Source organism: Petromyzon marinus, chromosome 64, assembly GCF_048934315.1.
Source record: "Petromyzon marinus isolate PM22_M1 ecotype Great Lakes invasive population chromosome 64, UKy_Petmar_22M1.pri1.0, whole genome shotgun sequence".
In the NCBI taxonomy this organism is placed as follows: Eukaryota; Metazoa; Chordata; class Hyperoartia; order Petromyzontiformes; family Petromyzontidae; genus Petromyzon; species Petromyzon marinus.
The window spans coordinates 7,744,187-7,867,634 of NC_133730.1; the positions used below are offsets into that span (position 1 = coordinate 7,744,187).

General features: G+C 52.8%; 2 protein-coding genes and 1 non-coding gene across 11 annotated transcripts; 2 read left to right on the forward strand and 1 right to left on the reverse strand.

The window, feature by feature from the left end:
- Positions 1-7,482: 7,482 nt before the first annotated feature.
- Positions 7,483-7,589, reverse strand: LOC116956358 (U6 spliceosomal RNA). The gene has a single exon (XR_004404995.2). It is a non-coding gene; the product is annotated as a U6 spliceosomal RNA (small nuclear RNA).
- Positions 7,590-19,635: 12,046 nt separating this feature from the next.
- LOC116956244 (long-chain-fatty-acid--CoA ligase 4-like) lies at positions 19,636-118,622 on the forward strand. Of its 9 annotated transcripts, none has more exons than XM_076054125.1 (17): positions 19,639-19,768; positions 75,679-75,774; positions 88,268-88,573; positions 89,057-90,028; positions 92,711-92,888; positions 93,436-93,545; positions 98,025-98,211; positions 100,187-100,337; positions 102,950-103,073; positions 106,125-106,196; positions 106,910-107,049; positions 108,866-109,038; positions 111,102-111,176; positions 112,265-112,459; positions 115,089-115,203; positions 116,511-116,668; positions 117,870-118,622. In XM_076054125.1, the coding sequence occupies exons 4-17, from the start codon at positions 89,678-89,680 to the stop codon at positions 118,025-118,027; spliced, it is 2,187 nt and encodes a 728-aa protein (XP_075910240.1). In that variant the 5' UTR covers positions 19,639-19,768; positions 75,679-75,774; positions 88,268-88,573; positions 89,057-89,677; the 3' UTR covers positions 118,028-118,622. The 9 variants fall into 9 exon arrangements, with proteins under 9 accessions (XP_075910245.1, XP_075910240.1, XP_075910239.1 ...); XM_076054124.1 differs by having other exon boundaries at positions 88,271-88,573; XM_076054123.1 differs by having other exon boundaries at positions 88,274-88,573.
- On the forward strand, positions 29,843-58,317 carry LOC142906368 (uncharacterized). Its single transcript, XM_076054025.1, has 5 exons — positions 29,843-29,892; positions 30,037-30,252; positions 39,860-40,654; positions 54,823-56,291; positions 56,372-58,317. Exons 1-5 carry the CDS (start codon positions 29,843-29,845, stop codon positions 56,404-56,406), a joined length of 2,565 nt encoding a protein of 854 aa, XP_075910140.1. The 3' UTR covers positions 56,407-58,317.
- Positions 118,623-123,448: the final 4,826 nt, after the last annotated feature.

Here is a 123,448-nt window from a genome sequence, read left to right on the forward strand (position 1 = left end):
GTGTGTGTAATGTGTGTGTGTGTAATGTGTGTGTAATGTGTGTGTGTAATGTGTGTGTGTGTAATGTGTGTGTGTGTAATGTGTGTGTGTGTAATGTGTGTGTGTGTAATGTGTGTGTGTAATGTGTGTGTGTGTGTGTAATGTGTGTGTGTGTGTAATGTGTGTGTGTAATGTGTGTGTAATGTGTGTGTGTGTGTAATGTGTGTGTGTGTAATGTGTGTGTGTGTGTAATGTGTGTGTGTAATGTGTGTTTGTAATTTATGTGTAATGTGTGTGTGTGTGTAATGTGTGTATGTGTAATGTGTGTGTGTGTAATGTGTGTGTGTGTAATGTATGTGTGTGTAATGTGTGTGTGTAATGTGTGTGTGTGTAATGTGTGTGTAATGTGTGTGTGTGTAATGTGTGTGTGTAATGTGTGTGTGTGTAATGTGTGTGTGTGTAATGTGTGTGTAATGTGTGTGTGTAATGTGTGTGTGTAATGTGTGTGTGTGTGTAATGTGTGTGTGTAATGTGTGTGTGTGTAATGTGTGTGTGTGTATAATGTGTGTGTGTGTAATGTGTGTGTGTAATGTGTGTGTGTAATGTGTGTGTGTAATGTGTGTGTAGTGTGTGTGTGTAATGCGTGTGTGTAATGTGTGTGTGTAATGTGTGTGCGTGTAATGTGTGTGTGTAATGTGTGTGCGGTGTGTGTGTAATGTGTGTGTAATGTGTGTGTGTGTAATGTGTGTGTGTAATGTGTGTGTGTAATGTGTGCGTGTGTAATGTGTGTGCGTGTAATGTGTGCGTGTGTAATGTGTGTGTGTAATGTGTGTGTGTAATGTGTGTGTAGTGTGTGTGTGTAATGCGTGTGTGTAATGTGTGTGTGTAATGTGTGTGCGTGTAATGTGTGTGTGTAATGTGTGTGCGGTGTGTGTGTAATGTGTGTGTAATGTGTGTGTGTGTAATGTGTGTGTGTAATGTGTGTGTGTAATGTGTGCGTGTGTAATGTGTGTGCGTGTAATGTGTGCGTGTGTAATGTGTGTGTGTAATGTGTGTGTGTGTAATGTGTGTGTAATGTGTGTGTGTAATTGTGTGTAATCTGTGTGTGTAATGTGTGTGTGTGCAACGTGTGTGCGTGTGTAATGTGTATGTAATGTGTGTGCGTGTGTAATGTGTGTGTGTAATGTGTGTGTGTAATGTGTGTGTAATGTGTGTGCGTGTGTGTAATGTGTGTGTGTGTAATGTGTATGCGTGTGTAATGTGTGTGTAATGTGTGTGTTGTGTGTGTGCGTGCGTGCCTGTGTGTATAATGTGTGTGTGTAATGTGTATGTTGTGTGTGTGCGTGCCTGTGTGTGTAGTGTGTGTGTGTAATATGTGTGTGTTGTGTGTGCGTGCGTGCCTGTGTGTGTAATGTGTGTGCGTGCCTGTGTGTGTAATGTGTGTGTGTGCCTGTGTGTGTAATGTGTGTGAGTGCCTGTGTGTAATGTGTGTGTGAGTGCCTGTGTGTAATGTGAGTGTTGTGTGTGTGCGTGCCTGTGTGTGTAATGTGTGCGTGTAATGTGTGTGTTGTGTGTGCGCGTGCGTGCCTGTGTGTGTAATGTGTGTGTGTAATGTGTGTGTTGTGTGTGTGTAATGTGTGTGTGTAATGTTTGTGTAATGTGTGTGCGTGTGTGCAATGTGTGTGTAATGTGTGTGCGTAATGTGTGTGTAATATGCGCGCGTAATGTGTGTGTAATGTATGTGTAATGTGTGTGTAGTGTGTGTAATGTGTGTGTTGTGTGTGTGTAATGTGTGTGTGTGTAATGTGTGTGTAATGTGTGTGTTGTGTGTGTGTAATGTGTGTGTGTAATGTGTGTGTAATGTGTGTGTGTGTAATGTGTGTGTGTAATGTGTGTGTGTGTAATGTGTGTGTGTAATGTGTGTGCGTGTGTAATGTGTGTAATGTGTGTGTGCGTGCCTTTGTGTGTAATGTGTGTGTTGTGTGTGTGTGTGTGCGTGCCTGTGTGTGTAATGTGTGTGTAATGTGTGTGTTGTGTGTCCGTGCGTGCCTGTGTGTGTAATGTGTGTGCGTGCCTGTGTGTGTAATGTTTGTGTGAGTGCCTGTGTGTAATGTGTGTGTTGTGTGTGTGCGTGCCTGTGTGTGTAATGTGTGTGTGTAATTTGTGTGTTGTGTGCGTGCGTGCCTGTGTGTGTAATGTGTGTGTGTGTAATGTGTGTGTTGTGTGTGTAATGTGTGTGTGTAATGTGTGTGTAATGTTTGTGTGATGTGTGCGTGTGTGTAATGTGTGTGTAATGTGTGTGTAATGTGTGTGTAATGTGTGTGCGTGTGGTAATGTGTGTGTGTAATGTGTGTAGTGTGTGTGTAATGTGTGTGTAATGTGTGTGTAATGTGTGTGTGTAATGTGTGTGTAATATGCGTGTGTAATGTGTGTGTAATGTATGTGTAATGTGTGTGTAGTATGTGTGTGTAATGTGCGTGTGTAACGTGTGTGTAATGTGTGTGTGTAATGTGTGTGTGTAATGTGTGTGTAGTGTGTGTGTGTAATGTGTGTGTGTGTAATGTGTGTGTAATGTGTGTGTGTATAATGTGTGTGTGTAACGTGTGTGCGTGTGTAATGTGTATGTAATGTGTGTGTATAATGTGTGTGTAGTGTGTGTGTGTAATGTGTGTGTGTAATGTGCATGCGTGTGTAATGTGTGTGCGTGTGTAACGTGTGTGTAATGTGTGTGTAGTGTGTGTAATGTGTGTGTAATGTGTGTGTGTAATGTGTGTGTAATGTGTGTGCGTGTGTGTAATGTGTGTGCGTGAGTAATGTGTGTGTAATGTGTGTGTGTAATGTGTGTGTGCGTGCCTGTGTGTAATGTGTGTGTTGTGTGTGTGCGTGCGTGCCTGTGTGTATAATCTGTGTGTGTAATGTGTATGTTGCGTGTGTGCGTGCCTGTGTGTGTAATGTGTGTGTGTAATGTGTGTGTTGTGTGTGTGCGTGCCTGTGTGTGTAATGTGTGTGCGTGCCTGTGTGTGTAATGTGTGTGTGCCTGTGTGTGTAATTTGTGTGAGTGCCTGTGTGTGTAATGTGTGTGAGTGCCTGTGTGTGTAGTGTGTGTGCGTGCCTGTGTGTGTAATGTGTGTGAGTGCCTGTGTGTATAATTTCAGTTTAACTTGTGGTTTAGTGGTTATTAATTGAAGGTGGAGGGGTTACCAGCCCCTCGCACCCGTCCAGAGCCCCCATTTAGCCACTGTGGTGGTCACAGACGCCATGAGGGGAGGAGCCAATCGGAATTGGTCCCTCCCCCCACAGCACTGTCCACGACAGAGTTGCCCGTCGGGTACCGCGAGGAGGTAGGGGGCTGTTTTGCCAGACTGTGGCTTTCAGGAGGTCCGGTGGACCGGTTCTGGCTCCTGCCACCATGAGGGGTGGACAGTCCTCTACCGGGGGCAGCAGACTGCCAAACAACAGGGTGTGGCTCTTCTTTTGAAAAAAAGAATGAAGGGGCCTGGGAGCGTGGCGGTGAGGTGTGGGAAGCTGTAAGCCCCAGGCTACTTTGGGCTCGCCTTCCCATCAACCGGAGGCGAGGAGTGGTGGTCGTGGTTACTTATGCCCCCACCGAAGACGAACATCCGTGGAGGGATGCAGGCAAAGCCGATGAGTTAGATGCCTTCTATGACCTCCTGTCACAGGTGCTGGCTAAAGTGTCACCTCGGGATAGAGTCATCATGTTGGGTGACTTTAATGCCCGAGTTGGTCATGATGCTGGCACCTGGTCTGGAGTGATTGGAGGGCATGGGTCAGATCAGCTCAATAACAACGGTAGGAGGCTGCTAGATTTTTGTGCAGCCCATGGGCTTGTAATGAACAACACGCTGTTCCAGCATCGGCGCATCCACACAACATCATGGATGCATGCCGGGTCCAAGCAAGAACATCTGCTGGACTACATAGTGATGGACCAGCGGATGCGAGCCCATGTCCTTGACACCAGGACCTACCGTGGAGCTGATCTGCCTTCTGACCATCGACTAGTCATCTGTAAGATGCAACTGCCATTCTTCCACTCCGGTGGTGGGTGTACACCCAGGACCCCATTCCAACCTAAAGTGGCCTGGTCTTAGTTATCTGATGAAAGTTGCAAGCGAGAATTTCATCATCGCTTGCGGCTGGGATTGGCATCGTCCCCGACTCCTCCTGATGTCGAGGGTAAATGGGCGAGGTTTAGGACTGTGACTCATGCAGCTGCAATGGCTGCTTTGGGTGCGTGGTCCAGACCTCTCCAGAGACCCTGGTTGACATAGGAGGTGTTCCGGATGGTTGAGAAAAAGCGACAGGCCCACTGTCATCGGCTACAGAATCCCACGTCAGAGAATGAGGAGGCTTACCACAGCCTGCGCTCGGAGGTTCGGAGAGCCGTGAGGCGATGCAAGGATGGGTGGTGGTCGCAGGATGCTGAGGAGATGGAGTCTGCCTCAGTGGCCCGCGATCACAAATCTCTATTTAACTCCATCAAAAAAGTAACCTGCAGCGCCACACCTATTACCATTATTAGGGGAAAAAACGGTGATCCAATCTCCGACCCCCAGGAACAGGTTTGCAGATTTGCTGAGCATTTCTGTGAGGTCCTGGGGGAGGGAAAATCCCTCAGCCAGGAAAACATTGTGGCACAAAGTGAGGATGACCCTGCTGAGGCTGCGGTGCCTCAAATATTGGAAGAAGTCACCCCCTGTGAGTGGCTGGCTGAGATGCCATCTGTTGAGGAAGTACTGAAGGTGATCCGGAGTCTGAGACCAGGAAAGGCACCGGGTAGAGACGATCTCCCAAGTGAAATGCTGAGAGAGGGTGGCGTTTGTGGACAGATTGTCCTATATGACATCATAACAACAGTCTGGACCACTGGACGGGTTCCGCAGGATTGGAAGGATGCCCAGGTGGTCCCCCTCTTTAAGAAGGGGGACCGCACAGACTGTAACAACTACAGGGTCATCTCACTCCTCAGTGTGCCGGGAAAGGTCCTGGCAAGGATTATTCAACATCGCCTTGCTACGCACGCTGAGGAGAGGCTTATGGAGCCCCAATGCGGTTTCAGGAAAGGGTGGTCCTGCACAGATGCCATATTTTCAGTCCATCTGCTACAGCAGAGTTGTAGGGAATTACAACAAAACCTGCATCTCTGCTTTATTGGCCTGGTCAAGGCCTATTATACCATCATTACGCCTGGCCTCTGGATTGTTCTTCGTGCTTTCGGAGTCCCTGACCCTCTGCTCACAATCATTAAGGACCTTCATGATGGTGAGCGGGCCCGGGTAAAACTACGTGGCTGGGAATCGGAGCCATTCCCTGTACACCTTAGTGTGACAGGGATGTCCTCTGGCTCCCACATTATATAACATCTATTTTGACCACGTAGTTCGTGAAGCCTTCAATAGCTGTACCGGGGGAATCTCCATTTGGTACAGATATAATGGGAGGCTGATCGATGCCCGGGTGTGGTCATGGGATGGCTCCCTATTGCTGAACCATGTTATGTATGCCGATGATCTGGTGCTCAGTCAGAGGAAGAGTTGGAGGCGCTGCTGCTGAACCTGGAGCATGCCACTAAGAGATGGGGCCTTACCATCAGCCCCACCAAAACTAAGCACCTGCCTGGGTATTTTGTACCATCGGACACTCCACCCTCACAACTCCCAATCTGTGATGGGGCAGTTGTGGAGAGAGTGGAGAGTTTTCCATACCTGGGCAGTGTGCTTATGACCGGCTCCAGTTTAACAGCAGAGGTCTCACTCCGAATCAGTCGAGTGGCAATATCTTTTCATCGGTTGCGTAACGCTGTATGGAAGCTACCTGGTCTGTCGCTCCGCACTAAGCTTCAGGTCTTCTCGTCCACGGTCATTCCTTCCCTTCTCTATGCTTGCGAAACGTGGACCTCCTTTATTGGAGCATCTTCGCCGGTTGGAAACATTTAGGCTGGCCTGCCTACGATCCATCCTGGGTGTAACCAGGCTGGATTGTGTGAGGAGCTCAAAAATTCTTGAAAGATCTGGGCAAGGTCCCATCGTTGAGCTCCTCCGGCAGGCAAAGCTGCGTTGGCTGGGTCATGTAGCCCGCATGCCCAGCCACCGCATGCCGAAGCAGCTTTTGTTCGGCCAGATTGAGGAGGCTAAACGGGCGCGGCACGGGCTAGAGAGGAGATGGAGTGATGTGGTACAGGAGGACGTGGAGCTGAGTGGACTTGCCAATGACTGGTACTAGCGGTGTCAAGATCGGCCTCTGTGTAGGAGGCTCGTGAAGGACGCTACTGGGCAGTTGGAGGCAGTCGCCCTCCAACAACAACGGAGGTCGGAGGAGCGACGCTCACAAGAACGAGCGGAGCGCCGGGTGGGTAAAGCACAGTAGGTTGGCACAGTAGGGAGCACAGGTGGTGCATCAGCCAGTCATCTCAGTCAGTCGACCCGTGGCTCCTGGGTCTGCCCCGTGACCTCCTGCCAGCGGGCGTTCGACACTTCACGTGGCCTCAAGGTGCACATAGCCTGGCACAAGCGTCGTGGTGACGTCACCGCCACTTAGTGTGTGCCTGTATGTGTAATGTGTGTGTGCCTGTATGTGTAATGTGTGTGCGTGTGTGTGCCTGTGTGTGTAATGTGTGTGTGCCTGTATGTGTAATGTGTGTGCGTGTGTGTGCTTGTGTGTGTGCCTGTGTGTGTAATGTGTGTGTGTATGTGTGTGTGTAATGTGTGTGTGCCTGTCTTTGTGTCATCTTAGGGGAGCGGTGGTGTAGTGGTTTGCGCTGCGCTGCGAACATGACGACCCGAGTTCGATTCCCGCTCACAGCCAACACCACGATTATTATCTGAGCCGTTCCTGGGCCTCCCCTAAGTCGACTCAGCCTCAAATGAGTACCTGGCGCGGTGTGTAGTAAACATCGCCACTGGGGACACAAAGGCGGCCGGGCGTGGTGCTGGCCACCCACCCCCTCGCGTGCCGTGCCGGCCTTCATAGGTGCTCGCTACTCGCTACTAACAGCACCTGCCCAGACGGGTGAATTGTATTTGTGTGTGTGTGGTATGAGTGGCTGCCCCCTGTACTGTCAATATTATCATTACCTCCCCCCCTTCCATTTTATTTTCGTAACGATGTCGTCGAGGACAAAGGGAACGCTGTAACGAATCGACGTTGTACGGAGAATCTCGCTAAGCGAGGCGCTGCCTGCATTTTAAGAGTAGCACCGACAACAACAACAACAACCACACCACCGAAAGATATCTCGCAGAGTCAAGAATTTGCGCTTTTACGATCAGAGGAAACAGGAAGATGCTGGGTGTAGTCGGCACTTTGCTTCGTTCATCATTTCGGTTTTTGTTAATGCTTTGCTTTATGTAAACCCCCCCTCCCTCCCCCCTTTTTAAATGAAAGATTTAACAAAATATTTCTCGTACTGCTCTCCTTACCCCTTCCTTCTCTTTCTACCCCCCTCTCTGCCCCCCCTCCCCTCCCCTCTCTCTCTCTACCCCCTAAAATATGGAACGCTTCACGAATTTGCGTGTCATCCTTGCTCAGGGGCCATGCTAATCTTCTCTGTATCGTTCCAATTTTAGTATATGTACTGCCCGAGCAAGTACCCTCTCTTCTTCTTCTTCCACCGTTCGAAATTACTCTCAAGCCATTCGGCGGAATTGTAAAGGCTGTGGGGATTTAACACTTAGTAGGAGCAGGCCTTCGCGACCGATATCATCCATAAGAGTTTTTTTGGGTTAGATCGCGTAAATATATAAATGTTGTGTCGTTAAACCCGCCACCACCCGACACAGCCAGCTAGTAAGGGTTGTCACGTCAACAGAAGGTGGCAATTCGTCACTAGTACAGCACTAGTGTGTAGTGTAGTGTATAGTGTAGTGTGTAGTGTAGTGTATACTAGTGTAGTGGTACAGTAGTGTATAGTGTAGTGGATAGTGTAGTGTATAGTGTAGTGTATAGTGGAGTGTATAGTGGAGTGTACTAGTACAGCACACCGGTGTGTTGGAGAGCCAAACCACAAATTTGGAAACGTTGTAAATGTTGTGGCTTGGCTCTCCAACACAACCGGTAAGCTTTACTAGTACACTACACTATACATTACACTATACACTACACTATATACTATACACTACACTATACACTACACTATACACTACTATACACTACACTATACACTACTGTACACTACACTATACACTACACTATACACTACACTACTATACACTACACTATACACTACACTATACACTACACTATACACTACACTACTACACACTAGTGCTGTACTAGTAACGAATTGGCCACGTTCTCTTTACGTGACAAACCCTTACTAGTTGGCTGTGTCGGGTGGTGGCGGGTTTAACGACGCAACATTTATACATTTACGCGATCTATCCCAAAAAAAACACCCTGGAGGGATTGGTCGTTATCTCGTTACAACTCTCCGAAGCACACAGACGGTGTTCTGAAGTAGCAACGCACCGCCACCTCTTGCCTCGGTGTGACACAAACCCTAAAATAATTGTCCAGTTATATATTAACGCGATCTAACCCGCATAACAACAAAAAAAACCGAACATTTTGATTCGGGGGTGGGGCGCTGATGTTGGTCGCGCGCGCGTTCAAGTCCGGTGTCTCGTCTCCTTAACCTCTGTAGGGGTAGCGAGACACGGGCAGATGTTTTGTTCAGAAGTTGAATCATCGGAAACACTCGTGAAGCACAGCGCAACGTAAGCTACAACTTAAAACCATCACCATCATTGTTTAGATCAGTGGCTCTTCTTCAGATTCTTAACCTGGGGGTGCATCACGCCACACCCTGGCGATGCGAGATGCCCTTTCTGGAGGGGTAGCGAGACACGGCCAGTTGTTTTGTTTAGAAGGTAAAGTAATCGAAAACACAAATTAACCCACAACTTGCTCTGTTTCATGAAACCCCTCTGTAGCTATTAACATTATTTACATTTTTGATAACGATCGAGAATGTGAAGAACGGCGGTGTAACAGAAACTCCTAAGTCTCTGCTGCCACCTGGCGCCCGCCATAGTTATGGCGAAAAATAAAACACGCTTCAAATCGCTTTAAACTATTGTCATTGTAGTGCGTACTTAACGCGGCGCTGCACTCTGATGTTGTAGGAGAAAACATTTGTTTTAAAAAAGTATATTTAATTAAGTAGAACGTGTTGTCTCTATTTATTTAAAGTTGCGCATTTTGATGTGACGTCACATTTCTCAACCCCTCCCCCCCCTCGTCACACATCGTCACAAATCTCTGACCCCCCCCCCCAGGTGCGTGACGTCATTTATGGACAGCTCCTAGGGCATCTGCTGCGATTGGCTCTTTCATAACCGAGGGTGCTGCTGCTGCTGCTCTTTATCCGCGACTCATGAAGACACATTAAAGACACTCCACATTGTGATCCGCACAGTAAAACCATAGAGACTCATAGAGATACACAGAGACCCACAGAGATACATAGAGACTCATAAAGACACATTAAAGACACTCCACACTGTGGACCGCACAGTAAAACCATAGAGACTCATAGAGATACACAGAGATCCACAGAGATGCATAGAGACTCATGAAGACACATTAAAGACACTCCACACTGTGGACCGCACAGTAAAACCATAGAGATTAATAGAGATACACAGAGACCCACAGAGATACATAGAGACTCATAAAGACACATTAAAGACACTCCGCACTGTGGACCGGACAGTAACCACATAGAGACCCACAGAGACCCACAGAGACACATAGAGACTCATAGAGATACACAGAGACCCACAGAGATACATAGAGACTCATGAAGACATTCCATACTGGACCGCACAGTAAACCCATAGAGACTCATAGAGATACACAGAGACCCACAGAGACCCACAGAGACACATAGAGACACATTAAAGACACTCCATACTGGACCGCACAGTAAAACCAGAGACTCATAGAGATACACAGAGACCCACAGAGATACGCAAAGTAAAACCATAGAGACTCATAGAGTTACACAGAGACCCACAGAGATACATAGAGACTCAGAAAAACACATTAAAGACACTCCACACTGTGGACCGGACAGTAACCCCATAGAGATACACAGAGACCCACAGAGACTCAAAAATACACATTAAAGACACTCCATACTGGACCGCACAGTAAACCCATAGAGACTCATAGAGATACACAGAGACCCACAGATATACATAGAGACTCATAGAGATACACAGAGACCCACAGAGATACATAGAGACTCATAGAGATACACAGAGACCCACAGAGATACATAGAGACTCATAGAGATACACAGAGACCCACAGAGATACATAGAGACTCATAGAGATACACAGAGACCCACAGAGATACATAGAGACTCATTGAGATACACAGAGACCCACAGAGATACATAGAGACTCGGAGAGACACATTAAAGACACTCCACACTGTGGACCGCACAGTAAACCCATAGAGACTCATAGAGATACACAGAGACCCACAGAGATACATAGAGACTCATAGAGATACACAGAGACCCACAGAGATACATAGAGACTCGTTAGAGACACATTAAAGACACTCCATACTGGACCGTACAGTAAAACCATAGAGACTCATAGAGATACACAGAGACCCACAGAGATGCGCACAGTAAAACCATAGAGACTCATAGAGATTCATAGAGACCCACAGAGATACATAGAGACTCATAAAGACACATTAAAGACACTCCACACTGTGATCTGCACAGTAAAACCATAGAGACTCATAGAGATACACAGAGACCCAGAGAGATACATAGAGACTCGGAGAGACACATTAAAGACACTCCACACTGTGGACCGCACAGTAACCCCATAGAGACCCACGGAGACCCACAGAGATGCATAAAGACTCATAAAGACACATTAAAGATACTCCACGTTGTTATCCGCACAGTAAAACCATAGAGACTCATAGAGATACACAGAGACCCACAGAGATACATAGAGACTCATAAAGACACATTCAAGACACCCCACACTGTGGACCGCACAGTAAACCCATAGAGACTCACAGAAATACATAGAGACCCACAGAGATACATAGAGACTCATAGAGATACACAGAGACCCACAGAGATACATAGAGACTCGTTAGAGACACATTAAAGACACTCCATACTGGGCCGTACAGTAAAACCATAGAGACTCATAGAGATACACAGAGACCCACAGAGATGCGCACAGTAAAACCATAGAGACTCATAGAGATACACAGAGACCCACAGAGATACATAGAGACTCATGAAGACACATTAAAGACACTCCACATTGTGATCCGCACAGTAAACCCATAGAGACTCATAGAGATACACAGAGACCCACAGAGACACATAGAGACACATTAAAGACACTCCATACTGGACCGCACAGTAAAACCAGAGACTCATAGAGATACACAGAGACCCACAGAGATACATAGAGACTCATAAAAACACATTAAAGACACCCCACACTGTGGACCGGACAGTAAAACCATAGAGATCCATAGAGATACACAGAGACCCACAGAGACACATAGAGACTCATAGAGATACACAGAGACCCACAGAGATACATAGAGACTCGGAGAGACACATTAAAGACACTCCACACTGTGGACCGCACAGTAACCCCATAGAGACCCACAGAGACCCATAGAGACACATAGAGACTCGTTAGAGACACATTAAAGACCCCCCACACTCGAGCAGGCTATGAAACGCAGCGCCTGCGTGATAGCAAACGGCACGAACGCAAATTACAGAATAATTATGACGGTATGACATCATCATTTTAAGTATATCGCGCGTATTAATGACCCCCCTGTAAACCTGTGCAGAGCGCTAATTTAATGGGCAATATAGCCACTGTCTTAATAGAAGAACAAGAATTATTATAATTATCGTTGAAGCCACACTGAGTTTTATGATAATCTTTCTGGGGGAAACACTGCCGAGATTTTCCCAGCAGGTGGCGATGATAGCTGTTGCTGCTGTTGCTGCTGTACGTGAAGGACGCTGCTGCTGTTGCTGCTGTTCGTGAAGGACGCTGCTGTTGCTGTAGCTGCTGTTCGTGAAGGACGCTGCTGCTGGTGCTGCTGTTCGTGAAGGACGCTGCAGCTGCTGTTGCTGCTGTTCGTGAAGGACGCTGCTGCTGCTGTTGCTGTTGTTTGTGAAGGACCCTGCTGCTGCTGTTGCTGCTAATGCTGTTCGTGAAGGACGCTGCTGTTTCTGTTGCTGCTGTTCGTGAAGGACGCTGCTGCTGCTGTTGCTGCTGCGACTGGGAAGTTGGAGGCAGTCGCCCTCCAGCAACAACAGCGGAGGACAGAGGAGCGACGCCTCACAACAACGAGCGGAGCGCCGGGGCGCTTAAAACGCAGCGAGTTGCCGGCGGAGTGGGCACCATACAGTTGGGGCATCTGCCAGGCAGCTAAGAGTCAGGCGACCCATGGCAGCTGGGTCTGTGCCGTGACCTCCTGCACCTAGCCTGGCACAGCAGTCAACCCATGGCATCACCTGCGGTCTGTCCCGTGACCTCCTCCTGCACCTAGCCTGGCACAGCAGCCAACCCATGGCACCACCTGGGGTCTGCCCCGTGACCTCCTCCTGCACCTAGCCTGGCACAGCAGTCAACCCATGGCACCACCTGGTCTGTCCCGTGACCTCCTCCTGCACCTAGCCTGGCACAGCAGCCAACCCATGGAACCACCTGGGTCTGTCCCGTGACCTCATGCACCTAGCCTGGCACAGCAGCCAACCCATGCCATCACCTGGGGTCTGTCCCGTGACCTCATGCACCTAGCCTGGCACAGCAGCCAACCCATGGCATCACCTGGGGTCTGTCCCGTGACCTCATGCACCTAGCCTGGCACAACAGCCAACCCATGGCACCACCTGGGGTCTATCCCGTGACCTCATGCACCTAGCCTGGTACAGCAGTCAACCCATGGCATCACCTGGGTCTGTGCCGTGACCTGCACCTAGCCTGGCACAGCAGTCAACCCATGGCACCACCACCTGGGTCTGTCCCGTGACCTCATGCACCTAGCCTGGCACAGCAGTCAACCCATGGCATCACCTGGGTCTGTGCCGTGACCTGCACCTAGCCTGGCAAAGCAGTCAACCCATGGCACTACCTGGGGTCTGTCCTGTGACCTCCTGCACCTAGCCTGGCACAGCAGTCAACCCATGGCACTACCTGGGGTCTGTCCTGTGACCTCCTGCACCTAGCCTGGCACAGCAGTCAACCCATGGCACTACCTGGGGTCTGTCCCGTGACCTCCTGCCAGCAGTGAGAGCCTTCGACACTGCACGTGACAGCCTTGGAGTTGCACATAGCCTGGCACAAGCACCGTGGTTTACGTCACCACCACTTAGTTTGCGAATGACGATTACCACCGTTGGCTACGTGTAGTGCAGAATAAGTTTACCATAATGCAGGGACTCCTCTACTTACGAACGAGTTCAGTTCCAGAGGTCTATATATTTCTTGGTTCTTTCGGTAAAGTCACGTTGAAGGGAAGCAATAAAATAATTATATATATAAACCAATACAATTCTCACGACGTTTCGACTGCAACACAAGCAGTCATCATCAGGTGTGAAAACCAACGGCCATAACATTTGATGACTGCTTGTGTTGCAGTCGAGACGTCGTGATAATTGTATTGTTTTATATACTTTACCGAAAGAACCAAGAATATGAATCACTGCAGTCACGAAAGCTTTAAATCAAAATTCCAGAGGTCTGTTCGTAAGTCGATTTGTTCGTAAGTTCAACTTTACTCCCTGTGGATTCCAAACGTCTTGTACGGCGTGTACACCAAACACGGGGTATGGCTTTAAATAGTGCATAATCTCCTGTAGATGTAGACGCCACTGGTTCTTCACGTTCTGTAGATGTAGATGCCACTGGTTCTTCACGTTTCGCAGATGCAGATGCCACTGGTTCTTTGTGTTCTACAGATGTAGATGCCACTGGTTCTTCACGTTCTGTAGATGTAGATGCCACTGGTTCTTCACGTTCTGTAGATGTAGATGCCACTGGTTCTTCACGTTTCGCGGATGCAGATGCCACTGGTTCTTTGTGTTCTACAGATGTAGATGCCACTGGTTCTTCACGTTCTGTAGATGTAGATGCCACTGATTCTTCACGTTCTGCAGATGCAGATGCCAATGGTTCTTCGTGTTCTGTAGATGTTGATGCCACTGATTCTTCACGTTCTGTAGATGTAGATGCCACTGATTCTTCACGTTCTGCAGATGCAGATGCTACTGGTTTGTCACGTTCTGTAGATGCCACTGGTTTTTCACGTTCTGTAGATGTAGATACCACTTGTTCTTCACATTCTGCATATGTAATGCCACTGGTTCATCATGTTCTGTAGATGTAGATGCCACTGGTTCTTCACGCTCTGCAGATGTAGATGTCACTGGTTCTTCACGTTCTGCAGATGTAGATGCCACTGGTTCTTCATGTTCTGCAGATGTAGATGCCACTGGTTCTTCGTGTTCTGTAGATGTAGATGCCACTGGTTCTTCACGTTCCGCAGATGTAGATGCCACTGGTTCTTCACGTTCCGCAGATATAGATGCCACTGGTTCTTCATGTTCTGTAGATGTAGATGCCACTGGTTCTTCACGTTCTGTAGATGTAGATGCCACTGGTTCTTCACGTTCTGTAGATGTAGATACCACTTGTTCTTCACATTCTGCATATGTAATGCCACTGGTTCTTCATGTTCTCTAGATGTAGATGCCACTGGTTCTTCACGCTCTGCAGATGTAGATGTCACTGGTTCTTCACGTTCTGCAGATGCAGATGCCAATGGTTCTTCGTGTTCTGTAGATGTTGATGCCACTGATTCTTCACGTTCTGTAGATGTAGATGCCACTGATTCTTCACGTTCTGCAGATGCAGATGCCACTGGTTTGTCACGTTCTGTAGATGCCACTGGTTTTTCACGTTCTGTAGATGTAGATACCACTTGTTCTTCACATTCTGCATATGTAATGCCACTGGTTCATCATGTTCTGTAGATGTAGATGCCACTGGTTCTTCACGCTCTGCAGATGTAGATGTCACTGGTTCTTCACGTTCTGCAGATGTAGATGCCACTGGTTCTTCATGTTCTGCAGATGTAGATGCCACTGGTTCTTCGTGTTCTGTAGATGTAGATGCCACTGGTTCTTCACGTTCCGCAGATGTAGATGCCACTGGTTCTTCACGTTCCGCAGATATAGATGCCACTGGTTCTTCATGTTCTGTAGATGTAGATGCCACTGGTTCTTCACGTTCTGTAGATGTAGATGCCACTGGTTCTTCACGTTCTGTAGATGTAGATACCACTTGTTCTTCACATTCTGCATATGTAATGCCACTGGTTCTTCATGTTCTCTAGATGTAGATGCCACTGGTTCTTCACGCTCTGCAGATGTAGATGTCACTGGTTCTTCACGTTCTGCAGATGCAGATGTCACTGGTTCTTCGTGTTCTGTAGATGTAGATGCCACTGGTTCTTCATGTTCTGTAGATGTAGATGCCACTGGTTCTTAATGTGCTGTAGATGTAGATGCCACTGGTTCTTCATGTTCTGTAGATGTAGATGCCACTGGTTCTTTACGCTCTGTAGATGTAGATGCCACTGGTTCTTCACGTTCTGCAGATGTAGATGCCACTGGTTCTTCACGTTCTGTAGATGTAGATGCCAATGGTTCTTCATGTTCTCAAGACCTAGATGCCACCACCTCCATCTTTTTGCGCAGCGGTTGAACTTACGACTCTTTGATTCTATTGGGTAAAGTCACGTAGGTGACTTTACCCAATAGAACCAAAGAGTATGGATCCTAGCAGTCACGAAAGCTTTAAATCTAGAACTCACGACTCTCGGTCCGAACAGGCGACTGGACATACGGATCAGGTTTGTTCGTATCTCGCAAAGTTCGTAGGTCGAATGTCGGTGTTGTTGTTGAATCTCAACGCGTAAACATTTTTTTTCCGCGGTGCAATTAAAACCGAAATCTTAATCCTTTAATCCACTTCACGGCAGCGGCGAACCAAGCTTTACGAATGGTCGTCAAGAGCAACTTGATGGGAGTAGACGACCCCTCATTATTTTTCTTACCGCAGCAGCATGTTAAACATTTCGATTTAAAGCTTTCGTGACTGCAAGGATTCATCTTCTTTGGTTCTTTCGGTAAAGTCACCACGTAGAATGAGAATAAAATAATAAATTATTGTGTTATTTTATTTTATCAATTTATTATTTTATTCTCATTCTAACGTGACTTTTACCGAAAGAACCAAAGAAGATGTTAAACATTCCCATGTATCACTTCGTACATATTTCATGCCGGGAAATAAACAAACGTGCTATGTATTGCAGTACATCGATAACAAAAAAATAAACGTTTTATTAATTTACAGGGCGGTTCAAACTCGCAACGATCATCATCACAACACGGCCGGCAATGTATTTATTTTTACGTGGACAATAGGATTATCGCAGTTTTTTTATTATCGTACTATATCGTAGAACATCATGTTATCGCGTAGTATATCGTGATGTTTTGTATTATATCGTACTATATCGTAGAACATCATGTTATAGCGTAGTATATCGTGATATATTGTATTATATCGTACTATATCGTAGAATATCATGTTATAGCGTAGTATATCGTGATATATTGTATTATATCGTACTATATCGTAGAATATCATGTTATAGCGTAGTATATCGTGATATATTGTATTATATCGTACTATATCGTAGAACATCATGTTATAGCGTAGTATATCGTGATATATTGTATTATATCGTACTATATCGTAGAACATCATGTTATAGCGTAGTATATCGTGATATATTGTATTATATCGTACTATATCGTAGAATATCATGCTATAGCGTAGTATATCGTGATATATTGTATTATATCGTACTATATCGTAGAACATCATGTTATAGCGTAGTATATCGTGATATATTGTATTATATCGTACTATATCGTATTATATCGTGATATATTGTATTATATCGTACTATATCGCAGTATATCGTGATATATTGTATTATATCGTACTATATCGCAGTATATCGTGATATATTGTATTATATCGTACTATATCGTAGTATATCGTGATATATTGTACTATATCGTACTATATCGTAGTATATCGTGATATATCGTACTATATCGTAGTATATCGTGATATATTGTATTATATCGTACTATATCGTAGAATATCATGTTATAGCGTAGTATATCGTGCGATATCGTAGTGTCGTAGTACATCGTGGTCTCATCGTAGTATATCGTAATATATTGCATTATATCGTAGTATATCGTAGTATATCGTGCGATATTCTAGTATATGGTACTAATTCGTAGTATATCGTGATATATTGTATTATATCGTACTATATCGTAGTATATCGTGATATATTTTATTATATCGTACTATATCGTAGTATATCGTGATATATCGTAGTATATCGTACTATATCGTGATATATCGTAGTATATCGTACTATATCGTAGTATATCGTGCTATATCGTAGTATATCGTGCTATATCGTAGTATATGGTACTATATCGTAGTATATGGTACTATATCGTAGTATATGGTGCTATATCGTAGTATATCGTGATATATCGTAGTATATGGTGCTATATCGTAGTATATCGTGCTATATCGTAGTATATGGTACTATATCGTAGTATATCGTGATATATCGTAGTATATGGTGCTATATCGTAGTATATCGTGATATATCGTAGTATATGGTGCTATATCGTAGTATATCGTGCTATATCGTAGTATATGGTACTATATCGTAGTATATCGTGCTATATCGTAGTATATGGTACTATATCGTAGTATATCGTGCTATATCGTAGTATATGGTACTATATCGTAGTATATCGTGCTATATCGTAGTATATGGTACTATATCGTAGTATATGGTGCTATATCGTAGTATATGGTACTATATCGTAGTATATCGTGCTATATTGTAGTATATGGTACTATATCGTAGTATATATGATATATTTTATTATATCGTACTATATCGTAGTATATCGTGATATATCGTAGTATATGGTGCTATATCGTAGTATATCGTGCTATATCGTAGTATATCGTGCTATATCGTAGTATATCGTGCTATATCGTAGTATATCGTGCTATATCGTAGTATATGGTACTATATCGTAGTATATGGTAGTATATCGTAGTATATGGTGCTATATCGTAGTATATGGTACTATATCGTAGTATATGGTACTATATCGCGATATCACGGCGTGACTGCAACGAGCTCCTCCCACCACAGCGTTAAGCCCCGCCCCTCCGTGACGTTACCACCCCCCCCCCCCGCTCGATTATCGCGCCCGTGCGGTGAGGTCAATGGCTGGGAAGGCACTGGCTAGTGTCAGAGCCAGATTCACACACTGGGGGGGGGGGCGTGGCCTCACGGAAGGGGCGTGGCCTCACGGAGGGGGGCGTGTTAGACACGTCCCCCTTCAGTGAGGCAGATGTGATAGCTGCCTCCCCCGGTGCTTTTTCATTGCAGTTTCACGACGAGACCAGCGAGCCTAAATATCGTTATACACATACGTGAAATAAGTTACCTGGAGTATGGAAGACGAGGAGGGGTCTACAAACATCACATTGGTGACATACTGAGATAGTAACAGGCACGCGCTTATTGCCCGCGCTCCATCCAGTTACTGAGGGGTTGCGCAATCAGAGGGGAGGCCGAGCTCGTCGCTGCCTCACTTACGAAAATTTGGCGATTGACTATAAAAATGATTGGAATCGTACAGAAATAACATTTAAAACACAGATCAGTGGAAAAAAATGTTTATTTTTTATTCTTTTTTTTCATGACAACTATTTTCATTGGACTGTGACAGGTGAGGCTATGCCTCCCCTGACCGCACGTCCCTGGTATAAATATCCAATCGGGGAGGGAGAAGAAAAAATTCAATCCGATGATTTTTGAAGCTCTTTTTCGCAGATGTCCAGTAGGGGGCACCCGGTTCATAACGTTATAACCAAAAACAAACAATACAAAACCGATTAGTAGTGCAGAGGCTAGGAAAAAACATAAATAAAGTGTCAAAATTGCACAAGTGCTGTGAATCAATTTTTACCCAAAAATAGTATGTAAGATATGTTGTTCTCATTGTTTAGAGTTGTCTTATTGTATGGTGAACGCACCGGAAGTTGCGTGTCGAGGACACGTGAACTCTCCGGACGTGACGCAGAAAGGACCGATAGTAACCCCCGCCCTCAACGGGTGAACTTACCGGACGTGACGCAGCAACGACCGATAGTAACTGAACCAACGAGTGACTCTACCGGACGTGACGCAGAAACGACCGATAGTAACCCCCCCAACGGGTGAACTCACCGGACGTGACGCACAAACGACCGACAGTAACCCCCCCTGCGGGTGAACTTACCGGACGTGACGCAGAAACGCCCGATAGTAACCCTCCCCCCACACTCCCCCACCCCCCCGCAATTTTCCTGCGAGCTCACGATCCGGACGTGACGTCGGCGTGCCCGACGGTAACCCGAGGCCGCATTCGCGCTGTGACCACGTGAAACTCGACCGGACGTGACGTCACCGCGGCAAGGTTCTCCCCCCCACCACCACCACCCCTCCCCCTCGTGTAACGGGGGCCGCAAGGGGACAAAGAGGAGAGAAACGCGTTTCGCCCTGCGGGTCGCTGTCCAAGGTAAGGCGTGAAGCCGGCTTGATGACACCAAACAAAAAGACAATGCAGCAGCGGAACGGCCTTTACGCCTTCGAGTCATTCGCTTCGTAACATCAACAACAACAACAAACAAACAACAATTTTTTTTATTTAAAAAAACCCAACACCTTTCCATTCATCGCCGGCAGTTGTTTTTAAAACAATTAAATAACGTCGTGCGTGTAGTGCGCGCTGTTGAAATGCCGTGAAGTCGCCTCTCTCTCTGCCTCTCTCTCTCTCTGCCTCTCTCTCTCTGCCCCTCTCTCTCTCTGCCTCTCTGCTTCATCATCGCGTCGTTGTAGTCGCACGCTTCGCATGTGGCGTTGATGAATCGTTCCGTTCGGTTGAACACGCGACGGGACGCACGCACGCACGCACGCGTTTGCTTGCTTCCAAGCTTCGGTGAAACACGGCCGGGGTTTTAGATTTTGTCCACCTCCCCCCCTTCTCCACCACCACCACCACCACGGATGCGAGCGAGGGCGCCAGCGACGTCGTTTGGGACGAATTTGCGTCGCCCAAGGCTGCAAATCGATGAAGTCCACCGTGGTGGTGGTGGTAGTGGGAAGGCGTGCCGCGAGTGTCGAACGGCAGGTTAGCCGCCCCAAGTCCATTCAGACGCACCGTGTAAATGTAACGATATATATGTGTGTGATAAACGCTTTAGAGCCATCGGAATATTTAATCGACTTTTCCACAAACCAAATATTCTGGCACCGCGCAAATGCTTAATTGGGGCGAGCAGACTGGTTTAGATCTGGGGAGAGAGGGGGGGGGGGGAATCTGTTCTGGTCTTCCCCTAGGTCTACTCGGCCTCAAATGTGTACACGATGCTATTGTGTGTGTGTGTGCGCGCGCGCGTGTGAAAAGATCAGCAGGGAGACAAAGACGGCCGTGCGTCGTTGATGCGCACAGCAAAGTCAGGCTTGCGTTGAAATAGGTGACCGATTCCTCCGCACAATCAACTAGGTTACTTATTAACGGCCTCTGGATTTAGTGGCGTTTTAGATAATCAGATTACGCTCACTGATTGAGTTTCGTCCTTGTTTGTGAGCCCCGCGATATTAATTACACGTCTTTTATTTCACCATTGGACGATGGAGGGGCCATCCCCTCAAGGGCCATTTGGACGTTTTATAAAACATCATTCGCGGGCCATACAAAATGATCAAGTTAAAAAAAATTAGCCCCGTTTATATTTGGTCAAACGTTTAATGAACTCACCCCTAATGCGGTGGGCTGGGGCTGATTCTCTTTGGCGAGGCGTGGTGATGATGTTAGCTGGCTATTGATGATGTTAGCTGGCTATTGATGATGTTAGCTGGTATTGATGATGTTAGCTGGTATTGATGATGTTAGCTGGTAATGATGATGTTAGCTGGTAATGATGATGTTAGCTGGTATTGATGATGTTAGCTGGTATTGATGATGTTAGCTGGTATTGATGATGTTAGCTGGTATTGATGATGTTAGCTGGCTATTGATGATGTTAGCTGGTATTGATGTTAGCTGGTAGTGATGATGTTAGCTGGTATTGATGATGTTAGCTGGTATTGATGATGTTAGCTGGCTATTGATGATGTTAGCTGGTAGTGATGATGTTAGCTGGCTATTGATGATGTTAGCTGGTATTGATGATGTTAGCTGGCTATTGATGATGTTAGCTGGTATTGATGTTAGCTGGTAGTGATGATGTTAGCTGGTATTGATGATGTTAGCTGGTAATGATGATGTTAGCTGGCTATTGATGATGTTAGCTGGCTATTGATGATGTTAGCTGGTATTGATGATGTTAGCTGGTAGTGATGATGTTAGCTGGCTATTGATGATGTTAGCTGGTATTGATGATGTTAGCTGGTAGTGATGATGTTAGCTGGCTATTGATGATGTTAGCTGGTATTGATAATGTTAGCTGGTATTGATGATGTTAGCTGGCTATTGATGATGTTAGCTGGTATTGATGATGTTAGCTGGTATTGACGATGTTAGCTGGTATTGATGATGTTAGCTGGTATTGATGATGTTAGCTGGCTATTGATGATGTTAGCTGGTATTGATGTTAGCTGGTAGTGATGATGTTAGCTGGTATTGATGATGTTAGCTGGTATTGATGATGTTAGCTGGTAGTGATGATGTTAGCTGGCTATTGATGGTGTTAGCTGGTATTGATGATGTTAGCTGGTATTGATTATGTTAGCTGATATTGATGATGTTAGCTGGTATTGATGATGTTAGCTGGTATTGATGATGTTAGCTGGTAGTGATGATGTTAGCTGGTATTGATGATGTTAGCTGGTATTGATGATGTTAGCTGGTAGTGATGATGTTAGCTGGTATTGATGATGTTAGCTGGTTTTGATGATGTTAGCTGGTAGTGATGATGTTAGCTGGTATTGATGATGTTAGCTGGTATTGACGATGTTAGCTGGTAGTGATGATGTTAGCTGGTATTGATGATGTTAGCTGGTATTGATGATGTTAGCTGGTATTGATGATGTTAGCTGGTATTGATGATGTTAGCTGGTATTGATGATGTTATCTGGCTATTGATGTTAGCTGGTAGTGATGATGTTAGCTGGTAGTGATGATGTTAGCTGGCATTGATGATGTTAGCTGGCTATTGACGATGTTAGCTGGTATTGATGATGTTAGCTGGTAGTGATGATGTTAGCTGGCTATTGATGATGTTAGCTGGTATTGATGATGTTAGCTGATATTGATTATGTTAGCTGCTAGTGATGATGTTAGCTGATATTGATGATGTTAGCTGGTATTGATGTTAGCTGGTATTGATGTTAGCTGGTAGTGATGATGTTAGCTGGTATTGATGATGTTAGCTGGTATTGACGATGTTAGCTGGCTATTGACGGTGTTAGCTGATATTGATGATGTTAGCTGATATGATGTTAGCTGGTAGTGATGATGTTAGCTGGTATTGATGATGTTAGCTGGCTATTGATGATGTTAGCTGGCTATTGATGATGTTAACTGGTATTGATGTTAGCTGGTATTGATGATGTAAGCTGGTAGTGATGATACTCCTTGGTTCTATTGGGTAAAGTCACGTAGGTGAAAATAAAATAACAAAAAATCACGACGTTTCGGCCACAACACAAGCGGCCTTCATCAGGTGAAGGGACGAGACTGTCTGGAGGACAGCGCTGGAGTGAAAGAAGCCACGCTTAGATCACGACCTTTAAGCTGTGTGAGAAGAAAAAGATCACGCGCCTTGACAAAGGAATTAGCATATAATTTAGCATTGAAATGGCTCATTGAAATATCTAAGTTAAAGTATACACATCCGCAGAGGTACCCCTTGACAAAGGAATTAGCATCGAATTTAGCATTGAAATAGCTGAGTGATTAGCTCATTTTCACCTACGTGACTTTACCCAATAGAACCAAGGAGTATGGATCCTAGCAGTCACGAAAGCTTTAAATCTGGCAGTGATGATGTTAGCTGGTAGTGATGATGTTAGCTGGTAGTGATGATGTTAGCTGGTATTGATGATGTTAGCTGGCTATTGATGATGTTACCTGGTATTGATGATGTTAGCTGGTATTGATGATGTTAGCTGGTATTGATGATGTTAGCTGATATTTATGATGTTAGCTGGTATTGATGATGTTAGCTGGTATTGATGATGTTAGCTCGTATTGATGATGTTAGCTGATTTTGATGATGTTAGCTGGTATTGATGATGTTAGCTGGCTATTGACGATGTTGCTGCTGCTACTCGCAACTGCTTTCCCAGGTTTGCTCCCCTAGATTTATTGAATTTCGAGTCCCCCGCCAGCGGTTTGCCTTGGCAGGGCCAGCAGACCAAATGATTTCGCGGGTCTCATACGGGCCCACCCCTACTTAGCTTAACCCAGACGCGGGCAAACGAAGCAACGCGTACATCGTGCACGCAAGTGCCGGATGAAGCGAGAGCGGGGCATGTAGCATATGATGTTATAAAGGGGCCCTAATTATTATTATTTGTTTTACGCATAAATATTAAAATACAAATTGTTAACTCGCGTAAGTCAAGTAATTGTATTTTTTTCATTTGCTCAACAGCCAGATAATACGACAAATCGCTAACCTCAAACACCCGGTCGTTCATAAAAGTTAAAGGCGGTATAGTACTGCAGTAATAGAGCTAGTGCAGAATCACTGAACCGGAATTGATAGCTTGAAAGCGTTTAGCGCGGGGCTCTTGAAAGTGCGGGGCCCGTAGCTACTACTACATATGTAGCTACTACTACATATGTAGCTACTACTAAATATGTAGCTACTACTACACGTGTAGCTACTACTACATATGCAGCTACTTTTGCTACTAGGTTAATCCGGCACTGCGTGCACGTGATGATCATTCAAAATAACGCGGTCAGGGTGTTGATGATCCAGCACCTACTGATTGGTCAGTCGCCTCCTTATCACTCTACTGGCGCTACTACCGTGGTTTACTGTTCCCGTGAACGTCACTGATTAACGCCAATTGCTCGCTCACGGGATGTCGGCCGCCTCCGTATCGCTCTTCTATCGCTGCTGCTTCTACTACCACCATGGTTACGCCTGTTTTCGCATGGACTCCGCTCATTGATTGCTCCGCACGTGTTGAGGACTCGTTCAACCACCACACTCCTCGCTCACCCACTCACTCACTCGCCTACCCACACACCCATCTACTCACTCACCCATCTACTCACTCACCCAGCCACTCACTCGCCTACTCACACACCCATCTACTCACTCACCCAGCCACTCACTCACCCAGCCACTCACTCACTCGCCTACCCACACACTCACCCATCTACTCACTCACCCATCTACTCACTCACCCAGCTACTCACTCGCCTACTCACACACCCATCTACTCACTCACCCAGCCACTCACTCACTCGCCTACCCACACACTCACCCATCTACTACTCACCCAGCCACTCACTCGCCTACTCACACACTCACCCATCTACTCACGCACTCACCCATCTACTCACTCACCCAGCCACTCACTCGCCTACTCACACACCCATCTACTCACTCACTCACTCGCCTACTCACACACTCACCCATCTACTCACTCACCCAGCCACTCACTCACTCGCCTACTCACATACTCACCCATCTACTCACTCACCCAGCCACTCACTCGCCTACCCACTCACTCGCCTACCCACACACTCACTCATCTATTCACTCACCCAGCCACTCACTCACTCGCCTACTCACACACTCACCCATCTGCTCACTCACCCAGCCACTCACTCGCCTACCCACACACTCACCCATCTACTCACTCACCCAGCCACTCACTCGCTTACCCATACACTCACTCATCTACTCACTCACCCAGCCACTCACTCACTCGCCTACTCACACACTCACCCATCTACTCACTCACCCAGCCATTCACTCACTCGCTTACCCACACACTCTACTCACTCACCCAGCCACACACTCACTCACCCAACCACTCGCCCATATACTCACCCACTCACTCGCCCATATACTCACCCACTCACTCGCCTACCCACACACCCAACCACTCAGCAATCTACTCACCCACTCACTCGCCTACCCACTCACCCAAACACTCGCCCATATACTCACCCACTCACTCGCCGACCCACTCACCCAACCACTCGCCCATATATTCACTCACCCACTCGCCTACCCACTCACCCAACCACTCGTCCATATATTCACTCACCCACTCGCCTACCCACTCACCCAAACACTCACCAATCTACTCACCCACTCACTCGCCTACCCACTCACCCAAACACTCGCCCAAATACTCACCCACTCACTCGCCTACCCACATACACAACCACTCACCCATATACTCACTCACCCACTCACTCGCCTACCCACTCACCCAAACACTCGCCCATATACTCACCCACTCACTCGCCGACCCACTCACTCAACCACTCGCCCAAATACTCATCCACTCACTTGCCTACCCACACACCCAACCACTCAGCAATCTACTCACCCACTCACTCGCCTACCCACACACCCAACCACTCGCCAATATACTCACTCACCCACTCACTCGCCGACCCACTCACCCAACCACTCGCCCATATACTCACCCACTCACTCGCCTACCCACACACCCAACCACTCAGCAATCTACTCACCCACTCACTCGCCTACCCACACACCCAACCACTCGCCCATATCCTCACCCACTCACTCGCCTACCCACTCACCCAAACACTCACCAATCTACTCACCCACTCACTCACCTACCCACTCACCCAACCACTCACCCATCTACTCACTCACCCAGCCATTCACTCACTCGCTTACCCACACACTCACTCTACTCACTCACCCAGCCACACACTCACTCACCCAACCACTCGCCCATATACTCACCCACTCACTCGCCCATATACTCACCCACTCACTCGCCTACCCACACACCCAACCACTCAGCAATCTACTCACCCACTCACTCGCCTACCCACTCACCCAAACACTCGCCCATATACTCACCCACTCACTCGCCGACCCACTCACCCAACCACTCGCCCATATATTCACTCACCCACTCGCCTACCCACTCACCCAACCACTGGCCCATATACTCACTCACCCACTCACTCGCTTACCCACACACCCAACCACTCGCCCATATACTCACTCACCCACTCACTCGCCTACCCACTCACCCAACCACTCGCCCATCTACTCACCCATCTACTCACCCACTCACTCGCCTACCCACTCACCCAAACACTCACCAATCTACTCACCCACTCACTCGCCTACCCACTCACTCACCCGCTCACTCGCTCACCCACACTGCATGTCCACTGTGGAATTCCCTACCCCCCTAAGCCTTGTCTCTTATCACCAATGTTTTTAACAATAAATAACTATAACCTCGCCCAAATCAAGAAACACGGTACCCTCGCCTCTACTTACAAATTCAAGAAGCGCTGTTTGTTGCTGGCCCTTTGGCGTTTTTGGGGCCTCTATCCAGCAAGTCGACATTCATGAATTAACGAGTCCGTGCTACCAAGCAGCCTTTGTTGAAGTCACGTAGGTAGGCGAAAATAATACTGGCAGGAAACGTAGTGGACTGGAAGCCCAACCGGGATTAATTCTTCACAGGAGGCAGGGGATTAATTGTGGATGTCTGTGGATGTCTGTCCACGTGTATCCGGACACCCGGATAAAATGGGAGGGGCTGGGTGGAGAGGGGAGGGGCTGGGGAGGGTAGGGAGGGGAGGGTGGGGAGGGGCTGGGTGGGGGGATTGGAGGGTGGGGAGGGGCTGGGTGGGGAGGGGAGGGTGGGGCTGGGTGCGAGGTGAGGAGGGTGGGGCTGGGTGGGGGGTGGGTGGGGCTGGGGCTGGGAGGGGCTGGTCACCCCGTGGTGCCCTTATAAAACTCAACGTTTCACCTACTCACGCCGGCTTGTGCCCGCCCTCACAGTCGGGCATATTGTGCTGAACACACCACGTGGTGGTGGTGCCATTGTAGACCCTGGCCATTGACCGAGCAACCCAACGTTCCTACCAGCTCCCTCCGCAGGAGAATGTGTTTGATCGTCGACGTTTCGATCGCCACGCAAGCGGACCGTCTTCAGGTGAGAGAGGGAAAGCCGGCTGCCGAGACACGTCGTGATCTATGAATGTTCCACCCACGTGGACTTCACCGAAAATAACCAAAGAGTATGGATTCCTGCAGCCACGGAAGCTTCCAATCGAGAGTGAAGAGTTTTATGTTTACGTGCGCGCAGTACACACGTCTGTATACGGCGGTGTTTGCTGTGTATGCAACGTGGGGAGTGGTGGCGCAGTGGTTAGCGCGCTGCACTTCGAACCCGGCGTCGCCGAATTTTTATTCGCGCTCAAGATCAATGACAGTGACGGCGAATATCTGAACCCGTCCCGAGGCTCCGTTTAGGTCGACTCGGCCTTAAATGAGTATCTGGTGAGGTGTGTGTGTGTAAAACATCGGAACTGGGGAGACAAAGGCGGCCCGGCGTGGTTGCTGGCCACCCACCCCCTCCTGTGCGGTGCCGGCCTTCGTAGGCGCTGCTACCCGCTAACAGCACTTGCCCCAACAGTCTGTTACAGGCTACATGTACTCCTGCACGTGTATATCAAGCATGTGCGTTTACGTGGGAAAACGTTCATTTGGCAGTGGACATGGTGATGATGACACAGAGAGAGAGAGGGAGAGGAACACGTGGATTAGAGAACACACGCAGGGTCGAGGAGACCTCATCATCATCACCCTGATCTTCATCCAGCAGTGGATAGCCCCTGATGCTGAGGGTGTTGATGACTCTGCCCCGACGCCCGACAACACGTGCACGGCGTGACGGACGCCGGTCCACATTCCCCAGTCGACTTTTAGCGACCCCGGCAAAATCGGGGCGCGCCCGCTGATTGGTTTCAGATCCGGAGGTGTGTTGTGGCCTTGGCCAATCGCGCGAGACCGGCGTGCCTGTCCGCTCTGCGCGGCCTGAAGCGAAACCCTTCGGCGGTTCAAGGAGTCACACACGTGGCCCAAGATGGCGGGGACACTGCGAGTCCAGGCTCGGCCCTGGCTGGGCCCTGGCTGGGCCCAGGCTCAGCCCTGGCTGGGCCCTGGCTCGGCCCTGGCTGGGCCCTGGCTGGGCCCAGGCTCGGCCCTGGCTGGGCCCTGGCTGGGCCCTGGCTCGGCCCTGGCTGGGCCCTGGCTCGGCCCTGGCTGGGCCCTGGCTCGGCCCTGGCTCGGCCCTGGCTGGGCCCTGGCTGGGCCCAGGCTCGGCCCTGGCGTATTTGACTGCGGTAGATTTTCACGCGAGAAACCACTTCGTTAAGCTATCATTTGTGATGGCCAGGTCGCTTCTGCAGAAAAAAAAGAAAGCCACATAGCTCCGTGGGCCTTACCTGGTAAAAAAATATATTTTAAAAAAATCGTTTTGTTTTACTCATCCAAACGGGTTCTTTGGTGGGGCGAGCCAATGACCTCAAGACCAGGTCACCACCAGCTGCGACCACTTCGTGTTTGTGACACGGTCAGTGGCCTTAAGCCACCCCGGGTCTGGGTGTCTCTCTCTCTCCCATGGGGCTTCACATGTCAGTGACTCTGGGTCGACACTGCTGGCAGCCTAGGTGTACACGTTAACACGTGTGTGTATGTGTTGATATACACATGTTATTAGCGGTGTCAAGATCGGCCTCTGTGGAGGAGGCTCGTGAAGGACGCTGCTGCTGGGCAGCTGGAGGCAGTCGCCCTCCCAACAGCAACCGAGGGCAGAGGAGCGACGCTCACAACACGGCTGGTGGTGCATCTGCCGGTCATCTGAGTCGGTCAACCCCTGGCACCACCTGCTGGGTCTGTCCCGTGACCTCCTGCCAGCAGCGAGGGCCTCCGACACTTCAAGTGGCCTCACAGTGCACCTGGCCTGGCACATGCACCGTGGCGATGTTGCCATCACTTAGCGGGCATTGTTATACACACACACACGTGTTAGCAGAGCTTCGTAGCTCATCGGATTCCTCCAGTCCAAATTAAGATTCTGAATGAGTAGCTGGTGTGATGTGTAGTAAAACATCAGCACTGGGGAGACAAAGGCGGCCGGGCGTGGTGCTGGTCAAACCCACCCCTGTCTCGTGCCGTTCCGGCCTTCACAGGTGCCGCTCGCGAACAGCACTTGCCCCGACAATCTGTTAAGGCTCCACGGGGGATCTTTGTCTTTGGGTGGAGAGCGTTAGTGCCGTGGTCAGCGCTACGCCGTGCTGCAAACCCCGGCGACCCGGGTTCGATTCCCGCTCACCGCCACCCAACACCGGTGACGATTATCTGAACCGGCCATGGGCCTCCCCTAGGTCGACTCAGCCTCAAACGAGCCCCTGGTAGCTCATGCGTCTAAACCTCACCGGTTGTTGTAGTTGTTGATGTGTAAGTAAACATCGCCACCGGGGAGACAAAGGCGGCCGGGCGTGGTGCTGGCCACACCGGCCTTCACAGGCGCTGCCGCTCGCTGACAGCACATGGGCCGCGCCGATGGGATCCCATGTCCGTTGGCAACCTGCAAGTTGCTGTGACCCCCCATGCCCTGCAGTGCCGAATTTTCTGTCGGTCCTGGCTCGGTCCTGGCTCGGTCCTGGCTCAGCTCTGGCTCGGCCCTGACTCGGCTCTGGCTCGGCCCTGACTCGGCTCTGGCTCGGCCCTGACTCGGCCCTGACTCGGCTCTGGCTCGGCCCTGACTCGGCCCTGACTCGGCTCTGGCTCGGCTCTGGCTCAGCTCTGGCTCGGCCCTGACTCGGCTCTGGCTCGGCTCTGGCTCGGCCCTGACTCGGCCCTGGCTCGGCTCTGGCTCGGCTCTGGCTCAGCTCTGGCTCGGCCCTGACTCGGCTCTGGCTCGGCTCTGGCTCGGCCCTGACTCGGCCCTGACTCGGCTCTGGCTCTGCCCTGGCTCGGCCCTGGCTCGGCTCTGCCCTGACTCGGCCCTGGCTCTGCGGTGGGTCGGTCTTCTGGGCGCCGAAAGTTCCCTCCCGTCCCCTGCCGTGCCACCCCGCCCGCCCGCCCGCCATGGCCGTGTTGTAATGGCCTCGGCTAACAGTACGAGTGTACGAGTGCCCGCATTTTTGGGGCTCTTTTTTCTTTTTTTTTAAAAACATTTTTGTTTCGCCACACTCGACGCGGCGGTTCGAGTTGTCAACAGGAGCGGGTCGTACGAGGTTGTGGTCACGACCCGAACTGTTGTTCCCCCGTGTCCGGTGTGGTTTCATTTTTTTTTATTATTGTCGGCGTCTGCCCTTTCCACGCGTCGATTCGGCGTGCGGCGATGTCTTTGGCCGCGGCACGCATGGCCACTTTGTTGGGCTGTCGTTTTTTGATGGCCAGGTCGCTGCGAACAAAATGAATCTGTCGCTCGGTGACGCGTTACCTCGTGGGTTTGATCCCGACCCTGACGCCTGCTGCTGCTGTATATTTGGAGTTTGCGTGTCTCTCTCTCTCTCATCATCATCATCACGGTGGATAGGAGATGTTGACTACCTCGCCTGGTGTGCAGGAGGTCGTGGGTTTGATCTCGACCCTGACGTCTGCTGCTGTATATTTGGAGTTTGCGTGTCTCTCTCTCTCATAATCATCATCACGGTGGCTAGGAGATGTTAACTACCTCGCCTGGTGTGCAGGAGGTCGTGGTTTTGATCTCGACCCTGACGCCTGCTGTTTATTTGGAGTTTGTGTGTCTCATCATCATGACGGCTGGGAGATGTTAACTACCTCGCCTGGTATACAGGAGGTCGTGGGTTTGATCTCGACCCTGACGTCTGCTGCTGCTGTATATTTGGAGTTTGCATGTCTCTCTCTCTCATCATCATCATCACGGTGGCTAGGAGATGTTAACTACCTCGCCTGGTGTGCAGGAGGTCGTGGTTTTGATCTCGACCCTGACGCCTGCTGTTTATTTGGAGTTTGTGTGTCTCATCATCATGACGGCTGGGAGATGTTAACTACCTCGCCTGGTATACAGGAGGTCGTGGGTTTGATCTCGACCCTGACGTCTGCTGCTGCTGTATATTTGGAGTTTGCGTGTCTTTCTCTCTCATCATCATCACGGTGGCTAGGAGATGTTAACTACCTCGCCTGGTATACAGGAGGTCGTGGGTTTGATCCCGACCCTGACGTCTGCTGCTGCTGTATATTTGGAGTTTCCGTGTCTCTCTCATCATCATCATCACGGTGGCTATGAGATGTTAACTACATTCGTTGGTATACAGGACGTCGTGGGTTTGATCTCGACCCTGACGTCTGCTGCTGCTGTATATTTGGAGTTTCCGTGTCTCTCTCTCTCTCCCCTATCCGCGTAGATTCTTCTCCGGGTCCTCTGGTTTTTCCCCTCCACGTTTAGAATGAACGTCACCACGGCGTTTTGAGTGTTTGGCTGCTGCTCGACATTTCTACGCGATAAGCCACTCCGTCGAGAAGCTACCATCTGTTATGGCCAGGGTCGCTTCTGAAGAAGAGAGAGCTCCACAGCTTGAGTGTTCGCCGTACCTGGCGAACAACAAAAAAACTATATATACTTAGCTCTTTCGGTAAAGTCACGTTGAAGGGAAACAATAAAATAATAATATATATTAAACAATAAAAATTCTCACGACGTTTCGACCATAACACAAACCAACACACCTGATGACGACCGTTTGTGTTATGGTCGAAACGTCGTGAGAATTGTTTTTATTGTTTTATATATATTTCATTATTTTATTGTTTCCCTTCAACGTGACTTTACCGAAAGAGCTAAGAATATTAATTACTGCAGTCACGAAATCTTTAAATAAAACAAAAACTAGTTTGGTTTATTAAAATTTGTTGTCCATCGATCCCCCACAAACGCCAACCAATGCGTGCATCGTGAGCCACAGAACCGATAGTAATTTAATGAACCGATATTAATTTAATGAATCGATATTAATTTAATGAATCGATATTAAATTCACGAATCGATAGTAATTTAATGAACCGATATTCATTTAATGAATCGATATTCATTTAATGAATCGATATTAAATTCACGAATCGATAGTAATTTAATGAACCGATATTCATTTAATGAATCCATGCATCTGTCCCCGTGAACTCCTTCCTCTTGCTGGCCACCCACCCCCTCGTGTGCAGTGCCGGCATTCATAGGCGCTGCTACTCGCTAACAACAGCACTTGCCCCTACAGTCTACTCAAGGCTACACGGGGCTATCTTTGTCTTTGTGAGTTGAGTATGAGTGCGTTTGTCAGTATGTACGTGTGTGTGTGTGTTGGTCAACCACGTTATGTATGCCGATGATTTGGTAATAGCCGCTCATTCAGAGGAGGAGTTGGAGACGCTGCTGCTGAGACTGGAGCGTGCCACTAAGAGGGTGGGGCCTTACCATCAGCCCCACCAAAACTAAGCACCTGCCTGGGTATTTTGTACCATCGGACACTCCACCCCCACAACTCCCAATCGGTGATGGGGCAGTTGTGGAGAGAGTGGAGAGTTTCCCATACCTGGGCAGTGTGCTTATGACCGACTCCAGTTTAACAGCAGAGGTCTCACTCCGAATCATTCGAGCGGCAATATCTTTTCATCGGTTGCATAACGCTGTGTGGAAGCTACCTGGTCTGTCGCTCCGCACTAAGCTTCAGGTCTTCTCGGCCATGGTCATTCCCTCCCTTCTCTACACTTGCGAAACGTGGACCCCCCTAATGGAACATCTTCGCCGGTTAGAAACATTTAGGCTGGCCTGCCTACGATCCATCCTGGGTTTAACCAGGCTGGATTGTGTGAGCTCACAAATCCTTGAAAAATCTGGGCACGGTCCCATCGGTGAGCTCCTCCGGCAGGCAAGGCTGCGTTGGCTGGGTCATGTAGCCCGCATGCCCAGCCACCGCATGCCGAAACAGCTTTTGTTCGGCCGGATCGAGGGGGCTAAACGGGCGCGGCACGGGCTAGAGAAGAGATGGAGTGATGTGGTACAGGAGGACGTGGAGCTGAGTGGACTTGCCGATGACTGGTACCAGCGGTGTCAAGATCGGCCTCTGTGGAGGAGGCTCGTGAAGGACGCTACTGGGCAGTTGGAGGCAGTCGCCCTCCAACAACAACGGAGGGCGGAGGAGCGACGCTCACAACAACGAGCGGAGCGCCAGGTAACTAGGGCACAGCAGGTTGACACAGTAGGGGGCACAGGTGGTGCATTAGCCAGTCGTCTCAGTCAGTCGACCCGTGGCACCTGGGTCTGCCCCGTGACCTCCTGCCAGCGGGCGTTCGATACTTCACGTGGCCTCAAGGTGCACATGGCCTGGCACAAGCGTCGTGGTGACGTCACCGCCACTTAGTGGCGAATGGCGGTTGTTGTTGTGTGTCTGTTAGAGCGTGTGTCCTTTTGTGTGGCTGTGTGTGTATGTGTGTACGCATACTTGTCCCAATAGTCTGCTGGAGGCTACACAGGGCATATTTGTCTTTGTATCCCCTGTGTGTGTGTGTGCGTGCGTGAGGCCTATCTGTGTATATTTATGTCGGTATGGTATACATATCCCCTGTGTGTGTGTGCGTGCGTGAGGCCTATCTGTGTATATTTATGTCGGTATGGTATACATATCCCCTGCGTGTCTGTGTGTGCCTCCCGCATGCACAAGAAGCAACGTGAAACGCAGACTTTGCTCCCCAGCACTACGGCAGCCTTAATAGGAGCTCGCAAACCGGGCCACAGATGGCACGCGTGTGTGTCCCCACGTTCTATCCGTGCCAGCTAACCCCCCCCCCCCCATCCGTGCCAGTGATTCCCCCCCCCCATATCCGTGCCAGCTAACCCCCCCTCCCCCTATCCGTGCCAGCTATTTCCCCCCCCCCCATATCCGTGCCAGCGAATCCCACCGCCCTATCCGTGCCAGCTAATCCCCTCCCCTATCCGTGCCAGCTATTTCCCCCCCCCCATATCCATGCCAGCGAATCCCCTCCCCTATCCGTGCCAGCTAACCCCCCCCCCCCCATATCCGTGCCAGCGAATCCCCTCCCCTATCCGTGCCAGCTATTTCCCCCCCCCCCCCCCATATCCGTGCCAGCTAACCACCCCCGCCCCTATCCGTGCCAGCTAAACCGTGTTTAGCTGGCACGGATAGGGGGGCTGGGGTTACTCTTTCGCTGTCGGTGATTGATGTGCGGCAGGCAACTGATGCTAACTTTACACAATCGCTGACTCCAGCGACTATATATACACATCAATATAGATAATTGGCCCTCTCAGCTCTCTGTCCCCCACTCTCTCCCCCCTCTCTCTCTGCCCACTCCCACTTGCTATCTTCACCCACCTCTCTCTCTCTCTCCACTTGATCTCTCGTCTTCCCAACCGTGTCTTGCCTTGTGTGTTTCTCCACGTGTCTCCTCCACACGTGTCTTCACGTGTCTCCTCCACACGTGTCTCCACGTATCTCCTCCCCCTCCCCCCGTGTCTCCACGTGTCTCCCTCTCTCTCCCCGTGTCTCCACGTGTCTCCCTCTCTCTCCCCGTGTCTCCGCGTGTCTCCTTCCCCCCTTGTCTCTCTCTCTCCCCCCGTGTATCCCTCCCTCCCCCCGTGTCTCCCTCCCCCCGTGTCTCCCTCTCTACCCCCGTGTCTCCCTCTCTCCCCGTGTCTCCCTCTCTCCCCGTGTCTCCCTCTCTCTCCCCGTGTCTCCCTCCCTCCCCCCGTGTCTCCCTCTCTCCCCGTGTCTCCCTCCCTCCCCCCGTGTCTCCCTCTCTCCCCGTGTCTCCCTCCCTCCCTCCGTGTCTCCCTCCCTCCCCCCGTGTCTCCCTCTCTCTCCCCGTGTCTCCCTCTCTACCCCCGTGTCTCCCTCTCTCTCCCCGTGTCTCCCTCTCTCCCTCCGTGTCTCCCTCCCTCCCCCCGTGTCTCCCTCTCTCTCCCCGTGTCTCCCTCTCTCTCCCCGTGTCTCCCTCCGTGTCTCCCTCCCTCCCCCCGTGTCTCCCTCTCTCTCCCCGTGTCTCCCTCTCTACCCCCGTATCTCCCTCCCTCCCCCCGTGTCTCCCTCTCTCTCCCCGTGTCTCCCTCTCTACCCCCGTATCTCCCTCCCTCCCCCCGTGTCTCCCTCTCTCTCCCCGTGTCTCCCTCTCTACCCCCGTGTATCTGCGCGTCTCATTAATCCGGAATGCTGTTGGGAACCGGTCAGCAGTGACCTTGTGAAGCCACCAGCAAGTGACTTCACAGGTCACGGCGGTGAGTCCACGCCACGTGAGTGAGTCCAGTCCAGTGAGTGAGTCTAGTCCAGTGAGTGAGTCCAGTCCAGTGAGTGAGTCCAGTCCATTGAGTGAGTCCAGTCCAGTGAGTGAGTCTAGTCCACGTGAGTGAGTCTAGTCCACGTGAGTGAGTCCAGTCCAGTGAGTGAGTCGAGTCCAGTGAGTGAGTCCAGTCCAGTGAGTGAGTCCACGTGAGTGAGTCCATTGAGTGAGTCCAGTCCAGTGAGTGAGTCCAGTCCAGTGAGTGAGTCCACGTGAGTGAGTCCAGTCCAGTGAGTGAGTCCAGTCCAGTGAGTGAGTCCACGTGAGTGAGTCCAGGCCAGCAGTGAGTCCAGTCCAGTGAGGGAGTCCAGTCCAGTTACTGAGTTCAGTCCAGTGAGTGAGTCCAGTCCAGTGAGTGAGTCCAGTCCAGTGAGTGAGTCCACGTGAGTGAGTCGAGCCCAGTGAGGGAGTCCAGTCCAGTGAGTGAGTCAAGTCCAGTGAGTGAGTCCAGTCCAGTGAGTGAGTCCAGTCCAGTGGGTGAGTCCAGTCCAGTGAGTCCAGTCCAGTTAGTCCAGTCCAGTGAGTGAATTCAGTCCAGTGAGTCCAGTCCAGTGAGTGAGTCCAGTCCAGTCCAGTGACTCCAGTCCAGTGAGTCCAGTCCAGTGAGTCCAGTCCAGTGAGTTAGTCCAGTCAAGTGAGTGAGTCCAGTCCAGTGAGTGAGTGGAGTCCAGTGAGTGAGTCCAGTGAGTGAGTCCAGTCCAGTGAGTGAGTCCAGTGAGTGAGTCCACGTGAGTGAGTCCAGTCCAGTTAGTCCAGTCCAGTCCAGTGAGTGAGTCCAGTCCACGTGAGTGAGTCCAGTCCAGTTAGTCCAGTGAGTGAGTCCAGTCCACGTGAGTGAGTCCAGTCCAGTGAGTCCAGTCCAGTGAGTCCAGTCCAGTCCACGTGAGTCTGCGTGCGAGTCTTGTTTTTGTGCCTGCGGTGCGGCGCTTTTGCGGGGAGCGGTGGCGCAGCGGTTAGCGCTACGAAGCCGAGTTCGATTCCCGCTCACGGCCAACACCACTGACGATTATTTTAATATATATTTTTTTTATATTTCCCTGCACCTCCTCTGGGTTGACTCAGCCTTAAATCCGCACCCGCTGTGGTGTGTGAACATCGCCACGCCGGGCGTGGTGCTGGCCACCCACCAACCCCCTCTCGTGTCCCACCGTGTCGGTCTTCATCGGTGCTGCTCCTCGCTAACAGCCCTTGGCCCATAATAGGGGGGCGGGGGTTGGGGGGGCGGGGGGGGGTTGGGGGGGCGGGGGGGGGGAGTTAGATCGCGTTAATAAATAAATGTTGTGTCGTTAAACCCGCCACCACCCGACACAGCCAACTAGTGAGGGTTGTCACGTAAACAGAACGTGGCCAATTCGTCACTAGTACAGCACTAGTGTAGTGTATAGTGTAGTGTATAGTGTAGTGTATGGTAGTATAGTGTATAGTGTAGTGTATAGTAGTGTATAGTGTAGTGTATAGTAGTATAGTGTATAGTAGTATAGTGTATAGTAGTGTATAGTGTAGTGTATAGTAGTATAGTGTATAGTAGTGTATAGTGTAGTGTATAGTAGTATAGTGTATAGTAGTGTATAGTAGTGTATAGTGTAGTGGTATAGTAGTGTATAGTGTAGTGTATAGTGAAGTGTATTGTGTATAGTAGTGTAGTGTTAGTGGTATAGTAGTGTATCGTGTAGTGTATAGTGTAGTGGTATAGTAGTGTATAGTGTAGTGTATGGTAGTGTAGTGGTATATTAGTGTATAGTGTAGTGTATAGTAGTGCAGTGGTATAGTAGTGTATTGTATAGTGTAGTATAGTGTAGTGTATAGTAGTGTAGTGGCATAGTAATGTATAGTGTAGTGTATGGTGTAGTGTATATATAGTAGTGTACTGTATAGTGTAGTGTATAGTAGAGTATAGTGTAGTGTGTATATATAGTAGTGGTGTATAGTAGTGTAGTGTATAGTGTAGTGTACTCGTACAGCACACCGGTTGTGTTGGAGAGCCAAGCCACAACATTTACAAGCCACAACATCTACAATCTGAGTACGACGTTTCGCCAGTAATGACAACTAGCTTCATAAGGCAACAGCCAGATTTGATTTATCCCCCTCTCCTCCTCTATTATGGATGATATTGGTCACGAAATCCCAGCCCTTGACCCAACAGTCTTATTGGGGCTATACGGGGTATCTTTGTCTGGTGTATTGCAGCTGTGTATGAATGCCAGGCGCATTTGCATGCAAGTGCAGTACGTACATAACAGGCGTGTGTGTATGTACTCACACGTGTCCTGTCGCGATTAGATGAACCGGCCCAGGACCTTCCCTAGGTCGACTCAGCCTCGAATTAGTACCTGGCGCGGTGTGTAGTAAACATCGCCACTGGGGGAGACAAAGGCGGCCGGGCGTGGTGCTGGCCACCCACCCCCTCGTGTGCCGTGCCGGCCTTCATTTGGTGCTGCTACTCGCTAACAGCACTTGCCCCCAAAGGCTGTGCAAGGCTAGACGGGGGATCTTTGTCTTTGTGTGAGTGTATCCGTTTGCACGGTCATGTCGGCCACCCTCCCCTCGTGCGCCGTGCCACCCTTCATAGCTGCTAGCTAACAGCACTTGCCCTAACAGCCTGTCAGAGGCTATAGGGGAGGTCTTTGCCTTTGTAAGCTCATAGCTGCTAGCTAACAGCACTTGCCCTAACAGCCTGTCAGAGGCTATACGGGAGGTCTTTGTACGCTCATAGCTGCTAGCTAACAGCACTTGCCCTAACAGCCTGTCAGAGGCTATAGGGGAGGTCTTTGTCTTTGTAAGCTCATAGCTGCTAGCTAACAGCACTTGCCCTAACAGCCTGTCAGAGGATATAGGGGAGGTCTTTGTCTTTGTAAGCTCATAGCTGCTAGCTAACAGCACTTGCCCTAACAGCCTGTCGGAGGCTATACGGGAGGTCTTTGTCTTTGTAAGCTCATAGCTGCTAGCTAACAGCACTTGCCCCTAACAGCCTGTCAGAGGCTATACGGGAGGTCTTTGTAAGCTCATAGCTGCTAGCTAACAGCACTTGCCCTAACAGCCTGTCAGAGGCTATAGGGGAGGTCTTTGTCTTTGTAAGCTCATAGCTGCTAGCTAACAGCACTTGCCCTAACAGCCTGTCGGAGGCTATAGGGGAGGTCTTTGTATGCTCATAGCTGTTAGCTAACAGCACTTGCCCTAACAGCCTGTCAGAGGCTATACGGGAGGTCTTTGTCTTTGTAAGCTCATAGCTGCTAGCTGACAGCACTTGCCCTAACAGCCTGTCGGAGGCTATACGGGAGGTCTTTGTATGCTCATAGCTGTTAGCTAACAGCACTTGCCCTAACAGCCTGTCAGAGGCTATACGGGAGGTCTTTGTCTTTGTAAGCTCATAGCTGCTAGCTAACAGCACTTGCCCTAACAGCCTGTCAGAGGCTATAGGGGAGGTCTTTGTCTTTGTAAGCTCATAGCTGCTAGCTAACAGCACTTGCCCTAACAGCCTGTCGGAGGCTATACGGGAGGTCTTTGTATGCTCATAGCTGTTAGCTAACAGCACTTGCCCTAACAGCCTGTCAGAGGCTATACGGGAGGTCTTTGTCTTTGTAAGCTCATAGCTGCTAGCTAACAGCACTTGCCCTAACAGCCTGTCGGAGGCTATAGGGGAGGTCTTTGTATGCTCATAGCTGCTAGCTAACAGCACTTGCCCTAACAGCCTGTCAGAGGCTATACGGGAGGTCTTTGTCTTTGTAAGCTCATAGCTGCTAGCTAACAGCACTTGCCCTAACAGCCTGTCAGAGGCTCTAGGGGAGGTCTTTGTCTTTGTAAGCTCATAGCTGCTAGCTAACAGCACTTGCCCTAACAGCCTGTCAGAGGCTATAGGGGAGGTCTTTGTCTTTGTAAGCTCATAGCTGCTAGCTAACAGCACTTGCCCTAACAGCCTGTCGGAGGCTATAGGGGAGGTCTTTGTATGCTCATAGCTGCTAGCTAACAGCACTTGCCCTAACAGCCTGTCACAGGCTATACGGGAGGTCTTTGTCTTTGTAAGCTCATAGCTGCTAGCTAACAGCACTTGCCCCTAACAGCCTGTCAGAGGCTCTAGGGGAGGTCTTTGTCTTTGTAAGCTCATAGCTGCTAGCTAACAGCACTTGCCCTAACAGCCTGTCAGAGGCTCTAGGGGAGGTCTTTGTCTTTGTAAGCTCATAGCTGCTAGCTAACAGCACTTGCCCCTACAGCCTGTCAGAGGCTATACGGGAGGACTTTGTCTTTGTGCGAGTGAGTTTGAGTGGCGATTGTAAAACGAGCGGAGCTGCCAATTGCCATTCATAATTCAGCAGCAGCACCGCTCAGCACCGCTACACAGACCACCTGCACCCTCCACCTGCACTGTCCACCTGCACCATCCACCTGCACCCTCCACCTGCACCCTCCACCTGCACCCTCCACCTGCACTGTCCACCTGCACCGTCCACCTGCACCCTCCACCTGCACCCTCCACCTGCACCCTCCACCTGCACCGTCCACCTGCACCCTCCACCTGCACTGTCCACCTGCACCCTCCACCTGCACCCTCCACCTGCACCCTCCACCTGCACCGTCCACCTGCACCCTCCACCTGCACCGTCCACCTGCACCCTCCACCTGCACCCTCCACCTGCACCGTCCACCTGCACCGTCCACCTGCACCCTCCACCTGCACCGTCCACCTGCACCCTCCACCTGCACCCTCCACCTGCACTGTCCACCTGCACCATCCACCTGCACCCTCCACCTGCACCGTCCACCTGCACCCTCCACCTGCACCCTCCACCTGCACTGTCCACCTGCACCCTCCACCTGCACTGTCCACCTGCACCCTCCACCTGCACTGTCCACCTGCACCCTCCACCTGCACCGTCCACCTGCACCGTCCACCTGCACCCTCCACCTGCACCGTCCACCTGCACTGTCCACCTGCACCATCCACCTGCACCGTCCACCTGCACCCTCCACCTGCACCGTCCACCTGCACCCTCCACCTGCACCGTCCACCTGCACCCTCCACCTGCACTGTCCACCTGCACCGTCCACCTGCACCCTCCACCTGCACCCTCCACCTGCACCCTCCACCTGCACCGTCCCCCTGCACCGTGCCACGGCTCTGTATCGTGGCCAAGAGAGCTTCAAGGCAAAGGCGCAGCCCCTGCAATCACTTTGCGGCGCGTGCCACGCGTTGGCGGTGGCTGTGAGATGTTAACTCCCTCGCCTGGTGTACAGGAGGTCGTGGGTTCGAACCCCACCCTGACGACGCCTGCTGCTGCTGTATATTTGGAGTCTGCGTGTCTCTCTCTCTCTCTATCCGTGCGCGCGTGGATTTTTCACGGGGTCCTCCGGTTTTTCCCCTCCACCTTCAGAATCGACACCGGTGTATTTGGCTGCTGCTTTGAATTTCCACGCTTCGACGACAACGAGGATGATGAGCCCACTCCGTTGCGCTATTGTTCGTGATAGCCAACGGAGCTGAGTGGACCTTGCCTGGTATAGTAAAAAACTGACGTGACGCAGGTGTCTCTCACTTCCTATTGCAGAGCCATGGATTCTGTTGTTTTGGCATCATGACAATTATCATGTCTACCTATAGTTAAAGCTTCAGCGAGTCTCAAGACTCCTTTTCAGGAGGGCGCCTGCCAAGTTATCGCAGGAGGGCAAGCGATGTTGTAATTTGCAGGCACGGTACATTATCATCATTGGGGATGTGTTGGCCAATATCAGTTCCACTGTGTGTGTGGGTTTAGCTATGTGGGGAGAACCTGGAGGAAAGCCATGCAGAGCAGGGGGAGATCATACAAACTCCACTCAGTCACTCTGTAGAACAGGGGGAGATCATACAAACTCCATTCAGTCACTCTGTAGAACAGGGGGAGATCACACAAACTCCACTCACTCTGTAGAACAGGGGGAGATCACACAAACTCCACTCAGTCACTCTGTAGAACAGGGGGAGATCATACAAAATCCACTCAGTCACTCTGTAGAACAGGGGGAGATCACACAAACTCCACTCAGTCACTCTGGAGAACAGGGGGAGATCATACAAACTTCACTCAGTCACTCTGTAGAACAGGGGGAGGTCATACAAACTCCACTCAGTCACTCTGTAGAACAGGGGGAGATCATACAAACTTCACTCAGTCACTCTGTAGAAAAGGGGGAGGTCATACAAACTCCACTCAGTCACTCTGTAGAGCAGGGGGAGATCATACAAACTTCACTCAGTCACTCTGTAGAACAGGGGGAGATCACACAAACTCCACTCAGTCACTCTGTAGAACAGGGGGAGATCATACAAACTCCACTCAGTCACTCTGTAGAACAGGGGGAGATCACACAAACTCCACTCACTCACTCTGTAGAACAGGGGGAGATCACACAAACTCCACTCAGTCACTCTGTAGAACAGGGGGAGATCATACAAACTCCACTCAGTCACTCTGTAGAACAGGGGGAGATCATACAAACTCCACTCAGTCATCTTCTTTGGTTCTTTCGGTAAAGTCACGTAGACTTTACTTTACCGAAAGAACCAAAGAAGATGAATCATTGCAGTCACGAAAGCTTTAAATCGAAATTTAAATTCCACTCAGTCACTCTGTAGAACAGGGGGAGATCATACAAACTCCACTCAGTCACTCTGTAGAACAGGGGGAGATCATACAAACTCCACTCAGTCACTCTGTATAACAGGGGGAGATCATACAAACTCCCACTCAGTCACTCTGTATAACAGGGGGAGATCATACAAACTCCACTCAGTCACTCTGTATAACAGGGGTAGATCATACAAACTCCACTCACTCACTCTGTAGAACAGGGGGAGATCATACAAACTCCACTCAGTCACTCTCCAGAGCAGGGGGAGATCATACAAACTCCACTCACTCTCTCTATAGAACAGGGGGAGATCATACAAACTCCACTCAGTCACTCTGCAGAGCAGGGGGAGATCATACAAACTCCACTCACTCTGTATAACAGGGAGAGATCATACAAACTCCACTCACTCACTCTGTAGAACAGGGGGAGATCATACAAACTCCACTCACTCTGTATAACAGGGAGAGATCATACAAACTCCACTCAGTCACTCTGTAGAACAGGGTGAGATCATACAAACTCCACTCAGTCACTCTGCAGAGCAGGGGGAGATCATACAAACTTCACTCACTCTGTAGAACAGGGGGAGATCATACAAACACCATTCACTCACTCTGTAGAACAGGGGGAGATCACACAAACTCCACTCAGTCACTCTGCAGAGCAGGGGGAGATCATACAAACACCACTCACTCACTCTGTAGACCAGGGGGAGATCACACAAACTTCACTCACTCTGTAGAACAGGGGGAGATCATACAAACTCCACTCAGTGACTCTGCAGAGCAGGGGGAGATCATACAAACTTCACTCAGTCACTCTGTAGAACAGGGGGAGATCATACAAACTCCACTCACTCACTCTGTAGAACAGCGGGAGATCATACAAACTCCACTCACTCTGTATAACAGGGAGAGATCATACAAACTCCACTCAGTCACTCTGTAGAACAGGGTGAGATCATACAAACTCCACTCAGTCACTCTGCAGAGCAGGGGGAGATCATACAAACTTCACTCACTCACTCTGTAGAACAGGGGGAGATCATACAAACACCACTCACTCACTCTGTAGAACAGGGGGAGATCACACAAACTTCACTCACTCTGTAGAACAGGGGGAGATCATACAAACTCCACTCAGTCACTCTGTAGAACAGGGGGAGATCATACAAACTCCACACACTCACTCTATAGAACAGGGGGAGATCATACAAACTCCACTCTGTAGAACAGGGGGAGATCATACAAACTCCACTCACTCACTCTGTATAACAGGGGGAGATCATACAAACTCCACTCACTGTGTAGAACAGGGGGAGATCATACAAACTCCACTCACTCACTCTGTATAACAGGGGGAGATCATACAACTCCACTCACTCTGTAGAACAGGGGGAGATCATACAAACTCCACTCACTCACTCTGTAGAACATTGGGAGATCATACAAACTCCACTCAGTCACTCTGTAGAACAGGGGGAGATCATACAAACTCCACTCACTCACTCTGTAGAACAGGGGGAGATCATACAAACTCCACTCACTCACTCTGTAGAACAGGGGGAGATCATACAAACTCCACTCACTCTGTATAACAGGGGGAGATCATACAAACTCCACTCACTCACTCTGTAGAACAGGGGGAGATCATACAAACTCCACTCACTCACTCTATAGAATAGGGGGAGATCATACAAACTCCACTCACTCACTCTGTAGAACAGGGGGAGATCATACAAACTCCACTCACTCTCACTCTGTAGAACAGGGGGAGATCATACAAACTCCACTCACTCACTCTGTAGAACAGGGGGAGATCATACAAACTCCACTCACTCTGTAGAACAGGGGGAGATCATACATACTCCACTCACTCACTCTGTAGAACAGTGGGATATCATACAAACTCCACTTACTCACTCTGTAGAACAGGGAGAGATCATACAAACTCCACTCACCCTCACTCTGTAGAACAGCGGGAGATCATACAAACTCCACTCACTCTGTAGAACAGTGGGAGGTCACACAAACTCCACTCACTCACTCTGTAGAACAGGGGGAGATCATACAAACTCCACTCACTCACTCTGTAGAACAGTGGGATATCATACAAACTCCACTCATTCACTCTGTAGAACAGGGGGAGATCACACAAACTCCACTCACTCACTAGGTAGAACAGGGGGAGATCATACAAACTCCACTCACTCTGTAGAACAGGGGGAGATCATACAAACTCCACTCACTCACTCTGTAAAACAGGGGGAGATCATATAAACTACACTCACTCACTCACTCTGTAGAACAGGGGGAGATCATACAAACTCCACTCACTCTGTAGAACAGGGGGAGATCATACAAACTCCACTCACTCTGTAGAACAGGGGGAGATTATACAAACTCCCCTCACTCACTCTGTAGAACAGGGGGAGATCATACAAACTCCACTCACTCTGTAGAACAGGGGGAGATTATACAAACTCCCCTCACTCACTCTGTAGAACAGGGGGAGATCATACAAACTCCACTCACTCTGTAGAACAGGGGGAGATCATACAAACTCCACTCACTCACTCTGTAGAACAGGGGGACATCATACAAACTCCACTCGCGGAACGGTGCCCGAGTTGGGAATCTAACCCAGGTTCGTTTTGACTGTGGGGCGACATCGTGGCCACTGCCTTTCCACCTGTATGTCTGAATACAAATACAAAGATCCCCCGTGTAGCCTTTAACCGACTGTCGGGGCAAGTGCTGCTAGCGAGTAGCAGCACCTACGAAAGCCGGCACGGCGCACGAGCGGGTGGGTGGCCAGCACCACGCCCGGCCGCCTTTGTCTCCCCAGTGGCGATGTTTACTGCACACCGCACCCAGGTACTCATTTGAGGCCGAGTCGACCTAGGGGAAGCCCATGACCCGGTTCAAATAAGCGTCACTGGGTGTTGGCCGTTTAGCGGGAATCGAACCCAGGTGGCCGGGTTCGTGGCGTATGTATTAGTCAAATAATGAAGGCACCTTTATTAAAAATAATAATAATATAAGACGTTCGAATTTGATCCCCGTGCAATGTAACTCTTGAAGTACTTAGTAATTTTTTTTATTGTGGCCAGATCGCGCGCGCGCGCGTGTGTGATATCGTCAGCATAAAGTTGCTTTCCTGTTATTTTCTGTTGGCATGACGTGTGTGTGGGGAGCGGTGGCGCAGTGGTTAGCGCACTCTGTGTGTGTGTGTGGGGAGCGGTGGTGCAGTGGTTAGCGCACTGTGTGTGTGTGAGGAGCGGTGGTGCAGTGGTTAGCGCACTGTGTGAGTGTGTGTGGGGAGCGGTGCTGCAGTGGTTAGCGCACTGTGTGTGTGTGGGGAGCGGTGGTGCAGTGGTTAGCGTACTGTGTGTGAGGAGCGGTGGTGCAGTGGTTAGCGCACTGTGTGTGTGTGTGGGGAGCGGTGGTGCAGTGGTTAGCGTGCTGTGTGTTTGTGGAGCGGTGGCGCAGTGGTTAGCACACTGTGTGTGTGAGTGGGGAGCGGTGGTGCAGTGGTTAGCGCACTCTGTGTGTGTGTGTGTGGGGAGCGGTGGCGCAGTGGTTAGCTTGGTGCCCTACGACCCCAGCCACCCGAGTTCGACTCCTGCTCACGGCCACCACCAACAATGAGCCTGAAATGCGTAAACCTGGCGCAGTGTGCGTGCGTGCGTAGTAAACATCACCACTGGGGAGACAAAGGCGGCCGGGCGCGGTGCTGGCCACCCAACCCCATCATGTGCCACAGCGGCCGGCCTCCACAGGTGCTGCTCGCTAACAGCACTTGCCCCAGCAGTCTGTCACAGGCCACACGGGGGATCTTTGTCCTTTGTGTGTGCGTCCGTACCCGTGGACATTGCAAATCGATTCCGTTGCTTCATTTACAAGAAGCGCTGACGGCGGAGCGGATTTTCGCGGAGTCCTCGGGATGGCCATGGACTCGCGGTCCGGAAAGCGTGAGTTCAATTCCCGGATGTGGGGCAAGCTCGCGTCGAGGTGCCATCGTTTCCATCGTGGTCGCGGTGGTAACAGCCCAGTGGCCTTCACGGCAAGAAAGGGGGCCCTGGGTTCCATTCCCACACCCGGGCGTCTGTCTGCACGTGGCGATGCGAGCGTGTGACAGGGGGCTTGGATAAAAAAAAATAAGTGTGAACACTTCTCTCTGGGGACTGTCGTTTTTAATGGGTGGAGAACGGACAATGATAATGGACTGTAACATGATGACAAGTCTGGCTGTCGGTTGATGAAGCTGGTTGTCATTACCGGCGAAACGTCGTACTCAGGTTGTAAATGTTGTGGCTTGGCTCTCCAACACACCGGTGTGGTGTACTAGTACACTACACTATACACTACGCTACTATACACTACCATACACTACACCGCTATACACTACCATACCACTACACACTACTATACACTACACTATAGACTACTATACCACTATACTACTATACACTACACTACTATACACTATACACTACACTACTATACACTATACACTACACTATATACTACACTATACACTGCTATACCACTACACTATACACTACTATACACTACACTATACACTACACTATACACTACTATACCACTACACTATACACTACACTATACACTACTATACCACTACACTACTATACCACTACACTACCACTACACTATTATACACTACAATACACTTGACTATACACTACACTATACACTACTATACCACTACGCACTACACTACTATACACTACACTATACACTACTATACACTACACTACTATACACTACACTATACACTACTATACCACTACACACTACACTACTATACACTACACTATACACTACTATACACTACACTACAATTCACTACACTATACACTAGTGCTGTACTAGTGACGAATTGGCACGTTCTGCTTACATGACAACCCTTGCTAGTTGGCTGTGTCGGGTGGTAGCGAGTCTTTAACGACACAACATTTATATATTGCGCAACACAAAAAACCCTTTTTATGGATGATGACAAATGTATATTATTCATAACCCATGGCACCTGGGTCTGTCCTGCGACCTCCTGCACCTAGCCTGGCACAGCAGTCAACCCATGGCACCTGGGTCTGGCACAGCAGTCAACCCATGGCACCTGGGTCTGTCCCGTGACCTCCTGCACCTAGCCTGGCACAGCACTCAACCCATGGCACCTGGGTCTGTCCCGTGACCTCCTGCACCTAGCCTGGCACAGCTGTCAACCCATGGCACCTGGGCCTGTCCCGTGACCTCCTGCACCTAGCCTGGCACAGCAGTCAACCTGGAACTGTCCCGTGACCTCCTGCACCTAGCCTGGCACAGCAGTCAACCCATGGCACCTGGGTCTGTCCCGTGACCTCCTGCACCTAGCCTGGCACAGCAGTCAACCCATGGCACCTGGGTCTGTCCCGTGACCTCCTGCACTTAGCCTGGCACAGCAGTCAACCCATGGCACCTGGGCCTGTCCCGTGACCTCCTGCACCTAGCCTGGCACAGCAGTCAACCCACGGCACCTGGGTCTGTGGTGGCCACTTCACGTGGTGGCCTCAAAAGTGCACCTAGCCTGGCACGAGCTCCGTGGTGACGTGCGCTCACCAAAAGAGAAACAACGTACATTCTCTGTATTCCATAATAGGTATAATATATATATTTGTGGGGGTTATATCACGTCAATATGAATGTGTCGTAACCCTCCACCACCCGACACAGCCAGCAAGGTTTGTCACGTAGACAACGCGCCAATAAGTTACCACACCAGGGTGTGTTGGAGAGTAAAAATGCACCTAGCCTGGCACGGCGCGTTGTTCACGTGACAAACCTTAGCGGCCGTGTCGGGTGGTGGAGGGTTACGACAACACGTGTACGATGACAAATGCTTGTTGTTCATGTATACTTATGCGATCTATCCCAAATAACCTTTATTATAAACTAGCTGTACTACCCGGCTACGCCCGGGGCTTGGATTAACCACGCCCGGCCGCCTTTGTCTCCCCAGTGGCGATGTTCACACACCACAGCAGTTACTCGTTTGAGGCTGAGTCGACCTAGGGGAGGCCCAGAAGCGGTTGAAATAATCGTCACCGGTGGTGGCCGTGAGCGGGAATTGAACTCGGGTCGCGGGCTCGTAGCGCGGCGTAGTGCTAACCACTACACTACAATGCGTTAAGCTTCCACACACACACAGACACACACACAGATTACACACACACAGATTACACACAGATTACACACACACACAGATTACACACACACACAGCACGCTAACCACTACACTACAATGCGTTACTCTTCCACACACACACACAGACAAAGATAAAGACAAAGATCCCCCGTATAGCCTTAACAGACTGTAGGGGCAAGTGCTGTTAGCGAGCACCTATGAAGGCCGGAACGGTACACGAGGGGGTGGGTGGCCAGCACCACGCCCGACCGCCTTTGTCTCCCTAGTGACGATGTTTACACACCGCACCAGGTACTCATTTGAGGCTGAGTCGACCTAGGGGAGGCCCGGGACCGGTTCAGATAATCGTCACTGGTGTTGGCCGTGAGCAGGAATCGAACCCGGGTCGCCAGGTTCATAGCGCAGCGCGCTAACCGCTACACTACCGCTCCCCACACACACAGACACACACACATACACACACACAGATTACACACACATACAGCACGCTAACCACTACACTACAATGCGTTACGCTTCCACATGCGCGGGTCATGTGACAGATTTGACGTCACAGCTCACTTGCCGTGCAAAAAATAAATGCATTATTGAGCTCCCCCCCCCCCCCAAAAGAAAAGTATATTTTTTTAAAATCATTTTTGCATGTTGTATAGTCTGGAAAGTACCCACATGGCAAATTTAAAGTTTGTTGCATGTCAGGAAGTACGCTAAACATTTTGAACAGACACACATATTCACAACTTTGCCTTTTTATATATACGTAGATCATAGTGGTCGCGAAAGCTTGGCACGTGTTAAACCAAATGTAATGTTAATAGCTTCAAAGAGTCTCTCAACTTGTTCGCCCTTATTGTCCAACGCTGTGCCTCGAACCTTCACCAGGAGGTCTCCAGAGGCCGGAGGCAGAGCGGATTTCTTGTGGATATTGTGCAGGCTCGGTCGGACTTAGGACTCTTGGTCCGAACAGGCGACTTGACATGCGGGCCGGGGTTTGTTCGTATCTCTGAAAGTTCGTAAGTCGAACGTTCGTAAGTCGAGGAGTCCCTGTAATAATGATGATCGTATATAGCCAGGGGCGGAGCCAGGATTTTGACTTTGGGGGGCGGGGGGGGCTGACTTCAATATTCTGAGATATCTCAGTGTGTTTATGTTTCCCAATGGGCGCCACAAATGTATCAAACAAATTCCATTGGCTTTGAACGCGGAGTTTATTAATAGGTTCGGAGCCGCTGAAGTGGCTAAGTTCGAAAGGCTGCCGCTCAAGCAGCCTGCAGGGCAGCACACAAGGTGGCAGCACAAGGTGACAGCACACAAGGTGGCAGCCTGCAGGGCAGCACACAAGGTGGCAGCAGCCTGCAGGGCAGTACACAAAGTGGCAGTCTGCAGGGCAGTACACAAGGTGGCAGCCTGCAGGGCAGCACACAAAGTGGCAGTCTGCAGGGCAGTACACAAGGTGGCAGCCTGCAGGGCAGTACACAAAGTGGCAGTCTGCAGGGCAGTACACAAGGTGGCAGCCTGCAGGGCAGTACACAAAGTGGCAGTCTGCAGGGCAGCACGAGGTGGCAGCCTGCAGGGCAGTACACGAGGTGGCAGCCTGCAGGGCAGCACACAAGATGGCAGCCTGCAGGGCAGTACACGAGGTGGCAGCCTGCAGGGCAGCACACAAGATGGCAGCCTGCAGGGCAGTACACAAGGTGGCAGCCTGCAGGGCAGCACACAAGATGGCAGCCTGCAGGGCAGCACACAAGGTGGCAGCCTGCAGGGCAGTACACGAGGTGGCAGCCTGCAGGGCAGCACACAAGATGGCAGCCTGCAGGGCAGTACACAAGGTGGCAGCCTGCAGGGCAGCACACAAGGTGGCAGCCTGCAGGGCAGCACACAAGATGGCAGCCTGCAGGGCAGCACACAAGGTGGCAGCCTGCAGGGCAGCACGAGGTGGCAGCCTGCAGCATTTTGCAGCAGCCGGATATCCGGTTATCCCGATTACCGACTTTCCCAAAACTTCAGGGGGGGCTAAGCCCCCCCAGCCCCCCCTGTGGCTCCGCCATCATCATGCTGCAACTCCACCACTCATGATCATCCACTGCTGGATGATGATAATACATCATGATCATCAGCAGACATGGCCAATCCACTGCTGGATGATTATAATACATCATGATCATCAGCAGACATGGTCAGTCCACTGCTGGATGATTGTCTTTCACACATCCATCTCGGACGAATTCCATTCCTTGGCTTCCACTCCGTTTTTATGTTTTAGGGGCCGTTCATAAATGACGTCACGCACCTAGGGGTGGGGGGTGTGGTCAGACATTTGTGACGATGTGTGACGAGGGGGGGGCGGGGTTTGAGAAATGTGACGTCACATCAAAATGCGCAACTTTAAATAAATATAGACAACACGTTCTACGTAATTAAATAGACTTTTTTAAATAAATGTTTTCTCCTACAACATCAGAGTGCAGCGCCACATTAAATACGCACTACAATGACAATAGTTTAAAGCGATTTGAAGCATGTTTTAGTTTTTTTGGGGGGGGCAGAGCTTTGTGACGTCTTCTTTGAGGGGGGCGGAGCTTTGTGACGTCATATTTGAAGGGGGGGGGGTCTGACTGTTGGTGACGTCGTGTGGCGAGGGAGGGGGGGGGTCAAAAATCGTCCAAAATCGCGTGACGTCATTTATGGACGGCCCCTTACCGTCATCCTGTTTTGGTAATGTAAGCCGTATTATTACTACAATGTACATTTAAATTCTCAGTCTAAAAGTCTAAGTAAATTTTAATGAAGATTCAAGTAAATTTTCTCTAAACCAAAAAATTCTTTGCCAATATCATTTTGTGAATTTCCTCTAGCGGTCATAGTTTCCCTTTACTCTATATTTAAAGCTGTAATAGTCTGTGACTAATTTGTGAAGCTTCCCAAATCTCTAAACTCCTCTGGGAACTTCCACGGATTTCTATTGTAGTGGGGGGCGGGGTTGGGGGGATAACGGTCGCAAAGTGGGGGGGGGGGGGTTCGGAGGGAGAAGAAGCCTCATGATTGGCCGGTGGGGACGTCGGGTGTTTCGATTCCTCGTCCTCCCATTGGGCAATGCGAGAGCGGGGAGGGCGGGGGGTCTTCCTTAATGCAGCGTTGCGATTGGCTGCCGGGCTGGGGTGATTCTGGGTGGGGGAGGGGGCTATTTGGTAGGGAGGGAGAGGGGGGAGGGACGATTAGCCCTATGGTAGTTAGTTATATACGTGCACTATACGTTAAAATTGTATACTTTTAGTGTAATTGTTATACAATGTGCATTATATAGTGTTGCAGCTCTGTCATTGCGTCTCTTTTCTAATATTAGGGGCCGTCCATAAATGACGTCACGCACCTAGGGGGTGCGGGGGGGGGGTCAGACATTTGTGACGAGGGGGAGGGTGGGTTTGAGAAGTGTGACGTCACATCAAAATGCGCAACTTTAAATAAATATAGACAACACGTTCTACTTAATTAAATAGACTTTTAATAAATGTTTTCTCCTACAACATCAGAATGCAGCGCCACATTAAATACGCACTACAATGTGACAATAGTTTAAAGCGATTTGAAGCATGTTTTATTTGGGGGGGCAGAGCTTCGTGACGTCATATTTGAGGGGGGGTCTGACTTTTTGTGACGCCGTGTGACGAGGGAGGGGGGATCAAAAATCGTCCAAAATCGCGTGACGTCATTTATGGACGGCCCCTTAGTGTTGCTCTGTGAGTCTATGGGTTTCCATGTGAGTGAGTTTATGTGTGAGTCTATGGGTTTCTATGTGAGTCTATGGGTTTCTATGTGAGTCTATGGGTTTCTATGTGAGTCTATGGGTTTCTATGTGAGTCTATGGGTTTCTATGTGAGTGAGTTTATGTGTGAGTCTATGGGTTTCTATGTGAGTCTATGGGTTTCTATGTGAGTCTATGGGTTTCTATGTGAGTGAGTTTATGTGTGAGTCTATGGGTTTCTATGTGAGTGAGTTTGTGTGAGTCTATGGGTTTCTGTGTGAGTCTATGGGTTTCTATGTGAGTCTATGGGTTTCTATGTGAGTGAGTTTATGTGTGAGTCTATGGGTTTCTGTGTGAGTCTATGGGTTTCTATGTGAGTCTATGGGTTTCTATGTGAGTGAGTTTATGTGTGAGTCTATGGGTTTCTATGTGAGTGAGTTTGTGTGAGTCTATGGGTTTCTGTGTGAGTCTATGGGTTTCTATGTGAGTCTATGGGTTTCTATGTGAGTGAGTTTATGTGTGAGTCTATGGGTTTCTATGTGAGTGAGTTTGTGTGAGTCTATGGGTTTCTATGTGAGTGAGTTTGTGTGAGTCTATGGGTTTCTATGTGAGTCTATGGGTTTCTATGTGAGTCTATGGGTTTCTATGTGAGTGAGTTTATGTGTGAGTCTATGGGTTTCTATGCGAGTGAGTGTATGTGTGAGTCTATGGGTTTCTATGTGAGTCTATGGGTTTCTATGTGAGTCTATGGGTTTCTATGTGAGTCTATGGGTTTCTATGTGAGTGAGTTTATGTGTGAGTCTATGGGTTTCTATGTGAGTGAGTTTGTGTGAGTCTATGGGTTTCTATGTGAGTCTATGGGTTTCTATGTGAGTCTATGGGTTTCTATGTGAGTGAGTTTGTGTGAGTCTATGGGTTTCTATGTGAGTCTATGGGTTTCTATGTGAGTGAGTTTGTGTGAGTCTATGGGTTTCTATGTGAGTCTATGGGTTTCTATGTGAGTCTATGGGTTTCTATGTGAGTGAGTTTATGTGAGTCTATGGGTTTCTGTGTGAGTCTATGGGTTTCTATGTGAGTCTATGGGTTTCTATGTGAGTCTATGGGTTTCTATGTGAGTGAGTTTGTGTGAGTCTATGGGTTTCTATGTGAGTCTATGGGTTTCTATGTGAGTCTATGGGTTTCTATGTGAGTCTATGGGTTTATGTGTGAGTCTATGGGTTTCCATGTGAGTGAGTGTATGTGTGAGTCTATGGGTTTCTGTGTGAGTCTATGGGTTTCTATGTGAGTCTATGGGTTTCTATGTGAGTCTATGGGTTTCTATGTGAGTCTATGGGTTTCCATGTGAGTGAGTTTATGTGTGAGTCTATGGGTTTCTATGTGAGTCTATGGGTTTCTATGTGAGTCTATGGGTTTCTATGTGAGTGAGTTTATGTGTGAGTCTATGGGTTTCTATGTGAGTCTATGGGTTTCTATGCGAGTCTATGGGTTTCTATGTGAGTGAGTTTATGTGTGAGTCTATTGGTTTCTATGTGAGTCTATTGGTATTTATGTGAGTCTATGAGTTTCTATGTGAGTCTATGGGTTTCTATGTGAGTCTATGGGTTTCTATGTGAGTCTATGGGTTTGTATGTGAGTCTATGGGTTTCTACGTGAGTCTATGGGTTTCTATGTGAGTCTATGGGTTTCTACGTGAGTCTATGGGTTTCTATGCGAGTCTATGGGTTTCTGTGAGAGTCTGTGGGTCTCCATGTGAGTGAGTCACTAGGTCTGTATTTAAATCCGTGGGTCTCTATGTGAGTCTGCGGGTCTCCATGCGAACGAGTCTCTGGGTCTCTGTGTATGGAGTCGGTGAGTCTCCGTGTGAGTCTATGAGAGAGGAAGGGGAGAAAGGACGTCCTCCAGCCTGGGCTTGGACAGGGGGCAGAGAGACAGATACCACAAACCAATAACCACCCCTACCGCAGTGATCCGTCACCACCACCGCCACAGTCACCGCTACCACCACCGGCTGTCAGTGCGAAAGGTTTGCACAGACACAAAACACGTAAGCACGGACCCACAATGCCGTCCACTTGCCAATATCAACACACGCGTACGTACGTACTGGCAAACGCACACGTACTCCACTCACGAGCGAAGATTAAAGATCCCCCGTATAGCCTTAAACAGTCTGTTGGGGAAAGTGCTGTGAGCGAGCGGCACCTGTGAAGGCCGGCACTGTGGCACACGAGGCGGTGGGTGGCCAGCAACCACGCCCGGCCGCCTTTGTCTCCCCAGTGGCGATGTTTACTACACACCGCACAAGGTACTGATTTGAGGCTGAGTCGACTTAGGGGAGGCCCAGGACCGATTCAGATAATCGTCACCGGTGTTGGCCGGGTGCGGGAATCGAACTCGGGTCGTAGCGCAGCGTAGCGCTAACACCTACACTACCGCTCCCCACTACGTACACACACACACATAATGATACACAATGATACACACGCATACAGATACACACACATAATAACACACAATGATACGCATAATGATACACAGACATAATGATACAGACATCAAGATACACACAAAGATACACGCATAAAGATACACACAATGACACACACAGGTAAAGATACACACAGATAAAGATACACAGATAAAGATACACACAGACAAAGATACACACCCAGGTAAAGATACACACAGATAAAGATACACATACAGATAAAGATACACAGATAAAGACACGCAGATAAAGATAAACACACAGATAAAGACAGACACACACACACACAAACACACACATACACACAAACACACATACACACAAACACACACACACAAACACACACACACATACACACAAAAACAAACACACACACAAACACGCAGTGTTCAAGGCATCACTGGAACACACACACACACGCAGGGTTCAAGGCATCACTGGAACACACACACACACACGCAGTGGTCAAGGTATCACTGGAACACACACACACACACAAACAGTGTTCAAGGCATCACTGGAACACACACACACGCAGTGTTCAAGGTATCACTGGAACACACACACACACAGTGTTCAAGGCATCACTGGAACACACACACACACACAGTGTTCAAGGCATCACTGGAACACACACACACACACGCAGTGTTCAAGGCATCACCGGAACACACACACACGCAGTGTTCAAGGCATCACTGGAACACACACACACACACAAACAGTGTTCAAGGCATCACTGGAACACACACACAAACAGTGTTCAAGGCATCACTGGAACACACACACACACAAACAGTGTTCAAGGCATCACTGGAACACACACACACACGCAGTGTTCAAGGCATCACTGGAACACACACACACACAGTGTTCAAGGCATCACTGGAACACACACACACACACACGCAGTGTTCAAGGCATCACTGGAACACACACACACACAGTGTTCAAGGCATCACTGGAACACACACACACGCAGTGTTCAAGGCATCACTGGAACACACACACACACAGTGTTCAAGGCATCACTGGAACACACACACACACACACGCAGTGTTCAAGGCATCACTGGAACACACACACACAAACAGTGTTCAAGGTATCACTGGAACACACACACACACAGTGTTCAAGGCATCACTGGAACACACACACACACACAAACAGTGTTCAAGGCATCACTGGAACACACACACAAACAGTGTTCAAGGCATCACTGGAACACACACACACACAAACAGTGTTCAAGGCATCACTGGAACACACACACACACGCAGTGTTCAAGGCATCACTGGAACACACACACACAGTGTTCAAGGCATCACTGGAACACACACACACACGCAGTGTTCAAGGCATCACTGGAACACACACACACACAGTGTTCAAGGCATCACTGGAACACACACACACACGCAGTGTTCAAGGCATCACTGGAACACACACACACACAGTGTTCAAGGCATCACTGGAACACACACACACACACGCAGTGTTCAAGGCATCACTGGAACACACACACACAAACAGTGTTCAAGGTATCACTGGAACACACACACACACAGTGTTCAAGGCATCACTGGAACACACACACACACAAACAGTGTTCAAGGTATCACTGGAACACACACACACACACAAACAGTGGTCAAGGTATCACTGGAACACACACACAAACAGTGTTCAAGGTATCACTGGAACACACACACACACAAACAGTGTTCAAGGCATCACTGGAACACACACACACACACAAACAGTGGTCAAGGTATCACTGGAACACACACACACACGCGTTGTTGACTTGGGTATGAATTTGAGACCCTACATTTTGGGGGTCAGGCTGAGGTCACAGCTGACCCAGGCTGTGTGGTGCTGAAGTGGACAGCTCCAGCCTCCAAACGTGGCTGGCTGGACGTGGTCGAATGTCGCTCTGGGTTACGGGTGGGAGAGGAGTTCATAATGTTCGTGTCGGTGACACTTAGCCGGCAACCCTGGGAGTCTGGGTTCGACACCTGGGACTGGGTGTGTCTCTGTCAGGAGGGGGGTAGGGGGGTTAATAATGGCCATGTCAAGGGCTACTAAGCCGGCACCACTGCGACGATGGGTTCAAGTCCTGGGTCACTCTCTTCGAGGATTCATGATGGTCATGTCGGAGACACTGAGCCAGCATCGCCGATATTATAGGATCGAGCCCTGCCACTGGTTGTCTCTCTAAGGAGGTCGCTGTGGTTAGGAAATGTTAACTACCTCGCCTGGTGTACAGGAGGCCGTGGGTTCGATCCCGACCCTGACGCCTGCTGCTGTATATTTGGAGTTTGCGTGTCTCTCATCATCATCATGGTGGTTAGGAAATGTTAACTACCTCACCTAGTGTACAGGAGGTTCGTGAGTTCGATCCCGAGTTTGCGGTGTCTCTGCCCGCGGTCGAGTGAGTCTTTCTCCGGGTCTTCCGGTTCTCCCCTCCACATTTATAATGAACGTCACCACGGCGTTTTGAGTGTTTGGAAGGGAGTGTGGGACAGATGGAGATTAGTCCACACTCTGCTGTGCCGCCTTCTCCTGGCTGATCCTGGGGTATGATCCACCAACCCTCGCTGCCTCCTCGCTGCTGGATTACAGGCAGTCACGTGCGTAGCCAATCTCAGAAGTGATGGTGGTGGTGGTGCACGTACTGTCTGTATGTTGAACTTCTTTCGCGCCGTACACAGCCAACCGTGCTAATAGGATGTGTTGGTGGGGGGGGGGGGAGGACAATAAACTAAAACACACAAAGCAGTTCTAAAGAAATACGTTTTCAATCCAGATGACGATCTAAAAGGGCGTAGCTTTCCAGTAGCTTCCTAATGTCGGAAGGGAGAGCGTTCCAGACGGCATTTGGTAGCCAATGGTGAGGTTGATTCTGATAGTTGGGGTGGTCGTGCGAACTGTGGTGGTTGTGGTGATGACGGTGGTGGTGGTGGTGGTTGACTCGGATTCTGGTAGTGGGTGGTGGGATGGTGACCGTGGCGGTCGTGATGGTTTGTGATGGTATTTTTTTTATTGGTGATGATTATGGTGGTGGTAAAAGTGGCAGCAGTGGTGGCGATAATTGCGGTGGTGGTGGTGGCAACGGTGGTAGCAGTGGCGATGATTGTGGTGTGAGAGTGGTAGCGGTGATAATTGTGGTGGTAGTTGCGGTGGTGGTGAACGTGGTAGCAGTGCCGGCGATAATCATTGTGGTGGTAAGTTGCGGTCGTGGTGGTGGCGGTGGTGATGATTGTGGTGGTCGTGGTGGTGATGATTGTGGTGGTGGTGGTGATGATTGTGGTGGTGGTGGTGATGATTGTGGTGGTGGTGGTGATGATTGTGGTGGTGGTGGTGGTGGTGGCGGTGGTTGTTGTGGTCGTAACAGCGGTTTATGGTCACGGCGACAGCTCCGTGAGCGGCGGGAGTAACGCTCGCCACGATCATCACCACGGAGGGGGGGGGAGACAAAGGCGGCCAGGCGTGCTGACCCCACCTCCCCCACCCGTGAGCACGTGCCTTCCGCTTTTTAATAGGCGCTCACTAACCGCTCTTGTCTCCTTGCTCTATGCAGCTAAATGATGCCTTTGTCCTGTGTGTGTGTGTGTGTGTCTTTTGTGTACGTACGTGGGCGCGTGCGCGTCTGTGTGTCTCCCCTTCAATCATCCTCTGTCCGCCTTGCTGCACACTGACACCATTGTGGTGCAGGCCCACAATAAGGTGGGGGAGACGGGGGGGGGGGGGGGGAGGACGCAACCGCTTTGGAAATCTGCGGAAGCCGCGAAATTCCTGCCTTGGGACAATTCTCTTTCCCGGGGGGGGGGGGGTGGGGCGGGGGGGTTATTCGAGGGTAGAGTTAGGGGGTCACGGAGTGGCAGAACTGAGGCTTACGTACGGTTAGGAGTCGTGGTTGATGATAGCAGGGGCTGGAGTTAAGAGTTGGTCTCGCTGGTGGTGGCAGTAGTCGTGGTAGTCAAGAGGAATGTAGCCCACCGCATGCCCCAAGCAGCTTCTGTGCGGCCGGATAGAGGGGTGCGGCTCTAAACGGGCGCGGCACGGGCTAGAGAAGAGATGGAGTGACGTGGTACAGGAGGACGTGGAGCTGAGTGGACTTGCCGACGACCGGTACCAGCGGTGTCAAGATCGGCCTCTGCGGAGGAGGAGGCTCGTGAAGGACGCTGCTGGGCAGGTGGAGGCAGTCGCCCTCCAACAACAACGGAGGGCGGAGGAGCGACGCTCACAACAACGAGCGGAGCACCGGGCGGATAAAACGCAGCGAGTTGGCACATTGTGGGGCACGGCTGGTGGTGCATCTGCCGGTCATCTCAGTCAGTCAACCCGTGGCACCACCTGGGTCTGTCCCGTGACCTTCTGCACCTAGCCTGGCACAGCAGTCAACCCATGACACCACCACCTGGGTCTCTCCCGTGACCTCATGCACCTTGCCTGGCACAGCAGTCAACCCATGGCACCACCACGTGGGTCTGTCCCGTGACCTCCTGCCAGCTGCGAGGGCCTTCAACACTTCACGTGGCCTCAAAGTGCACCTAGCCTGGCACAAGTGCCGAGGCGACGTCACCGCCACTTAGTGGCGAACGGGCGGCTGGTGGTGTTGTTGTTGTTGGTGGTTGTGGTGATATAATTTAGGCCTCGGATTGTAAATGTTGTGGATTTGCTCTCCAACACACAACCGGCGAGCTGTGCCCGTAACGAAGTGGCACGTTCTGTTCACGTGACAGACCTTACGAATTGGCCGTGCCGGGTGGTGGCGGCCGATTTAACGTCGCACAACATTTATATTTTGCGCGATCTTACCCCACGAAAACCTCTCATCATGGATAATTCAGGAGGTTTGGTGTTTGCGACATTCTGATTGCGAGTATACCGATGTATAATTATTGTTATTCCTCGACCCTTCGCACGGCCCGAGTTTCCGCGCTTGGTTGGGTGTCCTTGCCCCCCGCACCTCCGATTAGCAACGGTTGGCCGCGTATGGTGCGAAAGAAGTTCAGCGCGCGTTACACGTGCGCGTTGCATATGCGGCGTTGCGTGAAGCCGCCCTGGGGGATTGGAAAATTCGATTCGCTTGTTCCGCCTCACGGCCGTCTCAAGGCTGTCCGTCTAGAGGGTCCTGCCAAGTTTACAGCGGCGACGGGATTTTTTTGCCGTGAGTCGCGATTTAACCCAAATCCCTGAACCCCTCGGCTCGCAACGTCACCTGACCGTGGCGCTTTAACCCAAATCCCACCGCCAGCCATCCATTCTCGACCCCTGACCTGCGCCCACGACCCCTTGACCCTGACGCCCGACCGCAGTGGCTATGAGATGTTGACTACCTCGCCTGGTGTGCAGGAGGTCGTGGGTTCGATCCCGACCGTGATGCCTGCTGCTGTATATTTGGAGTTTGCGTGTCTTTCTCTCTCTCATCACCACGGCGGCTAGGAGATGTTGACTACCTCGCCTGGTGTGCAGGAGGTCGTGGGTTCGATCCCGACCCTGACGCCTGCTGCTGTATGTTCAGAGTTTTCTGGTCTCTCTTCCCGTGGCCGCGTGGATTTTTCTCCGGGTTTTCCCCTCCACATTTAGAATCAAACGTCACGGCGTTTTAGAGTATTTGGCTGCTACGTAAAATAAATAAAAAAAATCCACATGATAAGCTATCATTTGTGATAGCTTATCACAAACGATGTCGCGTCTGACATAGAGCTTAACAGGCTTGGTGGACATTACCCGGTAAATCAAGACAAGTTTTGTTGATTAGTACTCATTGCTTCTTTCGGTAAAGTCACGTAGTTAGAAATAAAATAAAAACAAATCACGACGTTTCGATCGGAACACAAGCGACCTTCATCAGGTGTCACCGATACAGCAGGATAACCGCTGACATATTTGTTGATTCGTGTTTTTAGTTTAGCCTGCCAGCCTGGGGGTGGGTGATGTTGCTGCTGGGTGGTTTTACCCAAGGTTCGAAAGTTAGGGCTTGATAGTTAGGGTTAGGGCTAGAGGGTGAGGGTTAGGGTTAGAGGTTAGAGTTAGAGGGTTAGGTTTACCGGGTTAGGGTTAGAGGGTTAGGGCTAGAGGGTTAGGGTTAGAGGGTTGGGGCTAGAGGGTTAGGGTTAGAGGGTTAGGGCTAAAGGGTCAGAGGGTTAGGGCTAGAGGGTTAGGGCTAGAGGGTTAGGGCTAAAGGGTCAGAGGGTTAGGGTTAGAGGGTTAGGGCTAGAGGGTTAGGGCTAGAGGGTTAGAGCTAGAGGGTTAGGGCTAGAGGGTTAGGGCTAGAGGGTTAGGGCTAGAGGGTTAGGGCTAGAGGGTTAGGGCTAGAGGGTTAGGGTTAGAGGGTTAGGGCTATAGGGTGAGGGTTAGGGTTAGGGCTAGAGGGTTAGTGTTAGAGGGTTAGGGCTAGAGGGTTAGAGCTAGAGGGTTAGGGCTAGAGGGTTAGGGTTAGAGGGTTAGGGCTAGAGGGTTAGGGCTAGAGGGTTAGAGCTAGAGGGTTAGGGCTAGAGGGTTAGGGCTAGAGGGTTAGGGTTAGAGGGTTAGGGCTAGAGGGTTAGAGCTAGAGGGTTAGGGCTAGAGGGTTAGGGCTAGAGGGTTAGAGGGTTAGGGTTAGAGGGTTAGGGTTAGAGGGTTAGGGTTAGAGGGTTAGGGCTAGAGGGTTAGGGCTAGAGGGTTAGGGCTATAGGGTCAGGGTTAGAGGGTTAGTGTTAGAGGGTTAGGGCTAGAGGGTTAGAGGGTTAGGGTTAGAGGGTTAGTGTTAGAGGGTTAGGGCTATAGGGTTCGGGCTAGAGGGTTAAGGTCAGAGGGTTAGAGTTAAAATATTAGGGTTAGGGTTGGTGTAAGAGTACATCAGTGTCGTGTCTAAACTAAACTAAAACTCAACTCTTTTTTTATTTTACCAGGTAAGGCCCACTGAGCTCTCCAGCTGTATTTTAAGGACGCGACCGGCCACAACAAGTGAAAGCCCAACCAAAGTGGGCTGAGCGCGTGGACATTTTACGGCGGCCAAATAATCTTTAAACGCGCTGCGATTCTAAACGTGGCGTGAAAAACCGGAGGACCCGGAGAAAAAATCCACGCGACCACGGGGAGAGAGAGATAGAGACACCGCAGACTCCAAATACAGAGGCACGACTTCAGTTTGGTGACTGAACTCACCGCATTAGTGAAGTGAATCTCGTTCAACTCCCGTGCCATCGGTAGCTCCACGGACACTCGCAGAGCTTCCGCAGATTTCTATTCTCATGGCGCACCGAGATGGCTCCGATCCAGACCCAAATCTCCTTACTACCTCCTCGCTCTGATCCCTTTTTACCCGGCTCACGCAGACAAAGGTACCCCGTGTAGCCTACGCAGACCGTTGGGGCAAGGGCTGATCGAACCCACGACCGCCTGGACACCAGGCGAGGTTGTCAGCATCTCGCCACCGCGGCGCCCTTAACACGTGTCAGTGATGACGACGATGATGACGACGATGATGATGACGATGATTCTGTGGTCCCCGCCTCATTAGTGGTAGTGAATCCCGTTCAACCTCCGTGTCATCGATACTCCACGGATACTCGCAGAACTTTCGCCGTGATGGTGGTGATGGTGGTGATGGTGGTGATGGTGGTGATGGTGGTGGTGATGGTGGTGATGGTGGTGGTGATGGTGGTGATGGTGATGGTGGTGATGGTGATGGTGGTGATGGTGATGGTGGTGATGGTGGTGATGGTGGTGATGGTGGTGGTGGTGATGGTGGTGATGGTGGTGATGGTGGTGTTGGTGGTGGTGATGCTGCGGATGGTGGTGATGGTGGTGATGGTGGTGGTGATGGTGGTGGTGATGGTGTTGTTGGTGGTAGCGGTGATAGTGGGGATGGTGGTCATGGTGGTGGTAATGGCGGTTGCAGGAAAGGGTGGTCCTGCACAGATGCCATATTGTATGTCGATTTGCTACAGCAGAGGTGTAGGGAATTCCAACAAGACCTACATCTCTGCTTTATTGACCTGGTCAAGGCCTATGATACCATCAGTAGGTCTGGGCTCTGGGTTGTTCTTCGTGCTTTTGGAGTCCCTGACCCCCTGCTCACGATCATTAAGGACCTTCATGATGGTGAGCGGGCCCGGGTAAAACTACGTGGCCGGAAGTCAGAGCCATTCCCTGTACACCTTGGGGTGCGGCAGGGATGTCCTCTGGCTCCCACATTATTTAACATCTATTTTGACCACGTAGTTCGTGAAGCCTTCAGTAGCTGTACCGGAGGAATTTCCATCTGGTACAGATACAATGGGAGGCTGATCGATGCCCGGGTGCGGTCAAGGGATGGCTCCCTATTGCTCAACCACGTTATGTATGCTGATGATTTGGTAATTGCTGCTCACTCAGAGGAGGAGTTGGAGACGCTGCTGCTGAGACTGGAGCGTGCCACTAAGAGGTGGGGCCTTACCATCAGCCCCACCAACACTAAGCACCTGCCTGGGTATTTTGTACCATCGGACACTCCACCCCCACAACTCCCAATCGGTGATGGGGCAGTTGTGGAGAGAGTGGAGAGTTTCCCATACCTGGGCAGTGTGCTTATGACTGGCTCCAGTTTAACGGCAGAGGTCTCACTCCGAATCAGTCGAGCGGCAATATCTTTTCATCGGTTGCGTAACGCTGTGTGGAAGCTACCTGGTCTGTCGCTTCGCACGAAGCTTCAGGTCTTCTCGGCCATGGTCATTCCCTCCCTTCTCTACGCTTGCGAAACGTGGACCCCCCTAATGGAACATCTCCGCCAGTTAAAAACATTTAGGCTAGCCTGCGTACGATCAATCCTGGGTTTAACCAGGCTGGATTGTGTGAGGAGTTCACAAATCCTCGAAAGATCTGGATAAAGTCCCATCGGTGAGCTCCTCCGGCAGGCAAGGCTGCGTTGGCTGGGTCATGTAGCCCGCATGCCCAATCACTGCATGCCCAAACAGCTTTTGTTCGGCCGGATCGAGGGGGCTAAAGGGCGCGGCACGGGCTAGAGAAGAGATGGAGTGATGTGGTACAGGAGGACGTGGAGCTGAGCGGACTTGCCGATGACCGGTATGAGCGGTGTCAAAATCAGCCTCTGTGGAGGAGGCTCGTGAAGGACGCTACTGGGCAGTTGGAGGCAGTCGCCCTCCAACAACAACGGAGGGCGGAGGAGCGACGCTCACAACAACGAGCGGAGCGCCGGGTGGCTAAAGCACAGCAGGTTGGCACAGTAGGGGGCACAGGTGGTGCATCAGCCAGTCATCTCGGTCATCTCAGTCAGTCGACCCGTGGCACCTGGGTCTGCCCCGTGACCTCCTGCTCGCGGGCGTTCGACACTTCACGTGGCCTCAAGGTGCACCATAGCCTGGCACAAGCGTCGTGGTGACGTCACCCCGTGTGTGGACTCATCTCCGTCTGTCCCTTCCGCGTGATGGGGTTGAGCGCGTTGGGGGGTGGGGGGTACACTGCAGAGCTTTGGTTGTTGCAAATGACACGTCCAAGTTTGAAGAAGTCTGTGAGCCAATGTGGTAGCTCCAGGAGCAGCGCGACTCTCCTTACCGCGCTGCTGTCCGCAACGTGGCGGTGCTGGCGCGCTCCGAACTGCCTGGCTCAGGGCCCCCGCTTGTGTGTGGCTCCTCGGTGATGGGGAGAGGTGCGAATGGCACGAACGTCAGTGCTTAAATAATTAACTGTGTTAGGTTTTACTTATTTAGTTTCTTGCACCAGGGTAAGCCCGCGCCCCCCCCCGCCCCCCCCCCCCCAAACTGAACTGCTGTGTTGTAGCTCACTTCGTGGAAGTTTATCGAGGCCAAATTCCTCTGAACATTATACAAATTGTCATCACGTTAAACATTACCTTATCTGACGCAACTATCTGTCTAGATGTCCGTCTGCTTGCCTCTGTGTATGCCTGCCTCTGTCTGTCTCTCTGTCCGTCTCTCTGTCTGCAAACCTACCTGGCTATCTCTCCATATGTCTGCCTGCCGGGTCTATCTGTCTGTCTGGCCCTCTCCTTGGCTGTTTCCCTGTCTCTCTGTCTGTCTGTCTGTCTCTGTCTGTCTCTATGTCGGTCTCTCTCTCTGTCTGTCTGTCTCTGTCTGTCTCTATGTCGGGTCTCTCTGTCTCTCTCTCTCTCTCTGTCTGTCTGTCTGTCTCTCTGTCTGTCTCTCTGTCTCTATGTCTCTCTCTCTGTCTCTCTCTCTGTCTGTCTCTTCCTCTCTCTGTATGTCTGTTTCTCTGTCTCTCTCTCTGTCTGTCTCTCTGTCTGTCTCTGTCTGTCTCTATGTCGGTCTCTCTCTCTCTGTCTCTCTCTGTCTCTCTGTCTGTCTCTCTGTCTGTCTATCTGTCTATGTCTGTCTCTATGTCTCTCTGTCTATCTCTCTGTCTCTCTCTCTGTCTCTCTCTCTGTCTGTCTGTCTCTCTGTCTGTCTCTCTGTCTCTCTCTGTCTCTCTGTCTGTCTCTCTGTCTGTCTCTCTGTCTGTCTTTCTCTCTGTGTCTCTGCCCTCCCGCCTGCCCATCTGTCCTATCCTCCCCCCGGCTGTCTCCGTCTCGCCCGTTCAGCCCCCCACACACACCACCACCCCCCCCCACACACACCACCACCACACACACACACACCACCACACACACCACCACCACACACACACCACACACACACCACCCACACACACACCACCACCACCCCCACACACACCACCCCCCACACACACACCACCACCACACACACACCACCCACACACACATAACCCACACACACACTACCCACACACACACCACCACAACACACACACCACCACACACCACCACACACCACCACACACACCACACACACACACCACCCCCACACACACCACCACACACACCACACACACCACACACACACACCACACACACACATACCACCACCCACACACACACCACCACCACCCCACACACACACCACCACCACCCCCACACGCACACACCACCACCATACACACACACCACCCCCCACACACACCACCCCCCCCCCCACACACACCACCCACACACACACCACCACCACCACACACACACCACCCACACACACACCACACACACACCACCCCCACACACACACCACCACCACACACACACCACACACACACCACCCACACACACACCACCACCACCCCCACACACACCACCCCCCACACACACACCACCACCACACACACACACCCACACACACACCACCCACACACACATAACCCACACACACACTACCCACACACACACCACCACAACACACACACCACCACACACCACCACACACACCACACACACACACCACCCCACACACACACCACCACACACACCACACACACCACCCCCACACACACACCACACACACACACACCACCCCCACACACATACCACCACCCACACACACACCACCACCACCACACACACACCACCACCACCACACACACCACCACCACCCCCACACACACCACCACCTCCCCCACACCCACCACACCCCCCCCAAAACACGAAATCTGTCACGCGTCGAGTCACTGACTCACAGCGGACCCGGCTGGTGATGTGGGCTCAGCCCTTCCCCGCTCTAATCGCTCCTCTTACCAAAGAGCGAGGTCAAATCTCACGCCAGCCCCTCGCGTCCTGTCGCGTGGAGGGTGGGTGCTGTGTGTGTGTGTGTGGGGTCACAGTGCCACAGGTTACTAGGATTCACCGGTCACACACACAAAAAACCCTAAACAGACGAAATGACTTTTTATTTATTTTTGGTGATGGGCTGGGGTGGTCGTGGTGGTGGTGGTGGTGGTTACGTGGCGTCAATATAAACGCTGTGTCGTTCAGCTCGCCACCACCCGCCACTGTGAGCGCAGCCAAACGCCCGCTCAACAACAACAACAAAGGCAACAACAACAACAACTGAGCATCGGGACACGGGAGCCCAGAGAGATGGGGAGAAATCCTCTTGCGCCCCCCCCCCCCCAGAGCCCCCTCTGCCTCCCCCCCTCTGCCCCCCCCTGCCCCCCCCCCTGCCCCCCGTGAAGACGCGCAGAGCGCCGTGGGTTTGACTTCTCGGGCGCCTCGCGGTTTTGCCCTGAGCGCGTGGTGGGTGGCGAAATACCTCCATCCACTGTTGTGTCACCTGCAGCAATGCACTGACGCGCTCGCGCGCGTGTGTGTGTATATACGTGTGTGTGTGTACGTGTGTGTGTGTACGTGTGTGTGTGTATGTGTGTCTGTGTGTGTATATACGTGTGTGTCTGTGTGTGTATACGTGTGTGTGTATGTACGTGTGTGTGTATGTACGTGTGTGTGTATGTACGTGTGTGTATGTACGTGTGTGTGTGTACGTGTGTGTGTACGTGTGTGTGTGTATGCACGTGTGTGTGTATGTATGTGTGTGTATATGCGTGTGTGTGTGTGTATGTACGTGTGTGTGTATGTGTGTGTATATACGTGTGTGTGTATATACGTGTCTGTGTGTATATACGTGTGTGTGTGTATATACGTGTGTGTATGTACGTGTGTGTGTGTGTATACGTGTGTGTCTGTGTGTATATACGTGTGTGTGTGTGTATACGTGTGTGTGTATACGTGTGTGTGTCTGTGTGTGTATGTACGTGTGTGTGTGTCTGTGTGTGTATGTACGCGTGTGTGTGTCTGTGTGTGTCTGTCTGTGTGTATATACGTGTGTGTGTCTGTGTGTGTATATACGTGTGTGTGTGTCTGTGTGTGTATATATACGTGTGTGTGTGTGTGTGTATATATACGTGTGTGTGTATATACGTGTGTGTGTGTGTATATATACGTGTGTGTGTATATACGTGTGTGTGTCTGTGTGTATATACGTGTGTGTGTCTGTGTGTGTATATACGTGTGTGTGTGTATGTACGTGTGTGTGTGTCTGTGTGTATATACGTGTGTGTGTGTCTGTGTGTATATACGTGTGTGTGTGTGTGTCTGTGTGTATATACGTGTGTGTGTGTATATACGTGTGTGTGTGTGTCTGTGTGTGTATATACGTGTGTGTGTGTCTGTGTGTATATACGTGTGTGTGTGTCTGTGTGTATATACGTGTGTGTGTGTCTGTGTGTATATACGTGTGTGTGTGTGTCTGTGTGTATATACGTGTGTGTGTGTGTCTGTGTGTATATACGTGTGTGTGTGTCTCGGTGTATATACGTGTGTGTGTGTCTCGGTGTATATACGTGTGTGAGTGTGTGTGTGATTGTGGTGGTGTGTGTGGGGAGCGATATTGTAGCGGTTAGTGCTACGCTGCGCTATGAACCCGGCGACCCGGGTTCGATTCCCGCTCACGGCCAACACCGGTGACGATTATCTTAACCGGTCCCGGGCCTCCCTCTAGGTAGACTCAGCCTCAAATGAGTACCTGGTGCGGTGTGTAAACACCGCCACTGGGGGAGACAAAGGCGGCCGGGCGTGGTGCTGGCCACCCACCCCCTCGTGTGCCGTGCCGGCCTTCATAGGTGCTCGCTGCTCGCTAACGGCACTTGCCCCAACAGCCTGTCGAGGCTACACGGTTGATCTTTGCCTTTTGCTCGTGTGAGAGTCACAATTGGCGACGTTTACCGGGAAGCTCTCTTTGGCGTGCAAACTGTCGGGAGAGGTGAAGTCCCCTCCGGCAGTGGGGGCGGAGGAGGAGCGACACTCACGACAACGAGGAGCGGGTGGAACGGAGCGGGGATGGACAGGACGGGAGAGACACGGGCAGTGCATCGGGCAGTTATTGCAGGCGGTCAACCCCACGGCATCTGGGTGTGTCCCGTGACCCCCTGCACCTAGCCTGGCACGGCAGTCAACCCCTGGCACCTGTGTCTGTCCCGTGACCTCCTGCACCTAGCCTGGCACGGCAGTCAACCCATGGCACCAGCTGGGTCTGTCCCGTGACCTCCTGCACATAGCCTGGCACAACATTCAACCCATGGCACCTGGGTCTGTCCCGTGACCTGAACCTGGGTCTGTCCCGTGATCCCCTGCACCTAGCCTGGCACGGCAGTCAACCCCTGGCACCTGGGGCTGTCCCGTGACCTCCTGCACCTAGCCTGGCACAGCAGTCAATCCACGGGACCTGGATCTGTGGTGGCCACTTCACATGGTGGCCTCAAAAGTGCACCTAGCCTGGCACGAGCTCCGTGGTGACGTCCGCTTGCCTAAAAATAAACAACGTACGTCCTGTGGATTCCATGATAGAGTTTTTTTTGGGTTAGATCGCGTAAATCTATAAATGTGTCGTTAAACCCGCCACCACCCGACACAGCCAATTATCAAGGTTTTTCACGTAAACAGAACGTGCCAATTCGTTACTAGTACAGTACTAGTGTATAGTGCAGTGTATAGTGTAGTGTGTATTGTAGTGGTATGGTAGTGTATAGTGTAGTGTATCGTGTAGTGGTATAGTAGTGTATGGTGTAGTGTATAGTAGTGTAGTGGTATAGTAGTGTATAGTGTAGTGTATAGTAGTGTAGTGGTCTAGTAGTGTATGGTGTAGTGTATATTGTAGTGGTATAGTAGTGTACAGTGTAGTGCATAGTAGTGTAGTGGTATTGTAGTGTATAGTGTAGTGTATAGTAGTGTAGTGGTATCGTAGTGTATATTGTAGTGGTATAGTAGCGTATAGTGTAGTGTATATTGTAGTGGAATAGTAGTGTAGAGTGTAGTGGTATAGTAGTGTTGAGTGTAGTGTATATTGGTGTTTCGTGTAGTGTATAGTGTAGTGTACTAGTACAGCACGCCGGTGTGTGGGAGAGCAAATCCTCAACATTTACAATCCTGTGCACGACGTTTCGCCGGTAGTTACCACCAGCATCATCAGACAGGCGGCCAGATTTGCGTCGCGAATGCCCACGTGTTAAACATTCTCCGGATTATTCCGGATGGGCGTTAATTTAAAAGTCGCAGCAGGGGGGGGAGGGATTGTTCGTAATATCGAAATGCCTTCGTGGCAGGAGGGAGAATGGATCATCGCGTGAGCCACGGTTTATGGTGCCAGTTTGTCTACAAAACCCCGAAGGTGAACGGCTAACACACAGACAAACACACAGACAGACAAACACACAAACAGACAGATAGACAAACACACAGACAAACACACAAACAGACAGATAGACAAACACACAGACAAACACAAACATACAGACAAACACACAAACAGACAGATAGACAAACACACAGACAAACACACAAACAAACACACAAACACACAAACAGACAGATAGACAAACACACAGACAAACAAACAAACATACAGACAAACACACAAACAAACATACAGACAAACACACAAACAGACAGACAAACACACAGACAAACACAAACATACAGACAAATACACAGACAGATAGACAAACACACAGACAAACACACAAACAGACAAACACACAAACAGACAGATATACAAACATACAGACAAACACACAAACATACAAACAGCCAGACAGACAAACACACAAACAGACAAACACACAAACATACAGACAAACACACAAACAGACAAACACACAAACAGACAAACAGCCAGACAGACAAACACACAAACAGACAGACACTCAGACAGACAGACACACAAACAAACAAACACAAACAGACAGACAAACACACAAACAGACAAACAGCCAGACAGACAAACACACAAACAGACAGACACTCAGACAGACAGACACACAAACAAACAAACACAAAGAGACAGACAAACACACAAACAGCCAGACAGACAAACACACAAACAGACAGACAGACACACAGACAAACACACAAACAAACACACAAACAAACAGACAAACACACACAGACAGACAGACAGACACACAGACAGACAGTGACCGTTGTCTCAGTGGGAATGGAGACTCGCTGTCCCCCCGCTGTCCCCCCCGACTGTCCCCCGCACGAGTGGACTTGTAGAACGCCCCGCGGATTCCGCGATGTTCACCTCCCTCGCCTGGCGTGCGGGCGGGCGTGGGTTGCTGATGATCGATGATGATCGATAATGATCGACGATGATCGACGATGATCGACGATGATCGATGTCCACGTGATGTGAATCCACTTTGCTGCGCTATCATTGCGTGGCCAGTTGGCTTCTCGAGAAGCGATCTCTGAATCGCCCGGTGGGCCGGGCTGCGTGCAAACTCCCAGAGGGGCAGGCGGCGTCAGGGTCGGGGTCAAACCTCACGACGCCCTGCATACCCGGCGAGGGAGTTAACATCTGGGGGTCTCTAGTGAGAAAGAGAGTTGGGATTGTGAATGTACACAGGGAGGAGAGAGAGAGAGAGGGGGGGCGAGAGAGATTTGTGATTGTGAATGGACACAAGGAGGAGAGAGAGAGGGGGGGGGGGGGCGAGATTTGTGATTGTGAATGGACACAGAGAGGAGAGAGAGAGAGGGTGGGGCGAGAGAGATTTGTGATTGTGAATGGACACAGGGAGGAGAGAGAGAGAGTGGGGGGCGAGAGAGATTTGTGATTGTAAATGGACACAGGGAGGAGAGAGAGGAGAGTGGGTGAGAAGAATTTGTGATTGTGAATGGACACAAGGAGGAGAGAGAGAGGGGGGGCGAGAGAGATTTGTGATTGTGAATGGACACAGAGAGGAGACAGAGAGGGGGGGGGCGAGAGAGATTTGTGATTGTGAATGGACACAGGGAGGAGAGAGAGGAGAGTGGGCGAGAGAGATTTGTGATTGTGAATGAACACAGGGAGTAGAGAGAGGAGGGGGGGGGGGGCGAGAGAGATTTGTGATTGTGAATGGACACAGGGAGGAGAGAGAGAGGGGGGGGGGGCAAGAGAGATTTGTGATTGTAAATGGACACAGGGAGGAGAGAGAGAGGGGGGGCGAGAGAGATTCGTGATTGTGAATGGACACAGGGAGGAGAGAGAAAGGGGGGGGGGGGGCGAGAGAGATTCGTGATTGTGAATGGACACAAGGAGGAGAGAGAGGAGAGTGGGCGAGAGAGATTTGTGATTGTGAATGGACACAGGGAGGAGAGAGAAAGGGGGGGGGGGCGAGAGAGATTCGTGATTGTGAATGGACACAAGGAGGAGAGAGAGGAGAGTGGGCGAGAGAGATTTGTGATTGTGAATGGACACAAGGAGGAGAGAGAGAGGGGGGGCGAGAGAGATTTGTGATTGTGAATGGACACAAGGAGGAGAGAGAGAGGGGGGGCGAGAGAGATTTGTGATTGTAAATGGAGAGTGCGTATTATTAATATTTATTTTCTCAAGCGTGCATGAACCAACAACCATCGCGCGAACTCCGGCCATCCTCGCAGCGGCTATTGGCTAAACCGTCGGACAAAGACGGCGGCGGTCACCGCATCGCCGCGCGGCTCCCTCGGGTGCGCCTCTGCGGCCGTCTGGAACGCGCTCTTACACCTCGCCGACGTTACAAAGCCGCCGAGATCCGCGGTGCACTTTTAAATCATCATCTGGATTGACAAACTCATTTATTCAGAAACTTGCTTTTTGTGAGTTTACTGTGTCCTCACCCCCCCTCCCCGTTCCTCCGATTAGCCACGGTTGGCTAGGTACGGTGTGAAAGAAGTTCACCCTGCATACATTGGTCGCCCCTTCCCATACGAGGAAGCCACCGGGAGTTGTGATGCACTGGTTAAATCATCTCGATTGAAAATAATGTATCGACAACTGCCTGTTGTGTTTGTTGTGCTTACCCCCACCCCCTCCGCACCTCTGATTAGCCGCCTGTTGGCTACGTATGGTGTGAAAGAAGTTGACCGTACATGCACAGTACAGAGATGGAGCGATGGTATCAGCTCGTGGGCAGGGACTCGTTCTGAATACCACTTCCAAATGTTAATTGTTTGGTCACAAAAGCCAAAGATCCCCCATGTAGCCCCAACAGTGTGTTGGGGCAAGTGCTGTTAGCGAGTCGCACCAATTGCTACACGAGGGGGTAGGTGGGTGGGTGGTCAGCGTCACGCCCGGCCGCCTTTGTCTCCCCAGCGGCGATGTTTTTACTACACGCCGTACTAGGTACACACACGTACAAACTGCACTGCCCACGAAGCAGTGGCAATGCATCACGAGATGTGTTTCCCTCTCTCTCCCCCAACCTCCAGCCGATAAACCGCGCACTCAGATCGCCCATGAGCCCTCACTCACACACTCACTCACACACCCACTCATACACTCACTCACACACTCACTCATACACTCATTCACACACTCACACACTCACTCACACACTCACACACACACTCACACACACACTCACTCACACACCCACTCACACACCCACTGACACACACACTCACTCACACACTCATACACTCACACACTCACTCATACACTCACTCACACATTCACTCATACACTCACCCACTCACACACACACTCACACACACAATCACTCACTCACACACTCACTCATACACTCACTCACACACTCACTCACACACTCACACACTCACTTACACACTCACCCACTCACTCACTCACACACACACTCACTCACCCACTCACACACACAATCACTCACTCACACACTCACTCATACACTCACTCACACACTCACTCACACACTCACCCACTCACACACACACTCACACACACAATCACTCACTCACACACTCACTCACACACTCACTCACACACACAATCACTCACTCACACACTCACACACCCACTCACACACACACTCACACACACAATCACTCACTCACACACTCACTCACACACTCAATCATACACTCACTCACACACTCACACACTCACTCACTCATACACTCACTCACTCACACACTCACTCACACAATCACTCACTCACACAATCACTCACTCACACTCACTCACTCACACACTCACACACACAATCACTCACACACTCACTCACACACCCACTCACACACACACTGACACACACACTCACTCATACACTCACACACTCACTCACACACTCATACACTCACTCACTCACACACTCACTCATACACTCACTCACTCATACACTCACTCACACAATCACTCACACACTCACTCACACACACTCACTCACTCACCCACTCACACACACAATCACTCACTCACACACTCACTCATACACTCACTCACACACTCACTCACACACTCACTCACTCACACACTCACACACCCACTGACACACACACCCACTCATACACTCACTCACTCACACACTCATACACTCACTCACACACTCATACACTCACTCACTCACACACTCACTCACACAATCACTCACTCACTCACACTCACTCACACACACACTCACACACACAATCACTCACTCACTCACACACCCACTCACTCATACACTCACTCACACTCACTCACACACTCACTCACTCACACACTCACTCACACACTCACTCATACACTCACTCACTCACACACTCACCCACACAATCACTCACACCCTCACTCACACACTCATACACTCACTCACACACTCACTCATACACTCACTCACACACACTCACTCATACACTCACTCACTCACACACTCACTCACACACTCACTCACACACTCACACACTCACTCACACACTCACACACTCACTCACACCACACTCACTTACACACTACACACACACTCACACACACTCACTCACACACTCACTCATACACTCACTCACACACACTCACACACACTCACTCACACACACACTCACACACTCACACACACTCACACACTCACTCACACACTCACTCATTCACTCACTCACACACTCACTCACACACTCACTCACTCACACACTCACACACCCACTGACACACACACCCACTCATACACTCACTCACTCACACACTCATACACTCACTCACACACTCATACACTCACTCACTCACACACTCACTCACACAATCACTCACTCACTCACACTCACTCACACACACACTCACACACACAATCACTCACTCACTCACACACCCACTCACTCATACACTCACTCACACTCACTCACACACTCACTCACTCACACACTCACTCACACACTCACTCATACACTCACTCACTCACACACTCACCCACACAATCACTCACACCCTCACTCACACACTCATACACTCACTCACACACTCACTCATACACTCACTCACACACACTCACTCATACACTCACTCACTCACACACTCACTCACACACTCACTCACACACTCACACACTCACTCACACACTCACACACTCACTCACACCACACTCACTTACACACTACACACACACTCACACACACTCACTCACACACTCACTCATACACTCACTCACACACACTCACACACACTCACTCACACACACACTCACACACTCACACACACTCACACACTCACTCACACACTCACTCATTCACTCACTCACACACTCACACACTCACTCACTCACACACTCACACACTCACTCACACACTCACACACACACACACTCACTCACACACTCACTCATTCACTCACACACTCACTCATACACTCACACACTCACTCATACACTCACTCACTCACACACTCATACACTCACACACACCCACTCACTCATACACTCACTCACACACTCACTCACACACTCACTCATACACTCACTCACACAATCACTCATACACTCACTCATACACTTACTCACACACTCACTCACACAATCACTCACACACTCACTCACTTACTCATACACTCACACACTCATTCACACACTCATACACTCTCACTCACACACTCACACAATCACTCACTCACACACTCACTCACACACTCATACACTCACACACTCATTCACACACTCATACACCCACACACTCATACACCCACACACTCATACACTCACACACTCATTCACACACTCATACACACACTCATACACTCACTCACACACACACTCACTCACACTCTCAGACCAGGCGCATCTACCTCGCTCGCTCTCTCCACCCCCAAACTCACTCTCTCCATCCCTCGGTTCATCGCTTGCTCCCTCCCATCTCACCCCTCCCTCCCATCTCTCCATCCCTCACCCCTCCACCCGTCCCTCATTCACTCTCTCCGCCCTCCCTCTCTCTCCCTGCCTGCCTCTCCCCTCCCTCTCATGTACCCTCCCTCCCTCCCCGCATATCCGGGCCCTCAGTTGCACACCGGACTTGCTGCTGAAGGTGGCTGCGCGCACGTGGTGGGAAAGCGAAGGGCGCGAGACGCGGGATCGTCCTGCCGACAGTGAGGAAGGGTGAGTGAGCGGGAGGGTGGGTGAGCGAGTGGGAGAGTGGGTGAGAGAGTGAGTGGGAGGGTGAGCGAGTGAATGGGAGGGTGAGCGAGTGAGTGGGAGGGTGGGAGAGTGAGTGGGAGGGTGGGAGAGTGAGTGGGAGGGTGGGAGAGTGAGGGTGAGTGAGTGGGAGGATGAGCGAGTGAGTGAGAGGGTGAGTGAGTGAGTGGGTGAGCGAGTGAATGGGAGGGTGAGCGAGTGAGTGGGAGGGTGAGCGAGTGAGTGGGAGGGGAGAGAGTGAGTGGGAGGGGAGAGAGTGAGTGGGAGGGTGAGCGAGTGAGTGGGAGGGTGAGCGAGTGAGTGGGAGGGGAGAGAGTGAGTGGGAGGGTGAGCGAGTGAGTGGGAGGGTGAGCGAGTGAGTGGGAGGGTGAGCGAGTGAGTGGGAGGGTGAGCGAGTGAGTGGGAGGGTGAGCGAGTGAGTGGGAGGGTGAGCGAGTGAGTGGGAGGGTGAGCGAGTGAGTGGGAGGGTGAGAGAGTGAGTGGGAGGGTGAGAGGGGAGGGTGGGTGAGAGAGTGAGTGGGAGGGTGGGAGAGTGAGTGGGAGGGGAGAGGGTGAGTGGGAGGGTGAGCGAGTGAGTGGGAGGGGAGAGAGTGAGTGGGAGGGTGAGCGAGTGAGTGGGAGGGTGAGCGAGTGAGTGGGAGGGTGAGAGAGTGAGTGGGAGGGTGAGCGAGTGAGCGGGAGGGTAAGAGAGTGAGTGGGAGGGTGAGCGAGTGAGTGGGAGGGTGGGTGAGCGAGTGAGTGGGAGGGTGAGCGAGTGCGTGAGTGGGAGGGTGAGCGAGTGAGTGGGAGGGTGAGAGAGTGAGTGAGCGAGAGACAGGGTGAGTGAGCGGTTGAGTGAGTGGGTGAGTGAATGAGTCGGTGGGTGAGTGAGTGAGTGAGCGAGAGGGTGAGAGTGTGAGCGGGTGAGTGAGTGGGAGGGTGAGCGTGGGAGGATGAGTGAGTGGGAGGGTGAGTGAGCGGGTGAGTGAGTGAGCGAGAGACAGGATGAGTGAGCGGTTCAGTGAGTCAGTCGGTGGGTGGGTAGGTGAGTGAGTGAGCGAGGGGGTGAGAGGGTGAGTGAGTGAGCGAGAGACAGGATGAGTGAGCAGTTGAGTGAGTCAGTCGGTGGGTGGGTGAGTGAGTGAGCGAGAGACAGGATGAGTGAGCGGTTGAGTGAGTCAGTCGGTGGGTGGGTGAGTGAGCGAGAGACAGGATGAGTGAGCGGTTGAGTGAGTCAGTCGGTGGGTAGGTGAGTGAGAGTGGGAGGGTGAGAGAGTGGGAGGATGAGTGGGCAGGTGAGTGAGTGAGCGAGAGACAGGTTGCGTGAGTGAGTGATTGAGTCGGTGTGTGGGTGAGTGAGTGAGTGTGGGTTTACCTTCACACCGCAATGTGCCAGCGACGTCCTCCATTGTAACGTTTTGCTGTGAGCGTGTATTGTGTACGAGTTAGTGTATTGTGCATGAGTGAGTGTGTATTGTGTGTGAGTGAGTGTGTATTGTGTATGAGTGAGTGAGTGTGTATTGTGTATGAGTGAGTGTGTATTGTGTATGAGTGAGTGAGTGTGTATTGTGTGTCGTGCCGCAGTGCTGTAAGTGATGCTTTATAAGATTACTCGATCTGTTGGGGTTTTGTTGTGTGTATTGCTCAGTCGCTACGAATAGCGGAGTCAAATTATTTTGACGCCTCGTCACAAAACCGGGTCACCGCAAACACACGGTAGCGAGATGTTAACTACCTCGCCTGGTGTACAGGAGGTCGTGGGTTCAATCCTGGCCCTGTCGCCTGCTGTATGCTTAGAGTCTGCGTGTCTCCCTCTCTCGTCACAATGGCTAGGAGATGTTAACTCCCTCGCCCGGTATACAGGAGGTCGTGGGTTCGATATCGACTGATGCCTGCTGCTGTATATTTGGAGTTTGCGTGTCTCTATTTCATCATCATCATCATCATCACGGTGGCTATGAGATGTTAACTACCTCGCCCGGTATACAGGAGGTCGTGGGTTCGATATCGACTGATGCCTGCTGCTGTATATTTGGAGTCTGCGTGTCTCTCTCTCATCATCATCATCATCACGGTGGCTATGAGATGTTGACTACCTCGCCCGGTATACAGGAGGTCGTGGGTTCGATATCGACTGATGCCTGCTGCTGTATATTTGGAGTTTGCGTGTCTCTATTTCATCATCATCATCATCACGAGTGCTAGGAGATGTTAACTACCTCGCCCGGTATACAGGAGGTCGTGGGTTCGATATCGACTGATGCCTGCTGCTGTATATTTGGAGTTTGCCTGTCTCTATTTCATCATCATCATCATCATCACGAGTGCTAGGAGATGTTAACTACCTCGCCTGGTGTGCAGGAGGTTGTGGGTTCGATCTCGCCTCTGACAGCGCCTGCTGAATGTTCGGAGTTGGCGTTGTTTTCACTCTCCCCGGCGGCGGTCGCGTGGATTTCTCTCCGTGCTCTTCCCGAATGCGAACAGAGGCAGTCAATGAAGCGAACTGCAGGATGATGACGATGACGATGACGTTGATGACGACGATGACGACGACGATGACGACGTTGACGATGACGATGACGGTGACGACGATGACGACGACAATGATGACGATGACGTTCACCATGACCCCAACGCAAGCGGGCCTTTCTGTCGCAACGTTGCCATCGACGACGACGACGACGAGTGACGGCGACGTCATCGCGGCGCTCGTGCCAGGCTGGGTGCACCTCCTCCTCCTCGCTGCTGGCAGGAGGAGGAGGAGGTGCCACGTGACGGTCCCCAGGTGGAAGCCGCCTAGGGCTCGACCGACCGAGACGACCGGCAGAGTCGCCAACCGTGCTGGCCCACTGCGCAAAATGTCCACGCTTTCGTCCGCCCCGGCGCTGCACTCCTTGTGAGCGAGCGTCAGCTCCTACGGCAACTCCACTCTTTGTGAGCGTCAGCTCCTACGGCAACTCCACACTTTGCGAGCGAGCGTCAGCTCCTCCGGCAACTCCACACTTTGTGAGCGTCAGCTCCTCCGGCAACTCCACACTTTGTGAGCGAGCGTCAGCGCCTCTGGCAACTCCACTCTTTGCGAGCGAGCGTCAGCTCCTACGGCAACTCCACTCTTTGTGAGCGAGCGTCAGCTCCTACGGCAACTCCACTCTTTGTGAGCGTCAGCTCCTACGGCAACTCCACTCTTTGTGAGCGTCAGCTCCTACGGCAACTCCACTCCTTGTGAGCGTCAGCTCCTACGGCAACTCCACTCCTTGCGAGTGTCAGCTCCTATGGCAACTCCACTCTTTGTGAGCGAGCATCAGCTCCTACGGCAACTCCACTCCTTGCGAGCGAGCGTCAGCTCCTATGGCAACTCCACTCTTTGTGAGCGAGCGTCAGCTCCTACGGCAACTCCACTCTTTGTGAGCGAGCGTCAGCTCCTACGGCAACTCCACTCTTTGTGAGCGTCAGCTCCTACGGCAACTCCACTCCTTGTGAGCGTCAGCTCCTACGGCAACTCCACACTTTGCGAGCGAGCGTCAGCTCCTCCGGCAACTCCACACTTTGTGAGCGTCAGCTCCTCCGGCAACTCCACACTTTGTGAGCGAGCGTCAGCGCCTCTGGCAACTCCACTCTTTGCGAGCGAGCGTCAGCTCCTACGGCAACTCCACTCTTTGTGAGCGAGCGTCAGCTCCTACGGCAACTCCACTCTTTGTGAGCGTCAGCTCCTACGGCAACTCCACTCTTTGTGAGCGTCAGCTCCTACGGCAACTCCACTCCTTGTGAGCGTCAGCTCCTACGGCAACTCCACTCCTTGCGAGTGTCAGCTCCTATGGCAACTCCACTCTTTGTGAGCGAGCATCAGCTCCTACGGCAACTCCACTCCTTGCGAGCGAGCGTCAGCTCCTATGGCAACTCCACTCTTTGTGAGCGAGCGTCAGCTCCTACGGCAACTCCACTCTTTGTGAGCGAGCGTCAGCTCCTACGGCAACTCCACTCTTTGTGAGCGTCAGCTCCTACGGCAACTCCACTCCTTGTGAGCGTCAGCTCCTACGGCAACTCCACTCCTTGTGAGCGTCAGCTCCTACGGCAACTCCACTCCTTGTGAGCGAGCGTCAGCTCCTACGGCAACTCAACTCTTTGTGAGCGTCAGCTCCTACGGCAACTCCACTCCTTGTGAGCGTCAGCTCCTACGGCAACTCAACTCCTTGCGAGTGTCAGCGCCTACGGCAACTCCACTCTTTGTGAGCGAGCGGCAGCTCCTACGGCAACTCCACTCCTTGCGAGTGTCAGCTCCTCCGACAACTCCACTCTTTGTGAGCGTCAGCTCCTACGGCAACTCCACTCCTTGTGAGCGTCAGCTCCTACGGCAACTCCACTCCTTGTGAGCGAGCGTCAGCTCCTACGGCAACTCAACTCCTTGCGAGTGTCAGCTCCTCCGGCAACTCCACTCTTTGTGAGCGAGCGTCAGCTCCTCCGGCAACTCCACTCTTTGTGAGCGAGCGGCAGCTCCTACGGCAACTCCACTCCTTGCGAGTGTCAGCGCCTACGGCAACTCCACTCTTTGTGAGTGTCAGCTCCTCCGACAACTCCACTCTTTGTGAGCGAGCGTCAGCACCTACGGCAACTCAACTCCTTGCGAGTGTCAGCTCCTCCGGCAACTCCACTCTTTGTGAGCGAGTGTCAGCTCCTACGGCAACTCAACTCCTTGCGAGTGTCAGCGCCTACGGCAACTCCACTCTTTGTGAGCGAGCGTCAGCTCCTCCGACAACTCCACTCTTTGCGAGCGAGCGTCAGCGCCTACGGCAACTCCACTCTTTGCGAGCGTCAGCTCCTACGGCAACTCCACTCCTTGCGAGTGTCAGCTCCTACGGCAACTCCACTCTTTGCGAGCGAGCGTCAGCACCTACGGCAACTCCACTCTTTGTGAGCGAGCGTCAGCTCCTCCGGCAACTCCACTCTTTGCGAGTGTCAGCGTCTCCGGCATCTCCACTCCTTGCGAGTGTCAGCTCCTACGGCAACTCCACTCTTTGTGAGCGAGCGTCAGCTCCTCCGGCAACTCCACTCTTTGTGAGCGAGCGTCAGCTCCTCCGACAACTCCACTCTTTGTGAGCGAGCGTCAGCTCCTACGGCAACTCCACTCTTTGCGAGTGTCAGCTCCTACGGCAACTCCACTCTTTGTGAGCGAGCGTTAGCTCCTCCGGCAACTCCACTCTTTGTGAGCGAGCGGCAGCTCCTCCGGCAACTCCACTCTTTGTGAGCGAGCGTCAGCTCCTCCGGCAACTCCACTACAACATATGCGTAGGTAAACGCAGGCAAATGTTGTGGGTACCTGGAATTGAGTGTAGCGCTCTCAGGCTGTGAGGTGTTCGTAATTGCCGTGTCAGAGCTACTGAGCCAGCACCGTTGAAGTCCTGGGTTCGATGCCTGTGGCTGGGTGTGTCTCTCTCAGTGGGGGGGGGGGGGGGAGGGGGTCATGATGGCCGTGTCAGAGCTACTGAGCCAGCACCGTTGAAGTCCTGGGTTCGATGCCTGTGGCTGGGTGTGTCTCTCTCAGCGGGGGGGGGGGGGGGGGGAGGGGGTCATGATGGCCGTGTCAGAGCTACTGAGCCAGCGCAACTGAGAATCCTGGGTTCGATGCCTGTGGCTGGGTGTGTCTCTCTCAGTGGGGGGGGGGAGGGGGTCATGATGGCCGTGTCAGAGCTACTGAGCCAGCGCAACTGAGAATCCTGGGTTCGATGCCTGTGGCTGGGTGTGTCTCTCTCAGTGGGGGGGGGGGGGAGGGGGTCATGATGGCCGTGTCAGAGCTACTGAGCCAGCACCGTTGAAGTCCTGGGTTCGATGCCTGTGGCTGGGTGTGTCTCTCTCAGCGGGGGGGGGAGGGGGAGGGGGTCATGATGGCCGTGTCAGAGCTACTGAGCCAGCGCAACTGAGAATCCTGGGTTCGATGCCTGGGACTGGGCGTTTCTCATCCCGTGACATCAGTCATGGGTCCAAAGTTTGCCAAATTTGCAAAAAAAATGACGCCGCAAATGACTCGATTGGGATCAAGCAGCAGCAGCAGCAGGAGCAGGAGCAGCAGCAGCAGCAGCAGGAGCAGCAGCAGCAGCAGCAGGAGCAGCAGCAGGAGCAGCAGCAGCAGGAGCAGCAGCAGGAGCAGCAGGAGCAGCAGCAGGAGCAGCAGCAGCAGGAGCAGCAGCAGCAGGAGCAGCAGCAGCAGGAGCAGCAGCAGCAGCAGGAGCAGCAGCAGCAGGAGCAGCAGGAGCAGGAGCAGCAGCAGCAGGAGCAGCAGCAGCAGCAGCAGCAGCAGGAGCAGCAGGAGCAGCAGCAGCAGTAGGAGCAGCAGCAGCAGCAGGAGCAGCAGCAGCAGCAGCAGCAGCAGGAGCAGCAGGAGCAGCAGCAGCAGTAGGAGCAGCAGCAGCAGCAGGAGCAGCAGCAGCAGCAGCAGCAGCAGGAGCAGCAGCAGCAGGAGCAGCAGGAGCAGGAGCAGCAGCAGCAGGAGCAGCAGCAGCAGGAGCAGCAGCAGTAGGAGCAGCAGGAGCAGCAGGAGCAGCAGCAGGAGCTTCGCCTTGCAGTGAAACTACCGCGGGCTGCTTCTCGTGAGAAACAGCGGCGGCAGCGGCAGCGGCGGCGGTGGCAGCGCCTTCCTGCGGGGTGACGATCGCCTTGTGCCACACGGGGACAGCTGCCACTTGGGGTGCCCCATAGGCTAGACCACACAGCAGCGGCGGCATCTTCCTTCGCGACGACGACGATGATAACGATGACGATAACGATGATGACGATGGTGACGACGATGACGACGATAACGATGACAACGACGATGATAACGATGACGACGATGATGACGACGATGATGATGATGACGATGATGATGATGATGACGACGATGATGATGATGATGGTGGTAGTGGTCTTCTTGCGCTGCGGGGAAACTCGTGCACGCGAACAGCGACGGAACTGAATGGCAGAGAGAGAGAGAGATAGAGAGAGATGGAGATGGAGATAGATGGAGATGGAGAGCAAGCTGGAGGGAGATCGAGAGAGAGATCGAGAGAGATGGAGAGAGAGATGGAGTGAGAGAGAGATGGAGTGAGAGAGAGATGGAGTGAGAGATATGGATGGAGAGAGAGAGATGGAGAAAGAGAGAGAGATGGAGAGAGAGATGGGGAGAGAGAGAGAGATGGGGAGAGAGAGAGATGGAGAGAGAGAGATAGATGGAGAGAGAGAGAGATGGAGTGAGAGAGAGATGGAGAGAGAGAGAGATGGAGAGAGAGAGAGAGAGATGGAGAGAGAGAGAGAGAAAGAGATGGAGTGAGAGCAAGCTGGAGAGAGAGAGATGGAGAAAGAGAGATATGGAGTGAGAGAGAGAGATATAGGCATGGCGAGGCCGGCCTCCTCTTTGCCAAGACGCTGCACTAAGAATAGACCCTCGTGGCCCTGGCCTGCCAACGGCGTGGGCCGAAGGAGCCCGGCCAGCACAGCGTGGGGGGGGGGGCCCACGTGACGCACACGTGACGCACACACGAAGGCCAGGGTCAGAATTCTGTAGCGATAGGGAGGGGATGAATGGATGAGCCAGACTCACTGTACCCAGACTTCACACGCCACGCTGTCGGGGGAGGGTGATGCAGATGACGGTACTGGTGGTGGTGGTGAATAATGGTGGTAATGGTGGTGGTGGTGGTCTCGGTGATTAATACTGATGATGATGATCCATAAGAGGTTCTCTTGGGTTCGATCGCGTACATATATCAACGTGTCCTTAAACCCGCCAGCAGCCGACATCAGCAAGGTTTGCCACGTCAACGGAACGTGCCAATGCGTTGCTAGTCCAGTCACACACACACACACACCGGTGTGTTGGAGAGCACAGCCACAGCGTTCTGTTTACCCGACAAACGTTACCGTTGGCTCTGTGCCGGGTGGTGGCGGGTTTCACGACACATTTATATTTGTGCGATTTCTTGTGGATGGTATTGGTCGCGAAAGCTGGCTACGTGTCAAACTGATGATGATGATGGTGGTGGCGGCGGTGTTCATGTGGTGGTGGTGGTTGTGGTCTTCATGTGGTGGTGGTGGTCTTCATGTGATGGTGGTGGTGGTGGTTGTTTTCATGTGGTGGTGGTGGTGGTCTTCACGTGGTGGTGGTGGTGGTCTTCATGTGATGGTGGTGGTGGTGTTCACGTGGTGGTAGTGGTGGTAGTAGTGGTGGTGGTGGTAGTTTTCACGTGGTGGTGGTGGTGTTCACGTGGTGGTGGTGGTGTTCACGTGGTGATGGTGGTGGTGGTGGTAGTTTTCATGTGGTGGTGGTGGTGTTCACGTGGTGGTGGTCTTCACGTGGGCAATGGGAGTGCGGCGCTTAGCGCTGCTGCGCCCGGAGCCCCGCGGCCCAAGTTTGATTCCCGCGTCAGGGCCACCAACGGCACAGTGAGCCGCCTGGTGCGGTGTGCAAAACGTCGCCACTGGGGAGACAAAGGCGGCCGGGGCGGGCGCGGTGCTCGAAACACTCGGGCCGGGAAGCCTCATCGGCGGCGATGGTGGCGCTGCTACTCGCTCACGGCACTTGCCCCGACAGCCTAGGAAAGGCTATACGGGCGTGGGAGGCGGGGGGCAGGAGTATCTTTGTCTTTATATTTAATAACTCCAAGCAGCGGTCGGAGTGTGGAAACTTATCCGGACTTATCCCGACTTATCCCGACCTCTGCAAGTGCTCGCATAGGGCACTGCCGAAGAGCATGCGTTTCTCTGCGCGTACGCATTGATGTACAGATATAGACGCAGTGCGGGCACAAACTATTTGCAATTTACCCAACTATATGATTTTACAATTTGTGTACCAGGTGAGGCCCACTGAACTGTGCGGTTCCTTCGTTCCAGAAGCGACCTGGCCACGAGCGATAGTTTCAACGGAGTGGCTGATGTCATCGTCATCATCACGTGGACATTCATAGCGTCGAACCCATAGAGACCCGTACTCACAGAGACCCATAGAGACCCGTACTCACAGAGACCCATACTCAGAGACCCATAGACCCACAGAGACCCATAGACCCACATAGACCCATAGACCCACAAAGACCCATAGACCCACAGAGACCCATAGAGACCCATACTCACAGAGACCCACAGAGACCCATAGACCCACAGAGACCCATAGACCCACAGAGACCCATAGACCCACAGAGACCCATAGAGACCCGTACTCACAGAGACCCATAGAGACCCATAGAGACCCATACTCACAGATACCCATAGACCCACAGAGACTCATAGACCCAGAGACCCATACTCACAGAGACCCATACTCAGAGACTCATAGACCCACAGAGACCCATAGAGACACATACTCACAGAGACCCATAGAGACCCGTACTCACAGAGACCCATACTCAGAGACCCATAGACCCACATAAGTTGTGTTAAGGCGTTCAAACACCAATTGGACAACACCTTTTGCGAGGAAATCCAATTTGCATTAACCACACACAGTGTACCGTGCTTGTGTTGAACATGCAAACACACGTGGCACTGATAATAATGTATGGGCATTGAAACTGATCGGCCTCCATCAGAGGCACACTTCTTGATGGCCCAGCCTCACCACCAGTGTCAGACCCGGAGAACGACGGCAAAAAGTGACCAGAACCAGGACAATGCCACACGTGTCGGAGCGTTCAAAGCTCGCGGTGAGCAGCAGCTGTATCCCGGGATGCATTTTTGGCAGTATGAAAGTATGAATAACAATAATAATAATAGGTGTTTTACCACCTTTCTGGCAATAATAAAACAGTTGGTGTGTTAGGAAGTTCAGACACCAAATGGATAACTCCAAATATACAGCAGCAGCAGGCGTCAGGGTCGGGATCTAACCCACGACCTCCTGCACACCAGGCGAGGTAGTTAACATCTCCTAGCCACCGTGATGATGATGAGAGAGACATGCAAACTCCAAATATACAGCAGCAGGCGTCAGGGTCGGGATCGAACCCATGACTTCCTGTATACCTGGCGAGGTAGTCAAAATCTCCTAGCCACTGTGATGATGATGAGAGTGAAACACGCAGACTACAAATATACAGAGGCAGACGTCAGGGTCGGGATCTAACCCACGACCTCCTGTACGCCAGGCGAGGTAGTCAACATCTCCTAGCCACTGTTATGACGATGAGAGAGAGACACGCAAACTCCAAATATCCAGCAGGCGTCATGGTCGGGATCGAACCCACGACCTCCTGCACACCAGGCGAGGTAGTCAACATCTCATAGCCCCCGGGGCTAATGCGGTACAGGAGAATTCGGAGCTGATTGGACACCCCCCACCGGCGCCGGTGACCTTGGTGCTGCGTTGTTGTTGTCGTTGTTGTTGTCATTGTTGTCGTTGTTGTTGTCATTGTTGTCGTTATTGTCGTCATTGTCGTCGTCATTGTTGTTATTGTTGTCGTTATTGTTGTTGTCGTTGTTGTTGTCATTGTTGTTATTGTTGTCATTGTTGTTGTCGTTGTTATTGTTGTTATTGTTGTCGTCATTGTTGTCGTTATTGTCGTCATTGTCGTCGTCATTGTTGTTATTGTTGTCGTTATTGTTGTTGTCGTTGTTGTTGTCATTGTTGTTATTGTTGTTATTGTTGTTGTCGTTGTTATTGTTGTTATTGTTGTCGTCATTGTTGTTGTTGTCGTCGTTGTCGTCATTGTTGTCGTTATTGTCGTCATTGTCGTCGTCATTGTTGTTATTGTTGTCGTTATTGTTGTTGTCGTTGTTGTTGTCATTGTTGTTATTGTTGTTGTCGTTGTTATTGTTGTTATTGTTGTCGTCATTGTTGTTGTTGTCGTCGTTGTCGTCATCGTCGTCATTGTTGTTGTTGCCGACTCTGCGGCTTTGGCAGTTCGGCACACCCAGACCCCCCCCCCCCCCCCCGCGATTAGCGAGTGGCACGCGACGGGGGTGGGTGGCAGGAACCACGCCCGCCCGCCTTTGTCTCCCCCAGGAGGCCACACCGCTCCACCAACACCTTTGTCTCCCCCCCCAGGAGGCAGGTGTCTGACTCACACCGCACCACCAACGCCGGTGACAATCGTCACCGGCGTTGGTGGTGAGCGAGACTCGAACTCGGGTCGTATCGCCACCGTTCACACACACTCATTCACACACTCGCACACACACACACGCACACTCACACACACGCACACTCACACACACGCACACTCACACACACGCACACTCACACACTCACGCACTCACACACTCATTCACACACTCGCGCGCACACACTCACTCATTCACTCACTCACAAAGACAAAGATCCCCCATATAGCCTTAACAGACTGTAGGGGCAAGTGCTGTTAGCGAGCACCTATGAAGGCCGGAACGGTACACGAGGGGGTGGGTGGCCAGCACCACGCCCGACCGCCTTTGTCTCCCTAGTGGCAATGTTTACACATCGCACCAGGTACTCATTTGAGGCTGAGTCGACCTAGGGGAGGCCCGGGACCGGTTCAGATAATCGTCACTGGTGTTGGCCGTGAGCGGGAATCGAACCCGGGTCGCCAGGTTCATAGCGCAGCGCGCTAACCGCTACACTATCGCTCCCCACTCACTCACACACTCACACACACTCACTCACACACTCACACACACTCACACACACTCACACACTCACACTCACACACTCACTCACACACTCACACACACTCACACACACACTCACACACTCACACACACACTCACACACACTCACTCACACACTCACACACACACTCACACACACACTCACACACACACTCACACACACTCACACACTCACTCACACACGCACGCACAGTCGCGCCCCAGGTGTCTTCTCCCTGTGTGTGTTTAGGCGTGGTGTTGCGAACGGCAACCTAATTGTCTAATTGTCTAATTCGTGTCATTTTATTGTGACGTGTAAGGTCATTTTGGTCCCTTAAATGTCATTACAGAGGGCCGGTGTGGGTGTGTGGGCGCGTGTGTGTGTGTGCGTGCGTGTGGGTGCGCGTGTGTGTGTGCGTGTGTGTGTGTGTGCGTGCGCGTGTGTGTGTGTGCGTGTGTGTGTGCGTGTGTGCGTGTCGGTGCGTGCGTGTGTGAGGAGCGGTGGCACAGCGGTTAGCACTTCGCTGCGCTACGAACCCGGGCAGAGACCCGGGTTCGATTCCCGCTCGCGGCCAACACCGGTGACGATTGTCTGAACCGGTCCCGGGCCTCCCCTGGGTCGACTCGGCCTCAAATGAGTACCTGGTGGCGGTGTGTCAGTAAACATCGCCACTGGGGGAGACAAAGGCGGCCGGGCGTGGTTGCTGGCCACCCACTCGCCCCGTTGCACCGTTCCGGCCTTCACAGGCGCTGCCACTCGCTGACAGCGCTTGCCTGTTGAGGCTACACGGGGTGGAGGAGGGGGGGGGGGGATCTCTGTCATCGAGAATCACCTACATCTCCTCATGCACGTACCCCCCCCCATCTCCCTCTGCTCATCTCCCTGCAGGAGCAGCAGCAGCAGCAGCAGCAGCAGCGGCGACGTCATCGTCCTCATCGCGGCGGGGGCGGGGGGGAAATAAAAAAATATCCGCCGGCTAAAAATTCTTGACCCGGGTGCCGGGCGTCGCCTGCGAAAAGGATTCTCTCGTGGCTGTCGGGATTCCTCCTCGGCGTTGTGGGTGGTGGTGGGGGGTGGGGGGCGTCCACGGTTAAAGACCCCGGAGTCGGCACGCTCGGGCGCGAGGCTCCCCGGGATCACGCACGGCAGCGGCGGCGGGGGTGGTGGTGGTGGTGGTGGCGGTGCGTCTGCGAGGTGGTTAAAGGCGCAGCCCTGCGAGTGACGCGTGACCCAACGGTGCTGCTGCTGGAACGGCGGCCCCCCCTCCCCCCCCCACTCCGATCGAGGGCGGCTCTGGCGGTGTTTTATTTATTAATTGTGAATCACGAGCCCAAAAATAATTGATACGTGTGACGAGTTAACCGGCGGGCTACCCGCACGGCAGATCACGACGCTCGCCCGCTCACTCGCTCACCGGCTCACTCGCTCACCGGCTCACCCGCTGACCCGCTCACCCGCTCACCCGCTCACCCGCTCACCACACCGCAGGTCACCTAATTTTCTCTCTCTCTCTCTGCTTCTGTCCCTCGCACCGCAGCACTTTGGAATCACCTCTCCCGTCGTCGTGATCCTCATCATCATCGTCGTCGTCTTCAGCTTTTTTTCTCCCCAAGCTCTTGGAACAACAACAACAACAACAGCCTCGCTTAATTCCAAAAAACGTGTCGCACTTTGTAGGTTATTACAACTTCGGTGAGCGCCGTTTGTTGCTGGCCGCTCGGCACACCGCGCGATTCGAAGAGGACGGGACCACTTTCGAACGCTTTTCTTCATAAAATTCCCGGAGGAGATTCCACATTGCCGTGCCGGGGACCGTGCATCGCCGCTGCCGGTGGTGACCCGCGGACTCGGCTCCAAAAAGCCAACGACAAATCAACTCCTCCTCCTCGTCATCGCCTCTTCCTCATATTTACCAAAACCTGAACGGAGAAGACCGGACGGAGCCTCGCACATAAGCAACCGAACCAATCCAGCACCTCCGTCTCCACATCCTCCTCCTCCTCCGTCTCCACATCCTCCTCCGTCTCCACATCCTCCTCGCTCCGCTGTGTAAACGTCCACGCGGCGGAGGCCCGAACACCTCCTCCTCCTCCTCCTTTCAATCGATAACATTTATTTTTTGTTGTTGCTCAAATCCAACGAAATCGGATCAGCACGCGACTGTCGCCAGTGGAACCGACGTCCTCCACCGCCACCACCTCCTCCTCCTCCTCCTCCTCCTCATCCTCCTCCACCGCCTCCTCCTCCTCCTCCTACTCGCCCTCCCTCCCTCCCTCGCCGCCACCGCCGCCGCGAGCCATGAAGCTCCAGTACAGCGTGCCGTCGGCCTTCCTGCTGCCCTTCCAGCTGCTGACGGCCGTCTACACGGCCGTCGCCTTCCTGCCCTGGTACCTGCTGACGGGCGCCCGCGAGCGCCTGGCCAGGGCCCGGCGGACGAAGGCCGCGGCGGCGAGCGGCGACCCCGCGGGGCCGTGGCGCGCCATCGGGCGCGAGGGCGGGCTGTCGAGCGCCGGCTTCGACGACGCCGCCACCCTGGACCGCTTCTTCCTGCGCGGCGTGAGGGGTCACGCTGAGCGCGACTGCCTGGGCACGCGCCAGGTGCTCAGCGAGGAGGACGAGCGGCAGCCCAACGGACGCGTCTTCAAGAAGGTGCGTGCGTGCGTGCGTGTGCGTGTGTGCGTGTGTGTGTGTGTGTGTGCACGTCTGTGTGTGCGTGTGTGACTGGTACCAGCGGTGTCAAGATCGGCCTCTGTGGAGGAGGCTCGTGAAGGACGCTATTGGGCAGTTGGAGGCAGTCGACCTCCAACAACAACGGAGGGCGGAGGAGCGACGCTCACAACAACGAGCGGAGCGCCGGGTGGCTAAAGCACAGCGGGTTGGCACAGTAGGGGGCACAGGTGGTGCATCAGCCAGTCATCTCAGTCAGTCGACCCGTGGCACCTGCTGGGTCTGCCCCGTGACCTCCTGCCAGCGGGCGTTCGACACTTCACGTGGCCTCAGGGTGCACATAGCCTGGCACAAGCGTCGTGGTGACGTCACCGCCACTTAGTGGCGAATGGCGGTTGTTGTTGTTGCGTGTGTGTGCGTGTGTGTGTGTGCACGTGTGTGTGCACGTGTGTGTGTGCACGTGTGTGTGTGTGCGTGTGTGTGCTCGCTAACAGCACTTGCCCCTACAGTCTGTTCAGGCTATACGGGGGATCTTTGGTGTTGTTGGTTAGCGCCACGCTGCGCTATGAACCTGGTGACCCGGGTTCGATTTCTGCTCACGGCCAACACCAGGGACGATTATCTGGACCGGTCCCGGGCCTCTCCCAGGTCGACTCGGCCTCAAATGAGTACCTGGTGCGATGCATAAACATCGCCATTGGGGAGACAAAGGCGGCCGGGCGTGGTGTTGGCAACCCACCCCTTCGTGTGCCGTGTCGGCCTTCATAGGTGATCGCTAACGGCACTTGCCCCAACAGTCTGCTGAGGCTATACGGGGGACCTTTGTCTCTTTGTTTTGGTGGTGATGGAGCAGTTGTGGAGAGAGTGGAGAGTTTCCTATGCCTGGGTAGTGTGCTTATGACTGGCTCCAGTTTAACAGCAGAGGTCTCGCTCCGAATCAGTCGAGCGGCAATATATTTTTATCGGTTGCGTAACGCTGTGTGGAAGCTACCTGGTCTGTCGCTCCGCACTAAGCTTCAGGTCTTCTCGGCCACGGTCATTCCCTCCATTCTCTACGCTTGCGAAACGTGGAGCCCTCTAATGGAACATCTTCGCCGGTTAGAAACATTTAGGCTGGCCTGCCCACGATCCATCCTGGGTTTAACCAGGCTGGATTGTGTGAGCTCACAAATCTTGTAAAGATCTGGGCAAGGTCCCATCGGTGAGCTCCTCCGGCAGGCAAGGCTGCGTTGGCTGGGTCATGTAGCCCGCATGCCCAGCCACCGCGTGCCCCCAAGCAACTTCTGTTTGGCCGCATAGAGGGGGCTAAACGGCCATGAAAAGAGGTGGAGCTGATGCGGTACGGGAGGACGTGGAGCTGAGTGGACTTGCCGACGACTGGTACCAGCGGTGTCAAGATCGGCCTCTGTGGTGGAGGCTCGTGAAGGACGCTGCTGGGCAGTCGGAGGCGGAGCAGCGACGCTCGCAACAATGGGCGGAGCGCCGGGCGGCTAAGATGCTCTGGGCATGAAGGTGTTTTGAGGCGGCCGGCGATGAGAGTTTTTGCACCGGCGGGAGGAAACCGGAGCGCCCAGGGAAAAGAGACCCCCCCGTGTGCAAGGGGGCAACGCTCTATCCCCTTGCGGATGTGAACGGCTTTCAGCGAGGGTTGTGGCTCCTCGTTGGCGCCCACGGAAGGGAGCGGAGAGGACGCCAGAGCTTGGGCAATTATTGGGCTCTGGCTGCTTCCTTCTCGCTTGTCGCTGTGATTTCCCCGCGTCTACGGATCGTCCTCGCCTCCCTCTGTCTCTCTGAGAGCGATTGGTGGTGGTGGTGATGGTGTTGGTGAATGAAGTGGCGACGGTGGTGACCGTGGTGACGGTGGTGATCGTGGAAATCGTGGTGACGGTGGTGATCGTGGAAATCGTGGTGACGGTGGTGACTGTGGCAACCATGGCGACGGTGGTGACCATTGCAACCATGGTGACGGTGGTGATGGTGGTGACGTTGGTGACTGTATCGACTGTGGTGACTGTAGCGATCGTGGTGACGGTGGCGACAGTGGTGACTGCGGTGACTAGCAACCGTGGTGACCGTTGCAACCGTGGTGACGGTGGTGACGGTGGTGACCGTTGTAACCGTGGTGACGGTGGTGATGGTGGTGACTGTAGCGACCGTGGTGACGGTGGTGACGGTGGTGACGGTGGTGACCGTTGCAACCGTGGTGACGGTGGTGACTGTAGCGACCGTGGTGACGGTGGTGACGGTGGTGACTGTAGCGACCGTGGTGACGGTGGTGACGGTGGTGACTGTAGCGACCGTGGTGACGGTGGTGACGGTGGTGACTGTAGAGATCGTGGTGACTGTAGCGACGGGGGTGACGGTGGTGACGTTGGTGACGGTGGTGACGGTGATGACTGTGGTGACTGTAGCGACCGTGGTGACGGTGGTGACGTTGGTGTCTGTAGTGACCGTGGTGACGGTGGTGACGTTGGTGACGGTGGTGACGGTGGTGACGTTGGTGTCTGTAGTGACGGTGGTGACGGTGGTGACGGTGGTGACGGTGGTGACGGTGGTGACGTTGGTGTCTGTAGTGACCATGGTGACGGTGGTGACGGTGGTGACGGTGGTGACGGTGGTGACGGTGGTGACGTTGGTGTCTCCCCCCCCCCCCCCCCCCCCCAGGTGATTCTGGGTGACTACCGCTGGATGTCGTTCCGTGAGCTGGACACGCGCGCCGAGAACTTTGGCCGGGGCCTGGTGGCGCTGGGCCACGAGGCCCGGCGCCCCGTGGCGCTCTTCTGCGAGACGCGGGCCGAGTGGATGCTCGTCGCACAGGCCTGCTTCAAGTACAACTTCCCCGGTGTGCAAGCCGCGGCATAGCAACCGGCGGCGTGCACACCGCACGTGGGGTGTGGGTGTGTGGGGTGTGAGGTGGGGTGTGAGACGTGTGGGGTGTGAGACGTGTGGTGTGTGTGACGTGTGGGGTGTGAGGGGTGGGGTGTGTGTGGGGTGAGACGTGTGGGGTGTGAGGGGTGTGAGACGCGTGGGGTGTGTGACGTGTGGTGTGTTGACGTGAGGGGTGTGTGACGTGGGGTGTGTGATGTGAGGGGTGTGAGGGGTGTGGGGTGTGAGGGGTGTGGGGTGTGAGGGGTGTGGTGTGAGACGTGTGGGGTGTGACGCGGGGTGTGACGTGTGGGGGTGTGACGTGGGTGTGACGTGTGGGGTGTGAGGTGTGAGACGTGTGGGGTGTGAAACGGGGTGTGACGTGTGGGGTGTGACGCGGGGTGTGAGACGTGTGGGGTGTGACGTGTGGGGTGTGACGTGTGGGGTGTGACATGGGGTGAGACGTGTGGGGTGTGACGTGTGGGGTGTGACGTGTGGGGTGTGACGCGGGGTGTCTCCTCCAGTTGTGACGCTCTACTCCACGCTGGGCACGGACGCCGTGGTTCACGGTCTCAACGAGTCGGAGGTCACCATGGTGATCACCAGCTGTGAGCTGCTGGGGAAAACTCTCAAGGTGAGGAGCTCATCCTTCCACTCCTCCTCCTACCACTCCTCCTCCCACTCCTCCCACTCCTTCCACTCCTCCTCCCACTCCTCCTCCCACTCTTCCTTCCACTCCTTCCACTCCTTCCACTCCTCCTTCCACTCCTCCCACTCCTTCCACTCCTCCTTCCACTCCTACCACTCCTCCTACCACTCCTTCCACTCCTCCTACCACTCCTTCCACTCCTCCTTCCACTCCTTCCACTCCTCTTCCTCCTCCTACCACTCCTCCTTCCACTCCTCCTTCCACTCCTCCTACCACTCCTCTCACTCCTTCCACTCCTCCTCCCACTCTTCCTCCTCCCACTCCTCCTCCCACTCCTCCTCCCACTCCTCCTACCACTCCTCCTACCACTCCTTCCACTCCTCCTTCCAGTCCTCCTTCCACTCCTCCTTCCACTCCTCCCACTCCTTCCACTCCTCCTTCCACTCCTACCACTCCTCCTAGCACTCCTTCCACTCCAACTACCACTCCTTCCACTCCTCCTACCACTCCTTCCACTCCTCCTTCCACTGCTCCTTCCACTCCTCCTACTCCTTCCACTCCTCCTACTCCTTCCACTCCTCCTACCACCACTCCTTCCACTCCTCCTACCACTCCTCCTACCACTCCTTCCACTCCTTCCACTCTTCCTACCACTCCTCCTTCCACTCCTTCCACTCCTCCTACCACTCCTCCTACCACTCCTCCTACCACTCCTTCTACCACTCCTTCCACTCCTTCCACTCCTCCTTCCACTCCTCCTTCCACTCCTCCTACTCCTTCCACTCCTCCTTCCACTCCTCCTTCCACTCCTCCTTCCACTCCTCCTCCCACTCCTCCCACTCCTCCTTCCACTCCTCCTTCCACTCCTCCTCCTTCCACTCCTCCCACTCCTCCTTCCACTCCTCCTTCCACTCCTCCTCCTTCCACTCCTCCTCCTTCCACTCCTCCTACCACTCCTCCTCCTACCACTCCTCCTACCACTCCTCCCACTCCTTCCACTCCTCTTCCTCCTCCTACCACTCCTCCTCCCACTCCTCCTCCCACTCCTCCTACCACTCCTCCTCCCACTCCTCCTCCTCCCACTCCTCCTCCCACTCCTCCTCCCACTCCTCCTTGCACTCCTTCTACTCCTCCACCTCCTCCTCCTCCCACTCCTCCACCTCCTCCTCCTTCCACTCCTCCCACTCCTCCTTCTACTCCTCCTCCTCTCACTCCTCTTCCTTCCACTCCTCCTCCTCCCACTCCTCCTTCCACTCCTCCTCCTTCCACTCCTCCCACTCCTCCTTCCACTCCTCCTACTCCTCCCACTCCTCCTCCCACTACTCCTTCCACTCCTCCCACTCCTCCACCTCCTCCTCGTCCTTCCACTCCTCCCACTCCTCCTCCCACTCCCACTCTTCCTCAGTGTCTTCCACTTCTTTAGACCTCTTCAATATCCTTATCTTATCTCGGATTTTACACACGGCGCTTTTGTGCCAAAGCGCTTGACAAGAACTGTGAATGGTCTGCTAATTATTGGCTGATGGGCAGAAGGGATGATGGTGGAGGATGGCCAGGGAGGGTGGTGATGATAGGGAGAGGAGTGAGGTGAGGAGAGAGGAAGGGGATGGTACGTGAGGGTGATGATATGGAAGGGGGGAGGATGGTTAAGAGGGGTTTTTGAGGGATACGCTGTTGAACAGAAGACGGTGAGTGACATTGCCAGTTTGATGTGAAGTGTCGCGAGTCCAGGCCTCCTCCACATCCTCCACTTCATCAACGTCCTGTGGCTCTGTGGCTCCCTGCGTATCTCCCACGCGTATCTCCCCCCCCAACGTCTCCCCTAACCCCCACACATCTCCCCTAACCCCCTCGTATCTCCCCTAACCCCCACGTATCTCCCCTAACCCCCACGTATCACCCCTAACCCCCACGTATCTCCCCTAACCCCCTCGTATCTCCCCTAACCCCCACGTATCTCCCCCCAATGTCTCCCCTAACCCCCACGTATCTCCCCTAACCCCCACGTATCTCCCCTAACCCCCACGTATCTCCCCTAACCCCCACGTATCTCCCCTAACCCCCACGTATCTCCCCTAACCCCCTCGTATCTCCCCTAACCCCCACGTATCTCCCCTAACCCCCTCGTATCTCCCCTAACCCCCACGTATCTCCCCCTCCCCCGCCGTATCTCCCCTAACCCCCACGTATCTCCCCTAACCCCCACGTATCTCCCCTAACCCCCTCGTATCTCCCCTAACCCCCACATATCTCCCCTAACCCCCACGTATCTCCCCTAACCCCCACGTATCTCCCCCACGTATCTCCCCTAACCCCCACGTATCTCCCCTAACCCCCACGTATCTCCCCTAACCCCCACGTATCTCCCCTAACTCCCTCGTATCTCCCCTAACCCCCACATATCTCCCCTAACCCCCACGTATCTCCCCTAACCCCCACATATCTCCCCTAACCCCCACGTATCTCCCCTAACCCCCACGTATCTCCCCCACGTATCTCCCCTAACCCCCACGTATCTCCCCTAACCCCCACGTATCTCCCCCCAATGTCTCCCCTAACCCCCACGTATCTCCCCTAACCCCCACGTATCTCCCCCACGTATCTCCCCTAACCCCCACGTATCTCCCCTAACCCCCACGTATCTCCCCTAACCCCCACGTATCTCCCCTAACTCCCTCGTATCTCCCCTAACCCCCACATATCTCCCCTAACCCCCACGTATCTCCCCTAACCCCCACATATCTCCCCTAACCCCCACGTATCTCCCCTAACCCCCACGTATCTCCCCCACGTATCTCCCCTAACCCCCACGTATCTCCCCTAACCCCCACGTATCTCCCCCCAATGTCTCCCCTAACCCCCACGTATCTCCCCTAACCCCCACGTATCTCCCCCACGTATCTCCCCTAACCCCCACGTATCTCCCCTAACCCCCACGTATCTCCCCTAACCCCCACGTATCTCCCCTAACTCCCTCGTATCTCCCCTAACCCCCACATATCTCCCCTAACCCCCACGTATCTCCCCTAACCCCCACATATCTCCCCTAACCCCCACGTATCTCCCCTAACCCCCACGTATCTCCCCCACGTATCTCCCCTAACCCCCACGTATCTCCCCTAACCCCCACGTATCTCCCCCCAATGTCTCCCCTAACCCCCACGTATCTCCCCTAACCCCACGTATCTCCCCTAACCCCCACATATCTCCCCTAACCCCCACGTATCTCCCCTAACCCCCACGTATCTCCCCCCAATGTCTCCTCTAACCCCCACGTATCTCCCCTAACCCCCACGTATCTCCCCTAACCCCCACGTATCTCCCCCACGTATCTCCCCTAACCCCCACGTATCTCCCCTAACCCCCACGTATCTCCCCTAACCCCCACGTATCTCCCCTAACCCCCACGTATCTCCCCTAACCCCCACGTATCTCCCCTAACCCCCACGTATCTCCCCTAACCCCCACGTATCTCCCCTAACCCCCACGTATCTCCCCTAACCCCCACGTATCTCCCCTAACCCCCACGTATCTCCCCTAACCCCCACGTATCTCCCCCACGTATCTCCCCTAACCCCCACGTATCTCCCCTAACCCCCACGTATCTCCCCCCAATGTCTCCCCTAACCCCCACGTATCTCCCCTAACCCCACGTATCTCCCCTAACCCCCACATATCTCCCCTAACCCCCACGTATCTCCCCTAACCCCCACGTATCTCCCCCCAATGTCTCCTCTAACCCCCACGTATCTCCCCTAACCCCCACGTATCTCCCCTAACCCCCACGTATCTCCCCCACGTATCTCCCCTAACCCCCACGTATCTCCCCTAACCCCCACGTATCTCCCCTAACCCCCACGTATCTCCCCTAACCCCCACGTATCTCCCCTAACCCCCACGTATCTCCCCTAACCCCCACGTATCTCCCCTAACCCCCACGTATCTCCCCTAACCCCCACGTATCTCCCCTAACCCCCACGTATCTCCCCTAACCCCCACGTATCTCCCCTAACCCCCACGTATCTCCCCCACGTATCTCCCCTAACCCCCACGTATCTCCCCTAACCCCCACGTATCTCCCCCCAATGTCTCCCCTAACCCCCACGTATCTCCCCTAACCCCACGTATCTCCCCTAACCCCCACATATCTCCCCTAACCCCCACGTATCTCCCCTAACCCCCACGTATCTCCCCCCAATGTCTCCTCTAACCCCCACGTATCTCCCCTAACCCCCACGTATCTCCCCTAACCCCCACGTATCTCCCCCACGTATCTCCCCTAACCCCCACGTATCTCCCCTAACCCCCACGTATCTCCCCTAACCCCCACGTATCTCCCCTAACCCCCACGTATCTCCCCTAACCCCCACGTATCTCCCCTAACCCCCACGTATCTCCCCTAACCCCCACGTATCTCCCCTAACCCCCACGTATCTCCCCCTCCCCCGCCGTGTGTGTCCCCAGGGGGTGCTGTCCCGCATGCCACGTGTCACCCACATCGTCCACGTGGACGCCCGCCCCCCCGCGCGGAGGGGAGGGGCGGGGGGGGCCCCCCCGTCGTCGCCCGGGGCCTGGGACCCCACCCCACCCCCTGGGGTGTCGCTGCTCAGCCTGGAGCACGTGGAGCAGCTGGGGGAGCAGAACCCACGGAGTGAGCGCCGTGAACGACTGGGCCACCGCCAGCACCACCACCACCACCACAACCACAACCACCACCACCACCACAACCACCACCACCACAACCACAACCACCACAACCACCACCACCACCACCGCTACCACCACCACAACCACCACGACCACAACCACAACCACCACCACCACCGCTACCACCACAACCACCACCACCGCTACCACAACCACCACAACCACCACCACCACCACCACAACCACCACCACCACAACCACCACAACCACCACCACCACCGCTACCACCACCACCACAACCACCACGATCACAACCACCACCACCGCTACCACCACGACCACAACCACCACAACCACCACGACCACTACCACCACGACCACAACCACCACGACCACCACGACCACAACCACCACGACCACAACCACCACGACCACAACCACCACGACCACCACGACCACGACCACCACGACCACAACCACCACGACCACAACCACCACGACCACAACCACCACGACCACCACGACCACGACCACAACCACCACAACCACCACGACCACCACGACCACAACCACCACAACCACCACAACCACCACGACCACAACAACCACGACCACAACCACCACGACCACAACCACCACGACCACCACGACCACAACCACCACGACCACAACCACCACGACCACAACCACCACGACCACAACCACCACGACCACCACGACCACGACCACCACGACCACAACCACCACAACCACCACGACCACCACGACCACAACCACCACAACCACCACAACCACCACGACCGCTACCACCACCACGACCACAACCACCACGACCACAACCACCACGACCACAACCACCACGACCACTACCACCACGACCACAACCACCACAACCACCACGACCACAACCACCACGACCACAACCACCACGACCACCACGACCACAACCACCACGACCACAACCACCACAACCACCACGACCGCTACCACCACCGCTACCACCACGACCACAACCACCACGACCACAACAACCACGACCACAACCACCACGACCACAACCACCACGACCACCACGACCACAACCACCACGACCACAACCACCACGACCACAACCACCACGACCACAACCACCACGACCACCACGACCACAACCACCACAACCACCACAACCACCACGACCGCTACCACCACCACGACCACAACCACCACGACCACAACCACCACAACCACCACGACCACTACCACCACGACCACAACCACCACGACCACAACCACCACGACCACAACCACCACGACCACCACGACCACAACCACCACGACCACAACCACCACAACCACCACAACCACCACGACCGCTACCACCACCGCTACCACCACGACCACAACCACCACAACCACCACGACCACTACCACCACGACCGCTACCACCACGACCACAACCACCACGACCACAACCACCACAACCACCACAACCACCACGACCGCTACCACCACCGCTACCACCACGACCACCACGACCACAACCACCACGACCACAACCACCACGACCACAACCACCACGACCACAACCACCACGACCACAACCACCACGACCACCACCACCACGACCACAACCACCACGACCACCACGACCACCACGACCACAACCACCACGACCACAACCACCACGACCACAACCACCACGACCACCACCACCACGACCACAACCACCACGACCACCACGACCACAACCACCACGACCACAACCACCACGACCACTACCGCCACGACCACAACCACCACGACCACAACCACCACCACCACGACCACAACCACCACTACCACCACCGCTACCACCACCACCGCCGCAACCACAACCACCACCACGACCACAACCACCACCACCACGACCATGATGATGTTACTCCTGCTGATGATGTTGCTCCTGCTGATGATGTTGCTGCTGCTGCTGATGATGTTGCTGCTGATGTTGTTGGCAGTGGCGGAGCGACGCTGCCCCCCCGTGCCCTCTGACCTCGCCGTGGTGATGTACACGAGCGGCTCCACGGGGATGCCCAAGGGAGTGATGATGTCACACGCCAACCTCATCGCTGGCATGTCCGGGCAGTGCGAGAAGATCCCCGACCTGGGGTGAGTGGGGGTCTGGTGAGAGTGTGGGTGAGTGACAGAGTGAGTGTGTGGGTGAGTGAGAGAGTGAGTGTGTGAGTGAGTGAGTGTGAGAGTGAGTGAGAGAGTATGGGTGAGTGTGTGTGTAGGTGAGTGAGTGTGTGTGTAGGTGAGTGAGTGAGTGTGAGAGTGAGCAAGTAAGTGAGAGTGAGCAAGTAAGTGAGAGAGAGTGTGGGTGAGTGAGAGAGAGTGTGGGTGAGTGACAGAGTGAGTGTGTAGGTGAGTGAGTGAGTGAGAGAGTATGGGTGAGTGTGTGTGTAGGTGAGTGAGTGTGTGTGTAGGTGAGTGAGTGAGTGTGAGAGTGAGCAAGTAAGTGAGAGAGAGTGTGGGTGAGTGAGAGAATGTGGGTGAGTGAGAGAGAGTGTGGGTGAGTGAGAGAGAGTGTGGATGAGTGACAGAGTGAGTGTGTAAGTGAGTGAGTGTGTGTGTGGGTGTGTAGGTGAGTGTGTAAGTGGGTGAGTGTGTGTGTGAGTGAGTGAGTGTGTAGGTGAGTGAGTGTGTGTGTGGGGAGCGATAGTGTAGCGGTTAGCGCGCTGCGCTATGAACCTGGCCACCCGGGTTCGATTCCCGCTCACGGCCAACACCAGTGACGATTATCTGAACTGGTCCCGGGCCTCCTCTAGGTCGACTCAGCCTCAAATGAGTACCTGGTGCGGTGTGTAAACATTGCCACTAGGGAGACAAAGGCGGTCGGGCGTGGTGCTGGCCACCCACCCCCTCGTGTACTGTTCCGGCCTTCATAGGTGCTCGCTAACAGCACTTGCCCCTACAGTCTGTTAAGGCTATGTGGGGGATCTTTATCTTTTGTGCGTGTAAGTGGGTGAGTGTGTGTGTGTAAGTGGGTGAGTGAGTGTGTAGGTGAGTGAGTGGGTGAGTGTGTGTGTGTAAGTGGGTGAGTGTGTGTGTGTGTAAGTGGGTGAGTGAGTGAGAGAGAGTATGGGTGAGTGACTGTGTAGGTGAGTGAGTGAGTGAGCGAGTGAGAGAGAGTATGGGTGAGTGAGTGTGTAGGTGAGTGAGTGAGTGTGTAGGTGAGTGAGTGTGTAGGTGAGTGAGAGTGAGCAAGTGAGTGTGTGTGTAAGTGAGTGAGGGAGTGTGAGTGAGTGACAGTATGGGTAAGTGTCTAGGTAAAAGAGTGAGGGAGAGTATGGGTGAGTTAGTGTGTAGATGAGTGAGTGTGTAGGTGAGTGAGTGAGTGTGTAGGTGAGTGAGTGTGAGAGTGAGTAAGCGAGTGAGTGAGAGCGAGTGAGAGTGAGTGAGAGAGAGTACGAGAGAGAGAGAATGTGTAGGTGAGTGACTGTGTAGGTGAGTGAGAGCAAGTGAGAGAGAGTATGGGTGAGTGACAGAGTGAGTGTTTAGGTGAGTGAGTGTTTAGGTGAGTGAGTGTGTAGGTGAGTGAGTGAGAGAGTGTATGGGTGATTGAGTGTCAGTATGGGTGAGTGACTGTGTAGGTGAGTGAGTGAGTGAGTGCGAGAGAGAGTGTATGGGTGAGTGACAAAGTGAGTGAGTGTAAGTGAGTGAGTGTGTAAGTGAGTGAGGGAGTGTGAGAGAGAGTGTATGGGTGAGTGAGTGACAGTATGGGTGAGTGACTGTGTAGGTGAGTGGGTGAGTGACAAAGTGAGTGAGTGTGTGTAAGTGTGTGTGTAAGTGAGTGAGGGAGTGTGAGAGAGAGTGTATGGGTGAGTGAGTGACAGTATGGGTGAGTGTGTAGGTGAGTGAGTGAGAGAGTGTATGGGTGAGTGAGTGACAGTATGGGTGAGTGTGTAGGTGAGTGAGTGAGTGAGAGAGTGTATGGGTGAGTGACAGTATGGGTGAGTGAGTGGGTAAGTGACAAAGTGAGTGTGAGTGTGTAAGTGTGTGTGTAAGTGAGTGGGGAGTGTGAGAGAGAGTGTATGGGTGAGTGAGTGACAGTATGGGTGAGTGAGTGTGTAGGTGAGTGGGTAAGTGACAAAGTGAGTGTGTGTGTAAGTGAGTGTGTAAGTGTGTGTGTGAGTGAGTGTGAGAGAGAGATTATGGGTGATTGAGTGACAGTATGGGTGAGTGTGTAGGTGAGTGAGTGAGTGCGAGAGAGAGTGTATGGGTGAGTGATAAAGTGAGTGTGTGTGTGTAAGTGAGTGAGTGTGTGTGTGAGTACGGGAGTGTGAGAGAGAGTGTATGGGTGAGTCAGTGACAGTATGGGTGAGTGTGTAGGTGAGTGAGTGAGTGTATGGGTGAGTGACAGTATGGGTGAGTGTGTAGGTGAGTGAGTGTGAGAGAGAGTGTATGGGTGAGTCAGTGACAGTATGGGTGAGTGTGTAGGTGAGTGAGTGAGAGAGTGTATGGGTGAGTGAGTGACAGTATGGGTGAGTGTGTAGGTGAGTGAGTGAGTGAGAGAGTGTATGGGTGAGTCAGTGACAGTATGGGTGAGTGTGTAGGTGAGTGAGTGAGAGAGTGTATGGGTGAGTGAGTGACAGTATGGGTGAGTGTGTAGGTGAGTGAGTGAGTGAGAGAGTGTATGGGTGAGTCAGTGACAGTATGGGTGAGTGTGTAGGTGAGTGAGTGAGTGACAGTATGGTCGTGGGCTCCTTGTGCGGGACCAGGCCGGACGACATCTACATCGGATACCTGCCGCTGGCACATGTCCTGGAGCTGAGCGCGGAACTCTCTTGCCTCTGCTACGGCTGCCCCATCGGATACTCCTCCCCGCTCACGCTGTCCGACCAGGTCCGCTCGCTCACTCATTCAGTCACTCATTCACTCAGTCGCTCATTCATTGAGTCATTCACTCACTCGCATGTTAACTGAATACTCATCCCCCCCCGCTCACGCTGTCCGACCAGGTACTACTTTTGTTGTAGTACGGAGTTAGACTGATGGCCTTAATCTAAGTTTTCTTGTGGTTGTGGTGGTTGTTGTTGTTGTTGTTTGACTTGCATCCCACTGGGATTTTTGCACACAGCGTTGGTGTACGGTGCTATTTCAGGAATATTTTGCTGTTTTCTTTTTTCATGGATTTTCTGTTTGCACAGTCACACAAAGTCACTTTAAGATGTTTTAATTGTTCGTGTTTTAGTTTTTTTTTTGTTTGTTGTGGTTGCACCCGATTCAAGAGCCGAATGGCTCACAGGGCTATACCAAAATAAATCAAACTGAAACTGAAAGGTCGCTTGCTCACTCATTCAGTCACTCATTCACTCATTCATTGAGTCATTCACTCACTCATTCACTCAGTCACTCATTCATTGAGTCATTCACTCATTCGCATGTTAACTGAATACTCATCCCCCCGCACACGCTATCCGACCAGGTCGCTCGCTCACTCATTCAGTCACTCATTCATTCAGTCATTCACTCACTCATTCACTCACTCATTCACTCGCGTAATAATCGGATACTCCTCCCCGCACACGCTCTCTGACCCGGTCGCTAGTTCAATCAATCATTAATTTAGTAATTCGCTTGCCCGAGCACTCATTCAGCCACTCATTCAGCCACTCATTCACTTGCACGAGCACTCATTCAGTCGCTCGTTCATTCACAAATGCACACGTGGAAAATTAATTAAAAAAAAATGAAACCTCTCTGCAGTAGCAATGTGGCGAGTGCCGTCATCCAGGACAGAGACCCCAGCGCCACGTGCAACGTCGCAATGCTGCCCACTCCACGGAGAGACATCACAGCGACGACGATGACGACGACGATGACGACGACGATGACGATGATGACGATGATGATGACGATGATGATGATGACGACGACGATGACGACGATGATGACGATGATGATGATGACGACGATGATGACGATGATGATGACGATGATGACGATGATGATGACGATGATGATGATGATACACTCACTACTACTCCGCTTGCTCCTGACACGGTTATCTGGCTTGACCCACCTGAATGTGACTTTGTACTTGTTACTTTACATCTACATCAGCAGCCGTAAGAAAGAGACTACCACTACCCCCTACCACTACCCCTACCCCATTACGACCCCCTATCACTACCCCTATCACTACCCCTATCACTACCCCTATCACTATCACTACCGCTATCACTACCCCTATCACTACCCCTATCACTACCCCTACCACTACCGCTATCACTACCCCTATCACTACCGCTATCACTACCCCTATCACTACCCCTATCACTACCCCTATCACTACCCCTATCACTACCCCTATCCCTACCCCTATCACTACCCCTATCACTACCCCTATCACTACCCCTATCACTACCCCTATCACTACCCCTATCACTACCCCTATCACTACCCCTATCCCTACCCCTATCACTACCCCTATCACTACCCCTATCACTACCCCTATCGCTACCCCTATCGCTACCCCTATCACTACCCCTATCACTACCCCTATCCCTACCCCTATCACTACCCCTATCACAACCCCTATCACTACCCCTATCACTACCCCTATCACTACCCCTATCACTACTCCTATCACTACCCCCTATCACTACCCCCTATCACTACCCCCATCACTACCCCTATCGCTACCCCTATCACTACCCCTATCACTACCCCTATCACTACCCCTATCACTACCCCTATCACTACCCCTATCACTACCCCTATCACTACCCCCTATCACTACCCCCTATCACTACCCCTATCACTACCCCTACTACTACCCCTATCACTACCCCTATCACTACCCCCTATCACTACCCCCTATCACTACCCCTATCACTACCCCAACCCCTACCCCTATCACTACCGCTATCACTACCCCCTATCACTACCCCTATCACTACCCCTATCACTACCCCTATCACTACCCCTACCACTACCCCTATCACTACCTCTATCACTACCCCCTATCACTACCCCTATCACTACCCCTACTACTACCCCTATCACTACCCCTATCACTACCCCTATCACTACCCCTATCACTACCCCTACCACTACCCCTATCACTACCTCTATCACTACCCTAGTAGTATGACGTGTAACGACGTAATGCCCCGATCCACAGATAACGAAGTAGACCTCACGGCGATGACGACGACGATGACGACGATGATGATGACGATGACGACGACGATGACGACGACGATGACGACGACGACGACGATGATGACGATGACGACGACGATGACGACGATGATGACGATGACGACGATGACGACGACGATGATGACGATACACTCACTACTACCCCGCTTGCTCCTGACGCGGTTATCCGTCTGGCTTGACCCACCTGGATGTGACTTTGTGGTCGGTCGCTCTGCATCTACACCGTCAGCAGTACGGAAGCATAAGAGTCGTGAATGTTCATCTCTGCTCACACTCTCCAATCAGATGGTTAATTCACACTTGCACTGTTGGCTGTGTGTGTGTGTGTGAATTGGAGCTTGTCACGTGTCTGTGTGTGTTTATGTATTGGCATAGCACGTGCTTTTTGTCTGTACACGTGTCTGTGTGTTAGCGTGTCTGTGTTTGCGTTCCTTGTGTTAGCGTGTCTGTGTTTGCGTGTTCACGTGTTTGTGTGTTCACGTGTGTTTGTCCACGTGTTTGGGCGTCCACGTGTCTGTGTGTTCACGTGTCTGTGTGTTCACGTGTCTGTTTGTCCACGTGTCTTGTGTGTTCACGTGTCTGTGTGTTCACGTGTCTGTTTGTCCACGTGTCTGTGTGTTCACGTGTCTGTGTGTTCACGTGTCTGTTTGTCCACGTGTTTGGGTGTCCACGTGTCTGTGTGTTCACATGTCTGTGTGTTCACGTGTTGACGTGTTTGTGTCACAGTCGAGCAAGATTAAGAAGGGAAGCAAGGGCGATGTCAGTGTCCTGAGACCCACACTCATGGCAGCTGTCCCGGTGAGTGGGTGGGTGGGTGAGTGAATGGGTGGGTGGGTGAGTGAATGAGCGAGTGGGTGAGCGCGTGGGTGAGTGAATGAGTGAGCGAGTGGGTGAGTGAATGAGTGAGCGAGTGGGTGAGGGGGTGGGTGAGTGAATGAGTGAGTGAGCAGGTGGGTGAGTGCACCAGTGATTTGGTGGTTGAGTCAATGGGTGGGTGGGTGAGTGGTTCAGTGATTGAACGGGTGAGGTGGGTGCGTGAGCGGGTGGGTGAGTGAGTGAATGGGTGGGTGAGTGAATGAGTGAATGGGTGGGTGAGTGAATGAGTGAATGAGTGAGTGGGTGGGTGAGTGAATGGGTGGGTGAGTAAATGGGTGGGTGAGTAAATGGGTGGGTGAGTGAGTGGTTAAGTGATTGAACGGGTGAGGTGGGTGAGTGAGCGGGTGAGTGAGTGAGTGAGCGGATAGATGAGTGAGTAGGTCGGTGAATGAATGAATGAGTGGGTGGGTAAGTGAACGAGTGGCTTGGTGAGCATGTGGGTGAGTGAGCGGGCGGGTGGGTGAGTGGCTCAGTGATTGAGTGAACGAGTGAGCGGGCTGTTTTAGCGAACGGGTGAGTGGGTGGGTAATGCAACATTTGCGATGGGTGGTAATACACTATTGCGTTTCATTACAACACACTGCCCTGTAACACACCGCATTATAATGCAATGCCCTCTGCGTCTGCCCTGCCAGGAGATCCTGGACCGCATCCACAAGTCGGTGCTGGCACGTGTGCAGGGCATGAGCGCACCCCAGCGGGCCCTCTTCAAACTCGCGTACAACTACAAGCTGGACCAGGTCAGCAAGGGCTACGACGCCCCCCTCTGCAACTGGTGAGTTGGTACAGTCCCATGGGGGGGGGGTGATTGAGTCGTGGTGGGGGGGATAACTACAAGCTGGACCAGGTCAGCAAGGGCTACGACGCCCCCCTCTGCAACTGGTGAGTTGGTACAGCCCCGTGGGAGGGGGATAACTACGAGCTGGACCAGGTCAGCAAGGGCTACGACGCCCCCCTCTGCAACTGGTGAGTTGGTACAGCCCCATAGGGGGAGGGATAACTACAAGCTGGACCAGGTCAGCAAGGGCTACGACGCCCCCCTCTGCAACTGGTGAGTTGGTACAGCCCCATGGGGGGGGGGGGGGGTGATTGAGTGGTGGTGGGGGGGATAACTACAAGCTGGACCAGGTCAGCAAGAGCTGTAACGCCCCCCTCTGCAACTAGTGAGTTGGTACAGGCCAATAACTTGCACAGAGACCCATAGACTTGCACAAAGACCCAAATTTGCACAGAGACCCATAGACCCATAGACTCATAGAGACACATATACTCACACACAGACTGATGGACTCACACAGAGACCCACATACTCACACAGACCCACATACTCGCAGAGACCCACACTCACACAGATACCCACCTCGAGACATATAGACTTACACTGACACCCACAGACTCACACAATAACACGTAAACTCACAGAGACCTACAGACTCGCACAGAAACCCACAGACTCGCACATATACCCACATCGAGGCATATAGACTTACACTAAGACCCACAGACTCGCACAAATACACGTAGACTCACAGAGACCCACAGACTCGCACAGAAACCCACAGACTCACACATATACCCACATCGAGACATATAGACTTACACTGACACCCACAGACTCACGTAATAACACGTAGACTCACAGAGACCTACAGACTCACACAGAAACCCACAGACTCGCACATATACCCACATCGAGGCATATAGACTTACACTAAGACCCACAGACTCGCACAAATACACGTAGACTCACAGAGACCCACAGACTCGCACAGAAACCCACAGACTCACACATATACCCACATCGAGATATATAGACTTACACCGAGACCGACAGACTCACGCAGACTCACACAAAGACCCATAGACTCGCAGAGATCTGTAAACTCACACAAAGAACCCATAGACTCACAGAGACCCGTAGACTCACACAGAGACCCACAGACTCGCGCAGACCCACAGACTCGCACAGAGACCCATAGTCTCACACAGAGACCCACAGACTCGCACAGAGACCCACAGACATGCACAGAGACCCACAGACTCGCACAGAGACCCACAGACATGCACAGAGACCCACAGACACGCACAGAGACCCAAAGACTAGCACAGAGACCCGCAGACTCGCACTGAGACCCACAGACTCGCAGATACCCGCAGACTCGCGCAGAGACCCGCAGACTCGCACAGAGCCCCACAGACTCGCACAGAGCCCCACAGACTCGCACAGAGCCCCACAGACTCGCACAGAGCCCCACAGACTCGCACAGAGACCCACAGACTCGCACAGAGACCCACAGACTCGCACAGAGACCCACAGACTCGCACAGAGACCCACAGCCTCGCATAGAGACCCACAGACATGCACAGAGACCCACAGACTCGCACAGAGACCCACAGACTCGCACAGAGACCCACAGACACGCACAGAGAACCACAGACTCACACAGAGACGCACAGACTCACACAGAGACCCACAGACTCACACAGAGACCCACAGACTCGCACAGAGACCCACAGACTCGCACAGAGACCCACAGACTAACTCCCTTGCCACCCCCATGTACCCCCTAACCCCCCGCCCCCCGTCCCAGGCTGGTGTTCCGCAAGGTCCGCGCGACGCTGGGGGGCCGCGTGCGGCTGATGCTGTCGGGGGGCGCTCCGCTCTCCCCCCAGACGCAGCGCTTCATGAACGTGTGCTTCTGCTGCTCGGTCGGGCAGGGCTACGGCCTCACTGAGACGTGCGGCGCCGGCACCATCTCCGAGGGTGAGGAGTGGGCCGCTCCGCCGCTGGTCGGTCGAGATTGTGTGGAGATTGCGGTCGAGATTGCGGTCGAGATCGCGGTCGAGATCGCCGTCGAGATCGCCGTCGAGATCGCCGTCGAGATCGCCGTCGAGATCGCCGTCGAGATCGCCGTCGAGATCGCCGTCGAGATCGCCGTCGAGATCGCCGTCGAGATTGTGTCGAGATTGTGTCGAGATTGCGGTCGAGATTGCGGTCGAGATTGCGGTCGAGATCGCGGTCGAGATCGGGTCGAGATCGCGGTCGGGATCGCCGTCGAGATCGCGGTCGAGATCGCAATCTCGAGATCGCGGTCGAGATCGCCGTCGAGATCGCCGTCGAGATCGCCGTCGAGATCGCCGTCGAGATTGTGTCGAGATTGCCGTCGAGATCGCCGTCGAGATCGCCGTCGAGATCGCGGTCGAGATCGCCGTCGAGATCGCCGTCGAGATCGCCGTCGAGATCGCCGTCGAGATCGCCGTCGAGATCGCGCTCGAGATCGCGCTCGAGATCGCAATCTCGAGATCGCAATCTCGAGATTGCGGCGAGATCGCGGTCGAGACTGCGGTCGAGATTGCGTTCGAGATTTTGTTGTGGGGAGCGGTGGTGCAGCGGTTAGCGCTACGCTGCACTACGAATCCGAGTTCGATTCCTGCTCACGGCCAACACCAGTGACGATTATCTGAACCGGTCCTGGGCCTCCCCTAGGTCGACTCAGCCTCAAATGAGTACCTGGTGCGGTGCGTAGTAAACATCGCCACTGGGGAGACAAAGGCGGTCGGGCGTGGTGCTGGCCACCCACCCCCTCGTGTACCGTGCCGGCCTTCATAGGTGCTGCGCGCTAACAGCACTTGCCCCTACAGTCTGTTAAGGCTATACAGGGGATCTTTGTGTGTGTGATGGTACTGTGTGTGTGTGTATGATGGTACTCTGTGTGTGTGATGGTACTGTGTGTGTGTGATGGTGCTGTGTCTGTGTGTGTGTGATGGTACTGTGTGTCTGTGTGATGGTACTGTGTGTGTGTGATGGTGCTGTGTGTGTGTGATGGTACTGTGTGTCTGTGTGATGGTACTGTGTGTGTGTGATGGTACTGTGTGTGTGTGATGGTACTGTGTGTGTGTGATAGTACTGTGTGTGTGTGATGGTGCTGTGTCTGTGTGTGTGTGATGGTACTGTGTGTGTGTGATGGTACTGTGTGTGTGTGATGGTACTGTGTGTGTGTGATAGTACTGTGTGTGTGTGATGGTACTGTGTGTGTGTGTGATGGTACTGTGTGTGTCTGATGGTACTGTGTCTGTGTGTGTGTGGATGATGGTACTCTGTGTGTGTGTGCTCAGTGTGTGTGATGGTACTGTGTGTGTGTGATGGTACTCTGTGTCTGTGTGTGATGGTTCTGTGTCTGTGTGTGATGGTACTGTGTGTGTGTGATGGTACTGTGTGTGTGTGATGGTACTGTGTGTGTGTGATGGTACTGTGTGTGTGTGTGTGATGGTACTCTGTGTCTGTGTGTGATGGTGCTGTGTCTGTGTGTGATGGTACTGTGTGTGTGTGTGATGGTACTGTGTGTGTGAGATGGTACTCTGTGTCTGTGTGTGATGGTGCTGTGTCTGTGTGTGTGTGCTCAGTGTGTGTGATGGTACTGTGTATGTGTGTGTGTGTGATGGTACTGTGTGTGATGGTACTGTATGTGTGTGTGTGATGGTACTCTGTGTGTGTGTGATGGTACTGTGCGTGTGTGATGGTACTGTGTGTGTGTGATGGTACTGTGTGTGTGATGGTACTGTGTGTGTGTGATGGTACTCTGTGTGTGTTCAGTGTGTGTGTGATGGTACTGTGTGTGATGGTACTCTGTGTCTGTGTGTGATGGTGCTGTGTCTTGTGTGTGTGTGTGCTCAGTGTGTGTGATGGTACTGTGTGTGTGTGATGGTACTGTGTGTGTGTGTGATGGTACTGTGTGTGTGTGTGATGGTACTGTGTGTGTGATGGTACTGTGTGTGTGTGTGATGGTACTGTGTGTGTGTGTGATGGTACTGTATGTGTATGCTCAGTGTGTGATTTCAGTACGTGCCGTGTGGGAGCGCCACTCAGCTGCTGTGAGATCAAACTCAGAGACTGGGAAGAGGGTGAGGGAACACCGTCACCTTCACCACCATCACCTGCACCACCACCATCACATCACCTCCACCGTCACCACCACCATCACCTGCACCACCTCCACCATCACCTCCACCGCCATCACACTCCACCATCACCTCCACCACCATCACCATCACCTCCAACATCACCTACACCATCACCTCCACCATCACCTCCACCATCACCTGCACCATCACCTCCACCATCACCTCCACCATCACCACCATCACCACCATCATCACCACCATCACCACCATCACCACCTCCACCACCATCACCAACACCATCACCACCATCACCATCACCTCCACCGTCACCTCCACCGCCATCACACTCCAGCATCACCTCCACCATCATCACCATCACCTCCACCATCACCTACACCATCACCTACACCACCACTATCACCTCCACCATCACCTCCACCACCATCACCTCCACCGTCACCTCCACCGCCATCACACTCGACCATCACCTCCACCACCATCACCATCACCTCCAACATCACCTCCACCAACACCACCACCACCATCACCTCCTCCACCACCACCACCATCACCTCCACCATCACCTCCACCATCACCTACACCATCACCTCCATCACCACCACCACCATCACCTCCACCGTCACCTCCACCACCATCACCTCCACCACCATCACCATCACCTACACCATCACTTACACCATCACCTACACCATCACCTACACCATCACTTACACCATCACCTACACCATCACCTACACCATCACCTACACCTCCACCATCACCTCCACCATCACCTCCACCATCACCTACACCACCACCTACACCACCACCATCACCTACACCACCACCTCCACCATCACCTCCACCACCACCATCACCTCAACCACCACCATCACCTCCACCATCACCTCCACCATCACCTCCACCATCACCTACACCATCACCACCACCACCACCACCATCACCACCACCACCATCAATCACCAACACCACCATCACACTCCACCATCACCACCACTACCTCCACCAACACCACCACCACCATCACCTCCTCCCCTCCCCCCTCCCCGTCTCCCCCGTGGCTCTAGGAGGGTACCGTGTGACCGACCGGCCATACCCGCGGGGAGAGATCCTGGTGGGAGGAGGCAACGTTGCCGTGGGTTACTACCGGGACGAGCGCCGCACCGCCGAAGACTTCTTCACCGAGCCGGCGAGCGGCCAGCGCTGGTTCTGCACCGGCGACATCGGTCAGATGCACCCAGACGGGTGCCTGCAGGTCATCGGTGAGGTCACCGTCGCCACCACCTCCATCACCGTCGTCACTGCCGCCACCTTCAACATCGTCACTACCACCACCATCGTCACTACCACCACCATCGTCACTACCACCACCTTCACCATCGTCACTACCACCACCATCGTCATTACCACCACCATCGTCACTACCACCACCTTCACCATCGTCACTACCACCACCTTCACCATCGTCACTACCACCACCTTCACCATCGTCACTACCACCACCTTCACCATCGTCACTACCACCACCTTCACCATCGTCACTACCACCACCATCGTCACCACCACTACCATCGTCACTACCACCACCACCACCATCGTCACTACCACCACCACCACCATCGTCACTACCACCACCACCACCATCGTCACTACCACCACCATCGTCACTACCACCACCATCGTCACTACCACCAACATCGTCACTACCACCACCTTCACCATCGTCACTACCACCACCATCGTCACTACCACCACCATCGTCACTACCACCACCATCGTCACTACCACCACCTTCACCATCGTCACTACCACCACCATCGTCACTACCACCACCTTCACCATCGTCACTACCACCACCTTCACCATCGTCACTACCACCACCATCGTCACTACCGCCGCCTTCAACATCGTCACTACCACCACCTTCACCATCGTCACTACCACTGCCATCGTCACTACCACCACCATCGTCACTACCACCACCATCGTCACTACCACCGCCTTCACCATCATCACTACCACCACCTTCATCACTACCACCACCTTCACCATCGTCACTACCACCACCATCGTCACTACCACCGCCATCGTCACTACCACCACCTTCACCATCGTCACTACCACCACCATCGTCACTACCACCGCCATCGTCACTACCACCACCATCGTCACTACCACCACCATCACCATCGTCACTACCACCACCATCACCATCGTCACTACCACCACCATCGTCACTACCGCCGCCTTCAACATCGTCACTACCACACCATCGTCACTACCACCACCATCGTCACTACCACCACCTTCACCATCGTCACTACCACACCATCGTCACTACCACCACCTTCAACATCATCATTACCACCACCTTCACCATCATCACTACTACCACCTTCACCATCGTCACTACCACCACCTTCATCACTACTACCACCTTCACCATCGTCACTACCACCACCTTCATCACTACCACCACCTTCATCACTACCACCACCATCGTCACTACCACCACCTTCATCACTACCACCACCTTCAACATCAGCATTACCACCACCTTCACCATCGTCACTACCACCACCATCGTCACTACCACCACCATCGTCACTAACATCACCTTCACCATCGTCACTACCACCACCTTCACCATCGTCACTACCACCACCTTCACCATCGTCACTACCACCACCTTCAACATCGTCACTACCACCACCATCCTCACTACCACCACCATCCTCACTACCACCACCATCCTCACTACCACCACCATCGTCACTACCACCACCATCGTCACTACCACCACCTTCACCATCGTCACTACCACCACTATCGTCACTACCACCACCTTCACCATCGTCACTACCACCACCTTCACCATCGCCACTACCACCACCTTCACCATCGTCACTACCACCACCTTCACCATCGTCACTACCACCACCATCATCACTACCACCGCCTTCACCATCGTCACTACCACCACCTTCAACATCGTCACTACCACCACCTTCACCATCGTCACTACCACCACCTTCACCATCGTCACTACCACCACCTTCAACATCGTCACTACCACCACCTTCACCATCGTCACTACCACCACCTTCACCATCGTCACTACCACACCATCGTCACTACCACCACCATCGTCACTACCACCACCATCGTCACTACCACCGCCTTCACCATCGTCACTACCACACCATCGTCACTACCACCACCATCGTCACTACCACCACCATCGTCACTACCACCACCACCGTCACTACCACCGCCTTCACCATCGTCACTACCACCACCATCATCACTACCACCACCTTCACCATCGTCACTACCACCACCATCATCACTACCACCACCTTCACTATCGTCACTACCACCACCATGGTCACTACCATCACCATCGTCACTACCACCACCATCGTCACTACCACCACCTTCACCATCGTCACCACCACCACCATCGTCACTACCACCCCCTCCCCCATGTAGCGCGTGGAGCCACAACAGGGGACGTGATCCACCCTCGCCATCGCCTCCTTCGCCATGCAGCGCGCGTGTCACACGTGTGTCACACGTGTGACACGCGTGTGACACGTGTGACACGCGTGTGACACGTGTGACACGTGTGTAACGTGTCACACACGTGTCACACACGTGTGACACGTGTGTGACACGTGTGTGACACGTGTGTAACGTGTCACACGTTACACACGTGTGACACGTGTCACACGTTACACACGTGTGTAACGTGTAACGTGTGCGTGTCGCCGCGTGTGTCCATGTGCCACACGTGTAACGCGCGTCTGCGTGTGACGTGCGCGTAGCACGCGTGTGACATGCGTGTGACATGCGTGTGACATGCGTGTGACATGCGTGTGGTGGACTCAGACCGCAAGAAGGACCTGGTGAAGCTACAGGCAGGCGAGTACGTGGCGCTGGGCAAGGTGGAGTCGGCGCTGAAGAACTGTCCCCTGGTGGACAACATCTGTGCCTACGCCAATAGGTGGGGGGGCTACCACACCGTGACCACCACCACCACCACACCACCACACCACCACCACACCACCACCACCGCTACCACCACTACCACCACTCCACCACCACTCCACCGCTACCACCGCTCAACCGCTCCACCACCACCGCTACCGCACCACCACCACTACTCCACCACCACTACCGCTCCACCACCACTACCACTCCACCACCACCACACCACCACCACCGCTACCACCGCTCAACCGCTCCACCACCACCGCTACCGCACCACCACCACTACTCCACCACCACTACCGCTCCACCACCACTACCACTCCACCACCACCACCACACCACCACCACCGCTACCACCGCTCAACCGCTCCACCACCACCGCTACCGCACCACCACCACTACTCCACCACCACTACCGCTCCACCACCACTACCACTCCACCACCACTACCGCTCCACCCCCACCGCTACCGCACCACCACCACTACTCCACCACCACTACCGCTCCACCACCATCACCACTCCACCACCACTACCGCTCCACCACCGCTACCGCACCACCACTACTACCGCTCCACCACCACTACCACTGTACTGCTGCACCACCGTTGGCGAGTGGTGGTTAATGCGCTGCGCTACGAACCCGGCGGCCCGAGTTCCGTTCCCGTTCACGGCCACGAACACCCAAGTCACGAATGTCTCAACTGGTCCCGGGCCTCCCCTAGGTCGACTCGGCCTCCAAACGAGTATCTGGTGCTGATCGTAAAAAAAACATCGCGACCGGGGAGACAAAGGCCGAGGAGGCGTGGTGCTGGCAAACCCACCCCCTCGTGTGCCACGGTGCCGGCCTTAACGGGCGCTGCTACTCGCCAACAGAACTTGACCCCGACTAGTCCGTTACGGCTACTGCGGAGGATCTTTGGCGCCGGCAGCCGGCGGCGGCGGCGGCGGCGTCCCGGCGCCGGGCATGACCGTGCCGGTGCCCCTCTCTCTCTCTCTCTCCGTCCGTGGGCCGTTAGCGGCGCCGCAAGTAGGCGTACGTCATCGGCCTGGTGGTGCTGGGTGGTGGTGCTGGCGGTGATGCCGACGGTGGTGCCGGCGGTGGTGCCGGCGGTGATGCCGGCGGTGATGCCCGGCGGTGATGCCCATCTCTCTCTCCCTCTCTCTCCGTGGTCCGTTGTGCGAGGTAGCGAGCAGGCGTACGTCATCGGCCTGGTGGTGCCGGGCGGTGATGCCGGGCGGTGGTGCCCGGTGGTGGTGATGCCGGCGGTGGTGCCCATCTCTCTCTCCCTCTCTCTCCGTGGTCCGTTGTGCGAGGTAGCGAGCAGGCGTACGTCATCGGCCTGGTGGTGCCCAACCGCGTGCGCCTGACGCAGCTGGCGGGCCGGAAGGGCGTGTGTGGCTCCTGGGAGGAGGTGTGCAACAGCCCCCTGCTGGAGGCCGAGGTCCTGCAGGAAATCCGCGACATGGCCGTCAAAGGTGGGGGCCGCGCTGCCGCCACCCGCCCACCACCACCATCATCACCATCGTCATCATCATCGTCATCATCATCGTCATCATCATCATCGTCATGCCACTGCACCAACCATCACACCACTGCATCCACCGTCATCACAACCACTCCACCGACCATCATCACACCACTGCATCCACCATAATCACACCACTGCATCCACCGTCACACCACTGCATCCACCGTCATCACACCACTCCACCCACCGTCATCACACCACTCCACCCACCGTCATCACACCACTGCATCCACCATCACACCACTGCATCCACCGTCATCACACCACTGCATCCACCATCACACCACTGCATCCACCATAATCACACCACTGCATCCACCATCATCACACCACTCCACCCACCGTCATCACACCACTCCACCCACCATCATCACACCACTGCTTCCACCGTCATCACACCACTGCACCCACCATAATCATCATCGTCATACCACTGCACCGACCGTCACACCACTGCATCCACTGTCATCACACCACTCCACCGACCATCATCACACCACTCCACCCACCATAATCACACCACTCCACCCACCGTCATCACACCACTGCTTCCACCGTCATCACACCACTGCACCCACCATAATCATCATCGTCATACCGCTGCACCGACCGTCACACCACTGCACCCACCACACCACCCACCCATCACACGGCGCAAGTTTGAGATTTTCAATATTTCGAATTCACAAAATCCGCCGTTTACCAAAATGGTATGGACGGAGCTGAAGTCACGAGCCGTGGTGCAATGTGAGTTGTGTTCACCCCCCTCCCTCCGTGTGTTCACCCCCCTCCCTCCGTGTGTTCACCCCCCTCCCTCCGTGTGTTCACCCCCCTCCCTCCGTGTGTTCACCCCCCTCCCTCCGTGTGTTCACCCCCCTCCCTCCGTGTGTTCACCCCCCTCCCTCCGTGTGTTCACCCCCCTCCCTCCGTGTGTTCACCCCCCTCCCTCCGTGCGTTCACCCCCCTCCCTCCGTGTGTTCACCCCCCTCCCTCCGTGCGTTCACCCCCCTCCCTCCGTGCGTTCACCCCCCTCCCTCCGTGCGTTCACCCCCCTCCCTCCGTGCGTTCACGCCCCCTGCCCCCCCCCCTGCCCCCCCCCCCTGCCCCCCCTGCCCCCCCCCCCTGCCCCCCCCCATGCGCGTGAGCAGTGAACCTGGAGCGCTTTGAAGTCCCGCGCAAGGTCCGTCTGAGTGCCGAGGCGTGGACGCCCGAGACCGGGCTGGTGACGGACGCCTTCAAGCTGAAGCGCGTGGCACTTCGCACGCACTACCAGCACGACATCGAGCGCATGTACGCCGCCAAGTGATGCACGTACAGACACGTGTACACGCGCAGACACGTGTACACGCAGACACGTGTACACACACGCTCGTACACGCGCAGACACGTGTACACGCGCAGACACGTGTACACGCGCAGACACGTGTACACGCGCGGACACGTGTACACGCGCAGACACGTGTACACGCGCGGACACGTGTACACGCGCAGACACGTGTACACGTGTCTGCGCGTGTACACGCGCGGACACGTGTACACGCGCGGACACGTGTACACGCGCAGACACGTGTACACGCGCGGACACGTGTACACGCGCAGACACGTGTACACGTGTCTGCGCGTGTACACGCGCGGACACGTGTACACGCGCGGACACGTGTACACGCGCAGACACGTGTACACGCGCGGACACGTGTACACGCGCAGACACGTGTACACGTGTCTGCGCGTGTACACGTGCAGACACGTGTACACGCGCGGACACGTGTACACGCGCGGACACGTGTACACGCGCGGACACGTGTACACGCGCAGACACGTGTACACGCGCGGACACGCGCATACACACACGCTCGTACACGCAGACACGCGTACACGCGCGGACACGCGCATACACACACGCTCGTACACGCAGACACGTGTACACACACGCTCGTACACGCAGACACGTGTACACACACGCTCGTACACGCGCAGAAACGTGTACACACACGCTCGTACACGCGCAGAAACGTGTACACGCGCAGACACGTGTACACGCAGACACGTGTACACACACGCTCGTACACGCGCAGACACGTGTACACGCGCAGACACGTGTACACGCGCAGACACGTGTACACGCGCAGACACGTGTACACGCGCAGACACGTGTACACGCGCAGACACGTGTACACGCGCAGACACGTGTACACGCGCAGACACGTGTACACACACGCTCGTACACGCGCAGACACGTTTACACACGCAGACACGTGTACACACGCAGACACGTGTACACACGCAGACACGTGTACACACGCAGACACGTGTACACACACAGACACGTGTACACTAAGTGCCGGGCACACGCGACATTCCGGAGCCACTTTCTCACCGTGCGTGCGTCGCTCGTGCGTTGAAAGCGTTTCCTGTTGGTGAAAACTCTCAAAGTGCAAAACGTCGTCGCCGTCGCCGTCGTCGCTATTACGTCTGTCGCCGTTAGCGACGACGTTGCAGTCACCGCCGTCGGCACCGCTATCAGCACCATCGTCGGCACCGCCGCCATCACGCTGCCGGTGATGACGGACGGTGAAGATGATTGTGATGCTGATCATGGATGGACAACGACGACTGTGGTGGTGGTGGTGGTGGCGGCGATGACGGTGGTGGTGGTGGTGGTGGCGGTGGCGGTGGCGATGACGGTGGGCAGTTGTGACGGGTTACGACAATCCGGGTTAGACCGCCGTGACCCCTAGGCCACCCGTGACCCCTAGGCCACCCGTGACCCCTAGGCCACCCGTGACCCCTAGGCCACCCGTGACCCCTAGGCCACCCGACGCAGCCAATTGGCAAGGGGTTTGTCACGTAAACAAGATGCCCAGTGAGTTACTAGTAGAGTGTAGTGTATAGCAAGGCCTTAGCCACGGAGTCAACATTGGGGGGACCAAAACTTCCAGGAGGTCTAGCACTCCTCCTCCCCCCCCCCCCCCAGAAAAAAATCTAAATTTTAAAACGAATTTCCTGCCTAAAATATATTTTAAAAAAAAAATTGCACTTTCGCTTAGGATGGACTTTTTATTTATTTTTAGCAATAATGTCTAACAGTGTTATTGTATTTACATTGCTCTGTTTATTTTTTTGTTTCATTGCCACGTAATGGCAGAGATTAGGGATTAATAAAGTACCACTACCATAACCACAATCGCATAAACAGAAACCTATGCATTGTTACGTGAAGGCAAGTCCCGATATTACGGCCAAGTTTTTAGCAAAATTTTTGATTTTATTTGCATAGCATGGCAATTTTAGTTTTTTTTTTTAATATTGTTTAAAGAAATATGTTGGGGGGGGGGGGGACATTTTGAGCATATTTGAATATTTGGGGGGGGATATACCCCCCCCCAATATTCATTATATATTATAATTAGGGCCTTGGTGTATAGTGTAGTGTACTACTTCAGCCCACCGGTGTGTTGGAGAGTAAATCCACAACATTTGCAGTGCGAGTAGTACGACGTTTCGCTCGTAATTACCCCCTCCCTCCTCCGCCTCTGACCTCTGCACGTGACGGGTTCAGTGATGACGTCATCTTGCTCTATGTCAGACCGGAAGCAGGCGGATTGCTTCAATATTCCGGCAAATCGCCTGAGGATGCTGGATCTAACCCTAAACGCCTTGACTATTAATAATGTATTGGTCGCGAAAGCCCTGCGTGTTAAACAGTGGCGATGATTATGATGATGATGATGATTCAGGTACTGTACTGATAATGGTGATGATGAATTCGAGCACTGGTGATGATATCGATGATGATGATGGTGGCGGTGGTGACAGCTACTAGAGAGGAGCCCGGAGTCTATAGCCGAGCTCTCAAGCGGAGTGGTCTACCGACCGTTCATCCGCGAGACCTCCGGTCGAAATGTTGTTGAGAAATGACGACGATGTTGACGATGTTGACGATGTTGATGACGATGTTGATGACGATGTTGACGATGATGTTGATGATGATGTTGATGACGACAATGTTGACGATGACGACGATGTTGACGACTAAGTTGACGACGATGTTGACGACTAAGTTGACGACGATGTTGACGACGATGTTGACGACGATGTTGACGACGATGTTGACGATGTTGACGACGATGTTGACGATGACGACGATGTTGACGACTAAGTTGACGACGATGTTGACGACGATGATGACGATGACGAGGATGATGACGACGATGACGATGTTAACAACGATGACGATGTTAACGACGACGATGTTGGTGACGATGTTGACGACGATGATGTTGACGGTGACGTTGACGACGATGATGTTGACGACGATGTTGACGATAACATTGACAAACGACGCTGACGACGACGCTGACGACGTCGAAGGTAAATCTACGAACAAACGAATTGTCCAAAACGCGGCCATGACGTGGCGGACGAGCTCTCTCACTCGGGTCACTGCCGGCAGGAGAAGTAGAAGAAGACCCCTCGGCGGAGGGAGTCCGAGAGAGACCCCCACGATCTACCGGGTTGGGTGGGGGGGTGGAGGGGCGGTCTCGTTTGCAAGAGGCACCTGGATCACCAAAACGACACGCACAGAGACGCATCGAGATACATCGAGGTGGGGTGCATTGTCTCCCTGGGTCGAGTTGATTTTGTTTGGCCTGCTCCGAACTCCAGAGGCCAGGATAGGAGTTGAATCCCTGCTGCTGTGTGGTCTAGCCCCAGGGGCACCCCCGGTGGCAGCTGTCCCTGTGCGTTCGTCAGTGGAGACAATGATCGCTGCTGTGTGGTCTAGCCTAGGGGCACCCCCAGTGGCAGCTGTCTGCCAGCTCGTTGTGGAGGATGATTGCTGCTACTCTGTGTGTGTGTGCGTGCGTCATCCCCAATGGAGCGATTTGCGGTTGTAATTGTTTATATATATTTACCCAAAAATGTTGGAAGGTTTTCAATCGGTGCAGAGCTGCGCGCATGGTCAGCTCTGAAGACAAATTAATTTCGAACAACGTTTCGGGCAATGGGCCTTCTTCATAGCGCCGATTAGCACGGTTGGCTGCATACTGTGCGAAAGAAGTTCAACACACGTACAGACAAAGATCTCCCGTATAGTGTGAACAGACTGTTGGGGCGAGTGCTGTCAGCGAGCACCTTTGAAGGCCGGCACGGCACGGCACACCAGGGGGTGGGTGGCCAGCACCACGCTTGGACGCCTTTGTCTCCCCACCGGCAATGATTTTACACACCGCACCCAGGTGCTCATTTGAGGCTGAGTCGACCTTGGGGGAGGCCCATGACCGGTTCAGATAGGCGTCACTGGTGGCCGTGAGCGGAAATCGAACTCGGGTCGCCGGGTTCGTAGCACGGCGCGCTAACCGCTGCACTACCACCCCCCCCACACATACACACACATATACTCAAGCGCACACACGCATAGAATCGCCAACGTGATTCGCCGCGAACGATATGGGGGCAATGGAGATCCGTCGAGATGCCCTCGGTTAATTTCGACCGCGCCGTTCACGAAGGAGGCGCGCGTCCCTGTACATTGCCCGTGACGTTGCATCGTCTTATTTGTGTACACAGGTGGTCCTCGACTTACGAACGCCCGAACTTACGAACGCCCTTACTTACGAACGCCCGTACTTACGAACGCTCGTACTTTACGAACGCCCTTACTTACGAACGCCCTTACTTACGAACGCCCTTACCTACGAACGCCCGTACTTACGAACGCCCTTACTTACGAACGACCGTGCTTACGAACGCCCGTGCTTACGAACGCCCGTACTTACGAACGCCCTTACTTACGAACGCCCTTACTTACGAACGCCCTTACCTACGAACGCCCTTACCTACGAACGCCCGTACTTACGAACGCCCGTACTTACGAACGCCCGTACTTACGAACGCCCGTACTTACGAACGGCCGTACTTACGAACGCTCGTACTTTACGAACGCCCGTACTTACGAACGCCCGTGCTTACAAACCGGCTACCGTGACAGGAACAAAAACTTGAATGCTGAATCGCGGGACTATTTTGCTCAGAGGAGCGTTCCTCCGCGAGATTGAGTCCCTTTTTTGTTGAACCGTAACACGATGACACCGACTGTGCGGGCATTTAAATGCGGTGCATTGTTGCGTTCCGACTTACGAACGGGTCTCTGCAACAAATTGTGTTTGTAACTCGAGGACTCCCCGTATGTGCCTGCACCCCCACCAATCAGAATGACAACGGTGATCATTTACAGCCCGTTGTCAATCCCCCTGTTGGATGAAGGCCTCCCTCCGGGGGAGTGGGGGGAGCGTGGGCGGGGGGGGGCGGGCATATTGTTTGACCATACTTCACCACGCCGGCGGGCACTGTTGCGGATTTCGCGAAGCAACTACTTGAAACTAAAGCTATTTGAAACTTTTTTTTTTTAATTTGACAAGGTAAGGCCTCCACCCGACTGAGCTACGGCGCTCTTTTCCAGAAGCAAGCCTGGCTGTCGCAAACGATACCGGCTTAATCATCATCATCATCACGTGGACATTTACAGCAGCCCCAAAATACTCTGTCTCTTAGAATCAACGTCGCGCGTTAAAAGGGGATGCAAGGAATCCGTTTGTATATCTCGCCTGCTCGCTCGTTGCTGATGTTGATGTTGTCGCTGTTATAACGGGGACCGCATGGGGTTGTACATTCTCCGCGTGAAGCATTTCTGTTTTTTTTCGGATGCATATTTATTTCACTACGACGA

Bases quoted from the DNA above. Each gene is read 5' to 3' on its own strand.
- LOC142906368 (XM_076054025.1), top strand. From the start codon at position 29,843: ATGCCCTGCAGTGCCGAATTTTCTGTCGGTCCTGGCTCGGTCCTGGCT. The intron at 29,893-30,036 runs GTCCTGGCTCAG...GCTCTGGCTCAG, and splicing joins CCTGGCTCGGTCCTGGCTCG to CTCTGGCTCGGCCCTGACTC. The intron at 40,655-54,822 runs GTGCCACGGCTC...ATACAGATAAAG, and splicing joins CTGCACCGTCCCCCTGCACC to ATACACAGATAAAGACACGC.
- LOC116956244 (XM_076054130.1), top strand. From the start codon at position 89,678: ATGAAGCTCCAGTACAGCGTGCCGTCGGCCTTCCTGCTGCCCTTCCAG. The intron at 103,074-106,124 runs GTCCGCTCGCTC...TTTGTGTCACAG, and splicing joins CGCTCACGCTGTCCGACCAG to TCGAGCAAGATTAAGAAGGG. The intron at 115,204-116,510 runs GTGGGGGGGCTA...TGTGCGAGGTAG, and splicing joins ATCTGTGCCTACGCCAATAG to CGAGCAGGCGTACGTCATCG.